Source organism: Hippocampus zosterae, chromosome 2 (assembly GCF_025434085.1).
Source record: "Hippocampus zosterae strain Florida chromosome 2, ASM2543408v3, whole genome shotgun sequence".
NCBI classification, from domain to species: domain Eukaryota; kingdom Metazoa; phylum Chordata; class Actinopteri; order Syngnathiformes; family Syngnathidae; genus Hippocampus; species Hippocampus zosterae.
The window spans coordinates 37,829,784-37,951,679 of NC_067452.1; the positions used below are offsets into that span (position 1 = coordinate 37,829,784).

At 44.4% G+C, this 121,896-nt stretch overlaps 10 protein-coding genes and 3 long non-coding RNA genes across 21 annotated transcripts in view; 5 read left to right on the forward strand and 8 right to left on the reverse strand.

Moving 5' to 3' along the window:
* acot7 (acyl-CoA thioesterase 7) overlaps nucleotides 1-15,565 on the reverse strand; it is a 41,101-nt gene extending 25,536 nt beyond the window's left edge. The window contains exons 1-4 of one of the 2 annotated variants that reach the window (XM_052059282.1): nucleotides 15,403-15,565; nucleotides 15,236-15,309; nucleotides 10,935-11,052; nucleotides 8,327-8,483 (exon numbers count right to left, since the gene is read on the reverse strand). In XM_052059282.1, the coding sequence (XP_051915242.1) occupies nucleotides 8,327-8,483; nucleotides 10,935-11,052; nucleotides 15,236-15,285 (325 nt within the window). In that variant the 5' untranslated portion in view covers nucleotides 15,286-15,309; nucleotides 15,403-15,565. Of the gene's footprint in view, nucleotides 1-8,326; nucleotides 8,484-10,934; nucleotides 11,053-12,242; nucleotides 12,410-15,235; nucleotides 15,310-15,402 lie in introns of those variants that run through there. The other variant, XM_052059281.1, reaches the window with a different exon arrangement.
* LOC127596626 (uncharacterized) lies at nucleotides 8,453-10,668 on the forward strand. The gene is made up of 3 exons (XR_007961517.1): nucleotides 8,453-8,599; nucleotides 9,745-9,802; nucleotides 10,019-10,668. It is a non-coding gene; the product is annotated as an uncharacterized LOC127596626 (long non-coding RNA).
* Nucleotides 15,566-16,092: 527 nt separating the features above from the next.
* LOC127596594 (transcription factor HES-2-like) lies at nucleotides 16,093-17,463 on the reverse strand. Its single transcript, XM_052059326.1, has 4 exons — nucleotides 17,338-17,463; nucleotides 17,150-17,245; nucleotides 16,954-17,041; nucleotides 16,093-16,867 (listed from the first exon to the last, which is right to left on the reverse strand). The coding sequence occupies exons 1-4, from the start codon at nucleotides 17,425-17,427 to the stop codon at nucleotides 16,563-16,565; spliced, it is 579 nt and encodes a 192-aa protein (XP_051915286.1). The 5' UTR covers nucleotides 17,428-17,463; the 3' UTR covers nucleotides 16,093-16,562.
* Nucleotides 17,464-22,844: 5,381 nt separating this feature from the next.
* On the reverse strand, nucleotides 22,845-24,063 carry hes2.1 (hes family bHLH transcription factor 2, tandem duplicate 1). The gene is made up of 3 exons (XM_052059346.1): nucleotides 23,937-24,063; nucleotides 23,628-23,811; nucleotides 22,845-23,541 (listed from the first exon to the last, which is right to left on the reverse strand). The coding sequence occupies exons 1-3, from the start codon at nucleotides 24,024-24,026 to the stop codon at nucleotides 23,219-23,221; spliced, it is 597 nt and encodes a 198-aa protein (XP_051915306.1). The 5' UTR covers nucleotides 24,027-24,063; the 3' UTR covers nucleotides 22,845-23,218.
* A 14,002-nt stretch (nucleotides 24,064-38,065) lies between these two features.
* Nucleotides 38,066-79,170, forward strand: espn (espin). 4 transcript variants are annotated; one of them, XM_052059183.1, is made up of 15 exons: nucleotides 38,066-38,785; nucleotides 39,635-39,828; nucleotides 49,457-49,643; nucleotides 49,801-49,983; nucleotides 51,880-52,011; nucleotides 52,273-52,537; nucleotides 53,010-53,287; nucleotides 57,377-57,535; nucleotides 62,091-62,337; nucleotides 63,672-63,725; nucleotides 67,493-67,638; nucleotides 67,839-68,207; nucleotides 76,746-76,824; nucleotides 77,209-77,230; nucleotides 78,260-79,170. In XM_052059183.1, exons 1-15 carry the CDS (start codon nucleotides 38,486-38,488, stop codon nucleotides 78,405-78,407), a joined length of 2,763 nt encoding a protein of 920 aa, XP_051915143.1. In that variant the 5' UTR covers nucleotides 38,066-38,485; the 3' UTR covers nucleotides 78,408-79,170. The 4 variants fall into 4 exon arrangements, with proteins under 4 accessions (XP_051915143.1, XP_051915145.1, XP_051915142.1 ...); XM_052059182.1 differs by having other exon boundaries at nucleotides 38,067-38,785; nucleotides 57,374-57,535; XM_052059185.1 differs by lacking the exon at nucleotides 63,672-63,725.
* LOC127596627 (uncharacterized) lies at nucleotides 62,797-75,283 on the reverse strand. Its single transcript, XR_007961518.1, has 2 exons — nucleotides 75,239-75,283; nucleotides 62,797-63,139 (listed from the first exon to the last, which is right to left on the reverse strand). It is a non-coding gene; the product is annotated as an uncharacterized LOC127596627 (long non-coding RNA).
* LOC127596537 (espin-like protein) lies at nucleotides 69,037-73,781 on the forward strand. Its single transcript, XM_052059223.1, has one exon. The coding sequence runs from the start codon at nucleotides 70,171-70,173 to the stop codon at nucleotides 71,953-71,955; it is 1,785 nt and encodes a 594-aa protein (XP_051915183.1). The 5' UTR covers nucleotides 69,037-70,170; the 3' UTR covers nucleotides 71,956-73,781.
* A 1,921-nt stretch (nucleotides 79,171-81,091) lies between the features above and the next one.
* On the reverse strand, nucleotides 81,092-82,874 carry LOC127596618 (uncharacterized). The gene is made up of 2 exons (XR_007961509.1): nucleotides 81,415-82,874; nucleotides 81,092-81,274 (listed from the first exon to the last, which is right to left on the reverse strand). It is a non-coding gene; the product is annotated as an uncharacterized LOC127596618 (long non-coding RNA).
* Nucleotides 82,875-83,113: 239 nt separating this feature from the next.
* Nucleotides 83,114-96,759, forward strand: arhgef16 (Rho guanine nucleotide exchange factor (GEF) 16). The gene is made up of 14 exons (XM_052059209.1): nucleotides 83,114-83,686; nucleotides 86,564-86,618; nucleotides 87,099-87,262; nucleotides 87,386-87,442; nucleotides 89,047-89,207; nucleotides 91,047-91,199; nucleotides 91,292-91,421; nucleotides 92,032-92,106; nucleotides 92,200-92,292; nucleotides 92,642-92,793; nucleotides 94,412-94,600; nucleotides 95,229-95,299; nucleotides 95,685-95,786; nucleotides 95,874-96,759. Exons 1-14 carry the CDS (start codon nucleotides 83,114-83,116, stop codon nucleotides 96,011-96,013), a joined length of 2,115 nt encoding a protein of 704 aa, XP_051915169.1. The 3' UTR covers nucleotides 96,014-96,759.
* A 912-nt stretch (nucleotides 96,760-97,671) lies between these two features.
* Nucleotides 97,672-104,355, reverse strand: ybx1 (Y box binding protein 1). 2 transcript variants are annotated; one of them, XM_052059300.1, is made up of 8 exons: nucleotides 104,082-104,355; nucleotides 101,544-101,607; nucleotides 101,282-101,315; nucleotides 100,300-100,389; nucleotides 99,940-100,224; nucleotides 99,592-99,677; nucleotides 98,121-98,412; nucleotides 97,672-98,033 (listed from the first exon to the last, which is right to left on the reverse strand). In XM_052059300.1, the coding sequence occupies exons 1-7, from the start codon at nucleotides 104,188-104,190 to the stop codon at nucleotides 98,166-98,168; spliced, it is 915 nt and encodes a 304-aa protein (XP_051915260.1). In that variant the 5' UTR covers nucleotides 104,191-104,355; the 3' UTR covers nucleotides 97,672-98,033; nucleotides 98,121-98,165. The 2 variants fall into 2 exon arrangements, with proteins under 2 accessions (XP_051915260.1, XP_051915261.1); XM_052059301.1 differs by having other exon boundaries at nucleotides 98,121-98,409; nucleotides 104,082-104,354.
* A 740-nt stretch (nucleotides 104,356-105,095) lies between these two features.
* On the reverse strand, nucleotides 105,096-110,661 carry ppih (peptidylprolyl isomerase H (cyclophilin H)). Its single transcript, XM_052059329.1, has 9 exons — nucleotides 110,490-110,661; nucleotides 108,983-109,047; nucleotides 108,643-108,666; nucleotides 108,497-108,541; nucleotides 108,383-108,425; nucleotides 107,634-107,726; nucleotides 106,214-106,301; nucleotides 106,057-106,097; nucleotides 105,096-105,934 (listed from the first exon to the last, which is right to left on the reverse strand). Exons 1-9 carry the CDS (start codon nucleotides 110,553-110,555, stop codon nucleotides 105,866-105,868), a joined length of 534 nt encoding a protein of 177 aa, XP_051915289.1. The 5' UTR covers nucleotides 110,556-110,661; the 3' UTR covers nucleotides 105,096-105,865.
* An 803-nt stretch (nucleotides 110,662-111,464) lies between these two features.
* Nucleotides 111,465-113,929, reverse strand: taf10 (TAF10 RNA polymerase II, TATA box binding protein (TBP)-associated factor). Its single transcript, XM_052059324.1, has 5 exons — nucleotides 113,524-113,929; nucleotides 113,038-113,219; nucleotides 112,218-112,282; nucleotides 111,991-112,105; nucleotides 111,465-111,789 (listed from the first exon to the last, which is right to left on the reverse strand). The coding sequence occupies exons 1-5, from the start codon at nucleotides 113,660-113,662 to the stop codon at nucleotides 111,700-111,702; spliced, it is 591 nt and encodes a 196-aa protein (XP_051915284.1). The 5' UTR covers nucleotides 113,663-113,929; the 3' UTR covers nucleotides 111,465-111,699.
* zgc:154075 (uncharacterized protein LOC556929 homolog) lies at nucleotides 113,086-121,434 on the forward strand. Of its 4 annotated transcripts, none has more exons than XM_052059257.1 (14): nucleotides 113,086-113,200; nucleotides 114,383-114,567; nucleotides 114,945-115,029; nucleotides 115,100-115,173; nucleotides 115,262-115,321; nucleotides 117,395-117,502; nucleotides 117,695-117,751; nucleotides 117,850-117,980; nucleotides 118,277-118,331; nucleotides 118,458-118,550; nucleotides 118,634-118,768; nucleotides 119,918-120,019; nucleotides 120,830-120,991; nucleotides 121,117-121,434. In XM_052059257.1, exons 2-14 carry the CDS (start codon nucleotides 114,475-114,477, stop codon nucleotides 121,237-121,239), a joined length of 1,278 nt encoding a protein of 425 aa, XP_051915217.1. In that variant the 5' UTR covers nucleotides 113,086-113,200; nucleotides 114,383-114,474; the 3' UTR covers nucleotides 121,240-121,434. The 4 variants fall into 4 exon arrangements, with proteins under 4 accessions (XP_051915217.1, XP_051915215.1, XP_051915218.1 ...); XM_052059255.1 differs by lacking the exon at nucleotides 113,086-113,200 and adding an exon at nucleotides 113,962-114,073; XM_052059258.1 differs by lacking the exon at nucleotides 113,086-113,200 and adding an exon at nucleotides 113,962-114,073 and having other exon boundaries at nucleotides 120,884-120,991.
* The last annotated feature ends 462 nt before the right edge of the window (nucleotides 121,435-121,896 follow it).

Consider the following 121,896-nt stretch of genomic DNA (forward strand, 5'->3'; position numbering starts at 1 on the left):
AAGACGGTTTGAAACTACATAAAGTATACGTCAGCATGCAATCCGACTCTAGAAAGGTCTTGAGGTAATCATCTGCATCCGGAATACGGTCAGCCATCTTGGAATAAGAGAACTTACTTTGTAATTGCAGTGGTGCCATTTTTGTGCAGCCTTTTGCTAAACTACCGTATTGGCCCGAATATAAGATGGTGTTTTTTTTGCATTGAAATAATACTGAAAAAGTGGGGGTCGTCTTATATTCGGGGTCTAGGCATTATACCCATTCCCGACGCTAGATGGCGCCAGATATCATTGAAGCGAATGCTGAATTTGGCTGCCCAGGACAAAGTGAACCCCTGCCACGAAGAATAAAAATAAAAATAGCGGTAGAACAAAGAAGAGAAATCAAAAATAGCGGTAAGAAGGAAAAGAGAAGAAAATAATAGAAGAGATAACAGAAAATGGAGAAACGTAGGGACAATCTGGAGAAAAGTGGGTCGAAGATTGGCCAGGTGAGGAGAAGTTATGATGTAATTTACATTTGAAAAACCAGAAGCCATTCATTTACGAATGTGAGTGCACTTTAGATTTGAATGAGGCAAAATAACATGTTTTCTCTCAAATATATTGTTATAATTATTTGTTTCAGATGTACTATAATTATTTTCTGTATAAAAATTAGTTTGGTGCTCAAAAAGTATTTTTTCAAACTGGAGTCTAGAGAAAGAGCGGGTCGTCTTATAAGCAGGACCGTCTTATATTCGGGCCAATACGGTATGTTGAAAAAGGCCAAATGGGTCTCTTGCCAAAAATTGAATTCAAAATGAACTCAAGCTTATATTAATTCCTATTTCGGCATAGTTACAAGATGTAACATTTAGCAGGGATGGAACATTTCAATTGCCTCGCAGCACCAAGAGGCAGGAGATCAGAAAGCAAACCTTGTAAAAAAACTAAATTCACTTCTCAGAGCAATCTGGCGGAGAGGTTGTCATGGTGATAACCGTTCTTTTCTGCCAACACGTTGTCACTTAATTTGCTAACTGTGAGAACTGGAGGCTATTTTGAGGCATTCGGGTACTCGGATGAGAGGAAAGCACGGGGCTGACTCATTTAACGGTGTCTTATTTGGGCAGAAAACATTTTTATTTATTTTTTAACATTTTGAAACCCTCCTACTAAAATACAACAAGATCACAAAAAAATACGTACATTGTGACAATACGTAACCACAATAGCACAGGGCTGAAAACAGATTTCCTTCGGCGGTAGCATTTGCATCTTACACCCGAGTTAGAATGGTGCCGACGGCCCGGGCACCGTTGCCATGCCAACCCCCTCTTCTCTCCTCCTCTATTCATTGGCTCCCGCCCTTGTCAACAATCAGGAAGTTGCCCACAGGAAAAAAAAAAAGAGTCATATTTACATATCCTTCACTCCACCAAGACTGTTCAAGTCCAGTCTATTATTAGCCACTGCAAGTCATTTTAAATGAACTGTGCTCAGGATGGAGAAGCGAGAGAGGGGTGAAGGAGGTGACCGTTGCGGACTATTCCCTTGATGACCTTTTTAGCCAGAATCTAACGAGGGAGTGGTTTTAAATTTCGAGTCACCCCCCCCCCCACCCCCTGCATTGAATGACAAAAATGTCAATGTTTGATCATGTTCTCTTTTCAACGGCAGCCGTCGCGTATTCACCGAAGCAGCATGATGGCCTCATTAAGGTTACAGTTCATGCACACTGATTATTAAAATTCTACATCTGGGAATTCATCCAGAAACACATTTTTGATTTTCATGTGTGTGTTTTTTTTTTTTTTTTAACAAAACCACTGCGCCCGAGGAGGAATGACCTATCATATCATACATCCGAATTACTGCCGTACTACGGTCACCGGCACACACTCATAAGCCTCAATCTGAGCTGTTAGTTTGAGCTGTAGGAGCATTTCTATTTTAGAATATCCACCTCTAGAAAATAATAAGAAAAAAAAAACACCTCTCCCTGGTTTGCTAACAATTGGGCAAGTCTAGCAAACAGAAGCATAGCGAAGCGACCTCAGGCACCTGAGAGGATTCAGAGGTGATATGTATTTAGCATCATTTATCACCTGTTGGTACATTCCAAAAAATATAACTTTGAACTGATACATTTAGTCTAATAGTAACACTATTACGGATAAGTCATGCTACCAATGAAGCGGCTGTGGCTAACATTAGCTTGTTTACAGTGCTATAGCTAGCTTAGTATTGCTCGCACCGCTCTTTTGTTGAAATTTGACGATGAGGTCCCTTCTGAAGTGAGCTTAAAAACTGCACACTCTTTTTGAACAAAATACCGTCCCCTTGTTTATGGCTGTAAACCAGGCTCCACCCCCTAAAAGGGTTTGTGGAAAAGGGGGTATGTTTTTAAATATGGCTGTCAATAACATAAAACCCTTACTCATATATTTAATATCATTATAATGTGCAATTGTTCCTTATTTAGGGACTAGTCAATGTCTTGTAAGCATTTTTTTGTGCGACACTCTGCATTCCAGTTACATTATTGTTTTGTTTTGGCCTTTTGGACGCACTGCAGCATAAATGCCTGTCCATTAATCCGGGTTTACGTGAGCATTAGCTCCTTCTTCTACTTGATGGAGGTAATGAGGGCATTGTAATAATTGCCTTTGTCCAGATAAGCGCCAACAGTGCTGCTTTTGCATCATTCACTCACCTTTAATCCTGTTTGAAGGCTTTATTCAACATTTCAGACAGGTCTCGATGTTGTTGTTGAACTTATATTTACTTATTTTTCTAGCCAACAGTCTTTAAATGATTCATCGCTGTTGTCACTGTGATGCTTCAGCTGTTTGAAGCCCGTCCATCTTCTTGCTGCTGTCTCCATCGCCAAAATCAAGCCTCCCCTTATTTATCAACTTGCGGTAGTTTTATCCCAACTGTCTGTAACTTCGTTACACTGATATTCTCCGCTTTGTCTCTCGCGCAGGAGTTTTTAAGCCCTCAAAGCATATTAAGAAAAAAAAATCTACCTCCTGTACAGCGTGTTCCAGGCAGAGGGATCAAAATGACTAATTGACTTTTAACCGAGGCACACTTTGGCCTGACTACACGATTTCAAGTTTGTGCCATCATTTCATCGAACTGAAAGGTATTCACGTTTGAATACCTGATATGTCATGACATGCATGATTACATCGAAGCGTATCATGCATTTAGCAAATGTTGCCTTTGCAGAGTCACAAAGTTAACATTCAGAGTGTGCAGTTGAATGACCCATCAGGATCACAGGGAGAACTGTCGTGCTTTTTTTTTAGCTTCACCCATAATGCATTGCACTCAGCTGTGTCTATGCATGCGTATGTATGTGTGCATGCTGCACGCAGTGGGGCGGGGGGCACGATGTCTGTATACAGTCTTTTTGCGAATGCATGCCCAAGTGTGCATGTGATGCAAGCATTATTACCTCCTGATGTGTATGCATACAGATTGTGTGTTGTCATTTATGAATAGAGACCGAAACCTGAACTAGGTGCGTTGCCGAGACCACGTTTGTTGGATGTGTGTGTAAACTCAGAATGTGAGACTTTGTGGTTTTACCGAGTAGGCACCATTACTGTACATGCACATATGCAAATATTGTGTGTGTGTGTGTGTATCTCCGCATTTGTGTAGACTGCGCATGAGCGTTGTGCATAGCGGGGACAATCATCACGGCTTGTGCCCACAGTAGGCAGGGTCCCCCTGGGGGGCCGTGACTGAGGCCTGCTTGATGAGATCTTCCCTGACTGACTGCGGAACCTGAATGCCCGCCTCCTCCGCCACACGGAATAGATATAAATGCTCGCCACCGCAAAGAGCCTACAGTAATCCATCTTAGAATGTATGAATATACAGAAATACATTAGCAAACTGATTTACGTAAAGACAAACTTGGCTGATGAGGCTAAGAGACAAGAAATGGAAACAAATATTTCCCGTCAAAGCTTTGTTCGAATACCGAGACACTAACGTGAAAGGTAATCCCTTTAAGACATCTTTTTTGAGGGAGCACAACTGTGTGCGTTCAGAGAGAGAGGAAGAGAGACGTGTTCAGGTACACCCACTTGGCCTCCATGTGCGAGTGGAGCTCAGTGTGTGGGACCTGATGCTAAGTCGACATGACAGAAGCAAATAATGTCTGCTCCCGTTATCCTCTCTTCCCCCTCGGCCCCGCAGGAAACTTTTAAAGGGCCAAACACTGATACAAGCACACATCCACAGACATGCACATATGTACAGTATGCCATACATATGCACACTGCGCCAGGATATATACTGAGCCGTGCTCACATGTTACGCCCGTGTTATATATTACACATCGAATCGCGCAATACAAAATTCTCTGAATGAATACCGTGCGCTAGTTTTGCCACAGTAAAACGATCCATCCGTGCTTTTTCTGAGCCGCTTTTTTTCCTCATGAGGGTCAAAGGACTCTGAAACTACAATATCAAACGCTGCATTCAAGACTGCTGGGAAATCTGAAAGCCATAGTTTGGAGCTAACGAAGTCAGAAGCATCCCTGTCGGAATGTGTGTGCTTGGTTTGTGAAAAAAAATCTTTCACTTAAAGAAAACAAGTTCATAAGTAGGAACTCAGCACATCCTGTATTTTTTAATCTTTGGTGAACTATTTGATTTTTAATTTGCAATATGTATCCTTCAATGTACCAAAGTTTTTGTGTACTATGGGTTCAACAATTTGCTCAATGGCAGAAATGGACTCTCCCGCACATCTGTTTTGCGTACCGAACATACGCTGTCCTCCACTTATCTCATGTCTCCAATAAATGTCTATCAACCGACTTCCAACCCAGCAACCAGCCAACCAACCAACCGGTACAAGCCTGTTGCTACGGCAACAGCTGTCTAGGGGATACTTCTTGTTTCTCACACCTCCTTCATCCTTCCCTCCTTTTCCAACCCTTAGTCAATCTTATTTCATTTGGTCTGAGGGCATTGCATTGTCGCCATCTGATATGGCGTCTGTCTTTTCTCGGCTTCTTACTCATCTAGGATAATGAAGACAAACAAGGTGCCGTGATGCGGCAGCACATTCTTCACCACAATTGAATCATTGATCAATCAAGATTCACCATTACGCAAAGTAATGGCACATTAGACAAAAACAGGGGTCGGCAACCCAAAATGTTGAAAGAGCCATATTGGACTAAATATATATATATATAGAAATACCAAGGGCTCAGAGAGGAGCTGGAGAATATATTCATTCATTCATTCATCTTCCGAGCCGCTTGACCCTCACTAGGGTCGCGGGGGGTGCTGGAGCTTATCCCAGCTGTCTTCGGGCAGTAGGCGGGGGACGCCCTGAATCGGTTGCCAGCCAATCGCAGGGCACACACAAACGAACAACCATTCACACTCACACTCACACCTCGGGACAATTGAGAGCGTTCAATCAGCCTGCCACGCATGTTTTTGGAATGTGGGAGGAAACCGGAGCACCCGGAGAAAGCCCACGCAGGCCCGGGGAGAACATGCAAACTCCACACAGGGAGGCCGGAGCTGGTTTTACTGTTTGGTGCTTTCTACCGCCTTTATTACCGATTTGTCTTACTGTTTATTGTGCATGTTAAATTGCTCCATGTACAGCACTTTGTATACAGCGATGGCTGTTTTAAAGTGCTCTATAAATACTATTGACTTGACTTGACTTACACACTCATGCCGTAATGAGCAACAGCCATAACAGCTGGTGAACGAGGCATGGGACGCAATTTTGCAGCGTGTTAACTATCGTAGCTTACGTGTACTGTTTTAAAATGCTTCTCTCGGTCCTCCAGATTCCCATTCTTTGCCAGTACCCTCGGTGAAATGTACATGAAACAGCATTTTTTGTTTCATAACAGCCACCTGCCTGGCATTTCGTCGCAGGCAATGACAAGGCAAATCTTCGTTGACAGAAATGTTGAAATCTAATATTTATTCTACCCGTTTTTACAGCATTGGAAAACGTTAAGAATGTTTGTGTCGTGTTTGTCCTCCTGCAGAAGCCATATTTAAAACAAGAAATATATTTCCCTCCACCATCTTTTTCAATTTTCAAACATTTTTGAAAAAGCTCCAGGGAGCCATTAGGGCGGCGCTGAAGAGCCGCATGCAGCTCCAGAGGCGCGGGTCGCACAAAAAGGAGGCCGAAGTCTGTGCGTCTATTTGTTTTCTGTGCGTCAACTACTGTATCCCTATGGCAGATGATACGTAGTGTGTGCTGCCCTCTACTGATCAAAAAGCGGAAGTGTGACACAACAGTCAATAGTCCAGTTCTGTAATTAGCCTGTTCCGCGTGCGGTTTGATTTTGTAATCACGGTGTTTCAGATTAATTAGAATCATCGTATTTATGAGCAAGCAGCAACTACAAGGAACCGTTTTGTTTATTTGTTAGTTGGATTTTATATTCAAACCAGAGCTTTTATTCCACTGCTAAATAAGATAAGATATCCTTTATTTAGCAGTGGAATAAAAGCTCTGGATGAATGTGTATTCAAAAAAAAAAAGAAAAAAATCATTTGCAATGCTTATTGTAATAAAAAAAATTCATTTGCAATCCTTAATGTAATTATCTGTGAGTTTTCGGTCCAAGACATAGTTTGCCATTTAGACGGATGAGTGGCCACATCGAGTGACCTGTGGCAGTGGTTCACTACTGGCAGTGGTAAGTGGCACGACTACCACAAGTGGTATGTGGAATCCCAACTACAAAGCACAGGTGTATTTAGCATTTAAATTCCATACATTTGCATTTAATCTTTTATATTGGTTTCTTTTCAAACACCGTTATACAGTTTGCATCTAACTTTCAATACATCTTAATGGAATCATGATTGAAACACTTTTTTTTTTTTTTAGTGGAGTGATCATGTCCACCTGTGCACATTGTTGCAGTGGCTGACAATAATATGAAATATATCTTTCCAGAATACAACCTGTGCCTTTTTATTGATGAAAACTTAGGCCTAGTACACTAATGCATTTGAATATTGGTCATAGTTGTGAGTTTAAGTTTAAAAACTACTCGCCGGTGGGACAAGAACTGCAACTTGTGACAAGCAACAAACTACTAATTTATAAAAAAATAAATAAAATTATAAAATTAAAAAAATCTAAAATAAAAAAAAATAAAAAATAAAAAATAAAAAATAAAACAACTAATTTGATTTGACCAAGAAAGACAAAAACTGTCTGATGGGATTGCTTTACCTGCTAGATAATTAAGGTTTACTGCAATTATAAACTTTTATGAGCTCAAATTTGATGACACATTGCAAGGAAGGAAGCCCTCTTATTTGGCGGGCCCCCCCTCATGTTTTCAAAGAAGAACCGGAGATTCGAGGAAAAGCGACAGCAGAAGTTGTCAACGATTTGGACACGTGAGTGTATATCGAGGTGCGTTTGAATGGTGCTTGTTATCAGTGAATGCCGGCACACGTGAATGGTTGTCATTCTTTGTATTCTCGCCGGGAGAAGAATGAGGCAATAGGTTTAGAACCAGCATGTCCAAAGTCCGGCCCGCGGGCCAAATCCGGCCCGCGGTCGAATTTCATCCGGCCCTCGGCCCCTGTCATAAAATCAGTGCCGTCTGGCCCGCAGGTTGGGCGCAATGGAACAGGTGTTGCATTGACTGAGGTCTCGTAGACTGGTGAGTGATGTTTCATAGAGTACTGCTTCCCTCTAGTGGCTAAATGAGTAATAGCATTCACTAAATGAGTAATAGCATTTAGACACTAGAGGGCATCACTCACGAGTTAACAAGACATCACTCCGTGTTTATATTGACTGATATGTCATATTTCAAATGATCCTTGCAGTTGTGGATATGTGTATTGCTTGTTCATTTCCCTGTTGTTCGAGTCAAAGGTTTTGTGACTATTGAAAAGTCATGGTGATACATTTTATGTTTCAAATCAATCAATTTGCACTCAGGAGACTTCTGTTTAAGAAAAAGTCAAGTGAATAAGCAGTTGCATGTGATATACCTGTTTCAAATGAACCAAAAGAAATTCTTAAGATTGTTGAAATTAAAATAAAAATGGAAATGTGAAACAGACTGGCTTACTAAAATTTGCTGAACAATATTGTTGTTCAATGTAAAGAATGTCAGCCAAGGTCGGCCCCCCGACATTTTACCACATAAAATCTGGCCCACTTGGCAAAAAGTTTGGACTCCCCTGGTTTAGACTGTGTGAGCAGCAGCGAGTCAATAAAAGCTCTGTGATTTGACCCCTGGGAGGACTTCATGCGGATGACGTCAAATCAAACTTTTGAGTTCTTGACAAGTTAGTACCTGTGAGGATGTTCTCGCCCATGACTTTGACCTGCACTTCCAGCGAGTGCGGCGAGGTGTACGTGATCTCAGCCGTGGCGTGGGCGACCTCCCCGATGAATAAGGGGGACAAGAACTCGGTCTTCTCCACACGAACCAAAACAGCCAGGCAGCGGTCCTGGAGAAGGCAGTTCGGGACGACATTATCATACTTGCGGTATCGCTATTGATTAGCACTCGAAAGGAAAGCGAGCATAGTGACGCTTCCATGCCTGCTTTGTTCAGACAAGCGAGGTACCATGATGTCTGAAGATGGAGCGTGTGATAATTTTTAACTTAGAGACGTCGCTGCATTGTCGTTCCTTTTTTTTGTTGTTCTTGTGTTTCTTTTGTCACTTTGTGTTTGTTGTTACGTCGTGTGGACTTGATGTGGACCTTTTTCAGCATTTTTTGGCCACGACATTCATCGAGGAGGAGACTCTGTGCTTGGTGGTTGCGCCTTCTCGGCAGCATGGGTATACCAGCACTGTTTTTGACTGGAGGAATGTCGGCGCCATTTGACTGTCGTTGCTGGACAGTCCCGGGGCGCTTGTGTCTTGCGCCTGTAATGGGCAGCATTTTTTCACAGCCCCGCTTTGTTCAGCGGAGAGATCGGTGCTGTTGAACGGTCTGCGGCTGGATGGATGGAGGTCTTGAGGAGCCGACGATGAGAAGAAAGGAGCGTTGGCGCGGAGTGCCGATGCGGATTTGGAGCTGGGAGTCGCGGCTTGGAGTTTGAAGCGGATTACGTGTGACAGGAGAAGTGAACTAATCTCTTTTCGTCAATGGATGCTACAGCTTTGTGTTTGCTTTCAAAACTTAGCTTGTAGCAGACGTGTGCACATTTTCAGCATGACGTCTCTGATCCACTGCAGAAAGGACACTTTGATCCTCTCCTCTTTCATCTAGAACTCCTTCAGACAACAAAGTGTATGCAGAAAATTGGTGAAGATTGAACGACTGTCTGTGTCCTATGTGTTGTCTTATGTTATTTCTGTTATTTTGACTTCAAAATGGCGCCGCGAGAGTGGCTGCCTTTCCAGCAGCTCCTATATTTTGTTGTTCTACTTCTTACTTTCATAACTTTGCTGCTGTGAATTGGGAATTTCTCCATTGTGAGACTAATAAAGGTTTTCTTCTTCTTCTTCTTCTTTCAAACGTACCTTTTCAGAATATAAACCAAGACCTTTTTCGATTCTGTTTGACAATGTTTATGAGCAAGGCTTTTTTCACGATAAGAATCTGACTTTGACTTCTTGCTGAACTCAATTATTCATGAAGTGTTTTCATGCACACTTTTTAAAATAAACGTATAGTACCGATTGGGAGTGTTCTTAATATACTTTTGGTTTCAATGGATTTTTCAAGCATTGTAAATATTCAAACATATGTGTGTTTAGGAAAGCAGCTGTGTACAATGCTGCAGATCGCACGTCATATCTAGAGAGAGGCAGAAATGTAAGACATCATCAGAATGTTGTTGAGGGCAAGACAAGGATCCAATGATGCGAGTCAAAGCAGAATTTGGTTCAGTGGGTAAAAGGTAAAACCTGATATGAGAGTCAACAGTCGCAGCTGATGGGCAGGCATCGTGTCAGTAACTCAACTTAACTGTTGCTTCTGTTCAGTGTTGTGATTCTTTTTTATTTCCTGTTTTTTTCATTGGCTTCATAGGATCCCGTTTTAGGCAGAGCTGGCATTCGGCATGTTTTGGGGACAAAATACTTGGATTTGCATATTCTCTGGCTGGTGTTCTCTAAATCTGTACGTGCTGTTTGAAGAAGTGGAGCTGAGTGAACACGTAGCCGCTACTAGCTAGCCACCTACTTGTGGACATTTGTCATTGACATTTTTTTATTTAATTTATTTCATTTCATTGGGACGGTGCACACTAATCAACACAAGAGTAAAAACTGGCCATCGTAGATACTGTGAGAGAGTATGGGACAAATTCGCAAGAGTACCGTATTTTCCGCACTATAAGGTGCTTCGGATTTTAAGGTGCACCTTCAATGAATTTGAAAACTTTTTTCATATATTAGGTGCACTGCATTATAAATCACATAGAAGCTACAATAGTGGCTCCGGTTGCGCCTTGCATCCACTAGATGGTGCTACACTAAAGGGAATACAATACAATACAATACAATACAGCTTTATTGATATATAGCCTTCACAACCGCTGCAGCTGTAACAAGAACTGGTCACAAACATGGACATGAAACATAAAAATGGCATTATAAAACAACAAATGAAAGACAAAAGTTATGCAGATAACTGATTCAACAAAAAGGGCACACAGACCTTGTGGGCTCACATCCACAAGGGGCTAAATATCCTTTGAGGTCTATAACGAGAGTTAAAGTCTCTTTATATTAGGCGCATTGGATTTTAGGGCGCATTGACGGCTTTTGAGAAAATTGAATGCTTTTAAGTGTGCCTTAGAGTCCGGAAAATGTTAAATATGGAGGGGAAAAAAATGCCCACAATCCCATGGTGCACTACGTTTGGTGCAAACGGGGGGGCCTCTATGACCACAGATGACATTTCAACGAAACAAAAATAAATGGATCGGCTTGTTAGATCTCACCTCATTCTGTGTGTTGCAGTGCCGCGTGCTAATAATGCATCCGGCTTCCTCGATCATCTTCAGGATGTTGCCACCGTGCACATTACCGACAATGTTGGCATCATCCGGCCGCATGATCCTGCAATAAAAGAAAGACGGAATTAGAACAGCGATGGGCAGTTTGGGCTGTCCAAAGTGCCATTTCGTCCGATCACAAGAGAAAATGGATCACTCACTTCTGGGTTTCATTCGCAAAAATGTTGTGTTTGCTTTGGGATGCTGAACAGTTTTACAAAACGTGGTATTCATTTGATTAGTACGTTCCATTGGAGGCAGGTTAGAGAGTGGGAAACAACGACCTTCCAAATAAAAAGTTGATGCCGGTAGAAAAAAAAGCAGCACTTAGCATTTAAAAAAAAAGCAATAAAAAGCAATATGAGCTGAATGCTGTTGAATGTTATTAAGGAATACATCTTCCGAGCCGCTTGATCCTCACTAGGGTCGCGGGGGGTGCTGGAGCCCATTCCAGCTGTCTTCGGGCAGTAGGCGGGGGACACCCTGAATCGGTTGCCAGCCAATCGCAGGGCACACAGAAACGAACAACCATTCGCACTCACACTCACACCTAGGGACAATTTAGAGTGTTCAATCAGCCTGCCACACATGTTTTTGGAATGTGGGAGGAAACCGGAGCACCCGGAGAAAACCCACGCAGGCCCGGGGAGAACATGCAAACTCCACACAGGGAGGCCGGAGCTGGAATCGAACCCGGTACCTCTGCACTGTGAAGCCGACGTGCTAACCACTGCACTACCGGGCCGCCCTAAGGAATACATAATATGTAAAATGACAATCTAAGCTAAGAGAAGATTTTCATTACTTGTGTGCCCTACGAGTGGTACAATCCTCTTTCTTCATGGCGACATGTATTTTCCGTTACATTTTTTATTATGTTCCGAGTCATTTTGCAGTTTATAGCTCACCTCAGATGACAAAAAAACATGCGCTGCCCGTCAAAAATGTCATTAAAAACAAGAAAATCCACATCGTCACACCATAAGCCGGCAAATTTACCGTCTGACCGACTAAGTCTTGATTTTATCAATGACCGAGGACGAAATGACTCATTGTTTAGTCACGGCAACAAAGTTGACGTGTAAGCGTTAAAGAATGGAGCTGCTGGTCACAATGCTGGAACTTCTGCAAGATGTCCTTGGATTTTGTAAAAAAAAAAAAAAAAAAAACATTCAAAATGCGCCACCTCGTATGATAGGAAGGTCACACGGCAAGCAAATACGCGATTACAAATGGAAGTATTGTGTGAACTACCTGCAGAGCTCATATTTGAAGTCTGCCGTCTCCACGTAGGGCACAAACTTTTTCGGGGGCCTGAAGCAGCGCATCTTGGAAACCTGACACTCTTGTCTCTCTCAGTCTCTCTTCTCTCCGTCAGCCACTCACTTGCCTTCTGGATGCGCGTTCTGCATCCAGGCCTGATATTTGAGGCCCTGAAGTCACCACGGGGCCCATCACGACTGGTCTGACTGGATCAGAACCACGCCCCCTGATGAGGCGATAAGACACCAAAGTGACAATAACAGCGACTATCGCCGTCTGTGTCGTGTGCAGTGGATGACGAGGGAATCTCAGGAATTTGGATTGCCAAAGAACTCGTCTATGCGAGGGCGGTTACATAAAAAACATTTAATCATTTATGTTTTTTTTGTTGTTGTTTTTTTTTCAGAACAGCAATCCTGCGTATTCACACTTTATTCTGTGGAGTGCCCTACAATACCAAAGGATGTCGCCATCTGTTTAAAAGGAAAACAGGACAACAACAGGTGTCAAGGTAAGCATTTTGAGGTGATACAATTTTATCTTCACTTGGGGAGAGAAATACGGAAAGATCTCTCATCAGCCCGTTTTAGGGCCAAAACCAAGCAACTCCACGGCTTACAAGGCAAGGTCCAGCTTCTTTTTTGTACCACATGCAGCAAAAAGTTCCTGGTCATGTTGGTGTGTTCCTCAATTGCTCAACAAGAAATGTGCTTCAAAATAAACATTGCTGCGGCTCAATCTCAGAAATAAAGTGAAAAGACTCTCCTCAAAGGAAAAAATAGCAAAGTTAAAGCAAGTAAATCTTGCTCAAGTGTTTTATGGCGTCATAAAATAACTATTGGGATTTGGCTCTAAATAAAGAAGTGCTGGCGGCCCGGTAGTGCAGTGGTTAGCACGTCGGCTTCACAGTGCAGAGGTACCGGGTTCGATTCCAGCTCCGGCCTCCCTGTGTGGAGTTTGCATGTTCTCCCCGGGCCTGCGTGGGTTTTCTCCGGGTGCTCCGGTTTCCTCCCACATTCCAAAAAACATGCGTGGCAGGCTGATTGAACACTCTAAATTGTCCCTAGGTGTGAGTGTGAGTGCGAATGGTTGTTCGTCTATGTGTGCCCTGCGATTGGCTGGCAACCGATTCAGGGTGTCCCCCGCCTACTGCCCGGAGACAGCTGGGATAGGCTCCAGCACCCCCCGCGACCCTAGTGAGGATCAAGCGGTTAGGAAGATGAATGAATGAATGAATAAAGAAAGTCTCGGGTTGATTTGATTTTTTTGGTTTCAGAGACAATATATTTCTAGCTTTTGAAAACCCATTTCACACTGGAAGCAGTGAAATTGTGAATAATTTAGTAAGTGCTCTGTCGCACCCTGTTATTGTGCATATTTGTCTGAAAGATTATCTTCTGGATAGGGTGATGACACATCGCAAATATACTTTGCAGGTCTTGTAAAACGCTGGCTTCCCTGTGTGTCATGTTTGTGTTTGTTTTGTTTAGGTCCAGCTGGAGTGAAGGGCGTTTCCCTCCAACCGGCACACCAGTTCCCGACCATCATCATGACTTGTATTTGAGGACTCCCACTTCTGCTACTCCTGATCAGATTGTTGACCTTGTCCCCTGTATCAAATCAAGTGTTGTTTTCTCGGTCTTTCAATCAAAGTCGCTCTCGTTTTCATAGTTTCTTGTTTGTATGTACAGTATTATTATTTGTTCTTGGTTTTGTGAAATTGAGCTCCTTGTCATTTCATTTTGTGTTTTCTCCGTGATTACCAGAACGTTTAGACCTTATTTTTCCTTGCACCTTATGATGAGCGATTTCTATTCGCACTTTGTGCTCCTCTATAAATATTTTTATCACATTTTGTCTGAGCCTGCATTTCTGGGATTCAAAACATTCGGTTCATTTCAGAACATGATATAGAGTGTAAAATGAATTTTTGACACAGCTCGGGAACAAACTGAATGGTGATCGGATCCCACATACGTAGACTCAAACAATAATCACCACAAAAATATTCATTTAGAATAAAAACACACCGACAACGTTTAAACAGAAATCACTGGTCAAAAGAACCAGGAAAACCCATACATTAGCAAAAAGAGCTTGCAAACGCAAGGAAAAAAGCTCGAGATGTAAACAAAATGACAAGTCAAATTTTACAAAAAACAAAAACATGAGCAAGGTCAAAGACAGAAAAAATAAATACAAAGAAAGAGGCTAAACTAGAACGTAAGAACCGACTTAAATAAATGTCTTAATCATGATCAAATAGGCAGCAGGTGTGCACGCTGGAGAAACCCTCCACTGCTACCTGCTGGAGATACACAAGAACAGCATCATAACAAATTTATACAACATTTAGAAACTGTTTGTGAAAGACTTATATTGTCTCCTTTAACCTGTGTTTGCCCGGCAACATTTGTGCAGTGCATACACAGATGTGGGAGTGTTAAAAATAAACAAATTAAAATACTTTTTTAAAAAAGGACGGGCATTACGCGCCCCCTGTTGGGGACCAAGAGTACAACGACGCAGGACATGCTTGCTGGGACATGAAGCCCATTCATCATGGTTCCAGCTTTGCACATGAACGTCTTGTCATATATGATAAAGAAATGAGCAGTACGCTACGTGGTGGCATCATATTGTACGTGTTTAACAACCAACGTGTATTTTTTGTGTTAAGCGACACGAGTCACAAGAACGAAAGAAAAATGCTTTAATCATCCCCGAACGTAACATGTGTGACGCGGTACGCCATTCCAGTTAACATCTTAAACGTCGTCACCAAAAAAACATAACGTGCAGGGAAATAGAAAGATGGTAAATCAGATAAAGCAGATTAAGCCGGCGAGTGACGTAAAGTCTCGCGACGGACGGATGCCGGCATTCGTGAGTTCCGTGTATGCCTTCATGTGTCGCACGTCTGATAACGAAAAAAAGTCAGGACACCTCGTAATAAACACAAATAACCAGATGAAAAATCCTACCTGCATAGTTGAAGGGATGAAGCGGCGTCAGAAGCCTTCATCGCAGACATGATGCCGGTGAGGATGTGCTCTTTCCGGATGGAGAAAACGACAAATGAAACCAGACGGGACGAGTCAAAAGAAAAACGTGACGGAAGTGATTTAAAAAAGCTTTTAAAGGTTTCTCACGGTTGTAACGAAACACGGTGTGATGAACAAGTGATTCCTTATAGCGTATCCGTAGTGTTTAGTTTGGAAATGTCACGCTAACAGCCATTTTGCTTCCCTCGGTGGGCTTCCGTCTGAACGAGGCGACTCTGAGCCCGTGAACGCATAACACTGTGGCAATAGCACCACCGGCCTTTAGAGGGCAGCAAACCCCAATGTAAAAAGACACCGAGGGCAAAACACATTGATTTTATTACATTACATTTTAAACAAACGACTAAACAGAGTTTTAGTCAAGCAATTGCCGTGTCAAAAGAATCTCTTTTCAAAGATATAATAATGCTATCAACACCGACAACGTGTTTTGTACTGCACGCTCTGTAAATAACCAAAGTGTGTATTATTTTTCTCTTACTTTATTTTTTATAAGATTCAATACAGTATATAATGTGTCCTGTGACAAAAATGAGTTTAACACCCCTGATGTAGGGTGTGAATGAATGGTCGTTTGCCTCGATGTGCCCTGTGAATGACTGGTGATAATTCAGGGTGTTCGGGTGGGGTAGGCTCAAGCAACCCCGCGCGACTCTGTTCAGGATATTAGATGTTGAAAGTGGGTGGGTGGATGGATGGATGGATGGATACATGGATGAAGCGTCATGTACTGGTAAAACTATTCTGTATGAAAAAAATGAGAACCACGCACAATATTACCACGACGTCGCAGTTTTATTGTTTTCATATATGTACATTAAATACATAATTCGCTGAAAATTGCGAAAATAAACATCCCAACAGAGATACTTGCAGTGACACAAAACATGTCCACCAAATCAATCTGCACAGATTCAGAACCATGAAGTCATACAGTGCAAATTCACTAAGAGTGACCCATAGGGTCTTACAGGGCTGGTCCAATAGCCCTTAAATCATTCAGTCCTCAAGGCAGACCAAATACCCAACGTAAAACATACATGCGGAGTTTTAACAAAATACGACAGTCTAGATTTGTCAACTTATACAGGACAACCGACGCGTACGCAAAAGGTAAAGTATACAATACTCGGCTAAGTCGATTTATCGTAAATCTTAATTGTGGACAAGTCATAAAAACATGTACTGTATATATTTATGTATGGACACATGCTCGGGACGCTTCTTAAGACTTGCGTTGAATAATCTACCAGGGTCTCCACATGGGGGCGCTGTTGTGCTGTGGAACTGAGCGAGCTCTGCCCGGGGGCAGCGCGCTCTCTGGTTTGGGGCCCAGGCTGGACTTGAGCCTAAGGAGTCTCTGCTGGATGTGTGCCGCGGAGCTCTGGCCGCAGCAGTTGAGGCATTGCCGGTTGACGTTGGCCACCATGGACCGCTGGATGAAGTCGGTCACCTGCCGGGCGGCGTCGGGCTCGAGGCCGCTTTTGGGAAGGAGCGCAGAGACGCGCTGGAGGCAAGCTTGGTAGCCCTCTTTGTAACTATCTGTGGAATCTGAAATTTAGAAGGAAAAAAAAGGATGAGTGAGGCATTTTAAGAAATCCAAATATCCCTCATATTTATATGATATTAATACTCACGTTTGTTTTGGACAGGGGGGATGTCACTGAGGAACCGCACAGTCATCTCCAGGATGTCTGCTTTCTCCAGCTTTGAGTTACGACTCTTCTACAGATGGTAGGGGGGGGGGGGGAGAAAAATATTAATACAAATGTTGCTGATAATATTTCACATCTAACAATATCTTCATTCAAATGAAATTCGAAAGCAACTTACATCTTTGCCGGTGAGTGGCACAATCAGCTCTTTCAAGTGATTCAGGCTGTCGTTGATGCGTGCGCGCCTTCTTTTTTCCACCAACGGTTTCATCGTCTGCAAAAGAACAAAGACGGTTGGCCATGATGTGAAATCTAAAACAACCACACGAGAGTTTTTAAAAGTGTGAAAGGAGGAACACAACTCACCTTTCTGAGCTCATGGGCTTCTTTTCTTTTGGCCACGGTGGGCCTCGGAGAAAATGATGGCAGAGGGTCACAAGTTACGTTTGGAGACATGTTCTTCGTCCTTTCGATTCTCGAGGTGTGTACTCGAGGAGAAGTGTTTCTAACTGCCACTGGGCTAGGGGTTTATATCCACATCGACGGCGTGGGTGCCCGTGCGTCACAGCGACGCCCCCAAGCCGACACCAAACGACGTGACTGGCCACGCATTGGACGACGACAACAGAAGAAAAAAAAAAAGCATCACGTTTATTAAAAATAGCCATCTGTCTTGGATCCAAGCGTGACAGCTTCAGTGCGTGTCTGCATTATGATAAGCAAAAAAAAAAAAAATCTGTATAATCCACATCCAGACGCCCAGCGTCAAATTTATTTGCTCGCACACAAATAAACCCAACACACGTTTGAATAGACGTATGGCAATTTTTTTTATTCCACGCATGTGTAAACAGTGCTTTGTGTAGTATATTGCTTTTTTGCTCGCCGTATATAGAAAAACAACATGAATTGTAGTCGTGCGTAATTGTCGTTGTTTTGCGTAATTGCGCAGAGGCTCAAAACGTTGTAAAAATGAAACGCGGCCAATTTAACGCTTGTGGTGACACAAATGTTTTGATTATACGTCATACGCTGTACTTTAAAACTATATATCACAACATCCTTGTTTGAGTTGAATTAAACGTCTTTTTACTTTTAATTCCCACATGGATGTTTGCTCATGGAAATACTTTTCACGGGAGCACATAAATGAATACATGAAAAACAAATGACGGCATATTACAGCTGTCCGGGATAAAAAAAAAATGGACGCTTGCGTGCGTCGGGGGGAAAAAAAAAGGGGGTCCAAGGACAGCAGCCAGTCTCCTGTTCGAATCGAATCCACGCCACATCAAGTTAAACCCAAGCCACGCTACTTCCAAAAAAAAAAAAACATCTGCTCGTAAATTTTGACAACAATAGTTTTGCATATGAGGTTGATGCAGTTCGAGCCGGAGGGGGGGCGAGGTCTCAATACCTGTGGGGTGTTTAGTGCGTCCCGCTGCCAACGCTACACACGGAGAGGCGCGGGTGCTGAAACCCAAAAGGGGGCGAGGCGAGGCAAGGAAGGGAGGGCGGGGGGGGGGGGGCATTGTGTGGTTTGGCAGTCACGAGATGCGCACAATAGAGCAGATAGAAACAGAATAGCAACATCAATCCTCAAAATGAACGATTGCGCGTTTGATGCGTTTCTGCTCCGTCCAGGATGAGGGGGGGGGGGGGGGGGTTATAGCACAATTCATGCATCTCGCTTTTTCATGTATATGTGTACTAAAACTTCAGTTTCAAATGATCGTCGTATCGAACAAGAAGTGGTGAATTGTATGACAAGCCATCAGATGCCGCTGCACTCGGGGGAACCACGCGTGCTGCACGCGCCGCGGTGACCAGATGGCTCCCGCCCCCCCCCCCTTTCTGAACACCCCCCCCCCCATTCTCCCTAGCTCTTTAGCCTGCGTCCACCCAGTCAACCCATCCTGCAGCGCCGACATCCCAGCCGCCATTCATTCCTTTCAAGGCCATCATACGAACGGACGCAGCCGCACACGCACGCGCGCACACGCACGCGCACACACACGCACACACGTCATTGAATAGTGTCGATCTTTAACACGCATGACACATGATCCCCAAGCACTTTTAGCGTGGCTACCCCATCTGCATGTTTCTAATGATGTGCAACTACAACGAGTCTTGAACCCCCCCCCCCCCCCCCCTCCAGCCTCCAACAAGTACACACGCAACATTGTGGACACCCCTATCAGTCGCCTCCTCGGCGTTGGCGTCATAGGCAATCACGTGATGCCTGTTTTTGCATAGTGTAAAAAAAAGAAAGACAGACAGACAAACACACAGACGGTAGGAAAGAAAGAAAAAGACAGACAGACAGACAGGCAGGCAAGCGAGCAAAAAAAAAAGAAAGCATGTGACAAAAGTTCCGAATTGCAGCTTTTGTTTCATTTTTATCGAGATGCGTTGAACAACTCAGGACTGAGCACATTTTGTTTGAAGACACCCACGTTTCAAGTGAGCAAAATGATGAGATGATATTAAATGAACTTAACGGGAATACTTGGTGGCATAAGCCGCACTTGCAGTAACTGCATCAAGCTTGCGAGCCTTTGATTTCACTAGACGGTTGTATTTGAAATGATTTTCCAAGCCTTCACTGGGCATCTCCTGTACTTTGGAGTCAGCCAGTCCTCCATTAAGCGCCTTCAGCTGGTCCAGAATGCCGCTGCTCGCCTCTTGACTGGTACTCGTAAGAGGGAGCATATGACTTCTACTCTGGCATCCGTTCACTAGCTCCCCATTCATTTTAGAGTTATTTTCAAGATCCTCCTCTTTGTTTTCAAATCTCTGAATAATCTCGCGCCACCTTACCTCTCTGAGCTCATCCGCCCCTGCACACCTGCCCCGGCGCCTCAGGTCTGCGGACCAGACATTATTAGAAGTACTAAGAACTAAACTGAGACTCAGAGGGGATCGAGCTTTTTCTGTTGCTGGTCCCTCTCTCCGGAATGACCTCCCATTGAACATTCGGCAAGCCTCGTCGCTGCCCATCTTTAAAGCCCTCCTCAAAACTCACTTGTATTCTTTGGCGTTCGACTCAGCATGACTTAGATTTGTTCTTGATTTTACTGTTTGGTGCTTTCTACCGCCTTTATTACCGATTCGTCTTACTCTTTATTGTGTATGTTAAATCGCTCCATGTACAGCACTTTGTATGCAGCGATGGCTGTTCGAAAGTGCTCTATAAATACTGTTGACTTGACTTGTTGGTTTTCTGGGTGTCTCCCTTCATTCTCCTCTTCAGGAGGTAATATCGCATCCTCATCCAGTGAGTGGCTTGGCGAGTCTAAGACCTTCCACTTTTGCCCTCCATGAAGTCCTCTGTTGTGTTGGTAGTGTGTTTTGCCTCATTGTCTTGTTGCACGATGAAGCTTCTCCCGATTAGATTGGACGCATTCTTCTGTAAATGATGGCTGACCCCCCCCCCCCCCCCCCCCAGAAAAAAAGGTTTATTTCATTCATTTAGCAGCCCGTGGTCAATGGTTAGCACGTAGGCTTCACAGTGCGGAGGTGCAGGGGTTTGATTTCAGCTCCGGCTACTGCAGCGCTGCTTTGTTGGATTTTTCGTAGTATGACCACAAAATCCATCGGTTGATTTTATTTTACATAACAGTTTACATACACTGCATTATTTTCGACAATGGCCTCTGTGCAAAGATGAGCCCTTTGAGAAGCACACTCGCTGCACGCGCCCCTCATAGTCCCGCTGGGATGGGGAGATTAATGGAAGGGACTGCCGGGGTGAGGCGAGCGGGGTGTGGGGGGGGTGGGGCTCCCACCTCTTCTCCCATTCTATGCCGTCGGTTAGAGTCCCCTTTTGTCTTTTCCAAGTAAATTGGGCGTCTGTAACCCATCTGCGCAGGCCGGATAACAGGGAGCCTTTTGTCTCTCAAGGTCCCGACACTTCAGAGGAATTAAGAGTAACAGGCGTGTCGCAGGTTTTGGGGATGAGGGACCCATGCAAGAGTAACACACCACCTGACTTTTTACACAGTGTTGGTTTAAAGCTGCATCTAGTTAAGAATGGGCGAGGTACGAATAGAGACAAGACTGTTGAATTACTGATGTAACCACCCATCCATCCATTTTCTGATCCGCTTCATCTTCACAAGGGTGTGCTGGAGCCTAGCCATGCCATCTTCAGGCAGTAGGCGAAGGACACCCTGAACCGGTTGCCAGTCAAACAAACAAACATCCACGCTCACACTCGCACCTCGGGACAATTTGGAATGCCCCCTCAACCTGTTATGCATGTTTTTGGAATCTGGGAGGAAACCGAAGTACCCGGAGAAAACCCACGCAGGCTCGGGGAGAACATGCAAACTCCACACAGGAAGGCCGGAGTGGGAGTCCAACCCTGGACCTCTCCACTGTGAGGTCAACGCGCTAACCACTCGATCACCGTGCCGCTCACAGATTAATAACAAATTATTTAAAATACAACAGACCATGACATGAAGTTGCAATTATTCTTATGCACTGAATGTAGTTTTATGGTGTAATATCACAATTCACCTCTATATGGCAGACATGGCTTAGCTGCGGTTACACCGGGACTTAGACTGCCCTTTACAATACAATACAATACACTATAATATACAATATAATATACAATACAAGTAGGATTATTTATGTATTTATTTTGCGGATTTGAAATGATTATGCAGGACAAACACAGTACCTCAATAGTATTAAAATTTTGTGTGGGTTGACTTTTGTGGGCAAAAAGAAAATCCGCAAAGTGACTTTATGGACTTTTAAAGACATCCAAGATGGCGCCCGAGTAGGCAGCCGTCGGCAAGTGCTCTCATGATCCTTGCTTTTTTTGTTGTTGTTGTTTTGTCACTTTGTGTTGTTGTTGCATCATGTGGACTGCATGTGGATTGTTTTTCAGCATTTTTTGGCCACGACATTCATCAAGGAGGAGACTCAGGGCTTGGTGGTTCTCGGCAGCATGGGTATACCGGCACCGTTTTTGATTGGGAGGAATGTCGGTGCCATTTGACTGTCATTGCTGGACTGCTCTGGGGCGCTTGTGGGGGTTTTTTTTGCGCCTGTACTGGGCAGCATTTTACACAGCCCCGCTTTGTTCAGCGGAGAGATCGGTGCTGTTGGACGGTCTGCAAGGCTTGGGAGCCGACGATGAGAAGAAAGAAGCGTCAGCACAGAGTGCCGATACGGATGTGGAACTGGGAGTCGCTGCTCGGAATTGAAGCGGATTTACATAGGACAAGAGATGTGAGCCAATCTCTTTTCATCAATGGACGCTACAGCTTCATGTTTGCTTTCAAAACTTTCAAAGCTTGTAGCAGACGTGTGCACATTTTCAGCATGTAGTCTCCGATCCACTGTTGAAAGGACACTTTGATCCTTTCTTCTTTCATCCATAACTGCTTCAAACAACAATGTGTATGCAGGAAAAGTGATTAAGAACGCACGGCTGTGTGTTGTGTTATTTTGACTTCAAGATGGCGCCGCGAGAGCGGCTGCCTTTCCAGCAGCCCCTTTTTATTTTATTTTTTTTACACTCAGATATGAATGTCACAAAACTGTTGCATGGAAGTTTTTGACAAGTGTAACAGACTGGAGCCGTATCGGGGGGCTGTGCCCAGTCAGCCACGCAATGACCTCAGCGTTCTTCCCACCGAATTGGCGGCAAGCAGCGAGGCGCCTCAGCAACAATAGAGCAGCTGCTCTCAGCATCAATGGGCTGCGGGTGACCTGCGGCTTTGTGCATTTGCCGCCTTTCCTCCTCAACTTCACATCTCACTCATGATCTGTTTTTTTTTTAATGACACCAGAAAACACAAATTCGACCAAACATTTTTTCTGTGTTGTTATTTCGCATATTTATTGACGCATTCCAGACATCACATTTTCGCGCCATGCTTCCAACACGTTCATTTAACACATAGTGTTTACAGACTATTCTTTTGCACAGACCAAAATACTTTTAAGTCCATCGTGCAAACCTCCGACCGAGTAACCCTTGGGGTTTTACAAAAAGTGTTGTCGACAACCCGTGCCTTTGAAACCCCAAAGAGGATTGCAATAATAAAAACGGAGCAAACGATACAGTTTCTTTGGGTTCTGTGCTCTATTTTACCCGAAAATTAACCAACCGCTGGATGACATTACGCAGCACAGCGGCGCCCACCGCTCATCTTAATCATTACGCGTGTTTTAAGTGGATCGTCTCCAAATAAATAAAGCATTAAACAAGCGTCCGTTGAATCTACCAGGGCCTCCACATGTCAGCGCTGACGGCAGGAGGGACTTGTTGCGCCGGGACCACCGGCGGAGATTGAGGCTGGCTCTCGGCCCTCGTGGAGTTCAAGCCGGACTTGAGGCTCAGCAGCCTCTGTTGGATGTGGGGGAGAGCCCTGGAGGTCTGCGCGCAGCAGTTGAGGCAGGACGGGTTGACCGTGGCGGACATGGAGCGCCGCACAAAGTCACTGACCCGCTCGCATGCGTCCTGGTTGAGGCTGCTATGAGGGAGCAGAGCCGAGACCCGCTGGAGGCACTCTTTGTAACCTTCTCGGTAACTTTCTGCGGGGTCTGAATCGGAAGGAAAGAACACCATTAAGATACCACATCACTTTGTCATTATTATTATGTTGTTATTAGGTAATAACCAATCTCACCTTTTGCGGGAGATGCTGGAAGGTCCCTGAGGAAGCGGACGGTCATTTCCAGAACGTCCGCTTTCTCCAGCTTGGAGTAGCGCGCGTTGTCTTTGCCAACCAGGGGCAGAATGAGACTCTTCAAATGGTTCAGACTGTCATTAATACGAGCGCGTCTTCTCTTCTCCAACAGCGGCTTGAGAGTCTGGGGTGGGGGGGGGGGAATAATGAAGGATGTACGTGTTATTCAATCGCACTGTTTGCACAAGTCATAATGAAAAAAAAATGTCTTGCAGGAAACATGCATGCAAGTATTTTCCTTGTTCTTACCTTTCTGAGCTCGTGGGCTTGTTTCCTCTGGGCCACGGTGGAACTAGCGGGGAGAGGCTGGCTGGCCTCGGAAGGGATGCTTGGACTCATATTTGGGGGGTGGCTTGTGCTTGTGAGAGGTGTTCGAATAAGGGAGCTGCGAGTGTGCTGCTGAGCTCTGCCGCCTCCTATTTATGTGGCCGTGGCGCGTCACGGGGGCGGGACATAAACCGCTGCGCGGTTTGATCTGGAGCACAGGGGGGCTGCGGGTCCAAGCCACTCGGGGAAATAAATTAATGACATGCACTCCTCTCTCTGGACCATCTGTCCTTGTCGGGTCCTCCGTGCGATCAAGCGGCGGTATGCAGATTGGCGGTGACCGAGTCGCTGAACGTGTATTATTACTTTTTGTTCAATTTCTTCTCCTTCAAGACGTGTTGCAGACGACTGAACACGAAAAGCCAATTTCGTTGCGCGAGATTACACCATTATTTTCACTTGGCCTTGGTGAAAATTGACGTTCCCACACACGCAACCTCTCGTATTTCTGCGACAAACAAATTCATATATCAATAAATCCATACGGGTCACATGAAAATATTCCGTCGTGTTACAGTAGATAATCTACTCCAATTTAGTATATATTGCCACAACCAAACGTAACGCACGCACATACACACGGGATTAGATAATATTTGTTTGCAAGACTAAAGTGTTCCTAAAAATGCATGCATCAACCCTTGCCACGCCATCTAACATCTGTTTGGGGTACCCCCACAGAAGCTTGTTACAATGCTAACAACATGGTGTTTATCTGCATGGATGCTGCTACTGGTTGTGCTGGAGGGGGGTGGGGGGTGGGGGGGGGGGGTCGAAGGGACTCGTTATCACACAAGTGACGCCGAGTTGCAGCGCCCCCCCCCCCCCCCCCACACACACACACACACACAAATCCATCATTGCGGTTGGGGGCTGGGATATATGCCCACGCGATTTGCATGAACCCAAAACGTGTACGACGAGTCAACGGAGCAGCCGTGACCAGTAACGAAGTAGGCTAAAAGTAAAGACTAAAACACTTTAGGTGCGATTCAAAAACGCTTTATGAGCCATGGTTGTGTTCATGTTATCGAAAAGTATGACTAATTGGCACCTAAAATGTACATGCCTACCTCCGCCCACTTTAACCAGTGAAAATAAAGTGAAGTTATATTTAGGATTTTATGGGCATCAAGCTACGCACCAATCTTTGACATTTCATGGACGTGGACGTTGAAGGGTTCGTTGTTTTTAATGGATGACTCTACTTTACGTAAAAGGAGAGGTGGATTCCGTTTGAACACAGCTTTATTCAAAGGAGGAAAAAGGACGTCCGCACCGCAGCAAGATGGAGGACTGAAATCACTTCCGGCTTTCCCTTACTTCAACAGCCAATCAGAACCTATCAACGTAAAACCATGTTCAAGCAATTGTAAATGGAGGGGTTTGTTGTCGTTAGTGGATAGCTCTACTTTACAAACGGCAAAAGGAGAGATGGAATCGCTCCAATGCAGTTTTATTGAGAAGAAAAAAAAAACGATGCACCGCAGCACGTTCGAGAGCACAACCTCTTTTTCCGCTACTAAAACACACCCCGTTTCCTTCAGCCAATCAGACGCTCTCAACATAAACCTGTCAAAGAAATTATCAAAGAGACTATAATTTAGGTCATTTTAACATCAAAGACAATACTGTAATGTTCCAACATAATGATTATAATTAACACTTCAACAAAAGCTTACACAATTATTAAACAACAGAATGTAATTGAGGTCATCTTAACATGAACTAATATGATGCACAAAAACATAAAATGATCATTAATAATATCACATACGCTTACATTCTACCGTCTTCCTCTCAATCTTAATGAAGAAAATGCTTCGTGCATATTAAAATCCAAAACACCGTGGCGATTGTTAAAGTGGGCATAAGTAGACACATGCATGTGAATTTTGAGAACGATTAGTCGTCATTTCTTTAGATTAATACACGTGTTTACTTTGAGCGTGTCCTGCATGTTGAGCATTTAATTTCATTTTTGTTAGTCAGTTCACAAAATGAGTTCAAAAAATTGGGAACGTACTGTTTTTAGAAGAGACACCACAAACTTCTTATTTTTTAGATTCATAAATATAAATGACACTATGCTTATATCTTATTCTGGGAGCGTGCAGTACTTTTGCCACCCGTCACGATTAAATCTAATCATTTAAAAATAGCGGAACAGAGTGAATTGTATACGTTTGAATTATCACCGAGTGTATGAGCTCGAACGACCACCGCAGCAAACACTGCAGTGAGCCGCCAGTGGAACTCACGCGTTCGGCACGCGCCAAAAGCACGCGACAGATGGGAAGCCACAGTTTGAATCAGCCGCCACCACCGAGGCCCCCACCTCCCCTTTTGCCTCCCGATTGTATTTCGGAAAACCCCTGCACCCCCACCCCCAGACGCATCATTCCGGATCGGCACTTGTCCCGAGGGCCCCTTCCGAAAAAAAGAACACTGCAAATACAGCGTTCGACTTGCTTACGAACGTTTGACTAAATGTATTGAATGACACGAACATGATTTTACGCGTTTTTTCTTCATTTTATTTATTTTTTGGGCAGCTCAATAAAAATGCCAATTTAGTTTCAGAGACAAAATGGCGACTTAATGTTACACATGAGTTCCATTGCGCATTGTTGATTTTCTTCTTTGTTTTTATTAGTCCAATGACGTATATCTGATCTGCATTATTACCGTTTTAAGTTTCATGTTGCACCTTCGAACCGGGGGAAAAAAAATCTTGTGGGTGTAGCTTTAACTGATGATGGCAATAAAATCGATTCAGAAAACAACAACAACACAGCACATGGCCTAAATTTCAAGACGATGCAGCATCTCATGAATTGCTTCTTGTACACTTTGGGGGGCCGGGGGGGGGGGTGGAACTTTCCAGGAGAGTACAGAGCATTTGTTATAAATTTGTGCATAAACGCATTGTATGCACTACTACTTAAATATCCCCAAATACTCAATGTATAAGTGTTGATGATAAACCAAGTCCACTAAGAAGTTAATACAAACTGAAAGACAAACTTTTTTTTTTTTTACTTTTCTCGAATCACTCGGTTATTCTACAGTATATGCAGACTGAAAACACATTCATCTCGAGTGGTGCAAAGCTTGACTGCAAGCTGTCCTGGCAATGGAACTGCATCGTTTTGCACGCGTTTTGTCCTCCCACGGGGCCCCAGCAAACTGCCACGTCCAGTCTGCATGGGAACGGGTCCCTTTCAATGAAGCAACATTTTTTAAAAAAATGAGGGAGGGAAGGGCTTCGGTTTGAAGCTTTTTTTTTTTTTTGGTCCTAGTTTTAGCGTGGGTATCCATCTGTGCAAGCCGAGACCACAGTGATCTTTTGTTGAACGACATGCTGAGAAGTTGAATTATGACGTGTCTTCAGGCGACTCATAGAGGAGAGGGGGGGGGGGGGGGTCGGTGACGGCATTTTAATCTTGATCCAGACAAGTTATTGCAGTTTATTCCACAAAAACTGAGGGGGATTTTTTTTTTCAAATCGTTTAACCCCCCCCCAAAAAATAAGCCTTTATACATATTCAACCCTTTCAGGGACAGTGGTTACTACACTGGACAGGTTATTAGGTTAAGGGGCGCCAGAAAGGGTTAAATTGATATTGCGTTCTAAAGTATGAATATTCATTCATTCATTCATTTTCCGAGCCGCTTGATCCTCACTAGGGTCGCGGGGGGTGCTGGAGCCTATCCCAGCTGTCTCCGGGCAGTAGGCGGGGGACACCCTGAATCGGTTGCCAGCCAATCGCAGGGCACACAGAGACGAACAACCATCCACGCTCACACTCACACCTAGGGACAATTTAGAGTGTTCAATCAGCCTGCCACGCATATTTTTGGAATGTGGGAGGAAACCGGAGCACCCGGAGAAAACCCACGCAGGCCCGGGGAGAACATGCAAACTCCACACAGGGAGGCCGGAGCTGGAATCGAAACCGGTACCTCTGCAATGTGAAGCCGACGTGCTAACCACTGTACTACTGGGCCGCAAGTATGAATATATCAATTAAAAATAATACATGTGCAATAAAAGGGACACTTCAATGGGGTTATCACTTACATAGCGCTTTTCTACCTCTGCTACTCAAAGCGCTTTACATCGTTTCCTCGTTTACCTACTGATGATGCAGTATCAGGAGCGATTGGGGGGTATCTTGCTCGAGGACACCTCGAGAAGTGTCACAATGGCAGGGGATTGAACCCTCAACCCCTGGGTTGAGAGACAACCACTTTGCGGCTTCAGCAGAGTGAAGCCGATGCGCGTACGTGTGACCCGTTGACTTTGAGAACCCGCATGCACTTTGGTGTGATGAGCGGCATGAGCCTGACATTTGGAACCTCTTGACATGATGAATTGAGGTGTGAAATAAAGCAAAAAAAAAAAACTGGACGGAGTTCGAGGCATATCCCCCATCATGCATAGTTGCACGGGGGGTTCCAAAGCTCGAAATATGCCAAAGTGAGGGGGGAGAAATATGGCATTCTGATATACTGTACACTGACCACAGTCGATTTGCCAACTCCAAACTCACATTGATCAGACATATTTGTAAATTTAGCAAAGACTTTGTCAGAGCTGGGCAATTGTTTTTTTTTCTTCTGAAATCTCGAGTGAGAATTTCAACAAGAAGTGCACTTTATTTTACAGTGGTTGATAAACTCACAAATCATCCAAAAATCAAATGCGGCCAAACTCCTCTGAACAGATACATGCAAAGAATATGCCTGATACTTTTGTGAAAAAGTACAAACCATCAAGTCAAATGTCAGCTAGAAATAATTATTAGTATGTCAGAATTTGGTACAATTGAGGGTAAAAAAAAAAGGAGCAGAAAGGGTCCAACAGCTGAAGCCGTTAACTCGCCGTCTGAATCAGCTGACTTTTTCAAAACTATTAAGTCATCTTGAAAACGTAGAATTCAGCACATAATCAAGTGTTCACTCCAGTCAGGCAAATTTCCTAATCCCCTAAAAGAAGATGCCGTCTAGCACCTTCTAAAAAGAAGAGAACATTGGACACTTTGTTTGCCCACTTCACAGCCGTGATCTGCGATCGCCCTGCCAAACTTCACGTGATCAACAAGTGAAGGTCTGCATGCATTGAAAACGTATTTTGCGTCATTCTGTCTTCCGCATGGACTCCAGCGAGTCCATTTCTGCTTCCATGTCGAGGACTGCGTGTGCGCGCCTCTCCTGAATTTAAACACAATGAATGGATCCACTTTCATTGGCCAGAAAACAAGCCAGCTTTGTTCACTCCCACAACAGCGCAAATGCGCCTTTCCACGTACGCCTATTTACGAAAAGACCAAAAGAACGAAAACTCGACCCATGTGCACAGTTAGACTGCATTTTGCGCCAGACTTGCGTTGGGCATAAAAATGTGGCCTCTGGAATCACAGTCTCAAAAACCTATGACCAAGTCGGAACCGCCGGTGTGCTGATTGATTTAGATCTGACTTTCAGCGGTCATTTCAAACAGCCTTTTACGAGCCGACCCCCCCCCCCCCCACCCATCCACACCCCTCAAGATATCTATAGTGAAAGGTTGCATGCTCCAAACAATGCAGGAGAAGCTTATTCATGCTTTTATCTCCAGTAGACTTCCTGATTTTTATTGTCTTCTGACTGGACTCCTTCAAAAGAACATCAAAGAGTTGCAGCTCATTTAGAACGCTGCAGCGGGGGTTCTGACCACAAGAAAGGGATCAGAACGGCTTTTAAATATAGGTGGAAAAACTACACCCCCCTCCCCACCCCCCGCCATACCTAGGATTAAGGTCCTTAATTATTGCATTTATTTAATTAGCAATTGTATAATTCATTTTTTTCCCAAATCTTGTTCTTGCGCTGTACCGAGTGCAACGCGAGGAGTGGGATTTGGAGCCAAAACCAGACGTGGCGTGAAAAAAAAAAAAACGGAGCAGAAGAAACGGAAGAAAGCCGACGTTTGGACTCGGGAGAAAGCTTGACGTACAATCCCCACGTGTCACCGAGTAACTTGAGTATCGATACTGTGAGACATCGAGCCTATATGATGACAGAATAAAGAATCAAAGATCAACCATCTCAGAAAATGTGAACCGGTGGTGAATGAGTGGCGGCAACGTTCCATCCATTATCCAAACTGCTTAAACTCACGAGGGTCTGCCGAGGCATACAATGATCCGATTCTCGCAAAAAATAAATAAAATCAACGGTCTTTTCTATAAAAAAAATTGCAAAGCATCCTCTAGTTCTTGAAGTACCCAGTCGCAATTTATTCAGAAAATTCAAACTTAAGTAAAAAAGTAAATACACATCTTGCGTGCAGTAGCCTATATATATTTTTTAAATCATGGAAAAGGAGAAACAAACTCTTGCAAACGCTGTTATTTCTTGCTCTACCATGCACACCGCACGAGAACCTATCAAATTGTACCAAGGAGCATCCCAAGCCTAAAACAACGCCACGAGCACCAAACATCTGCTGCACCACTTTTGCGTCATGCATACACGAGGTGGACCACGTAAGGTTTACAAATCCTGGCAGCTTGACAAAACGCTGCCAAACAATGGCCTTCGACTTCAAACGAACACGAAACGACGTTTATATAGAAGCGATTTAAGTCACAAGTCTGTCAAATCTTTTGCAATAGCTAAGTATTAGATTTTTTTTTTTAAATCATGGTTCGGTTCTTTCTTTTGCCGTCTTTTCTGGGGGCATTGTATGTATGTGCGTGCGTGCAAATGCACACATTAATTCGTTGTTTATTGCGATTTTGCAAAGGATCCAAAGGCACAGAATGAAATTGTGATATTAAATTGAACCAGGATTTATTTTTTTTAAAAACTCATCCATTTAAAATACGCAACGCACGTTATAGAATTTAACATGTAGTCATTTGAAGTGTTTACGCTGGATATTAATGGCTCTAATTCCTCATTAGAAGATTTTTTTAACCTTTATTGAACAAGTCAGAATACAATAAAGGTAAAAAAACTCCATAAAAAAATAAATCCTGCGCAAATGTAATTCAAACAGAGAGAGAGAGAGAGAAAATAAATAAGCAAATAATGTCTGGACAGAATTAACAGTGGCTAAAAAACATCGCGTGACCTTGAAAGGCGGGTGGAGATATCCTGCAGACGCAAAGTGAAGCTTGACGGGTGTGGCGTGGGTTGCGTGGTGGCCACACAAACATATTCACTGTAGCCTATAGGTGGGGCATTAGTAGGAGCGAGGGAGGGTCCAGACAGGATTTTGAATCTCTCAAAAGATGGCTCGCAAAGCCAAAAGCCAAGCTACGTGACGCAACTAAACATCTGGTGGTGGCGCTGCTGTACAAATCGACGCAAGTAAGACAGGAGGCCTTTCGCCCTCAATTTTTTAAAGACAGAAATGCGGTTGCATTTCGTTCACATTTCAGTGCAAAGATAGTAATTTGACGTGTTTTTGGGGGGGCGAGGGGGGGTATTCTGTTCCCCTCCATTGTGCAGCGCTATGAAGAGCACGGGGACAGCACGAGCCGCGTGCACACAAAAGGCAGCAGATGGTTTCTACCAATGCACCAAGTTTTACGGGGGCCATTAAGAGTGGTCCCGGTGGGACACGAACGGGTGTTTGCAGGTCGTCGTAATATCGCATGCAAAAATATTCAAACTTCGAGCAAATCCAAAATCTAATGGAAGTGGAGTTCGTGTAGCCTGGCAACACGTGTGATGCTCATTTAAGATGACAGTGTGAATGGATATCTTGAAGGTACACTTGAGATTTGTTTTAATGACATTTGTGGTCAGTGATTTCGAGCAACATGAGAGCAAAAAGATGTACTACAACACCCCGATTGTCAAATGACTATTTGAAAAATTGCACATTTCGTCTTGGTTAAAAGCAGATATTTTGATTCGGATCGTGTTCGTTCCTCTAATGTGGAAATAATTATTTTCAGTCAAACAGATGCGATAAAATAGTCGTTCAGACCGAAAGTCAATCACAGTTTCGAAGTATTTAATATGTTTCGACCTCGATCCAGGGTAAATTCGCGTTTTAAAACGTTGAACTAGAGGGCAGATTCTGTTTTTGGACTGGAGTTGCAGACAGACTGTATTTGAGGCGAGACGAGAAGGGGCGTGGCCTCGGTGGAGGTGTACGCCCACAGCGCTGGAAAGCGTCCGGCGTGGATGAGACGCACGAGAATCTTGTGGAAAAGGGCGCTCAGTGTGAGCGCGGCCTTCAAAGTGTGACGACTGCAGAAGACGCTGTGGTAAGTTGCTTTTTTATTTTCTTCCTGCATAGAGCGGCCAATGAAAATCTCTGCAGTAAATGTTCCAAAATCATGATGCGATGCGCAAACCGGGTCCTGTGGAAATATTGCACGTGTGGGGCTGAACGTATAGCAAGTAAATTTATCTTGTGCTCATTATGTATTTCAATCTCTTAATGATATTCAATTTTGACTCATTTCAGATGGCATGAACGCATCACGTGGTCTTTTAGAACGGAGACACGTGCTTGTTTGTATTTGGTGACACACACACTTTTAACCCATGATTAAAAATGCACCATCAACGATATGGGAAAAGGAATGCGTGGATTGAAATAAGACAAGTGGGCTGACATTGTCATCAAAGGGTTTGTATCTCAGCTGCATGCATGCGCAGAATTTTTTTTTTTTTGCCAAAGCCGCGTGCGCGGCTGGTCGGGTGGGCGTGTGCAGAATGAGCGCGCCTGAGTGTGAGAAAGTTTGACTGTGGCAATTCTCACTGCAGATCACGGTTGACCGGCTCGCTGGTGGTGGTGGGGGTGACACGTCACGCCAACGTGGTGAGTTCAAGGGACCCTTCAAGGTTGCGACTGAACTGCCTGACAAGATATTCGTGTGGTTTGGTTTTGTGATAAAGCAAATTTCCTCTCTTGAGTGCGAGCGTGTCATTGATGATGACAAAATAGACAAAAACTTCTTTATTATACCAGTCGGTATTGGCTAGAACGTTTTCTTGAAATCAAGCTAAAGGATAAAAAATGTACAAAAATGTCAAGAGTGTAGAACAAATGTGTCGTTTTAGAATCGACTTCACAGGGTGATGTGAAAAATGCGATACCATTTCAATCATTTCTACACATAAAGCCCCTAAATGATGATGAAATCATGAGAAACCCATTTTAGAAAAGTAGGTAACTTTTAAATTAGTCATATCGAAACATAAATAAACGACTTTTAGACGAAAGGGTTGCAAGGAGTGAATAAAGCCATTTTTCTATGCGTGTCATTGTGTTACTTTATTTTTTTAAAATAAAGATTGTGTGGTGTGGTCTCTTTTTTTATTGTTTGCACGGTTGATGCAAGTTCACTTTTGGCCTTATACTTTCCGAACAGATGTGAAAACTTCGTAGCCACTCTATTGTTTGGTACGGATAGGACTAGAATAATCCAGCACTTTGCATAACTTGTTCCATTAATTAAACGGCAGACAGGATGGCTTTTGTGCGTCTGGGCTCATCGTGCACGCGCCCAGGTGGACGCACGCAAGGGCAACAATGGAGTAGAGCGTAGCACGCGCCAAGCAGCTGCGCTCTACAGATGGACAAAATGATTAGAGAGAACGTAGGACTGTCACGAAATATTCATTCATCACTCATGGCCGCCATATAGACGAAATTTCGAATTTACAGACGGTCAACTTTTGTTGGTGAGAGTTACACTGAACTCCGAGTGGAACCCAAACGCTCCGATTCATAAGCTCAACCGAATTTCGGGCTTCTGTTGCAAGTGGCTCCTTGCCACGAGCACCGCAGAAGCAGACACCTCGAGCACGGGAATGGCCTGATTTGAACGTTCCCGCGTATGGAGACTGTAGCAGATGTGCGTACACAAAAGAATCGCAGGGAGTGGCGGGGGGGGGGGGGGGGGGGGGAGAAGAAGCATACGCCCTTGGAATAATTAAGTGCAATTTGAATAACTGTCGCGAGCCCGACGCGTGCAAGACATCCCCGAGCGTTCCCAGGGCGAGGAGCAAAACCGTTGGCTTTCCCGTCGCAGGATTTGGACGCTGCGTGTAAGAAGTATGGCGGCAGGGGAACATGTCTACGCGATGAAACGCGTCATTTTGGCTTTGTGGCCGGACCGTAGTAGCCCAATACATTGTAATACATGGAGTCGCTGATGTAGTCTATTCGCTTTTTAATAAACAAAAAGAAGCAATTAAAGCACATTCACAGGAGCTGCTGCTGGCCAAAACACACTCAGACCGTCTCCTCAACCTGTCTCGTCCCCTCTCGATGACGTCACCAACAAGAAACAATATTATTCTAAAATAAAATCAGACAATACAGTATTAAAAAGCATTTCGTCTTTGACAGGCGTTATGGTTTGGTTTTGATATTTATGGACAAATGATCAAAAACAAAAATTCACTTAAAGGTATTAAAACATTCCAATCGAAAACATGTATAGGTGTAGAGCCTGCATTTTGGGAAGAATCAAGAAGGCACTATTATGATATGTGAAGTCTCGAAATGTGACGTGCGAGTTAACTCGCTCAGTATTCCGCGTTCGGAAAAATAAAAATCGATGAGGAAGTGCATTGTATCCTGTTCGATAGAAGTCTTATAAAAATCTATATTAAATACTCACAAATATGATGGTTAACCCACGCAGACATATTTTTAAGCACTAACATTTAAAGAGACAAATTACGATAACGATAGAGAGGCAGTTACGATATCTGGTGTAAATATACTTGCCCATGTATCCATTTTTATACGACCAATTTAAGAAATGTCAATGTGTACGAATAGCATTCCCGGTGTCTAAACAGACAACGCTTCGCATCATTTATAATGCGTGCTTGTGAATCCCACCAGGGAGCGCTTATTGTCCATTTTCTTGTACAATTAGTCAAGGCACTCGTGGGAAGAACAGCCCCGCCCCACCACCCTCTCCCGCGGGCGTACAAATCCCACTGGTGCAAGATGAAAATGACAGTTGAGCCTGTGTGACAGATGGTGTGGAGAGGCACGCGTCGGGCACGAGTCTCATATATTAACCCCCCCCCCCCCAAAAAAAAGCATCCTCACCCTATCCTGTACAATAATGTGACTGCATTCGGAAGCACAGGTGGAATAAAAAGGCATTTATTGTGCTACCAAAATACGTATATTAAAGTTCATTAGTGCACTTAAGTTCATAGTCTTTACATTAGATAATTCATAAGTAGTCCAGCAGCACAAATTCTTAATCAAACAGTATTTGCCCGTATTTTATATTAGATGATATGTGACATACACGTTTCGTGAAACATTCACTGCCGATTGTTTTAGAATTGTAACAACTAAAAACAAATTTTAAAAAACAAAGCCAATCAATGCCCACAAGTGACGTTAAGTCTGCTTGGAAAAAAAATCCTGTCCAATTATCCTTCAGTGACTATATTAAGCTTTCCTGCCACCGTTTGGTGACGCAAAGAATTACAAGGGCTTGATGAACATGAAACAGGTGGCCACGCTGCCGTCGTCTTCAAAATGTTTTGTTTGCACTCAGGCGAGGCCAAACCGAGCATGTGAGGACCACATTTCATTTGCTAACAAGGAAACATCCGGCGTTCTTTTTTTTTTTCTTAAAGTGGCTTGACGGTGGCTCCTTTCAGGGGTTTACGAAGCTTGCCTGACTGAAGTGAGCGGTTGATTATTTGCTGTAAATCAGTTAAAACTGATTTCACAAAGATCCGAAGAAGTCTTATGGTATTAAGTTAAGACAGTTGATGAATTTTGTTTTTTGATCAACCATACCCAATTCTGTCATGGTAATTGAATTACTCATTATTCCATTTTGGAATTTTGCTAGCTTGTGACGATGTTTGACCTGATGAATTGTACTTTTTCACGAAGTAGCAAGTACATTCTAGTGCAGGGGTCCCCAACCTTTTTTGCCCCACGGACCGGTTTATGTCGTACAATATTTTCACGGATCGGCATTTAAGGTGTGGCGCGTAAATACTGTACTACAAAATAATATGCCAAGAGCTGAATTAACACTGGGGGGATTTCGAGATAAACACGAGGAGCGTCCAATTTGGCCGCAACACTCTGATCACTACGGTCTTAATATACGGAAGAGGATTAGGGCCAATGAAGAAAGAAACAATAAGGTTGGCAAGATTCTCACTTTAATCTCAGAATTCTGACTTTAAACTCAGAATTCTCACTTTAAACTCAGAATTGTCATTTTAAACTCAGAATTTTGCCAACCTTATTTTTTCTTTCTTCATTGGCCCTAATCCGCTTCCGTATTACGGAAGAGGATTTTAATACCTTCAAAATACGACACAACACAAATTCAAAGTGCATGAAAATCTCAACTCACCACAATGCTGAATTAGTGCGAGCGCCCAGCTTGATTTTCTGCAAGCGGGCGGTCCCATCTCGGAGTATTAGGAGACAATCACACCTGAAGTGTGTGCTTCATGTGGAGTCTACTTCGTCATTTTGTTTTAGTCGCCGTTGCTGCACAAAACCCCCGCCTCACACAGGTAGCACGTCGGAAATGGCAACAGTGCTATTGTGGCGATCTCAGAGTGTTCAGCCATAACTTGAATCCAGAACACCGGCAGAGTTGTTGTCTCGAACGTACTTTAGAGGCGGCTGTCATTTGCGATCTACAGCAGTTTATTTTACTCATTTAGCAAGCGCAGGTGTTTTGTTTTTCGGTAATCAGTCACGTGACGGAGAAGCGTGGTTTGACGTGTGTCAAGTGACACAGTCGGATGTAACGGAGAATCCGGTAATTTTTCAAAATAAAATATATTTCGTATTCCAAAATAAATACGACGGACTTAATGTAAGTTCTTATTGTGCGGCCCGGTACCAAATGCCCCGTGGAGCGGTACCGGTCCGCGGCCCGGTGGTTGGGGACCCGTGATCTAGTGAGGGGAGTTCGAGCGCTTTTTGATTTGGGGGATTTGTGAGTTTGTCGACCAGAGCGAATATAGTGTGCACAGAGGTGTCAAATAAAGGTCCAGCCAAGCTTTAGCCACAGGTACATGAAACACCACCAAACAGAATGTCACCATAAAGTATGAATATTGAAATAATGCTGATCTTGTCTGAACCCATCCCCATTTCTCCAGTGGAGAATTTGGTCCTGTTTAGTTGAACCCAAAGCTCATATGGAAGGTGGACAAGATGTGCAGTTTTTTTTTTGTAGCTTCTGCCATCTGATATATGGCAAATTGAACCAAGATATATCAATACTGAAATTAATAAATCATTTTCAGATCAATTAAGTGAAACTGTACTATCCCGCGGCATCCCTGATGTTCTCTCATAACACTGCTGTACCACGCTGCCTTGATTTGAATCACTCAATTCTACTTGTAAAATAGAGGAGAAAATATTTGAATGGTTTCTTTTTGACACATAGACCAAATATACATGCCCAAGGGAGGGGAACAAACATTTTGTACCTCTTCTAGGTAGGGGACATACCATTTTAGGCTGTGGGAAAAGAATGCACAAGACATACGGCATCTACAAACAAGAAAATATATGAGAATTGACTGAATCGACAAGACAATCGGTCAGGGGTGTCAAACTCTCAACATTATTTATTACACATGACAATTTGACATTTCGGCACATATTTGTTGAGAAGGAAGAAATTTCATCCGTGCTTGACGTTACACATACAGCACATTTGACAATAATGTTGCATCCAATCCAATCCAATCCAATCCAATATTTTAGCAAGTTGACACTCAAGATTAGTGGGCCACATAAAATGATCTGGCGGGCCGGATCTGGCCCCCAGGGCCTTGAGTTTGACACCTGTGCAATCTCCAGGGCATACAGTATATAAGTGAGCATGTTGGCACAGCCATGTAATGTTACATTAATTGTGGAAAAGAAACGATATTTGGTCAAACAAATTGCCCCCCTCCCCCCACACACACTCTCCTACACACTTTTCAGTGCGACAGTTTTCGTACTGGCCCTTTAACTGGTGAGCCGAGCCGATTTCCCCCCCAACCACCTATAACAAGCTCAGCGATCCTCCCCCTGATGGATTATTTAACAGGCGCTCAGTCCCATGTCGCCATCTGCCAGAAGAGGAAAAATACTCTCCGAAGCACACGAGACGACTTGTTGAAAAACAAACTGGCCGAAGGAGTCAATGACATTCAAATAAGCGAGCGTGCGCAACAGGTGCGCCAGCCAGCCAGCATCCCCGCAGGAAGACGCGCGCAAAGGTCAGTTTCCAAGTTGAAACTTACTTAAGAGTAATGGACTGACTTTTGGATGGATGCAGAGAGAAATTGGGAGCTCGATGTGATGAACGGTTTCCGAACGCCGAGGTTATCCTCGCGGTGAGGCAGTCGGGACTCAAACGGAAAAAGGAAGGAAGAAAGGAAGGACTCCGGAGGGGGCGGCGGCGGCGGCTGCGGCGGTCGTCGTGCATTTTGCGGCAGCCATGGTAGTCGAAGGGGAGCGGACGCTGCTGGCCGCAAGGCAGGGTGACGTGCAAAGCCTCAAAGCGCAATTCGCGACGAAATCGCTGACGAGAGACGTGAAGGACGCACTGGGGGCCTCCGCCGTCCACCACGCAGCCCGGGCGGGCAAACTGGCTTGCGTGCGCTTCCTGGTGGAGGAGGCCGGGCTGCCGGGCCACTGTCTGGCCAACAACGGGGCGAGTCCGGCGCACGATGCCGCAGCCACGGGCAACCTGGCGTGCTTACAGTGGCTGCTGACCCAAGGTGGATGTCGCCCGGAGGTAAGTGGGTGCCTACTGGAAGTATTAAGATAAGATAAGATAAGATAAGATAAGATAAGATAAGATAAGATAAGATAAGATAAGATAAGATAAGATAAGATATCCTTTATTCGTCCCACACTGGGGAAATTTACAGTGCTCCTCTGTAATCGTTGCGACTATAGTTGTGGAAAATTTTCAATGGAGATTTCAACACGCGTGCAGTCTGGCCACAATTATTTTCGACTTTGAAATTTGGAAGAATGCAAGCAATCCCGTGCAACCCCTATCCGTGTATTCGGCCCAAGCGATCACTATGGGGGTCAACAAGTGGGCACCGTCACCCCTCATGCTCCGATGATCCATTTTTTTTGTTGATGTTTTGTAATTGAACCCACAAAACGTCCGTTTTAAAAATGACTTTTCTCATGGTTTGATTTCAAAGCAATCGAAACTCTCCGTAGCTTCTGCATGTTTCCACGCAGATTTATTTGGAGTGGCAATTTGAAATGAACGGCGACCCGGCATACCACTGTAATTTAATATTTAACCCTGTTGATTAATAATTAAATCATGCTCGATAAATCCGATGGCTTCAACCCAAGTGTGTAGTTTGTAATTTAGTCCTTTTTAGTTTGTATTCAAAGTTTTCTCTACGTTGCTTAGTACAGGAAAGCCATTGTGGCAAAGCATCTGGGCAACGATGACTCATCTCGGTGGAGTTTCAAGCATGAATATTTCTGACCTTTCAGGTCATGAGTTGATTTCTGATTTTTGTTATTTAAGAGGCCTGACTGCAGTGATCGCACTTTTGGATAGGGTGGTATGTTGAGGGCACAGGCCAGCGCTGCCACTGTGTTTCGGTTGCAGGACAAAGACAGTTCCGGCGCCACCGTTCTCCACCTTGCCTCCCGCTTCAGTCACCATGAGATCACAGACTGGCTGCTCAAGAGCGGGGAGGTGGACCCCGGAGCTGCCACTGACACAGGCGCCCTACCTGTTCACTACGCCGCTGCCAAGGGAGACCTGGCCTCGCTACGACTGTTACTGGGGCACAGCCCAAAGTAAGAACAATAAGTCGGGTTTATCTCCGCAGGGGGTCGATGAGTCCACTTGTTTGTCTTTTCAAAAGAAGGGCTCTTGATTGGACGTTATTGGACCGTTTCTTCAGAACTCGTGCTTCTTCTTTTTTTAATCTGAAAGGGAGTTTAGGCGACACACTTTAGTTTGAGTACAAACCACTTTTTGCATTTACGCTCCAAAATGAGTCGAGCCGCTTCTCCTCCATATCGAGAGGAGCCAGATGAGGTGGCTTGGGCATCTTATTCGGATGCCTCCTGAGCGCCTCCCCGGTGAGGTGTTCCGGTCATGCCCCACCGGGAGGAGACCCCAGGGAAGACCCAGGACACGCTGGAGAGACTATGTCACCCAGCTTGCCTGGGAACGACTCGGGATCCGCCGGGGAGAGCTGGACGAAGTAGCTAGGGAGAGGGAAAATAGAAAATAGGACTTCATAGCTTTGCATCGCTATACACGCAGTGTTCTTTTAAAATGATTTGAACAGATCAACCGTATACGTGAGTACAGTGGCACTTCGAAGTTGAAACCAAATCCATTCCACTCGATCGCAGTGATTCCCCACCAAGGGGCCGTTGCGCCTTCATGTACCGTGAGAGGTGATCAAGGGTGTTTGTGGGAAAATTTCACATAATTGGTTCGGGAAATTATTAATTAGAAAGATGTCTTTGTTCGGTGGCCTCTCGGTGCGGAGGTAGCGGGTTCAATTCCAGCTCCGGCCTCCTTGTGTGGCGTTGACATGTTTTCCCATGGCCTGTGTGGGTTTTCTCCGGGTGCTCCGGTTTCCTCCCACATTCCAAAAACCATGCATGGCAGGTTCATTGGATGCTCTAAATTGTCCCTAGGTGTGAGTTTGAGCGCGGATGGTTGTTCGTTCGTCTCTGTGTTCCCTGCAATTGGCTGACAACCGGTTCAGGGTGTCCCCCGCCTACTGCCTGGAGACAGCTGGGATAGGCTCCAGCGCCCCCTGCAACTCTTGTGTGGATAAAGTGGATCGGATGTCATTTATGTAAAACTGAATATTTATGTTTATTTATTCATTCATTCATCTTCCGAGCCGCTTGATCCTCATTAGGGTCGCGGAGGGTGCTGGAGCCTATCGCAGCCGTCTTCGGGCAATAGGCGGGGGACACCGTGAATCGGTTGGCAGCCAATCACAGGGCACAAAGAGACGAACAACCATCCACGCTCACACTCACACCCAGAGATAATTTAGAGTGTTCAATCAGCCTGCCACGCATGTCTTTGGAATGTGGGAGGAAACCGGAGCACCCGGGGAAAACCCACGCAGGCCCGGGGAGAACATGCAAACTCCACACAGGGAGGCCGGAGCTGGAATTGAACCCGGTACCTCAGCACTGTGAAGCCGACGTGCTAACCACTGGACTTCCGGGCCGCCCTTCATGTATATTTGTTCTTTAAATATGCAGTTAAGATCAATGACTTGTGGTAGAGTATCAAAGGGTCTAAGAATAGTGCTTATGTACAACTATGTGAAAAAAGATGGGGGAGGGGGGAATTTCTTGGTGTTGGGGTGACAGGGCGTGGCCATGGCCACCTCTGGCCACCATGCAGCTCCGCCCCTGTGTGCAGGGAGATTTTTCAAATTTAAAAATGGTTGCCTTGGTTCAAGATACTGCTTTTTAAGTTCCAATGAAGCATAATATTTGCAATGGGGTAAATCTAATTGGCACCATTCAGTTGCGCTTTTGTCGGTTAGAAGCAAATTTCAAAATTGAACCTGAAAATAAATGTGCAAGGTGTACACAGTACTGGAAAAAAAAAACCCCAAACATCCTCTCAAAACCTACTCAGTGCAAACGGTCAATGTTACATTGCATGGCTGCTCACGTAAAAAGCGAACACACCTGCGTTTTGTTCTCAGAGTCGACTCTGCTCTAAGTAAACAAGTCAGGGCTGTTGCAAAAACAGCAGAGTGAATAAGCTTTGAGGCTCACGCTGGCCAATGTGCTTTATAGTCTGGCACGGACCAGACTGAACTTTGCTTTTCAGATTGGAGTTTTGCAATCTAAATACTTAAATCCATTTTAGGGGGCGGGGCATCATCTTGGAGCTTTGCATCTGTTAAAAACACTGCAACTTTTATGTGCTACTTATGCAAGTTATCCAAGAAGTCTTTTACATGGTTGAGAGAGTCTGGCCATACACACTCTCCGTTGTACTTCATCTCCAACAGTGTTGGGGGGTGAATTTGGGAGTTTGACATCGACTAGTGCTGTTCAACTGCATGGATCGATACGTTGTCCATATCGTGTTCAGTACGTGCATTGGATCTAACATATCAGACCGCACTGTGTCTAATTAATATCAGAAGGTGGATGTGTTCTTGTTGTTGTTGTTGTTGTGCGGGTGCCACTTGACAATTACTGTTCTTAATCAGCGCCGAGTCAGACCCGATCATGGTTTGCAGAGATAACACCGGACTGAATGATTGCCATGGACACCGCTAACACATTAAGGAGGCGGAGTTACAAACACCAAAACAGCACAAATCACAAGGCAACCTCATCCCAATCAGCAGCCGGGTCATTCGCCGTTCGACAAAGTTCGAGTCGCGACACAGACCTGCTCCTTTCAGTCAGCTTACTTAAAAAAAATCTGAGGCTGGGAGCTTTGTTTAGCGAGAGAGTTGAAATTTGGGGTTTTTAGAGGGTCGGGCTGAGGGGCAAAGTATTGTTGAATTAAAAATGATTTGTGAATTTCAAGTCTTTGGTCTTGGCCTCAATTAAGGCATTCCAAATGTCAGCAAGGTAATGTCACGTTTCATGACACACTTTGTGCCAAAATGCTGATTAGAGACTGCATAATGTACTACTCTGGATCTTGCAGGTAAGACGCTATTTCAAATATCCCAAAATAGGAATGTGATGACTCAACAGACTTTCTCAAACTGTATGTGCTATGCATTCTATAATTTACATCAGTGGTCCCCAACCCCCGGGTCGCGGACCAGTATCGGTCTGCGAGTCATTTCGCACCGGGCCACACGGAAAGAATAAATAACTTAAATTACTTCAGTTTTATTCATTTTGGAATCCGAAACGTTTTATTTTGAAAAATACCAAATTCTCTTTTACATCCGTCTACAGTATGTCACTCTTGATGCAGGTCAAAGTACTGTTCTGGTCCAGTGATAGGTTACCGCTAAAATGAAACCCAGGAGCTAGCAAAATGAGTAAAAAAAAACAAAACAAACGTCTTTGGGAAGGGGAAAAGGCCCAGCCAGGAGACAGAAGAGGAGCGTGCGACTTTTAAGGAAAAGAAGGCTAGATTTAATAGACAGTATCAGGAGTCCTACTTAAAATACAGATTTATTTTAACGGGACATTCCCATGCACCAAGCCCACTGTGCATAATATGTGGTGATACGGTGAGTCGTATTTTCCATGCACTCTTATTTTGAAGGCACGTTTAAACGTTAACATAGCGACCAGAGAGCATTGCAGCCAAATAGGACGTTCCTCGTGTCATGATTCGTGTTTATTATGTTTATAAAATACCACCGTTTTCATGCAGCTCATATTATATTATTGTATCTATCCTGCCTGAAAATATTGTCTGATATTAAACCGGCCCGTGGGGCAAAAAAAGTCGGGGACCGCCGTTGTACATGCTAAAAATGGAGCCGTTCTAATGTTTTCTAATGGCTCCGCTAGGTTTGTTGCATAGCTGCTGAAACTTTCATGAGCCCCGTGCAGGAAAACAGCTCCCTGAGAGCCGGGGCCCCATTCACTCTCCTCCCCCTTCCTCCCCCTCCTCGCTGTTTGTCACCATCTCCACAGCGACGCACAGTAGCGCCAACGTGCGATAAGCTAATGAAGAAAGCAAATACGTTTGAATAGCCAAAGCTCAAACTGACCGCTGGCATTGTTTGCGGCGGCGAGATAAGCATTCTGGTTTCAGGATTTATTACGAGGCAGCAAATTTATATCCGAGCGTTTTAAGAGGTTGTTGGATGGCTCAGGCTTGTTCCAGTTGAGCAATCGCAAGGATAACGTGAGCGTTACATCATCAGTCTAGTACCTGGCATTGTAACGACAGAAAAACAAAGATTATGGCGGATATCGTACATTACCGTTTTTTGGCTCATTATTTGGCGGTAGAATGAAACACTTGGTTTAGCTGGAAAGTCATGTGGTCATTAGCTTGCTTTTTCGTTTGAGCATGAATTTTAAAAATGAATTTTACAAAATTTTGGCAGCCCGTCATTTGTCATGTCTGTCACTGTCAGTCCATCATTTCTTCAAGCCGAACCAAACTGTAATTGTCAGTCCGTCATGTTATTTTAATCGCACGTCCGTCTGTCAGTTTCATTGGTCAGCGAGTCTGTCAGTCAGTCCGTCCACCCTCCCCCACAAAAAAAAAGGCATCCTGATCAGATGTCTGAGCAACCTCATCTTGCAGCTCTCTAAGCGGAGGAGTATTGGCTCGACTCTTAGCCCCCTCACAGACGACCATATTCTCACCCCATCACTAAAGGGCTGCACAGTCATATTCCATCTCTATAAAAGTATTCATTTTCAATATAGATACAGTCAAACCTCGGTTTTCGAACGTTTCAGTTCTCAACCAAATCGGTTTTTGACCAAAATTTTTGATTTTTTTTATGCCTCGGATGACGACCGAATTTTGGTTCTCGAACAAACTGAGCACACTTGAATGCGTCACTTGACTCGTCTCTTCCTTACACGAGGAAGTGACGCTTCGAAAATCAAGGTATGACTCTATATTTTTTTTTATAAACCAGAAAGTAGCCTGCCGACTAATGAATGAACAAGCCAACACCAAGACACCGCTCTAGATCTCTATACGCTCTCTTTATGCCATTTTGTTATTTTTTAAAATATACATTTGATTTGGTGCCGTTCCACTTGCCGACTCAAGCGGCACATGCTTTGTACTTGTAGACTGCATTTTACAAGTACAAGATTTACAACTCATTGTCAAAGTCCAGGTGGATAAATTACATTGTCAGTGAACAGGGGAAAAAGGTCACAACACTTGCTTTTTTCTGTCAATTATTTGACAGGAACGAGAAGAATAAAATTCCAGATAGACAATATAATTCCTTCATATGTTCGTTTGGACGTCTGCTCTTACACGATTAAAGCAAAGAGCTCCAGATTGAGATTCATGCTGATTTTTTTTCTAATACTGGCAATGTAATTTTTGGAGCAGATACAGTCCATACTGCAATCCAAGTCAAGTCAAGTCAAGTCAACAGTATTTCTAGAGCACTTTCAAACAGCCATCGCTGCATACAAAGTATGCTGTACATGGAGCGATTTAACATATACAATAAACAGTAAGACGAATCAGTAATAAGTAATAAGGCGGTAGAAAGCACCAAGCAGTAAAACCAATAGCAAATCTAAGTCATGCTGAGTCAAACGCCAAAGAATACAAGTGAGTTTTGAGGAGGGATTTAAAGATGGGCAGCGAGGAGGCTTGCCGAATGTTCAGTGGGAGGTCATTCCAGAGAGATGGACCAGCAACAGAAAAGGCTCGATCCCCTCTGAGCCTCAGTTTAGTTCTTGGTACGTCTAGCAAAGACTGGTCCACAGACCTGAGGAGGGTCATTTACAAAATGTTGCCGATCTGTCTGTCATCATCAGTTTGTGTGTGTGTTTTTTTTAAGCCAACCCAAACCATAATCGTCAGTCGGTCAGTTGTATTTTTTTTTATTTTTTTTTTAACTGCGCTTCAGTAAATTTCAACGGCCCGCCAGTCTGTCTATCGTCTATCAGTCTCTCCCTGCCCCCCCCCCTAAAATAACAAATGTCGTTGTCTAACAGATGAAAAATCCAATGTGATTAAAAGGGTAAATAGAGTGCATTTTTTACATCAGCGTATTTATGGAAGTAACACTGCTTGTTTTCAACCCCGTGAACAAACGCATGAGACAGGCAAGGCATCGATCTGTCAGTCATTAGTATTAGTGACGGACTGAAAAAAAAAGTTTCCCGTCATTCATCAATTGTCAGCAAAACGGGGATCTGTCAGTGACGGACTGATGGACCTTCCATCGGTACTGACGGAATACGTACCTCTCCTTATATCTACAGTACGTACAATACTGAAATGATTTTACCCTTTCAGTGACAGCGATTACTACGGTGGACAGTTTATCATGTTATCAGGCTCCGGAGTGCACGAAATGGTTAAAGTCAATCAGTCAGAGCCTACGGGTAGAACAAGTGCGACAGTATATTCACTTGGTGGCTTCTTCACCTTTCAATCCTTGCGACTTAAGGCCAGCAGACTCACAGGCTGCGAGTCTACTGATAGCGGTTGCCACAAAAGCGATAAAGTAACATCATCTGTCCTGGATTGAGGCATGATTAAGAAAATCTTCAAAGGTAGAGCTGTAGACTCTGAAATGGTGTCATTTCTCCTCATAGGAGATATAATCATTCAAATCAAAGTTCTTTTTGTTCCAAATGTTTTGCTTATACCATTAAATGTGTTATTTCCCCACAACATCCTGCATTATTTAGGGAGGTCAAGCCAGTCACAGTCTGTAACGATCCGATATCACTTGAGTTTGTTAGTGAGTGACTTGACCAAGATAAATAAATGACTCCATACCACGTCGCTGGAAATGTATGCACTTGAGAATGTGATTCCGCTTTGAGGTGTTGTCACACAACCTCCTCGCGCGTACCGTTGAGACAGTACATGCTGTCGGCCTATCCGTATTTCGCTTAAACGTCAGACCTTTTTTGGCTTGACTGACATCCTATCAAGTAGAAGCTTGACTGGGTCAGGTTTGTCTCGACAGGAGAAGCACCGCCTTTCACTTTTTTTTTTCCACCTTGTCTGTGGCGAGTCCATCACATACCCGAGCCACCTTCACCAGTGCTAACCCTCCATTAAGCACAAAGCCAGTCTGGCAAAGCTATTGGAGTGGTAATCCTCTTAGGGGACGCATTGCTCATTTGTCCGTGTCCAGATAAAGCACAACTTTAGCGGATTTAGTGGGGAAGTTCCTGGTCACTCCCTGACCTCCCTGTGTAGGACAAGGATAGATATAAGGGATGGGATTTTTTTCTCGGTATGCTTGGCTAAGAGCCTTGCGAGAAAAAACAAATCTTGAAGTACAGTATCATTGGTAGCTACTTAAAAAGAAAAAAAAAACGAGCTATAGCCAAAGACAAAAGGTCGAGGATCTTCGTTTCAACTGACCCCTCTGTCCATGTTCCATGTTCGGCTGTACTAAATTCTTTTGAAACTGTGTCCTTGGCGCTTTTGGAGGATGTAGTTCGCCAGACGAAGCCATCTGGCTCCCCTTGCGACTCTCTTCCCCCGCACTTCTTTCAGGATGTTCTCCCGAGTGTTGGCGCATCGGTCTTGGATATCATCAACAGCAGCCTCTCTTCTGGTGTAGTTCCCCAACAGTTTAAACATGCTGTGGTCCAACCCTTGATCAAGAAACCTGGTCTTGATCCAGATGTGAAGATTGAAGGTCTTCCAGTCAGGTTTCAAGACGATACATAGCACGGAGTCATCCCTGTTACGCGTTTCTAATGACATCCTCCTGGCAAATGACTCTGGAGACCACGTGTGTCTGGTTTTATTGGACTTAACTGCAGCATTTGATACAGTGGATCACAGTATTCTGCTGACTCGTTTGCAGCACTTGGTGGGCATTGGCGGCAGTGCTCTTGAGTGGTTTAGGTCCTATCTAGCTGACAGAACCTTTTGTGTCATCCTTGGCTGCTCTGAGTCACTCACTGCTCCCCTGTCATGTGGTGTTCCACAGGGCTCAATTCTGGGGCCTCTGCTGTTCTCGCTGTATCTGCTCCCATTGGGTTCCATCTTAAGGAAACATGGTTTTCCCTTCTACTGCTATGCAGATGACTGCCAGATCTATGTCCCACTGAGCAAGGCCACTCCTATCCTGTCTGGAAGAAATCAAAAGCTGGATGGCACAAAATTTCTTGAAATTCAACGAAAAGAAGACAGAGGTGATATTATTTGGTCCCAGTGGCCCTTGTACATTCCATCCTGTAGGCTTGGGGCCCCCTGTCTCCTTATCTTAAGTCAACAGTCTCAAACTTGGGCCTTAAACTGGACAGTGATTTCAAACTCGATCGGCAAATTGGTGCCGTTGTTAAATCCAGCTTCTTTCACCTTAGACAGCTGGCCAAAATAAAACCTCTCCTCTCACATGAACACTTTGAGACAGTAATTCATGCCTTTGTCGCCATCCCGGCTCGATTACTGCAATGCCCTTTACTTTGGAGTCAGCCAGTCCTCCATTAAGCGCCTTCAGCTGGTCCAGAATGCCGCTGCTCGCCTCTTGACTGGTACTCGTAAGAGGGAGCACATAACTCCCACTCTGGCATCCCTTCACTGGCTCCCCATTCATTTTAGAGCTATTTTCAAGATCCTCCTCTTTGTTTTCAAATCTCTGAATAATCTCGCGCCACCTTACCTCTCTGAGCTCATCCGCCCCTACACACCTGCCAGGCGCCTCAGGTCTGTTGACCAGACATTATTAGAAGTACCAAGGACTAAACTGAGGCTCAGAGGGGATCGAGCCTTTTCTGTTGCTGGTCCCTCTCTCTGGAATGACCTCCCACTGAACATTCGGCAAGCCTCCTCGCTGCCCATCTTCAAAGCCCTCCTCAAAACTCACTTGTATTCTTTGGCATTCGACTCAGCATGACTTTGATTTGTTCTTGGTTTTCTTCCGCCTTTATTACCGATTTGTCTTACTGTTTATTGTGCATGTTAAATTGCTCCATGTACAGCACTTTGTATGCAGCGATGGCTGTTTGAAAGTGCTCTATAAATACTGTTGACTTGACTTGAGCATCTTTGTTGATTTTTTTTTTGTTTTGTTTGTTTGGTTTTGTTAAGCCCTCACGTAGGTTTCCCAGTGTTTGTATTTTGAGGCTCTGTCTAAATGCTTTGCATTGTGATTTGAATCGCAAACTCTTCACCGATTGTACGCTTGGTCGCCCTTAAGACGATTGCTGACATAAGATATAACAAACAGTTGGAGGTGGAAATGACATCCAGACCCCCGGGCATTGTCCGCACGTTTGTGGCTGGCTGTTATATCACATCAAACAAAATCGTTGCTCATTTTGTGTTTGCAATGATCTCATGCAAACACCTTATTAAATGACATGATCTATTGCTACGATGATACCCATCGACGCGATAGAAATCATCCCATACTTTGCTAGCATTGTCGTTTTAATTGCCACTTTCAATCTCTTTGACATCGTAAAAATAGTACGACAGTGACAATAATGTCTCGCGTGTAGCGCTACCGATTGTCCGTTTGTGAAACGTAGTAGTACAAATGTCTTCGTGCCAATACTCACATCTCCAAATCAAAGACAGTCTTTTCCCCCGCAGATCCAGTTCCCTTCGTAGATCGACCGAACTGCCGATTAAAGTGCAACGTCATACAGGTTAAATGGCTTACTTAAACCGTTAAGGCCCGTATTGACATTTCCTTTGTTCTTATTCAATGGATGAAAGGAGGACAGACCGCCCCATCATTTACATCCGCTCGCTTTGACAATCTGACCCGCACGAATCTTAATTTAACCTCCTCCTTCTCTCCTCCCACGATAGTTTTATCAACTCCCAAACGAAGAATGGTGCCACACCCCTCTACCTGGCTTGCCAGGAGGGCCATTTGGAGGTCATCCAGTACCTGGTCAAGGACTGCGGAGCTGATCCACTCATCAGAGCCAATGATGGGATGACACCCCTGCACGCTGCTTCCCAAATGGGCCACAACACCGTCATTGTCTGGCTGGTATGCACGAACAAATCGAGATCAAAGTGTATTCGTCCATCCTTAGATCCGCGACGAGAAAATCTAGTCAGCAGTTTTAAGCTTCCCGATGAAGCAAATTTGAATCCGAAATTGTTGCTGGGGGCAGTTTAAAATAAGACCGCGAGTGTTTCCACAGATGAGTTTCACAGAGATCAGCCTGATGGACAAAGATGGCGACGGGGCCACAGCCATGCACTTTGCGGCCAGCCGCGGTCACGCAAAAGTTCTCAGCTGGCTGCTGCTGCACGGTGGTGAGATCGTCACGGACAACTGGGGGGGGACCCCCCTGCATGACGCCGCGGAGAACGGTGAACTTGAGGTGAGTGCGAGTGTTATTTTTCCTCATGCTATTTAAAGTGTTGTCTGATTACGCTGAGCTAAAAACAAAGACATTCACACTGTCACTTCGGTTTTCACGCAAGACTGCCATTTTTTTAAAATTAAAAATCTGGAGCCTACTTTGGCTGCCTGTCTCCGGTCTGGTCATGTGCATAATGGAATTTAACATTATTAGTCTTTTTTTTATCACAGTGGAACTTTTAAGGTTGAACAAAATCTGTTCGAGGATGCTGGTCGATGTCTGATTTGTTCGTAATTTTCAAAACGATTTTCATGTAACGCCCTGGACATTTGTACAATCTTATGGTTTCCTCTAGACCAGGGGTGTCAAACTAAATTTTGTCGTGGGCCACATTGTAGTTACCGTTTCCCTTGGAGGGCCGTTATGACTGTAAATCCCTATTAATAAGTCAAGAATAATGGTTTATTCAACTATTGTTTAAGTAACTCCAATGAGGGGTTTTCTCACAAGAAAATGCTTACAATATCTGTCTTTTTTTATTACATATGAGAATTTGACATTTTGGAACATATTTTAGCAAACATCAGGGAAGTTGTCATTTTGATTTGCTTTCGTGGGCCACATAAAATGATGTGGTGGGCCGGATCTGTCCCCCGGGCCTTGAGTTTGACACCTGTGCTCTAGATGAAGGGTGCCCAATTTTTTTTGACCTAAGATCTACTTTTTTATCAACAAACCTCAGGGTGCATTAACACACACAAAAAAATACATGCACAGAGGTACACAAATGTTTGTCTAGACCCCTCGCAATCGACTTGGGAGTAATCTGCGAGCTATCGGTTGATCACGATCGACGTATTGGGTACCCTTGCACTCGAACTGTGGTTCTTAACCCGGGTTCGATCGAACCCCAGGGGTTCGGTGAATCGGTGAATCACTGGCTGCAGATGATTACATGACATTGCTTGTCCAATTAGTGCTGCAGGAAATTTAGTTCGCTCGGTAGTCACCGTAACTGTCAAGACAATTTAAAAGAACTAAACTTAGGCCATGTAATTTTATTTATTTATTTCAGTTTTTAATAAATGGGTTTTTTTAATGTCTTGAATTTATTTTAAAAAAATATTTATTTTTTTTATTTTTCACTAATGAAGTGTTTGGGGAACGTGCATATGAACCTCTAACAAGTTTCAGAACCACTGCTCTTGACATTAGATGAGATTAAAGGAAAGCGTTGGATGATAACGCCATGACACTCCTTGTTATTGTTGTTGAAAGAAAGATAGAGTAGCGAAAAAGGAACTGTCACATCCCCCCCCCCCCCAAAAAAGGACAGCAACAAATAAAGATGACAACAGCCTTTTGACACAGAGTGTAACCTCTCGTGTGATCAATTAGTAAATGTTATTTGAGAGGTCTTGATCTGACCACGGGGCGGCCCGGTAGTCCAGTGGTTAGCACGTCGGCTTCACAGTGCAGAGGTACCGGGTTCGATTCCAGCTCCGGCCTCCCTGTGTGGAGTTTGCATGTTCTCCCCGGGCCTGCGTGGGTTTTCTCCGGGTGCTCCGGTTTCCTCCCACATTCCAAAAACATGCGTGGCAGGCTGATTGAACACTCTAAATTGTCCCTAGGTGTGAGTGTGAGTGCGAATGATTGTTCGTCTCTGTGTGCCCTGCGATTGGCTGGCAACCGATTCAGGGTGTCCCCCGCCTACTGCCCGGAGACAGCTGGGATAGGCTCCAGGACCCCCCGCGACCCTAGTGAGGATCAAACGGTTAGGAAGATGAATGAATGAATGATCTGACCACTGCATGATCATGAATATTTAGTGTTCACACATCTTCAGAGGCTTAGAATCGCTTACTAAAATCTCTAACTACGGACAACTAATCTATGACTCATGTCCACCCTCAGTGCTGTCAGATTCTGGTGGTCAATGGGGTGGATCTGGGCATCAGGGACCAGGATGGCTTCACGGGGGCTGACCTGGCCGAATACAACGGACACTTCCAGTGTGCCAAGTATTTACGCACTGTTGAGAACATGGTGAGCGATGACATGAACCTGGCACTTCTCTTTCCGGGACTTCGGGTGAAAACAGTGGTGGTCGACTATTCTGAATATTTTAGATATGATATGCCCCTTCCAACAAACCTGATTTTAAACGATCAGCTCATTGGCAAGCTCTGCAGGAGCCTGATCACGACCCTGATCATTTGATGCTTGAGACCAGCCCTCGAGGACCAGAGTCTAAGAGTCGAATATTTGTCTACTGTACAGAAAAATAATGTTGGCATCGTTCAACAGAGTGTGGAGCACCGGGTTTTGTCTCGGGACCCCTCGCTCGACCTGGAGTACAAGGAACCTGAAAACAAGCAGCAGGATTCGGGCCTCTCGTCCCCCAACACCACCATGCCCCCGACCAGCCAAGCGACCCACTTTGACATTAGTTCACCGGCCAGCTCCTTGTCTAACTATGGCTCGGACATCTCCAGCCAGTCCAGCACCGGGGAGAAGAGGAGCAGCTTAACATTGTCTCGAGGGACGCAGCTGAACACAGTCGCACACACAGGTCAACTTTTATACTAATACAAATTATAATCTTCTTACGTTTCATCTCCACCTGCTTTCAAAGGTTGCCTAGGGTGAATTCTCACTTCATTCTAAACTATGCACCATTCTGAATTGAATAATAAGACATACAATATTGATACTCAGAAAATTTGATCTGAAGAGTGGAGTTTTGTTTCTGTAATTGCAATTCGATAGAGGCAAAAGTCTTCAATCAGATTGCCTTGCTGTAGTTTAATTGAAAGGTGTAATCATGGTGCTGCTCTCTAGTGGCCAAACAGTAGACTGAAGCTTCAACTGAGTCTTGAAAAGTAAATTCGGGAGTGTACAAGTTTTCACAGAGTGGAGTTTTCCTGCTCTTTTCTCATCTTATCATGCTCTGGTTCACTGCATGAAATCTTGAGTTAGCCTCCTTTAAAATAAGGCGTAAATGCACATGGGAATGAAATAAGGGGTCTGTTCTTCTGCTTCAGGTGCATCGGAGACAGCCATATCTGACATGCAAGCATACATGGACATGCTAAACCCAGACATCGACCCAGACAAGCCCAAGAAGAGTCCCGACCCTGTTTCAACGCTCCCACCACCACCCACGTATCCACCACCACCTCCCCCACATTCTCCTCCCCTCCCGCCGCCGCCGCCCCCGTGCTATCCGGCACCGAAGCCCCCTCAGGAGGCCTCATCGGCGGAGTTTTTGAAAGTGAAAAGCAACTTGCGCCATGTGGAGGGCAACAACAGGAAGAAAGAGGTAAAGGCCGTCATGCAAATTGGGAAAAAAACACACGCGCCCACACACACACACACACACACACACACGCACACACACACAGTGAAGTGAAGGTGGATGTAAAATTAACGGCGAGACTTTCTTCAAGATGTTGGAGTGTCTCTCTCTCTCTCTCTCTCTCTCTCTCTCTCTCTCTCTCTGTGTGTATGTATGTATGTGTGTGTGTGTGTGTGTATATATATATATATACACAGTATGTGTGTGTATGTATGTGTGTGTATATATATATATATATATATAAATCAATATATGTGTGTGTATGTGTGTGTGTGTGTGTGTGTGTATATATTTATGTGTGTGTGTGTAGAAAAATACCTGTATATGTACAATCACACACATAAAAAGAGCGATCTAGCTAGCTAGTATATTTATAGCTAGCTCGCTAGCTAGCTAAAGATATACTAGCTGGACATCAGCTAGCATCAGCTTAGGCCATGTAAGCTCGCTAGCTTACATGGCCTAAGCTTGCTAGGCCATGTAGGCCATTTAGCTCGCTAGCTAGCTAGCTAAAGACATACATCTTTGAGTTCAGCTCATGAAAAAACAAGCGTTGCATCGATATCGATATATTTTGGGCGTAGTGTAGTTTAAGGATGATGGTAGATTACATCCAAAGTAGCTAAGTAAGTACAAAAGTCATCATCTAAGAATTTCTTTGGAGCTCCCAAAGAAGACGACCGGCCCGAGTGATTGGGATACATTTGTCACCAACTGCCATCGCTGATTGTGCTTCGTCAGTTGGACCGTTACTCTTATGTAACAGTGGTCACAAAGACATTATTGTGTTGGCATGGCTCACAAGGCTAATGAAGACACTCATTACTGAGGCAAGCCTCGGAGTTGGCACGCCGCGCTTACTGTGATGGGTATGAACTCAATTACTGTAATCAATCTGGCCGCAGATCACTCAGCGATGTGCTCAAAGAGCTAGCAGCGCTAAAATCAACACCACTAAAAGTTTATCAAAATTTGCTTTAGTCAAGTGATTTATCGTTTCGCGCTGATTATATTCAACAAAGACAACTTCATTGTCAGTGAGAACCTCTTTCACTCAATGAGGTATTTATCTACATGCTACCTGGTATCAGACTGTCAACACTGGCGAATCATATGACCAAGATTGCTTCAGCTGTTTTTTTTTCACAAAACCTCTCATACAAGGCAGACAGAATAAGTACTGTCAATCATTCCTTGCGCATTAGGTGGTTTTGCAATGATGTCAGAGGTAGTGAAAGTGTCCTGACGCATCCGACTGTCTCCAGGATGAGCTGTATGTGTGTGTGTGTGCTTGTGTCATGTGGGAGGGAGGATTTTAATTAGTCTCGCTCCTTCTCATCGTTTTACCCAGAAGACCAGCCGGGCCGAGTCCTCATTAACAATTTAACCTAAGCCTCTCCTTGGGGCGGCGTGTGCGTGCACGCACACACACGTGCATATGATGTGTGTGTGCACAATGAACATAGTTTAAAAAAACAAAAAAAACAATGTACTCTGGGTGCTATAGCAACAGGGAACGCTTAGCTCATCCAGGCGATCGGATGAACTTGCAAATGAAAAGAGCTTCAGTCGCCTCATTTGCGTCGACTCAAGTCCAATGTGTCGTGTGAATGAGGCGAACAAAAAAAAAACATGTTTTGCCTATCACAAATGTTGTCCGGAGTCGATGGACTTTGACACATACGATTTGTAAGATTTCTCTTCTTTGCACTGTACTGAACAAAGTACTGAGGTCTACATTATTATCAGTGCTGCGGTGAATGAGGCACCTGCGTCTTTGTACTTTACATAACTGGGCAAGTGGTTGTGGTGTGCAGGCCACGGGTGACATCATCACTTACCGCAAGGCGGGCCCATGAGGTTATTGATGAGGCCTTTGCGTAAATTGAAACGGGCAGGTAGAGTGACAGGTGTAGCGCTGAGTGGGGGCGGGGGGGAGAGTCGACACTCTGGATCTGGTGACAGCGAACTCTCTGGCTGGGCTTTGTGGAAGAGGCTCAGTCCAGACGAAAGGAAACATCCAGGAGACACTAACCGTCAAGGTAAGGTGTTGAAAGACCAAGGGGGCTTCGTAGTCCTCATGGCAAGGGCGGGGCGTTGCATTGTAAGCTTTACGTTTGATTATCTTTGTCAGTGTTTTTAAGTGGCAGGATTCAGACTATAGCAGATAAATGGACGCTGAATGTGTTGCATTGTTTTTTCAGTAAATGCTGCTGATCGGTTTTACTGTATCAACCGGTTGCTGTGAAGGAATAGTTGCTGGTTCTTGTCGAACAAAACTACCGACTTATTCACCGCCTGTAACAATATTTGAGGTAACAACCTCAAGTAAATGTGCTTTCGAAAACAGTGACCGGGGTAAGCTTGTGCAATGCGTCCGGTCAAGTACATTGTACGGTACTACATGCAAAGGAAGGCCGTCGGCGTGTTTTTATGTCTGAACGATATGTAATGGGGGGTGGGGGGGGTGGCTTCGGGTAGCGGCGGGGTGGTGCGGTTGTTCAAACGGGTTGCCATTGTTGGGACCATCGCCCCGGAGGGTGATAATCAAACCATCCATCTGCGGACACTCCTCACATGACCATCTCACCTCCCCGACGACTAACCAGTTAGCAAAAGTTGCTAGGCTCATCACGGCTCTGAATGATTGCTTAAAAAAAAAAAAATATATATATATATATATATATATATATATATATATATATATATATATATTTTTTTTTTTTTTAAAGAGTGAGGTCAGTTGTCATGTTAGTTTAACATTGGACAACCGCTGAATGTCTGTGATTTTTTTTTTTTAAACTTAGGACATCAAACACCAATTTAAATGTGGTCAAGAATGTTTACAATTTATCAATATTTTGAGTGCGCAATGAAATGTAGATCACAAAAGCACTCCGGAATTTGGAATCTGGTCATGGACCACAACTTTCAAGGACAATACAGTATGCATGTAAAGTGGCACAAAAATTCAGTGTTTCAGGCATGAGGTCATGTGAGACATCAGTGCAGGATTAACTCGACACGTTTCCTTTATTTCTCGGCTTATTGCAGAGCAAAACTCATCACCATTCATGTTGTCGTATCTTCAAGTCTTTTATTGTCTTTACGTTTAACTATTGTGATGAACTTCTTTTTACGCTTTAACGACTGTCAAGAACATTCAATAAAATGCTTATAGAATGAAAAATGGGTTTATGTTGGCAGAACTTCTTTTTACGCTTTAACGACTGTCAAGAACATTCAATAAGATGCTTACAGAATAAAAAAAGGGGTTATGTTGGCAACACTGATCCCGGATTAAATAATTTCTGGCATCAATATTTCCTTCGGGGGGGGGGGGGGGGGGGAACAGTGCTAAAGTCAGTGGTTCCACAATGTCTGCTTGATTTTTACCCGGAAACTAAAGTGGTTATTTTTCAGGGGGCAGGAAAGTAAAACCCCACCAAATTCTGAAATGCATGTTTTCCATTGGCATCACCAAAATAGAATTCTGCAAATGAGGGCCAGCAATTAGTGTCACGTGCTAACATGAGACCATGTTACATACTGATTGAGTTCATTATTATAATCCACTGCTTATTCATCTTAAATCTTTTACTGAGACTTCCGTTTTTGAGCTTTACAATTCCAGGAGATACTTTTGGGAAAGTGAAAGTCCTCTGTGGCCCTGTGGTATGCGCCAAAGTGCACTCTCTTACTCCAAGCTGTAGATCAACTCTCATGCTGCTGACGTGGTGTGATTCTTACCTGAAATACAAAGGCCAACGGTGCACCGCAGCTGAATGCAAGCCTTGTTCCGTTATTAAAATAAAGCTGCTTTGTCCACTGAAGGGTGCTAATCTGGAAAGAAAAGCCATTAAGCACCGTGTTGTCCGAAACCTTCCAGCAGAACTAATATCGGGGGAAATATTGTACGCAAAAAAATGTTTTCCACCTTTCCTTTAAAGTCTAATAGTGCCACGTGAAACTCAATGGCAAGTGCATGCTAAGCGCTAAATTGAAGTTGCTTCAATACGTTTTTAAAAAAAAATTTTTGTCTCTGTTTAGCAGCTGACGGTGGGAGATAACTACGACAAATTACGACGCGTCGACTCCAACAGAAAGTCGAGGAGCTTCAGTAAGCAGCCAAGCACTGGGGACTACTACAAGACCCTGGGGAGTGACAGCGCCGAGCTCCGTGGGAGCAAAGTCATGGCACCAAAGGAGGAGGTAACCGTCAGCACAGTGAAGCACGCGGCTGCACGTCGGACGGTGAATGCAATTACCGCGTGCGCTCGTCTAGTCAAACGTTATACTATATAACTATTTTTCTTTTTATTTTTATTAAAGAGGATGCAAATGAAAATGGCAAGGTGTTGCAACTCATCATCAAGTCGTATTGTTCAGTATCTGCCTCACCTTTTTCTCCAGAGATTTTCTGTCGACGAGCTCGTGAAGAGTAATGAGGAAAACAAAACAAACAAAAAAGAAGTCATGGCATGTCACCTGGGATTGACTATGACATGTTGTGAAAACTTATTTAGCATTTTAGTCAATTTCTTTCTTTGGCCTTTCACCTTAAGGATTCACAGGCGATTTCTGTGGGAATTGCATTTGCTATGTGATAAAAATTAAGGTTTGCAAAAAAAAAAAAATATTGATTCAATTTGATATCGCCATAGGCTTGATGAATAACACGAAGGTTTAGCTCGATGGCGACTTGTCGGCATTAGGTTACCGCGGCGATATTTGCCTGCGCATTACGCCACTCAGCCTGTTATGTAACCTTCCGTCCTTTGGAGCTTTTTGTTTGCCACACGATGCAAACTGCACCCTCATTTCCATCACCCCTTGAGCCTCCACCTGGCCGTCTAAACTCTTGTCAAACAAGCCACAATGGAACAGACGCAGACAACCGGCTTAGTTCAAAGTCATGGTGGCTTACAAAAGGATAAAAGCAGTATTTATTTGGACCTCATGTGGTAGCTTGCAATTTGTATAAATGTTCTCAGTTTCTTGCTTGTGGCGATATTTGAGAGCATACAAAAAGTGAATAAAAAAAAGGACCATGAGCGTATAAAAAGAGTCACTGTAGTTTCCAACATTTTTAAATGTGGTTTACAACAAATATGCACTCACAATGCTGCTTACTTGCCGTTGGAAGTAGCGAAGCCACCAGGAGCCATCTTACATTGCCATTCGCTCAGCCCGCCTAAATTGAGTACCGGTACATTGATTTTCTCCGTGGCGTTTTCACATTATTTTCTGTCTCGACTGTGAAAATGCTACTACGTATGTCATACGGTTGTGCCAATAGGTTTGTGAGAAGCACTCCATGCACATCGTAGCGTAAAACACGGAATAAAAGGAGTGTTAGAAGTTCTCTGTCACAGTGGCAACGTAAGATGGCTGCCCTCTGGCTCCCGGCGCCTATTGATGATCCATTCATATATGTGTTCATCTGACTGGTCGTTACTTGCGCCCTGAGCAACTGTGATGTCATTTTCAATCGACAGCGCGTGGGAAAATGCTCGACCGCTGAGATCCATAAAATGGGTGTATTTTGTTGTTTAATTCATAGTCCACAAACGCAATTCATCAGAACACAGTGTTTAGTCTACTGGGGCCGCATCGAACATATTATTGTTAAGAAAAATTTAGACTTGACGTTCCTCTGTCAAATACTGCAAATCGAAGTGTTTAATAAGTTAACAACCGTAATTGAAGTCGATAAACAAACTGTTTTTCATATTCATTCTTGGTTCATTTGCCTGGGTTTTATTTTAGGTGTCACCAATAAGACCAAAATATTTCTGTACAAAGTATAATAAATAGGATATTGTTTCTTATAATAGTGTAATACAGATGATGGTAAGTTATTTCTTATATTTGCTCAAAAATATCTAAATATATATAATATGGGAAGAGAACCTTGAGGGAAAATAATTGCATATGAAATTCCAATTGCAGTGTTCGGGGTTTGCCATTCGATTACTTTTCATAGTCATTCCGCCCCAGTCGAGAGTCAGATTTGTTGTTTGAAACCCATCCAATTTGAGATGGTTGATTTCCATTTTCATTTCAAAGCTTCTATTGATTTATTTGCACGGCGAGCTAGTTCTGAGTCGACACTGGTTGCAAAATCGTGAAATAGGAGGAGGTTCCACGTATGATCATTATTAAAACTATCATAAAACGGACGTTTAAATAGCCAAAGAAACACCTGAAACTTAACACGGCAAAGAAAACGACATCCATCCTTGAGCTGATTTCTTACCGCATACCTCCACAGACACGAGAACAGGGCCTGTCAAACATAATCATCGGTCTCTGGGGCTGTATTACTATAATCTCACGGGAATCAGGAGTGGGGGGGTGCTCGGCTGATATGGAGGATAATCCCCATTGAGCCAATTACAGCCTCCAGAGGGGGGCCCCTCCCGGTCTCAGAGGCTTCCTAGCAGATGGGACGGCTAATCAGCGGCACGTGCCGCGCGGGCCTCGTCTGGACACTAACCTCCTCCAAACTCCCTGGGGAGGCTTGAAGAGTAAAGTGGGAGGAGGGGGGGGGGGGGGGTCCGATGATGGGCACGCGTCCCAAGAATAAAAGGGGGCGGGATCGATTCTTTGTCACGGTCCATTAACTCTTCCAGCAGGGTTATTGCACGCTTTCGGAGCATGTCAGACGCGTGTAATGTGAAGGGGTGCGGTTGGGGGGGGTTGAAGCACTATCACTTACAGCAGCAGATGGCCGCATGCCCAACAATTTAGCTTTGGTGTTTCCCCTGGAGAGTGGGTCATATTAGCTCTGTTGTTGTGTCTGTAAGACTTGATTAAATACAGCGGAGGGAGGAGACCTCTGACATGTGTCACAATCGACAGTCTGTGCGGGAAATGCGATGGATGTTCCGCCCCTCGAGCAGGTGTTTGTACGGGCATGCCTTTGCACGCCGGCAAAAAAAAGATTCTTGACATGAATTGTCATCAGTGGATGATCGTTTCAAAATGTATATTCATTCATTCATTCATCTTCCGAGCCACTTTATCCTCACTAGGGTCGCGGGGGGTGCTGGAGCCTATCCCAGCTGTCTTCGGGCAGTAGGCGGGGGACACCCTGAATCGGTTGCCAGCCAATCGCAGGGCACACAGAAACGAACAACCATTCGCACTCACACTCACAACGAGGGACAATGTAGAGTGTTCAATCAGCCTGCCACGCATGTTTTTGGAATGTGGGAGGAAACCGGAGCACCCGGAGAAAACCCACGCAGGCCTGGGGAGAACATGCAAACTCCACACAGGGAGGCCGGAGCTGGAATCGAACCCGGTACCTCTGCACTGTGAAGCCGACGTGCTAACCACTGGACTACCAGGCCGCCAAAATGTATATTAAAACATTTATTTTTGGTGCCATCAATTACTGGCGTTTTTTTTTCATATTTTTGTAAAAAAAATAATAATAAATTGAAGGTAGCACAATGGCATTTCACAAAAAAATGTGACTAAGGGGCGATTTGCACCATTTTTTCCCCCCTCAATCGGGATACCGGGGCGCACTCTTGTAGCGCAAAGACCAAAGACGATGCGGAGAATTTTCCAATTTGTCAAGTCAAGTCAAGTCAACAGTATTTATAGAGCACTTTCAAACAGCCATCGCTGCATACAAAGTGCTGTACATGGAGCGATTTAACATATACAATAAACGGTAAGACGAATCAGTAATAAGTAATAAGTAATAAGGCGGTAGAAAGCACCAAGCAGTAAAACCAATAGCAAATCTAAGTCATGCTGAGTCAAACGCCAAAGTATTAATTATGAACATACTGTATTTGCACATCTATACGTCTATTTATGCTGGCAATGTAAATTAAGACGAGCTCCATCATTATATCGGTACGCTTTTCACTTCTTTTCATGTGGCGAGGTGCCATGAGATTGTTGTCATGGAAAACTGGCGTTTTTCATTCACGAAACATGATTTCCTTTTCATCCATCCATGTAAAGGCACCAAGTCGTCAAAACAATCTCCTGTATAAACAACGGAAGTCAATGTTTTACAGACATTATAAAACATTATCCAGTTTGGACACCTTCCTGTAAAATCAGAGTCTGGATAACAATTGAAATTGAACTTGCTTTGAAATTCTGCCTGCAGAGATTTAAGTGACCTTGTTTAAAAAAAAAAAAAAAATCCACGCCAAAAGTCCTCTGGTCAGTTGTACAAGCATTTAAAAAAATGAAAAAAAAGAGCTATTGGTGGTTCCGTTGTGTTTCCTATCCCTAACTTCCGAAGAGTCCTCAAAATGAGACAATAGCAGGATTCATTCATTCATCTTCCGTACCGCTTGATCCTCACTTGGGTCGCGGGGGTGCTGGAGCCCATCCCAGCCGTCTCCGGGCAGTACGCGGGGGACACCCTGAACCGGTTGCCAGCCAACTGCAGGGCACACAGAAACGAACAACCATTCGCACTCACACTCACACCTAGGGACAATTTAGAGTGTTCAATCAGCCTGCTACGCATGTTTTTTGGAATGTGGGAGGAAACCGGAGCACCCGGAGAAAAGCCACGCAGGCCCGGGGAGAACATGCAAACTCCACACAGGGAGGCCGGAGCTGGAATCGAACCCGGTACCTCACAATAGCAGGATTACATTCAATTTAAAATTTATTTTATCTGCCGTCGTACGGGTTGCCATCATTTTGGCTCACGGTGTCCTCTTGCATGCGCAGATTCAGCACATCTATGATATCACAAATCAAGAGAATACAATTCTCTACCCAGGGCTCGGTTTTATTGGAGGAACCAGCCGACGGTTCCGCCCCAACATCTGAAAACGGCACCACAGAGGAAACCGTCCCGGCAGCAACTCCTCCAACACCACCGCCGCCGCCGCCGCCTCCACCTCCTCCTCCTCCTCCAAGCAACCCGACGCCAACACCCCCCGCACCGCCACCGTTGCCACAAAACACACCAACAACCCAGAATGACTCGGCCAACAAACAGCGACGCGCATCATCCTCATCAGCAAGTGAGTTTCGCTTGACCCCCATAAATCCCGACTGCAATCGAAAAGGGAAGTGTGTGTGTGTGGGGGGGGGGGGGGGGGGGCGGGGGGCATATATTCACAACTAACTTTTTTAGGAAGATGTTCTCAAAAATAGGACTTTCCCTTTCCTTTTTTTCAAATCGATCACTTCTTGTGCGTCAAGTTCACGTCCATGTTCAGTCTGAATTTCCCCAGTGTGGGACGAATAAAGAATATCTTATCTTATCTTAAAAGGATATTTTAGGCAGGCCGAAATCTATCAGGGTGTGCTTTGAGTCGAACACTCCAAACATGAATAATTGAGCTCAAAGTCATCATACAGGGGCTGCCATTACCCCGCGAACTGCTTTTAATGTTGTGCCATTTCCTAAAGTGCCTCAGTGTGCCCTGTGCTGCTGACTGACCGTCTCCTCCAACAAGTGCCACTTAAATGCCCCCCCCCCCAAAAAAAGAACAATTTATTCATTCATTCATTCATTCATCTTCCTAACCGCTTGATCCTCACTAGGGTCGCGGGGGGTGCTGGAGCCTATCCCAGCCGTCTTCGGGCAGTAGGCGGGGGACACCCTGAATCGGTTGCCAGCCAATCGCAGGGCACACAGAAACGAACAACCATTCGCACTCACACTCACACCTAGGGACAATTTAGAGTGTTCAATCAGCCTGTCACGCATGTTTTTGGAATGTGGGAGGAAACCGGAGCACCCGGAGAAAACCCACGCAGGCCCGGGGAGAACATGCAAACTCCACACAGGGAGGCCGGAGCTGGAATCGAACCCGGTACCTCTGCACTGTTTAAATTAACTCAAAACAGCTGTGCTAAATTAAAGTGGAAAACAGTGTCGAACATTTATACTTTGTAACTTATTAAAGTCAATCAATACATTATGTAATACTGTTAAGACAAAGGGTGTTATTTGGATTTTTTTTTTAATCAAGTGGCAGTGTGCCATTTTTATTTAAACGTCAATAGCAGCTATTACTAAAAAATAAAAATAAAAATAACAAAGGTACAAATTCAAGAAACTGAATGAACAAGCTCAACTACTTAGTCTCGACCTTTGGCCCACTGTTAGTACGCCAAACGTTATAGTTTTGTATTACATCATACATCGGTTTATATGAATCACTGTAGACTTGGTTATAATCGGTAGGATCAAACTACTCGACTGCTTTTGATCATTTTCTTGACATTTCGATGTCATTGGTCTTTGTGTTCTTACTCTTGCTTTGTTCCTTCCATATGTGTCTGCTTACATTTGTTTATTTTCATCTCTTTGCCTACCTTGGTCTTTCCTCACTGCTGCGCTTTCAAGGTGGCGGTCCCTCTGCCCCGCAGGCAGAGGGAGGGGCACTAAGACAGATGAAGAGTAAGTAGAGACCAAAAAACAACAGTGTACATTGAACCCCCCCCCCCATTCATTGATTTTTGTAGAACAGCCTTAAATTTGACACATTTTCCACATTAATTAAATAAACAAAAGCTATTGCGTTCAGTAGACTGTGTGTGTGCGTGTGCGTGTGCGTGTGCGTGTGCGTGTGTGTGTGTGTGTGTGTGTGTGTGTGTATATGTATATGTATGTATGCATGTATGTTTTCATATGTATAGATATGTATGTATTTGTATGAATATATGTGTGTGTATATATGTCTATAAATGTATACTGTGTATATATATGTCTATAAATGTGTGTGTGTGTGTGTATATACATATATATATATATATATATATATATAATATATATATATGTATATATATATTTATTTATTTATATGGGCGGTCCGGTAGTCCAGTGGTTAGCACGTCGGCTTCACAGTGCAGAGGTACCAGGTTCGATTCCAGCTCCGGCCTCCCTGTGTGGAGTTTGCATGTTCTCCCCGGGACTGCGTGGGTTTTCTCCGGGTGCTCCGGTTTCCTCCCACATTCCAAAAACATGCGTGGCAGGCTGATTGGACGCTCTAAATTGTCCCTAGGTGTGAGTGTGAGTGTGAATGGTTGTTCGTCTCTGTGTGCCCTGCGATTGGCTGGCAACTGATTCAGGGTGTCCCCCGCCTACTGCCCGAAGACGGCTGGGATAGGCTCCAGCACCCCCCGCGACCCAAGTGAGGATCAAGCGGCTCGGAAGATGAATGACTGAATGAATGAATGTATATATATATATATTGTATATATAGCCAAAAGTGGCATTCAATCGACACCAGAGTATATGTGAACATTTGCCCACTTCAACCTATTTCTCATTTTCTCATTCCATATTTGTGGTTTTGATAAGTCCCCAACATGTCCGGCACTGCAGCGGGCCGGGGCTAGTGGCTACTATAGCCCCCGTTCAGCTCCCCCAGTTATTCATTCGTTCATTCATCTAAAATATTTCACAAGTATCCATTCTATTCCAAAACTATTTCTGTTCCCGCGTTTGTGCTACCGCTGTAACTCGTGTGTGGGAGTGGGGGTGGGAGGGAGGGGCAAGGTGAGTCTATTCAGTGATTTGCACATTTGGTTTGAGTTCATGCATGTTGGAAAAAAAAAAAGAAGAAAGAAAGAATTCAAGCCACGGCCATTAAAAATGCAAATTATTTAAGTGCTAATGTTCACCCTAATCAAATTGATCTCTTTAAGAGTGGTTAAGGAAAACTTGGTCAAGTTAAACATGAAGACACAACTTGGTTCATGTGGTCACATTGAGGAGATTAAAACAACTTTGGTTAGGTTATGTTTGCGTTGACATGTCGGAGGGAAAAAATGCTCAAGTCACATCGCACGTTCCGCCGAAGTCACGTTGATTTGTTGTGCAATTAAGATGAAAGGAGACAAACTTAAGGGGCGGAGCTTGAGGTGCTCGATTAGATATTATGGAGATCTTCAGTTCCAAATTTTGAAAAAATGGCAAATACCAACATGCAAACGTAATTCAAAAGAAACCCGTTCTGAAGACTGAAGACTCTCGGTGACGAAACGAAGCGAGTGGGAAGCGTGGCGCAAATGGCGCAAAAAGAAGGAATTGTTGTATCGACTTTGGCTGCGGTGATTTTGACTCACAAGCCTACGAGTGCGTGCGTGCGAGTGTGTGTGATAATTCCTCGCCAGCTTGCCAATGGCTCGCTGTCACTTTCAGTTACCGGTGATTCCTTTAGATTTTCCGCCGACTGTGATGATGGGGGTTTTAACAAGAAGCTGCTTTCTCCTCCTCCCCGAGGGAGAGTGTAGCAGAGCGTTGGGGGGCGGGCGGGCGGGGGGCAGTTTGCAAAGCGGTTGGGCTTGTGTGGCCAGTTGGAACATTGCGCCGGCGACCTCAACGGGGAACAGTTTTCCAGGAGGGCTCTTTTATACTTTCATCCCGCGGTTAGAGATGACAGACGACATTCAACTTATTTGAGGTTATTCTCTGAAATAAGGTGAGGTGTCCATCGGCGGCGGTTTATTTTGGTCGGAAAAGAAGTCTGGTGTTTCTCTGGTGAACATTTTAAATGGAAATCTAAAGCTTCGATCACAGTCGAGTTGTCCCCGTCTTTTTTTTAACATGTGATCCTATTGAGGTGACAAGAAGCTGCCGGGGGGTGGGGGGTTGGGAGGTATTTGAGTTTGGTGACACGTTTGCTCATGTTTATTCATTTTCCCAATTTTATATGCATAACATGTCCTGTGCCGATAAAATGGACCACATGTGATATTTCCTGGCATTTGTTGTAAAGTGACTAATTTTAGTTTCCTCCCCCCCAAAAAAATAAGGAAAATGGGTTCTTTGTTACTGGAATTACAGGTCACAGCTGAAGTCTCTCTAAAGTTTTGCATTGTTTCATTGTAAGCAGATTAGGGACCGTGGCTTGCTGAATACGTACAGTACATTTCAAAATAGTCCGTTCTTCAACTGAAAGTTCGGCAGCTCCGCCTTAGTATCAGGTGATGCGTCACGTCATGAAAATAATTTCTCTTCTCCTGCCCAAATGCCACAAACGTGTCTGCTATGGTCACACTCAGGTCCCGTAATGCATTTTTGTGCAACTTTGGAGCCATTTGACGAGGCAAGAAACAGTTCGGTTTTGCTGAGGCACTACGGAAAGGTGCGGGATATGGCGAATCGTCTCAAGATATCAAAGAGAGTCCACAGACCAGTAAACCACCTGCGTGTACGTGGGGCCATGCCAACTTTGTGACACTTAGCAGATTGAATGAAATATTGAACTTGTCAAGCAATACTTCCCTTGTTCTGAAGAGTATCTCTGTCAAGCAAGTTTTGTGTGTGTGTGGGGGGGGGGGGGGTATGGGGGGTAGTCTTTCCCTGCATGTAAATGGATAAAAAGTTGAGGATCAAGCGGCTCGGAAGATGAATGAATGAATGAATGAATGATACAAATCAATAGATGCAGTTAATGTAGAGTCAAAGCCATTGAGGATAACTCATGGGGTTCCCCAAGGGTCTGTGCTTGGTCCTGCTTATATTATATGTCATTGATAACTGCTGAGGCTGTAATTTTTTTTTAAAAGTTCTGTTTGATGATAATATAACTTTATATTGTTCTGGAGAAAATCTCCAGCAGCTTTTGACTACTACTGGAAAAAGAATTTGATCTGTTTAAGGACTAGTTTGACACAAATAAATTATCTTTGAATTTGAATGAATGAATGGTGTTGTAATGAAAGCAAAACTGTGATGGAAAAATCACATCAAAAATGAGCGTCGGACGAAAAAAATCCTCTATACTCCTTTGGACACATACTGTAGAATAGTGTTGACCTATGCCGTCCATTGATGCCCTTTTTCTTTCGTTTTCCCCGTGCCTGCGTGGGTTTTCTCCAGGCACTCTGGTTTCCTCCCACATTCCAAAAACATGTGTAGCAAGTGAATGGAACACTCGGAACTGTCCCTTGTTGTGAACGTTCGCACGGATGGTTCTTCTATGTGGGCCCTACGATTGGCTGGCAACCAGTTCAGGGTATACTACGGCTGACTGCCCTAAGACTGCTGGGATAGACTCCATCACCCCCCCCCCCACCCCTCGCAACCCTTGTGAGGATAAAGCGGATCAGAAAATAGATGGATGGATCTTGTAATGTGTTCATATATTCAATCCATCAATCGACTCCATGTTGATTTTTCACCACTTTCACTGTCCTGCATCATTGTTGTGTTTTCAGGCACAAAATCGTTCAACATGATGTCCCCTACTGGTGACAACTCAGAATTGCTTGCAGAAATCAAAGCCGGGAAGAGCCTAAAACCGACGCCTCACAGTAAAGGCTACACCACGGTCTTTTCCAACAGCGGGCCAGCAGGCAACAACGTGAGTCCACGGCGTCTGCAGCCATTTCACAATAAAGGGAATCATCGGCATCAGTTAGCACAATGCATCGTTGGACATTGTTTGAGAAAAGAAAAACTGTATTTGAACGGCTAAGTGTATCATTGGAAGATTACAGTTACTCAATCAAGCGTCCCATCCAACCCCAGTGAAGTCTACTTGTGATTTTTTTATTCTTCTAGGGAAACACTGTATCTCCACCAGAGACCCGCCCTTGCAGTCCGCCACCCAAGACGTCGTCCCCGCTTGCGTCCACTACGTCGGTCGCCTCCCCTCCCACAACGCCGAGTCGCACCCCGAGTCCGCCTGGCTCGGGAAGCTTCAGGACCATGTCGGCATCGGCGAGCTTCGAGCAGCTGCATTCCAATTCCGTCATCAACGGGAGCAATGTCGCCCCCGCAGCGGGACCGAGAAAGTCAAGCCTGGCCGACGTGGAGGCGCTCGTACCCACGCACGACGAGCAGGGGAAAGCCATCCCCGAATGGAAGCGGCAGGTGATGGTGCGAAAGCTTCAGGTCAAAGTGCAAGAGGAGGAAGAGCACAAACGCAAGGTAGGCACGGCGGTTGGCCTTCTCGTCATATTTTAGCTCTCCCATTTGTGACGTAAAGAATTTAAAAGCGCAACATTTCACTGGCTCGTTATGCGTTACAATCATGGTAACGGAAGTCCACAAATGGGATGTAGCAAGGTTTAGAAGTGGGTTTTTGTGACCATGATTTTTGTGTTTGTGCATGACGTCTCACTCTGATCAAGGAACTTTCCTTTCCTTTACTCTACAGATAAATAAATCCAATCAGCGTGTAGTTTCTAAAACTAATAGAAAATGGGCCAGACAGAAAAGTAAAATCGTTTTAGTTACAAAATTGGATTGATCACTCATTTTTTTATGATCAAAAAGATTTTAAAATAATGAAGCTGTTCATTACAACTGTAATGATACAAACTTAAGATTTGATTTGTATCTCGATTTCTGAAACTCGATTTCAGAGTTTGATAGAGGATTAAAAAAAATAAATATAATGTTTAAAATATATACAATATGTATATATATATATATATATATATATATATATATATATATATATATATATATATATATATATATATATATATATGTGTGTGTGTGTGTCCTGCAAACAAGTTGACATTAGTAACCTTTATGGCAATAGTGTGTTAACATAATATAAAAAAAATATGTCTGTTAAAAAAGAAATAGAGGTGCCAAACTAGAAATGTTGCCAATTGCGCATTTTTTTCCCCTGATACACACACACACAAAATGGTGGGTGGGGCGGGGGGGGTTCAAGGATCACTTTACTAATATACTATCGTCAGGCTTACACTGTCAGTTTGTTTTTTTTCCCTTCAATTGAACAAAATTGAACAGAACTAGCATTAGCGGTAGCAACGGTTTTGCTCGCCGTGGTCAAGTCATTGACACTGGGGTGGGGGGGTGGGGGGTGGGGGGTGATCATCACATGACAAACAAATAGAGAAGGCCTGCTGAAGAAATGTATCCTCAATTGAAGCATGTTTTTTTTCTGCTTCAATACTGTATCATTACAGGTTAACTGTTCAACAATGCTAAAAACAGTTATGGTTCTGAATTGACATTTCCCCAAAAGATTCAAATTCAGGGTTTTTTGGGGGGTGGTTTGTGCATGAACTGGCTTGCACTCTCTTAGTTTGATTGCTCCGAGTGTTTCTTATTTCTTCAGGATAATGCTGCATGTTTTGCATACGTTAGTCGCTAGTTTTGAGTCTTTGGAGTGACGTGAAGATTCGGCTCTACGGCCTGATCACAGCAACAAAACACTTCTGGACGAATAGATTTCAAAGAGTGATGATGGAGTGTTTTGTGCTTTCAAGTCGATCCGGCACATGCGGATTCAGTGGTGTGATGTCAAGCCCGTTCACACTGCAGTTGAAGCAATCGCATTTCGCCAAACACTTAACGGACTCAAAGTGCATTTGAAACATCCAACCCCCTGTGGAGAAATACGTGACCCAACTTTTGATGCATGTCGTTGTTTGCGGAAAAGTGACGTGGCCGGCAATGCTTTGACCACACCTTATTGAGAGGTTGTCATCTCCGTTGCACTACCAACCACCAAGGCAGGGGATTTATTTTTATTTGTTTTCAATATCACGGGCGGGTGTCACTGTTGCATTAATTCCGGGCTTCAGCGGTGATCATTCTGACGCGTCCGTCAAGTATCCTCAAATCAGCTAAATTCTAAACAGGTGACATATGCAAATGTACATAACAAATGCAAAGGCTGACTTAAAGACGAGGCAGTGCCATTGCACCACTAAATCCATGTCGAGCCAGCGTGTCCTCAAGGATGTGCAATGAACTCTCTGCTGAAGAGTCCATCTCCCTCCTCTCCATTTTCTTGTCTCTCGGTCTCCTCTGACCTCTGATTTAGTTTGCGGCGAGTGGGCACTACCGTCCTCAGGAATGGCACTACTCCCGCCTCCACAATGCTCTTTTGGGACCCTTTGGGGAACTGATGACCGAGGGCGATCTCAACCGCATTGAGAAGCAAATTGAGAACCTGCAGGTGATGCACAAGGTCTCAGAAGTTGAGAAGGAGCTGGAAGAACTCGAGCGGGAACTGCATCAGCTTCTACCCGTTTCGGCAGCGCTCACTCAAGGACATTTTTCAGTCCATCCAAAGCAGGTGCACGGCCAAGCTGAAGATCTCCCAGCCTGGTGTAGCAAAATTTCGACCTTGCTCAAGAGCATGGCCATCCTCCTCGCCACGCTGGGGGGCAAAGAGATTGACATTCTGGAACTTGTAAGCCCCGCAGGTTCTCAAAAAGGGACAAAGAACGCAGCTGCAACTCATCCAGATCCGGTATCTGCGGTATTGATCGGGCGCTCTCAGTCTTTCTCGACGAAAGAAGAGGTCGAGAAGGAGATGAGGCAGTTTGGTGTATCGGTGAGGAACCTCAAGGCGAATTATGAAATTCCGTCGCAGTCTGCAAGTAGCAGAGAAACGAGGGTGTACAAACGCCAGAGCTCACTCCCAGTTGCGAGTAAATCTCAGGAAAATCTGGAAACGCTTTGTCAGGATGACGCAGGTTCTCCCGTTGACTGGCCTCAGTCCCGCACTAACCGCTCTCTGCCTTCAAAGGAGGAATCGGTCTTGAAACTTGTTGAGGGGCCAGTAATCGGGGCATCTTATGCAACCACCGAGATACCGATTGAAGAGTTTAACCAGATCCTTTCTGCGGACCCCTTTTTAAACCACCGCCACCAAACAAGAAGTTTGGAGGTGCAGACAGATCTCAGCTACGTTCAGGAATGCATCGAAACAAGAAAAGAGAGGATCGTCTTCCTGTTTCTTGAACACTGGCGCAAGTACACCATCTCGGAATCGGTCAGAAGAGGGACCCATCTGGACTTGAGCTGGGAAAACGGCGAGGATGACAAGCTCCTCCTTTTCATGAAGTCCAAGCAGGTGGTGGGGAAACTGATCGGCCACTGGAGGACCATCATGAGCCAGGTGCCCAGTCGCCAAATCCGCAGGCTGAGTCGAACCCAGATGATCTACTGGCCGGAACACTTCTTGCCACACATCGACGGCTCGCCCGTGAGCTACGAAAGCCTGACGCTTGATCTTTTCATGCTTGGATACTTCCAGCTGCTGGAAATGAACTTGTCGCGCGACGAGCGTAAATTCCGCCACCTCCTGTGCTACGAGATGTTCGATCGTCTCGGTCGGCATCGCTGGGAGATCATAAAGCAGTTTCACAAGGAGGTCCTGGGGCAAGTCGAAAGAGGAAAGAGAGACTGGGCGGATGGTTTTGAGGACGTCAAGCTCAAGTACTTTGGCGATGCGGATGACGAGGGAGGCGTGATGTCGGCCTCTCTGCATTCCGCGTCTCCTGAGGTGGCCCGCAGTCCCATGGAGGAGTCCCATCCGCCGCCGCCTTGTCATCCTCCGCCCCCTCCGCCTCCAAACGCAAGTCCCAGTCCGACGTGTGCTCCTCCATTAGATCCGCGCTTTGCCGCGGCCCCGGATGGTGCACTGGACACCGGTGGATGTGCGTCAATTAAAAACCTCAAGAGACTTCAGGAGACGACTGGAAGCCATGAAGTCGCTGCAGTCGAGGGTGCGGCTGTTAAGACCACCGCAGAACCGCTTCATAAAACTCCAAGTCGAGAAAAACTCGATTCCATTCAAGTGATCTATGAACTCAAGGAGTTCAGTAATGAGGAGATCATTCGGTACATTGATCGAAGCTTCGCCTTCTGGAAGGAAAAGGAGGCGGAGCTTTTTGCCATCTGACACGTCTTTTGACTAACACATCCGCATTCCAGCAGACGGAAAATGCGTGATCAGTCGAATGATCGTGCACTTTTTAGTCAGTTGAGAAAAGAAAGCAATTGGTTGTTTGCTTTAGGCCGCGTCACATGAGGTACTTGGAGTAAGAGAGGCACAGGGCGACCTCTCAGCTGTACTGGACGAAAAGAAATTCCATGGTGTCAAAAGTCACAAAGGTTTAAGCACGCATTGGGAATGTCTTCCATAAAGAAGGGATAAAACAGAAGAAATGGTACCTGTGCGAAAAGTTTTGATTTGCCGTACACGTGCTTGCTTTAGATCAGCGGTCCTCAAACTTTTTTGCCCCCTGAACTGTTTTAATGTCAGACAATATTTTCAGGGACCGGCCTTTAAATACAACAAAATATCATATGACCTGCATAAAAGCTGTTGGTATTTTATAAACGTAGTAATAAACATGAATCGTGACACGAGGACACGTCCTATCTGCTTGCTATGTTAACATTTAAATGTGCCTTCAAAATAAGATGCATGGCAAATACAAAGTGCATGAAAAATACGACTCACCATCGCCGCATATTACGCAGGGTGGGCTTGGTGCGTGGGAATATCCCGTTAAGATAAATCCGTATTTTAAATCGGACTCCTGATACTGTCTATTAAATGTCACCTTCTTTTTCTTGGAAGTCGTCGGCTCCTCTTCTGTCTGCCCAAAGAAACTTTCCAAAGACGTTTTTTTTTTTTAACTCATTTTGCTAGCCCCCGGGTTTCATTTCACGTGACTGAGAAGAACGCCTTCACCTGCGTCAAGCGTGACATACTGTAGACCACAGGTGTCAAAGTCAAGGCCCGGGGGACAAATCCGGCCCCCCATGTCATTTTATGTGGCCCGCGGGAGCAAATCATGTGTCAACTTTCATGATTCTTGCTGAAATCTGTACCGAAATGTCAAATTGTCATGGGTAATAAATAATGTTGAGATTTTGCACCGGCCCACCGAAGGAAGCCATAACTCTAAAGTGGCCCGCGACAAGAAATGACTTTGACACACCTGCTGTAGACGTATGTAAAAGATAATCCAGCAAATTTTCAAAATAAAACATCTTTCAGATTCTGAAATGTCTAAAACGAAAGTCATGTAAGTTATTTATTCTTTCTGTGCGGCCCGGTTACCAAATGATCGACCGACTGGTACCGGTCTGCGGCCCGGGGACTGGGGACCCTGCTTTAGATCATAGCCGTCGAACTTTGGTCCTCCAGGGCCACTATTCTGCATGCAAACGATCAACTCATCAGCAAGCTGTGGGAAGCCTGATCATGATCCCGATTGTTTGAATCGGGTTCGTTGAAGGAGGGAGGCATCAGAAACGGGCGAGACAGGGGCCCTCGAGAACTGGAGTTTGACACCCGTGCTGGACCTTCGGTGGTCTCTGTAAGGTTGAACATAGCGGAATTTGCTTTGTACAACCAAATTCAAGACAGCAAATAGCTTCGCGAGTCTGCAACGCAAGAAAGAAAGGTTTCATCTTAACTCATTCAGTACCAGCCAATTCTAAATCAAGTCTGAAAAGACGTTTAAAAACGTCTTTGGGAGTGAATGTGTTTTAAAAGCGGTTTGGTTGACATAACAACATTTCCAGCTATTGTGAGTCCTCCCGACGGTTCTCCAGTCACGTAAGGCGAAAAGACAATGTCAATCTTTTTTTTTAATTTTTTAACAGATTTTATTTGACATGTTTGACCGGGGAATCATAATTTAGGTCTTGAACATGCAGCGACCCTGTTTCCTGTACGAAATATCTGACTTGGCATTAGAAAGTCTTTTTGAGAGTCCAAGATCCACCCTGAGATCCATTTTACATTTTAAGACTCATTTTGCATCATTTGTGTGGTTCGAGAGATTTGAACATGTGTTCGTATTTTACTGTTATCAATAAAGTTTTTGCCTTTTTTTCTGATTATGTTATTTCATGAGCTCTTGTGATGAAGCACAACAGTATAAATTCTCCACAAGCTTTCTAAAATATCGGTTGAGTATTTTTTAAATTCTTTTTACCAAAAAAAAAAGACTGAACTAAATCATGAATATATTTAAAAACAGAAAGGGAGAATCAAATAATCCGTTCCAGTTAGGCTTTTAAGATTAGATGTCAGCAGAGGTGTTGGTTTGTTTTATAAAGAGACGATTTAGACAAAAGACAAACCAAAAAAAAGATCTGTTAAAAAAAAAGTTTGAGGCCATTATTTTAGGAAGGGAGCAGGATTGTCAATGGAAGTCGGTCCAATAGAAGTCAAGTCAAGAGTATTTCTCGAGCACTTTCAAACAGCCATCGCTGCATACAAAGTGCTGTACATGGAGCGATTTAACATGCACAATAAACAGTAAGACAAATCGGTAATAAAGGCGGTAGAAAGCACCAACCAGTAAAATCAAGAACAAATCTAAGTCGTGCTGAGAAAGAGATGAGATGTTATTGCTCTGTTGGCATTGAACCGTAAAGTCCCAAACTTTTGTCGTTACGTCTTCCGGCATTGAGATTACCTTCAAATAACCCTCTTAGCAACTCCCGCTGCCGTGCTATTTTTGGCTTGGAAGCCGTAAGGAGGTTACAGTGACCCTTGATCAACGGCAACTTCACAAATGGGAAGACAACCAATATTATGTTCACGAAGGTTGAGAACAGCTTGCGAGTTACATTTGACCAAATTTACAAACAGACATGAACCACATTAGCGAATATCTTCCGAAAGAATTCATTACATGCATTCGAGAATCACTGGAGGGTCCCGAGATGCATCGCAGTGAGTCCATGTTTGATAATTGAACACAATAGAGTTCACATCTAAAAAAGAAGCAAATGTGACTCTTGCACTTTGTATGAGGGGGACTTTTGGTCAAGCGTTTTGTTTGCTCTTGTGCTCACATCGCTTGTCCGAATGATTTTAAGGAAGTGAAACATTCATTCATTCATTCATTCATTCATCTTCTGAGCCGCTTGATCCTCACTAGGGTCGCGGGGGGTGCTGGAGCCTATCCCAGCTGTCTTCGCGCAGTAGGCGGGGGACACCCTGAATCGGTTGCCAGCCAATCGCAGGGCACACAGAAACGAACAACCATTCGCACTCACACTCACACCGAGGGACAATTTAGAGTGTTCAATCAGCCTGCCATGCATATTTTTGGAATGTGGGAGGAAACCGGAGCACCCGGAGAAAACCCACGCAGGCCCGGGGAGAACATGCAAACTCCACACAGGGAGGCCGGAGCTGGAATCGAACCCGGTACCTCTGCACTGTGAAGCCCACGTGCTAACCACTGGACTACCGGGCCGCCGAAGTGAAACATAACATCACAATTAAATCCCGTAACGCTTCAACTTCAACTGACTCACAGTAGAACACCAAGTAGTCAAATTCCATTGACGACAAATATTCAACGTTCGATCACATGAGCGATCGGGTATTTGTTATTTTTTTTTCTTAAATTCCCAGGGGAATCATGAAACATTCACGACGTGGATAATCTTACCCGTATTCCTTTGCCAAGACAAGTGAAACGCTTAAACGGGAGAAATGCACGGGAGGTAATGTTATCTTGTCAGGTCAAAACAGAGAATCCAAGATGGCTACCGTGGCTCCTCACGTTACAATTAACACCCAAAAAAAAGGACAATAGGCTCCAGTTACTCACAGAAAACGTCACGTGTTGACTTAAGAGAAACAGGAGAGGAATACCGAATAACGTCCTCTGTTTGCTGCATGTGTAACATTTGCGCGTCAGTGTACACACGCCGCTTTGAGGAGTCTTCCGTAGAGGTTTTTTTTTCAGATGAGAGAGTGCACAGTAGTTGAACACAAAGTTAATCATCGATATCACCCTGTTGATTCTTCTCTCTGCGAAGGTTTACCATCACGTCAGCTTCTTCACTTTTCACAGCGGGAGAACGAGGAAGCGTATGTATCCAACCATTGGGGGGCATCCGAGAACTAATTGGCTTTGAATTATGCGTGACGGGTTTCCGACTTCAAAATGAAACACAAATATATTATTATTTATATCCATCCATCCATCATCTACCGCTTATCCGGGGCCGGGTCGCGGGGGCAACAGCTTTAGCAGGGAAGCCCAGACTTCCCTCTCCCTAGCCACTTCTTCCAGCTCTCCCCGCGGGATCCCGAGTCGTTCCCAGGCTAGCTGGGTGACATAGTCTCTCCAGCGTGTCCTGGGTCTTCCTCTGGGTCTCCTCCCGGTGGGACATGCCCGGAACACCTCACCAGGGAGGCGCTCAGGAGGCATCCGAATCAGATGCCCAAGCCACCTCATCTGGCTCCTCTCGATGTGGAGGAGAAGCGGCTCGACTCAGAGCCCCTCCCGGATGACTGAGCTTCTCACCTTATCTCTAAGGGAGAGCCCGGACACCCTGCGGAGAAAACTCATTTCGGCCGCTTGTATTTATTTATATTATTTATATGGGAGTTTAAAATAAGAAACAAAAAATGCACTGCGGCATCACTTTTGACATTTTAAAAGGACACGTTCAATTAAAGGCACTTTCATTCGAGCAGGGGTGGGTGAGGGGGTCACCAACGCGGTGCCCGCGGCCACAGGGGGAGCCCTCAAGGACTACATGAGTAACCCGCGGGTGATGAGACACCGTGACTCTCCAGGAATATTGTAGAATGGTCCTCCCGAAAAAGATACCAGAGGGGGCGGAGCCAGACAAAGCACGCATGCAGGCGGACGGCACCAGGACGTACTCACACGATATTTGTCGTTCTGCTGATCTTGGCAGGCTGACGAGGAAGCGGCACGCCTGGCATCCATGCCCGCCTGGAGGAGAGACATGATGAGGAAGAAAATGGACGAAGAGAGGTGAGTAGCGAAGCTCTGTTGCCGACCGGAATCGTACTCCGGCAGCCGATGCTTGAAAATGGACAGCTCTATGTGATTCTGGGTGGATATTTAAATAAAGTTGGATTGATATTCGCAAAAACAATGTTTTAAATTTTTGAAAAAATACTGTTGTCACTTGAAGAGATTATGCACATTTGCATAATAATTTGGAACACAGTGTCAACCATACTTCAAGACTTCTATCAGTATTGCTGTACATGAAACGGATTCCATCAATTTGAAATTTTTATTGTGTATGTCACCCGATTATGAAGTGGAAATGTATGCCGGTTGTACTATTTGTAACCCTGTAAATTCTTTTTTGATATTTACACCCTTTCCTCTTGTGTTTATGCCCTCCTGGTGTGACAGGGAGCAGAAGAGGTAAGGAAAAAAAAAATACGATTTCTATACAAACACACATGATCATGTGAATCATCTTGAAATGTATGATGAATCGTACTTGACGAATGAACCGAATTAAAAAATGTTTGCGCCACTGTAACGTTACAGGATATGCAAAATGTTACCATTGAAATCAGGCTTTCATGTACCACTTAGAGCAGGGGTGTCCAAACTTTTTGCCAAGGGGGCCAGATTTTATGTGGTAAAATGTCGGGGGGCCGACCTTGGCTGACATTCTTTGCATTGAACAACAATATTGTTCAACAAATTTTAGTAAGCCAGTCTGTTTCACATTTCCATTTTTATTTTAATTTCAACAATCTTAAGAATTTCTTTTGGTTCATTTGAAACAGGAATTTGAAATATGACATATCAGTCAATATAAACACGGAGTGATGTCTTGTTAACTCGTGAGTGATGCCCTCTAGTGTCTAAATGCTATTACTCATTTAGTGAATGCTATTACTCATTTAGCCACTAGAGGGAAGCAGTACTCTATGAAACATCACTCACCAGTCTACGAGACCTCAGTCAATGCAACACGTGTTCCATTGCGCCCAACCTGCGGGCCAGACGGCACTGATTTTATGACGGGGGCCCAGGGCCGGATGAAATTCGACCGCGGGCCGGATTTGGCCCGCGGGCCGGACTTTGGACATGATGACTTAGAGGAAGCCCGCTAGTGAACACATCCCAGACTTTGAAAATGACAGCAGATTAATACGGATTCAGTCGCGTATGCGTTTGTCGCGGTTGTCTTGCGTGTATGTAAACAGCACATAGAATAGTTCATAAAGTATTTCCGTCTCCTCTGTTGTTTTAATAAATAAAATCATAATAATACATATATTATAATATATATATATTATAATATAATAATATATAATATATAATATAATATATAATATAATATATAATATAATATTATAATAATACAAATATTAGAAAGAAATTATGTGTATTTTTTTTTAAAACAAATTCAATCTTTGTCCTCCTGAAACCATTTAGGAAAGCAGAGGAGGAGGCCAAACAGGCCAAAGAGGTAGAGGAGAAAACCGAGTTGGAGCGACTAAGGATCCTGGGTTACGACGAGACCAAGCTGGCCCCTTGGCAACGCCAGATCATCCTGAAGAAAGGGGACATAGCCAAACAGTGACCCGGCCTTCCCTCTTTCACGTCCGCTCATGGGGTCCTTCCCATCATCAACCCACCCGCAACTCCCAAGGCCTTCGCTGATTGCTTTTTCTCACCCTGATGTTTGTTTATGGGAGAGAGCTCCCATCTTTGTCGCGCAATGTCCAGCCACAGAACCGATGCAGGCGAGTCTCCTCAGTCCTGTCGAAAGTCTCATGGAGACAAACTTTCAGCATTAGTATAGCTCTGGCATGCACAGATTGCCCTCACCTGAGACCTTTTCTTTGAACTGTGTGTGTGTGTGTGCGCGTGTGTGTGAGTGTGTGTGTGTGTGTGTTCGCTCCCCTGCAAATTCAATGCGTTTTGCTTTCTCATACAATCGATGAGTGACAAATAAAGGGGCTATTTGCTAGCATTGTTGCCACGGGAAAGGGGTCGCGAGCCGTCTGTTTTGTACAGTCCCCGCACTCGCCATTATGTAACACTACTGACATACTAATCAACGAAACTGCGTCATGAAAACAATTTTGTATCGCGCTCATAGAAGCGCATTCTTTACTTTGCAGCCAGAATTGTCATTCTTCCAAGAAACAAATCTTCTTTTCAAAACAATCCTCTTTGACCTAAACTTACATTTTACTGGGCGTGAACAGTTGAGGAAAATCGAATTTATGTTTATATTATCAGCACTTGTTCATTTTCTATGTCAGCAGTGCAAAAATTAAAGGCTACATTAATCGTAATTCATTTTTTTTCCATTTGTGTTAACTCTATGGTGAAAAAGTTTTTTGGAAAAAGTCCAGTTTATTATTTTTACGGCAAACCGTTTGTCAACATGCGCTGGGTATTATATTAATCAATCCCTCGATGATTATTATCATCATTTTGTGAATGCATCTAAAATATAAATAAAATGTCCTTTCTGTGGCTAGAAAATGTCATGACAGTGAATGTGAAAGTCTGTTGAATATATTATTGTAGAATGAAGAACATCATGAAGCTATCATTAATATGCAGGCGTATAATATATACTCTACATGTGTACAGTAAGAGGATTTTAAAAATGTTGGGTAGCGCATTTGAAAAATGATATCATACAAATGTTTACAACAGCTAATCATTTAATGAAGCCTGCAGTGCACATCTCGCGGCATCATCATTTGGAAATCATTACTGACTTTCATCAGCTGCCATATGATGTTGAAATTTAAAATGATTTAATCACCATTTGATTTTTTTTTATATACATATAAACCCTGTACATAGTCACCCCCTATGATCATGATACGGTCGGTGTTTGCATACTGATGGATCGCAGCCTTGATCGGGTAGAATGTTGGCGAATACATGCAAGCATGATTATGTTTTCAGATTGTTAAAAATAAAAGGAAATACAAAAACGGGTCAGGCTTTGCTTTTGTTTACTCAAAGGACAGGAAATGGGTGAACTGTTGAGCTGTTTTAAATGGAATTTACAAGGCAAAAAAGTGTTGCTGAAACCTCCTAAGGAAAAGCAATATGTTGTAATTATATATTCATTTACATTTCTCAAGTTAACATCACGTGTGACTCAAATGCTGTTCAGTGGTGTATATTTAGTGTGGTTGATGTTGTTTTCCCCAGGTAAACCTTCAACGTTAAAAATTCTAACGCAAACCACACGCTTTAGATCAGGGGTGTCCAAACTTTTTGCCAAGGGGGCCAGATTTTATGTGGTAAAATGTCGGGGGGCCGACCTTGGCTGACATTCTTTACATAGAACAACAATATTGTTCAACAAATTTTAGTAAGCCAGTCTGTTTCACATTTCCATTTTTATTTTAATTTCAACAATCTTAAGAATTTCTTTTGGTTCATTTGAAACAGGTATATCACATGCAACTGCTTATTCACTTGACTTTTTCTTAAACAGAAGTCTCCTGAGTGCAAATTGATTGATTTAAAACATAAAATGTATCACCATGACTTTTCAATAGTCACAAAACCTTTGACTCGAACAACAGGGAAATGAACAAGCAATACACATATCCACAACTGCAAGGATCATTTGAAATGTGACATATCAGTCAATATAAACACGGAGTGATGTCTTGTTAACTCATGAGTGATGCCCTCTAGTGTCTAAATGCTATTACTCATTTAGTGAATGCTATTACTCATTTAGCCACTAGAGGGAAGCAGTACTCTGAAACATCACTCGCCAGTCTAGAGACCTCAGTCAATGCAACACGTGTTCCATTGCGCCCAACCTGCGGGCCAGACGGCACTGATTTTATGACAGGGGCCGAGGGCCGGATGAAATTCGACCGCGGGCCGGATTTGGCCCGCGGGTCGGACTTTGGACATCCCTGCTTTAGATAGATAGATAGATAGATAGATAGATAGATAGATAGATAGATAGATAGATAGATAGATAGATAGATAGATAGATAGTTTGTGGTCACCTTCGTGTAGAATGCAATGATGGTTTGAGTGCTTTTTTATTGTGTAGCAGTAACAACTAATGGCCACTAGAGTGCGCTCACAACCTGTTGGAAGTTGCAAACCCAACGAATAAATCTGAGGAACAGTAAAAGTAAAAACAAAACAGCGTAAAATGACCCGAGTTATACTTGCAAAACGATTAAATGATCTCCACATATACATTTATAGACTACTTTATGTATAAATATAAATACATCCAAATGAAGTGTAACGTTTATTTGAAAAAGGGTGAAAACGGTTTGAAAAAAGTGGTCGATGTGCACTTTCTGAGACGAGCTGGGGCTCACCTGTGTCGGTGACGTCACCACGGAGACACCAAAGCAGGAAGTGGCCCTTTGAGCACAAATATGTGACACGATTGCATCGACCTAGCAGCAGACGCACTTGAAGGCTTACGCTTTCTCTCTCTTTTTTTGTTTTTTTGTTGTTGCCGATAGTTGGGAAGTTCACCACGCTCAGGTAAGACAGCTGTGACGTGTTGGAGCCTCGCTTGCTTGCTCTTTGCGTGTCACCTTGCCATAAAAACAACCATGGGAATGTGAGACCGACATTTTTTTTTTTGCCGATAGTTGGGAATTTTCGAAGTTCACCACGCTCAGGTACGGCAGCTTTGACGTGTTGGAACCTCGCTTGCTTGCTCTGTTGCGTGTCACCTTGCCATAAAAACAACCATGGGAATGTGAGACCGACATTTTTTTTTCTCCCGCCCTGAAGCGTCTCTTAAAGATTGGAACCGCAACTGTGTGGAGACAGTGGACAAGCTCGTAGTTGAAATCACCGTGTCGGAGGATTAAACATGTAAACCCATGAACGTTTTGTTTATGGCATGAGCGGGTTCAAATGCTCGAATAGTTTTGCATAGATATTTACTGAGCAAGCGTTAAATGTTAGCGCGACGCTTTAAGCGGGCCTTTGAAGTTCTAGCATTGCAAAAAATAACTACAGTTAATGTGAAATGAAAAAATCAATTGTATGTAAAGGATGGCCAAAAATGTACTGTACTCACTCTTTGATAGGCCTTGTAGTCCATTTTTTCTCCATTTGTCTTTTCTTATATGTCATCAAAATATTTGCAATGCAACATTACTCCCTGTAATTCAATTGATTAGACTTGTGACTATGTCAATAAACACGTCGTTTAAAACGAAATACATGAATAACGAGCAATTTAAAAGTGAGTTCCTCTTTGGCAGGAGAGACACTCTCATCATGACTATAATTTTCCTTTTCATATTCGTTTATCCTCACGAGGGTCGCGGGCATGTTGGAGCTTATCCTACCTATCTTTCGGGCAGTAGGCGGGGTACACCCTGAACCGGTTACCAGCCAATCACAGGGCACACATATCGACAAACAAGCATTCACGCTCACAATCACACCATGGGATAATTTTGAGTGTTTTGTTAAACCTGCCATGCATATTTTTTGGAATGCGGGGGAAAACCGGAGGACCCGAAGAAAAGCCACACAGTCACGGGAAGAACATGCAAACTCCACACAGGAAGGCCTTAGCCCGAATCAAACCCACGACCTCTTTACGATGAGGCGAACATACTAATCAGTTGACCACCGAGCCGCCCACTCCAGATAATAATCCGTTGATAATTTTCGCAATTAGTCATTTCTATCTCTATATTCCAAAACAGTACATTGTTTCAAATTGACAGCGCAGAAAATGTACATCAATTAAGATTCAGTTTCTGGTTGCTACGTAATGTGAGAAGAGAGACAAAAATTTTGATCACCGTCTTCGAAAGTAAAAGCAGATGTTTGCTACTGTTTGTGTTTTGTTTCAACACAAATCCGCTTCCGTGGAGGACTACAGAAGTCGGAGAATATTTACTGTTGCGAGTCTGACAATTGAATGATTTGGACAACCTTTTAAAGTATCAAAGGTAGTGCGTGTTGTTTTTAGTGGATTTACTGGAGCATCTCTGCTTGCGTGTGGCAGTGCCTTGATGTTAGTTCAAGAACTGACTCAGTATTACTTGATGTGTTCTCAGTGGGAGGCTCTGAAAGGCCCACGATGGGTCACTCGTGGCGTTTGAGGGCCTTGCACTCTTAGGATTCTGATGTGATTCCTCCCTGCTCATTTCCAATGAAACCGGTAATGCTAACGTCTGTTTGTGGGGATCCGTAAACATGCTCTCATTTTTTTTCTACTCTTCCACAGAGCCCTCAAATGTTGTAGCTGCTGAGGGGGGGGTCAGTGGACTGGGTCAAGGTGACAGGAGGGAGGACGCCATGTCTCGCACCCAGTCGGAGGGCCGTGTGGGTGATCGGTCCCCTCTAATTCTGGAGAGCCGCTTTTCCACAGAGCTGAATATATCTGAACCCAGCGACGAATGCTACCAGTCACAAAGCTCCCCGACCGTCCAGGCGGAGGCACCCACGGTCCAGGAGGATACGGTTGACAGACTGGTGGTGCCGCAGCAACTGATTTTGAGCACCCAAAGTGCAGCGGCGCTGAAGCTCGGCACCCAGCAGATCATCCCCAAGAATCTAGCTGTGGCCTGCCGGCCCAAAAATCGCCACCACACCACAGTGGTGACCTTCCCTGTGGGACTGGAGAATTCCAGTCATGGATCCCGCATCCGACACTCGGCTCAGGGGGCTGATGTGAGCTGGGAGGACTATGACAGCGATGGCGACGGTTTCGCCTTGAGGAGGAACCGCAGGAACAAGTCCTACAGAGCAGCGGTGACCAGTTTGGACATTGAGGCCATGGCGAGGGGAAAAGGGGCTGTCAATGCACTAAAACCCGTGAAAGAAGGCAGAGGATCTAGTCCAGGTTCAGGTCGCAGCCCCGTAAGGAAGGTAGAGGTTGCAGTCGCCGGGGGGGGGGGGGTGTCAAACCAATTTTCGTCACTGGCCACATTTTAGTGACCATTTCCCTTGGAGAGCCATTCTGACTAAAATCATATGAAGAAGTCAAGAATAACAGTTGATTCAACTATTGTTTATGTTAGTGTAATGAAGTATTTGGCAACAAGAAAATGCTTCCAATGTCGCTCTTATTTATGACGTATGAGAGTTTGAAATTTTGGTATATATTTTGGCAAGTATCATGGAAGTTGTCATGTTTGATTTGCTTTCGCGGGCCATATAAAATGATGTGGCGGACCAGATCTGGCCCGCCAGCCTTGGCTTTAATGGCAAAGGCTGTAGCCCGCTTTCTTTTGGCTAAATGTAAGCTGACAAGTCATATTGTAGCAGAAACTTCTAATCGCCACCACTAACGTTAAGTTCAGTAGTAACGATAGTCAATAGGAACCACAAAAGCGGTCTTAACAAAACTGTGTGGCTAGTTTGCTCAAAGGCGGCCAAGCAAGAATGCGTTTGCTTTCGGTGAGGATCTGGATGATGCAAACACTGTCATTGATTAATTCGAATAACTACGATTAACTGCACACAACAGCCACTCTCCAACCCCGGTTACAGAATCTATGACTTTCATGTCCGTGACGATTACGGGTAGCTTACTCGTCTAAAAAGTGAGCGCACGCGAGCCCCCACGAAGACGGATATTTTTCATTACAGGTCGGCAAACACTCGCCGTAGTGGCTCCCCCACTACGGCGACCACTTCGCCGAACGTTGGCGTACGTGACGTTTCGCAGACGGCAACTCTAAATACGACGCAGCTCGGCTTACCTTTTGGATGTGTCGTAATGTCTCAGACGGTTGTAAGCTGCAGCCTAGCTTACGAGTCATGAGCGGAGAAACTCGTTGTGGGTATTCGTATTGGTTGTCTGGCATCGGAAAGTCAACAAAAGGTTGACTTGTTTGTTGAATCGTTTATCCATCCATCCATCATCTACCGCTTATCCGGGGCCGGGTCGCGGGAGCAACAGCTTTAGCAGGGAAGCCCAGACTTCCCTCTCCCTAGCTACTTCGTCCAGCTCTCCCCGGGGGATCCCGAGTCGTTCCCAGGCAAGCTGGGTGACATAGTCTCTCCAGCGTGTCCTGGGTCTTCCTCGGGGTCTCCTCCCGGTGGGGCATGACCGGAACACCTCACCGGGGAGGCGCTCAGGAGGCATCCGAATCAGATGCCCAAGCCACCTCATCTGGCTCCTCTCGATGTGGAGGAGAAGCGGCTCGACTCTGAGCCCCTCCCGGATGACCGAGCTTCTCACCTTATCTCTAAGGGAGAGCCCGGACACCCTGCGGAGAAAACTCATTTCGGCGGCTTGTAACCGGGATCTTGTTTTTTCGGTCACGACCCATAGCTCGTGACCATAGATGATTGAATCGTTTAATTGGACACTATTATCATCTGTCGCCCTTGTTATGACACAATTCCACCAAGCAGTATGAAGATCCCCTATTGTGGCTCGTATCGACGACGACGTAAATGCCAGGGGGGGGGGGGGGGACGCCCACCAAACAATTTATTCCACCAACACAATCTGATTCAGAATATTAATAAGTTAATAAAGAAATGTTTTGACTGGTGATGACAAACGACGACAACAGTTTTTGCACAACGGCTACTGGGGCCCGCAACAATACGGAACCGACGAGTGTTTCTTGTATTACCAATCAGTTATTCTCGTACCTGAATGGAAACGCTTGAACTTTACGGTACTGTTTGTCGGAAACTGGAATTTTGCCTCGGTCATGCTCTGTGTTAGTCATGGAGATGATGCGCAATCTTCCGCATGAGGGCCTCTTTAGAGGAAGTCCTCATTTAAGCGTCTACTTACAGGGGTGCCCATTATGTCGATCGCGGACCGGTATCAAGTCGATCGCGAGGGGTGTAGAGGAGGAAAAAAAAAAACAATCAACCATTGGTGTGCCTGTTAGAAAAATATTTTTTGTGTTAATGTGCAGTACACTGCACGCGAATCAACCTATCAGTCACATTTTCACAAAAAGTTTTGAAAAAATAAAATAAAGCAGGTAAATCGTGATCTACGTCACCGGAAGCTTGCGATCTCTTTTATTATCGTTTTTCTCATTCAGAGTTTGTTTGGTGTAAAATTCACCGAGGGCACGGGCAAAGAATGAGAATCTAGAGGGCCACAAAACAGTACGTGGGAGCTACGATAGTAAACAGGCTGCAAAAGTGCGTCGCATACCTCCCGTGTCAGGCTTTTGCTCATCATGGCGTTGCGTTTGTATGTAATATGTCGATCTTGGGAGGTTGGTTGATCGAAAAGTCGATCTCCGGTCCAAAACGTTTGGGCACCCCTCATAAATTGTACTGAAATGAACTAAATAGGGCGGCCCGGTATCCAGTGGTTAGCACGTCGGCTTCACAGTGCAGAGGTACCGGGTTCGATTCCAGCTCCGGCCTCCCTGTGTGGAGTTTGCATGTTCTCCCCGGGCCTGCGTGGGTTTTCTCCGGGTGCTCCGGTTTCCTCCCACATTCCAAAAACATGCATGGCAGGCTGATTGAACACTCTGAATTGTCCCTAGGCGTGAGTGTGAGCGTGGATGGTTGTTTGTCTCTGTGTGCCCTGTGATTGGCTGGCAACCGATTGAGGGTGTCCCCCGCCTACTGCCCGAAGACAGCTGGAATAAGCTCCAGCACCCCCCGCGACCCTAGTGAGGATGAAGCGGCTCGGAAGATGAATGAATGAACTAAATAATGGAACGAAATATGAAGCGAGCTATCAGGGTGAAGTGAACGGCGGTGAAAAAAATGATCCACGTTCCTCAGTGACAAATTCTTCTGTTGTTGTCCTTCCAGCGAACCCTGGGGAGAAAGAGGAACCGGAACAACCAGCGCGGATCATTCAAAGACGGTATGAACGAGTCCCTCTCCACGTCCCAAAAAGTGGCCGAAACACTCCAAACGATCTGATGTTTGACGATACGGTAGATTGTGGACCCAAAAGTCTCGTCAGGTTCCAGCTCTCTCTTCCAAAAAAAAGGGGATGGCTTGAACTCGCTCTGCGCACTGAATGTGACATTGTTGCGGCCCGATTATTGAATTGTAAAAAATCCTGCAGCCTCAGCCATTCAGCCCCGCTCGTCACCGCGTGCGGACGAGAAGAAAACGGCTGTCCCCGCTCATTTATCCACGATTCTAAAGTCACAAACATCGTGTTTTCACACGCAGAAGGGTGATCTGCGGTCATTCATCTTCTCTCCATATTTGGTCCACTCAATAATACGGCCACGTTGTCAACACGCAAACTTTTCCAGACTGAAGAACCCCACCCCCCCACCCCCTCCCACCCCCTCCCACCCTGAAATGATTAATTTGTGGGTTTGCGCCCCAGCGACGCCGCGCCTCTACCAGGAGATCCGAGAGCGGGGTTTGCACTCCACCAACCAGGATGAGCTGCTGGACGATTTTGTGGTGGTGGAAGCGCCGGTCGAGGATCAGAGCATCGTGGTCAAGAGCTACAGGCCGGCGCAGCTCACCTGGAGCCAGTTGCCACAGGTAAGCGCACCCGTGCTTGGACGCGATGATAATTGGAAAAGTGGGGGGGGGGGGGGGGGCTGGTATTGCAAACATGATTTGGACAATCGCGTTGAAATAAAATTGTTCTCTTGCTTCGTGAAGGTGAAGGACACCGGCATATTGGGCATGATCTCACCTCAAGAGAGAAAAAGGCAAGAGGTAAGTATTTATTCATCATTTATTGATATGTAATACGCACACACACACACACACACACACACACACACACACACACACACACACACGGGCGCCTCGGTGGTCGAGTGGTTAGCGCGTCGACCTCGCAGTGCAGAGCTCATGGGTTTGATTCCGGCACCACCGTGCCTGTGTTGAGTTTGCATGTTCTCCCCGGGCCTGCGTGGGTTTTCTCTGGGTGCTCCGGTTTCCTCCCACATTCCAAAAAACATGCACGGCAGGCTGATTGAACACTCTAAATCACTGGTGTCAAACTCGAGGCCCGGGGGCCGGAGATGGCCCGCCACATCGATTTAGAGGCCGTGAAAGAATCAAAGATGGCGACTTCCGTGATGCTTGCTAAAATGTGTACCACATTTTCACGTGTAATAAATCAGTGACACATTGTAAGCATTTTCTTGCGACCAAACCCCGTCACTACAGTAGCTTAAACAATAGTTGAACAAACGATTATTATTGACTTTTTTTTTTTATGTGGCTTCAGTCATAACAGCCCTCCAAGAGAAACGGTAACTAAAATGTGGCCCACGACAAAAAGGAGTTTGACACCCCTGCTCTAAATTGTCCCTAGGTGTATTCATTCATTCATTCATTCATTTTCCGAGCCGCTTGATCCTCACTAGGGTCGCGGGGGGTGCTGGAGCCTATCCCAGCTGTCTCCGGGCAGTAGGCGGGGGACACCCTGAATCGGTTGCCAGCCAATCGCAGGGCACACAGAAACGAACAACCATTCGCACTCACACTCACACCTAGGGACAATTTAGAGTGTTCAATCAGCCTGCCACGCATGTTTTTGGAATGTGGGAGGAAACCGGAGCACCCGGAGAAAACCCACGCAGGCCCGGGGAGAACATGCAAACTCCACACAGGGAGGCCGGAGCCGGAATCGAACCCGGTACCTCTGCACTGTGAAGCCGACGTGCTAACCACTGGACTACCGGGCCGCCCTGTCCCTAGGTGTAACCCGCATAATTCACATTTGGGTGAATTTCATATTTTTTTTCAAAAATGTTATAATATTGGTCAGTCCAAACGTGTGGGTGTTATTTATTCATTGATTTATTTCAGATTATTGACGAGAGCGTTACCTCCAAAACGTCCATCGACATTTCAAATAAGGCCGACATCCGATTTAAACCCCTGACGATGTACAAATGTGAAAATGTTGACAATGTGTGTAAAGTAGTCTAGCGGAGAATTCATGGTCCCTTTTTTTTGTTTTGTTTTTGCTTTTGTTTTGTGTCAAGAGCAAAGGTCCACCCTGTTTGCACTCTACTGCCTAAGTAAAGGCACACCCAGCCAGGCTGTCTGCCACGTGGGCAATTCCCACTTTTATACCTTGTGGGCGTCGATTTGTATGGCTTCAAATTCAACTCAGTTCCCACGGCACTGCCCTTTTCTTCAGAAATTTCAGATTTGCTTTTGGCTCATGTTCAGCAGCACAAAGAAATCAGTGTTACAATCTCACCCGTATGATTTGCTCCCAGTTTTGACTACTTTCATTGAAACTGCTGTTGTTGATACTGATTGTTTGTTTTTTTTTTTGTTTGTTTTTATGCGTTTGACAGGCAATCTTTGAAATAATCACCTCGGAGCATTCATACTTACACAGCCTGGGCATCCTGGTGCGACATTTTAAGGAGAGTGAACCTCTGAGGAAAACCATGACGGCCACAGAGCACCATCACCTCTTCTCCAACATCTCGGTTATTCATCAAGTCAGCAAACGGTTGGGCACAATACATACTCATGCTGTTACACTTTTCTGTGGGCGTTGATTTCTTCCGTACATTGACTGCTATATGCAGTTGCAGTTTTTAAAAAGGAATAAAAAATGTCAGGCCTCCCCCCCCCTCCCCTAAAAGCACGCGGGTTAAGTTTCTTGTCGGCCCCATCAACATGTTAAAACACGCTTGGCAAACAGGTTTTGCAGCCTCACTGCTGTGCGTGGTATTTCGGGGCTTTTGAAATGATAACGTGTCAACAAATGCTTCAATTCAATGGACTTTGAATCTTTTGAGCCAGTAGGAGAGGAAGTGTGATGCAAGAGCGGATACAAGAACTAATAATGATTCACATTTGTATCAATATGTGTTGTGTCCCTTCTTCTTGGCCTGCATGGTGTCATTTGACCTTTTTTTGTGTGTGTGTGTGTGTGTGTGTGTGTGTAAATATGCTCTCTGCAAGGGTGTGGCCGAAAGTCGTGTTTATTGCGTTCATCAGGAATACACTTAAGATGAATTCAATTTCCTATTTTAAAAAAAATAGATGTTGACTGTGATATGTTTCTTTGAAAGAAATGGCCAAGATGCCACAAGATTGTGGCCAAGCACGACATTGAAGGTTCTCAACTCCTCTGCATGCAGTTCCTGAATATTAAAAGGCGCCAAACCAACACTTTATTTGTCAGTGCTTATTCACAAAAAATACAAATAATGTAGGTGAGTTTAAAAAAAACAAAACGATATATCAGGGGTGTCCAAACTTTTTGCCAAGGGGGCCAGATTTTATGTGGTAAAATGTCGGGGGGCCGACCTTGGCTGACATTCTTTACATTGAACAACAATATTGTTCAACAAATTTTAGTAAGCCAGTCTGTTTCACATTTCCATTTTTATTTTAATTTCAACAATCTTAAGAATTTCTTTTGGTTCATTTGAAACAGGAATTTGAAATATGACATATCAGTCAATATAAACACGGAGTGATGTCTTGTTAACTCGTGAGTGATGCCCTCTAGTGTCTAAATGCTATTACTCATTTAGTGAATGCTATTACTCATTTAGCCACTAGAGGGAAGCAGTACTCTATGAAACATCACTCGCCAGTCTACGAGACCTCAGTCAATGCAACACGTGTTCCATTGCGCCCAACCTGCGGGCCAGACGGCACTGATTTTATGACGGGGGCCGAGGGCCGGATGAAATTTGACCGCGGGCCGGATTTGGCCCCCGGGCCGGACTTTGGACATGCCTGCGATATATAATGAAAAAATAATTTTGGGCAGGTCCCTTAATGTTTATAACGATATAACGATAGGAATTACATGTAAGATGCACTACCTCCCTGGTAACACAATACAAAATGCCATAAGTGGGCTAAAATTAGCATCGATGTGGCAGCATTATCATTATTAAAACAATGGATATTTGAAAAAAAAAATGGTGCGGCAACACCTGTGATTGACTGGCAAGCACGTCGGGGTGTGCTCCCCCAATGACGGCTAGGAAAGCCACAGCGGCGATCCTCATTTAGATAAGCGGTTCAGAGAACGTACGGATGGATGGATGGTGCGGCAACACATGTAGACAGACGATGTGGCATTAGATCCAAGAAAATATTCTTTGTCCTCTGCAAAAAATATATATATATATATTTTGAGCTGTTGTGACAGTTTAGTGTATATTTGTGCGGCTGTACGATACTGCCCCCAGTGGACAAGGTACACACATCACAAGAAGCCGCACAACTCATCTTCCCAAAAAAATGATACAAAATGTTTTGTTGGCATTTTATGGGTCAGGATTACAATCATTCTAAGCCCCCTCGCTTTCTCTCCCCCCCACAGCTTTTTTGAGGATCTTGAGCGGCGTCACAATTACAACCCGGTGATCCGGGATATTAGCGATATTGTTCAGAACCACGCCGCCCACCACTTTGAGCCGTACATTGTCTACTGCTCCAACGAAACCTTCCAGCAGAGGACACTGCAGAAGCTCCTGTGAGTTTGGGCCACCAAAGTCTGACTTCTCTCAGCAACTTCCTCACGTAAATAAATAACCGAAAAGCGTCTTTCTTGGCCATCTTCCTCAGAAGCACCAATGGTGCGTTCAAGGACACCCTGAAGCAAATTGAAGCCAGCGGCGACTGCGGAGGCCTCCCGATGATCTCGTTTCTCATCCTTCCCATGCAACGGGTGACCAGGCTGCCATTGCTACTGGATGTCAGTATGAGCTTTACGTTGACAAAACTTTGCCAATTACAAAAGATCGTCATTGTAAACTTTTCAATCAAATCATTTTGGAGTCATGAGGCGAGCAATGTATTCAATACCTAGCAATGCTGTGATGTTATTGCTCACCATTGCTTTTATTTCCTTAAGCTACATATAATATACATATATAAGAATGTATTTAGCGGCCCGGTAGTCCAGTGGTTAGCACGTCGGCTTCACAGTGCAGAGGTACCGGGTTCGATTCCAGCTCCGGCCTCCCTGTGTGGAGTTTGCATGTTCTCCCCGGGCCTGCGTGGGTTTTCTCCGGGTGCTCCGGTTTCCTCCCACATTCCAAAAAACATGCGTGGCAGGCTGATTGGACGCTCTAAATTGTCCCTAGGTGTGAGTGGGGGCGCGGATGGTTGTTCGTCTCTGTGTGCCCTGCGATTGGCTGGCAACCGATTCAGGGTGTCCCCCGCCTACTGCCCGAAGACAGCTGGGATAGGCTCCAGCACCCCCCGCGATCCTAGTGAGGATCAAGCGGCTTGGAAGATGAATGAATGAAAAGAATGTATTTAGTTATTTATTGTGTGTGTGTTTGATGGGTTCCCTCACAAAGACAATCTGCCAGAAGACCCCCGACAAGACCGCCGAGTACTTTGCGGCCATCTGGGCGCTGCACGCCATCAGCAAGGTAGAAAGGTTCGCCGTGCGCGCCGACTCGGCATTTTTTTTTTGGGCAGCCTGGCAATCTGATTGTTTTCCTCCTGGTTGCACCATTCGACAGCTGGTCGGCAGCTGCAATGACGGCGCGCGGCGGATGGAGAGGACGGAACAGATGTTCACCATTCAGAAACAGATGGAGTTCGGCAAAATCAAGGTTGGTCCGGTTGTTTTGGGACTTTCAATTCCTCTCTGTCTAGGTCACATATGTCAGACTCATTCAGGCCGTATGCTTTGACTTGTCAGTGAATGTGAAAACTGCAGATCAAAATTAAACCGCTCAACTAGGCATGGACTAATGTTTAAAAAAAAAAGTTTAGATGAGGCAGGTAACTTCAAAGCGGCGGCTCGTTTACTGAACTCTGGAGGCAGCCAATCATATTGACATGACATGACATTGGCAGGGAAATTCAATCGTGGCTGCAAAAATGCGCACGGAATGTTTTTTTTTTTTAATTTGTGGGCACGAAGTAGCGTGTGAGTGTAAGCAAAACGTGTCGCCGCAGCCATTTCCGCTGGTGTCGTCGTCACGCTGGCTGAAGAAACGCGGCGAGCTGGCCGTCTGTGCTGAAGAGCTCAGCATCTGGAGAGCGTTCAGCAACAGGAGCAACTACCTGTTTCTCTTCAATGATGTCCTCATTGTCACCAAGAAGAAAAGGTCGGTCACTATTTTAACGCCGTTGCAACTCGGAACAATACGAGCAAAAACAACGTCACTTGGACGCGTTGCAAGTGGGCTTCTTATGGAACCAATTTATCTATCCGTCCATTCATTTATTTGATCCACTTTATCCTCACAAGGATCGCGGGGGGGTGCTGTAGCCTATCCCAGCTGTCTTCGGGCGGTAGGCGGGGGCCACCCTGAACCGTTTGCCAGCCAATCGGAGGGCACACGGAGACAAACGACCATCTGCGCTTTAGAGTGTTCAATCAGCCTGCCAGGCATGTTTTTTGAATGTGGGAAGAAACTGGAGTACCCGGAGAAAAACGTATATGACCTACTGTGTGGAAATATGAGGAAATGCCTGCAAAACAAACACACTCCCTATTCTCAAACTACAAAAAAAAGCAATTCGAATTATTAATAGATCAAAATATACGGAACGCACAAATCCACTATTTATCAAATTAAATACGATGAAATTTTAGCAACGGTGTTAATCTGTAGAATAATCTCGAAACGGACCTAAAAATGAGTAAATCGCTTGCTGAGTTCAAAAACAAATTCAAAAAAATAGTACAAGCAACCTACATCAATCAGAGTTAAAATGATCAATTCTAAACATTAAATATAATGATAAATCAGAACTAAGTTGATAAATAGAGAAAGGTATTGAAATAGCCATTATGAATACAAGAGAAAATTGACACAAGAGTGCCAGGGTGAGGATGTATAAAATCCCGATACAAACCGAAAGTTGTGAAAATATCACGGTTAAGGGTAAAGTATGAGCTTTAATGGAGACTTCTTCTTACTTTTTCTTTTCTGATTGATATAAAAATGATTTAGTAGATATAAACACATAACGGGGTAGGACTAGATGAGTTTTTTACTTCATCCTACTCCCTTGAACATAATAACTGTGTTGAATGAAGACTGATTTCTTTCTTTTTACTTTTTTATCGACCTTATTTTCTGTCAAATTATTACTGTATATGATTTATGTTCAATAAACAAACAAAACAAAACAAAAACCCACGCAGGCACGCAGCCGGGATCAAACCCACAACCTCTGCACTGTGAGGTCAACGCGCTAACCACTCGCCACCAGCCCCCTCCCCCAATTTATGTATTTATTTGGCTAGCTAGCTAGCTAGTTAGTGGCTATTCGTGATCTCAATCGGAATGCTGACTCTTCTTACTAATAATAAGGGTCTTGTGTATATTTTGTAAAGCGGAGAAGGAAAGAAAAAAAAAGGTCGATATAGTGAATGACCAACGCAGGATAATCTGGATTGTTTCAGTAATTTCCTGGAGAATGTGAGACTGTTGCCAGTCAGGGAACTGAGGAGGCTGAGGAACATACTTGACATTCTTCAACTTTGCATTCAGCCGGTCAGCCTGAGAGAAATGTCAGCTTTGTGTTTTGACGTGGGGAGAAACCAAACAATGTCTGCTCAGATACGCGAGCCCCCCTTTTTTTTTCTAAATGGTTGTGGCCCAGTACATGCTCTGCGTGGCTAATGCCACGGGAAGACGGCGAAGGAGTGTTTAACGAAGCCTACTAAGAACTAAGCTGAACTGTATTTGCAAGCGTGTGTGTTTGTTCCTTCAGCGAGGAGAGCTTTGTGGTGATAGACTACGCCACCCTGGATCATGTGGAGGTGGAGGTCAGCGAGGAATTTGATGGTCAGGCGTCGCCGCCCGCCAAGAACAGCTCCAGCCAATATCTGTCCTTCAAGCTGCTCATGAGCAAGAACAGCGAGGGCCGGCCGGAGCGCACCACCCTAGTGGCCGAGTCCAGGTACCCTCCTCCGGTCTTGTCAAAAACAAAATGGTTGAGTTCTTACGACAAAGAAACTTTGACCTTTTATTTATTTATTTGTAAACGGACTCAACTCAATCGACACATATCTGGTTTTAAATGATCGAACTACATTTCATGGCGACGTAAAATACGTAGTTTTACAATGATGATGTTCAGTTTTGCTTGACGCTGGCAAAATTTGTAGTATCCGTTCATTGGTATTTATTGTGGTTGTGGTTGCATCATGCTAATAGCTAATGGGTGATGGTTAGGACTCTCTGGTGTTGCCGATGAACTCACCAAATTTTTAAATGAATAACTCTTGGTGACGCATGTGGCCCCAATGAGTGACTGTTTCATGAAGGTTGATTGGAGAGTTTTGGCTCTGGCTCCCCCTGCTGGGGACAATGATGTCGCGCGTCAAGTACTAATACAGCACCGTAACACTGCCCATTCTACTCTTTAAATACGGGTCGTAAAAGGCTTCTTTTTTTTTTTTTTTTTTGAACTCCGCATTGGAGTTTTCTTCTTTTCAATGCGGGTTCATTTTCCACCGCCACGTTTGCGTTTTCTTCTTTTCATCGTCCCTTTTTTGTTTGTTTTTGTCTGCATGACTTTACCAAAGGGTGGACCGTGCCCGTTGGATCGTCGCGCTCACCGAACACAAGCAGACAGAGCTTTTCTCCCGCAAAGAAGGTAAAGCGTGACAAAATTCACGGGGACTTATTTCTGCACCGTCATTGTAGGTTTTATGTGCTCTGAGTTGGGTGTCCGCTGATGGATGAAATATCTTCATTTGTACCTCGAATCAAATGTGTGCTTGTGTAACGTTCAGGTGGCAAGTTTTAAGCCCGGTATCGTAAATCTAACTGCCTTGCTTGGGGGGGAGGCTAAATGCCGAAACACAAACGGTTGAGCATGAAAGTTAAAATACAACTGAACTGCACTTGAGTATTCACGCCATTCTTTTCACGTGCCGCTAGGGGGCGCCACCGCCACATGAATCCTTTCACCCCTTATCAGCTGGAATAGGTCAGGCCTAACATAAAAGTAGTCAATGCATGCTGGGAATGTGTTTTAGGTCTGCCCCAGTACGAGGCCGCCAAAGCCTACATACCCAAGGAGCCTGATGAGGTGGGCCTGCAGCAGGCTGAGCTTGTCATTGTCCAGAGGAAGGAGGAGGGTGAGGTTCCATTTTTCTTTTTCGGTGCAAGGGGGTCACGACCCTGCGAGGCATCCCCTTCTCCTAAAAACTGCGTGCTCCCGCCAGGCTGGTGCTATGGGGAGCGGATGCGAGATGGCGAGAGAGGCTGGTTTCCCGCCAGCTGCGCCACGGAAATCACCAACCCCACGGCCATAGAGGACAACATGCAGCGAATGAAGCGCCTCCGCCAAGAGTCCAACGTTTGAGGAGACTCAGTGCAGAGAATAGTGAGGTTAAGACCCCCCCCCCCCCCCCCCCGAGGCCGCATTAACCTCATCCAATTGTGCCTTGCTAAGGCTGAAGAATTTACGTTTAAGGGGAAAAGTGGTACAGCCTAAGCCGATTATTATATTCATGAAGATATGCAGTGCATTTATTGCGCTTTACTCTTGTATCCTTTTTTTTAAACCATTTTTTTTCCTGCTCAAACTTCATGAATCAACCTGTGATTAGATAAAAATAAAATGATTCAAATAAAAAGAAAACCCCTCACATTCTCAGTCACATTTCAACAAATCATCCGAGTTATTACACCGCGTTTTTCCATTTTGTAATAAGGATGTACCAAGGTGCCTTGAGATATGACGGTTGAATGACCATGAACATGCTCTCAACTCGCAACAGTCCTATAATGTTAGCCAATTTAAATCAATGGAACTATCATCCAGGCCCCCCCCCAAAAAAATAGTATTTTGTATGCAGCTTTTTACAGGTCAAGTAGCGTAATAGCATCATGAAACAGAATGTCAAGTATTCAGTTTTTGTCATGACTCTGTGCTTCAATTCATTGTGCTCCTCCTCTTGGTGTGCACACCGTGGCCACTGGGGGCAGTATTATAGCAATACAATCAAAGTGGTCACCACTATTCAGAATCAATGCCTGTATTGTGCTAGCTATTGTTTTTACATGTTGCAACACCGTTTGTGATTAAATATATATTCCTTGAAGGATATTACTATGACTGTCGTTGATGCTTATCGTTAGCACGGTGATGGCATTTTCCATTCAGTCAATGGAGGGTTTCTTAAGTTCTTTGCTTGCTTCAAATACACAATGTGTAATTAATTCTCTTAGGTTGTTTGGCTTGACACCAAACCTCAATTCAGTGGCATTTAATAGGCTTTTTTGGTTGTTCATCCTGACAAACTGCGGTGTATCAAGTCAGTTGTTGAGTTCCCCGTCACCATGTAGTTCACAAGTTTGCATGGGGGGGGAGAAAGAGAAACTAATCAACAAGACTTTCCAGATGTACTGCACGGAGGGTTAACCAGGACCCACAACTTATCCATCCATCCATTTTCCGAACCGCTTGATCCTCACTCGGGTCGGAGGGGGTGCTGGAGCCTATCCCAGCCGTCTTATGTTTCCGTAAAAACAGTCCTTTCTGGGTCATTACTGATTTCCTAATAAAGATATTTTTACATCCAGTCAGAACCATTATTTATCTTTTCTCCTACCGATTCAGCCGATCTATTTGTTTTGCTGCCTCCCAGCCCCTAAAATGTATTAAAATGTACCCATTTCATCTAATTGGTGGAGTGAAATAAAAATGTAAGTACTGTACATTACTCTAGTTACAAATTTTAAAATGAGTTTAATAAAAATGACCCCCCCCCCCAATTGTTAAATATATAATTTAAAATACATTTTATAACCATATAATTCATCATCGTCTATGAATTACATACTAAATGTAGCCCTTCGGGACAAACATTAGCCTACTCTGCTCAAGTTGAATACTGGTTAATGCATTGTTCTCGCAACTAAAAATGGCAAACATCAGCCTTTGGTGATCAGCCTCGTGTCATTTTGTGAAATCTAACTCACGGTTGCCTAGATCCACTAAATAAGACAATCACTCCATTGTCCCTGGTTTTTGGACTTTTATTTGAGCTTGCATTTCATTAAAATGTTTGAATAGATAAAAAGTTATTTAAAAATGTCAAACTGACCAGATATCAAATTTCACTCATTCTTTTTTTTTTTTTTTTGAAAAACCATTTGGTGTAAAAACTTAGGAGAGATTTAGAAAAACGTGCCGTTTCACCAAAAATGTGTTGTAGCTGTCACGTAAAAAGAAGGGAGGAAAAAAAAAAAGTCTGCATAGAAACTGCAGGCAATTGGTGGTAATCTGTTCAAATGCATGGTGCAAGCTTGTGACGGTCATCAAGTCAAATCTTTATTGCTCTGATCTTGTTGGATGTTTCTTGTTGACAAAAAAAAAACTGCAGAGAAGGGGAGGGGAAAAGTTGCAATTTCGGTCACTCCTCATCAGCATCATGCCAACCACTTGCAAGTTTCGAGACGCTCACCCGGACGATGGTAAAAGATGGTCGTGCCGGTGGGCAGGTTGTCCCCTACTCAGCCCCGCCCTGCTGGGCCTCGGGAGCGGGCGTTTTCTCTCCGGAGGCATCGCCTCCCGCCTTGGCCTCCTTGTTGTCCTGGCCGGGTTTGCCGCCAGTTGGTGGGCGCGGCCGGCGGCGGTAATTGACGTTGCGGCGGTAGCGCCGCTGGCGGGGCTGCTGGTTGGGACCCCCTTCGCCGCCCTGATTCTCCTTGTCCTCCTCGCCGTCCCGTACGGGTCTGGGACGGGGCGGACCTCTGCTGGACACGGAGTTGGAGGGGAGAAAAGGTTGGTGGGCCAGAGTGCAAAAGGCCTTATCATTACACTTTAAACCACCTTTTCTTCACCCGGGGGTCGGCAACACGCGGCTCCGGAGTTGCTCGTTAAAAAAATGCTTGAAAATGGAAAAGGATTTTGATAGTAAGCTAATATAGCTCAAATAGTTATAGATACATGTTGCAGCTCAGAAAAAGGAGAGCTGTGGTGTCGTTTTTTTTAAACGTACACCTTATTTATGCTTTTAACAGTCTTGACAAACACACGTCTGCGTCCGCCTTCTCTCTTCTCGTTCGACTCGAGAGGCGTTCAAAGACAGCCTCCGAAATCAGAAATTCATGATCACTTCACTGACACCAAGAAAAGCGAAAATAATGCACCAAAACAAAAAACAAAAAAAAATTGAGCGAAGAAATTACAAAATAAATTCTATGGGGGTGTTTGTGAACACACAACAACGGAATGAATAAGAAACAATTCTGAAACAGTCCAGGCTACTTCATATATACAGCATGTGTACTTCATTGAAAGTTTTATAGAAAGCTTTTTTTGTTTTTTAGCGGCTCCAGACATATTTGTTTTGGGGTTTTTTTTTGGTCCTATATGGCTCTTTCAACATTTTGGGTTGCCGACCCCCGTCTAAACCCTTGTGGGAAAGCGCCCTCAGTCAAGGTGCTCCAAGAAGAGCATAGCAGCATTTAATGAATTTCAATTTCCTGAGCGATGTCATGACGCAATGACAAGTATTGCTGACGCAAGCCTGAAGCTGCCGAGCTTGTCGATGTAGTTCACTGGTGGCCTGTTGCGGACATGAAACCCGCGCTCAAACTATCAAGTAGACCTGCTCGAGGAACAGTTGCGGGCAACAATCTGCTTGATAACTCCGGAAGACGCGCAAAGTGCCCTGCAATGACTTTCCGACCAAGAGAAATTGGAACATTTCCCGTAGCGCACTTACGGATCTCTCATGGCACTTTTGGAGTCTGGAATCACTTGCTCTACTAGTTTGGAAATAAATGCCACGGGCCACTATGTGAGGAAACACAGTCGCTGTTTGTAAGATGCGGCATCATGAGGGCAGAAACGCCGCTCCGAGAAAGTGTTCTCTGGTTTTTTTTTTTTTAAACGGGCCAGCATGGGATGAGCAACGCTCAAATGTGTACCTTGGCCGGAAGCCTCTGAAGTAGTTCTGCCTGGCGGGTTTGTTTCCCTGGTCTGGACCCCCTTGGTTCTCATCGCCCTCGTTTGCCTGAAAACAAACACGAGGAAGGAGTTATCGAGTGCAGAATGACAATTAAGAAGGTGTTGGGTGTGAGCGTAACGTCCGGCACGAGGGTTTAAAGCTGTGAGATGGAGTGCTGTCCCGTTGACGTCCAGACCCGCTCCACACCAAGATTTATTTTTATTCACAAACACAAATTGGATGCGTACAAGTCATTTGGGGGGGGGGGGGGGGGGGCGTGAAAAAGTGGAGTGCCCGCTCCAGGTTCGAAGCCGAAGGGTCTACGTACAAAGTATGGCGGGTAGCGCCGTCTGCCGGGGTAGGCGGGCCTGCGCGGCTGTTGCTGCGAGTCTCCCTCGGGGGCGCTCTCTCCGCCTTCCCGGCTGCCTTTGCCTTCGCGGCCTCCGGCGCCCGGCTCGCCCTCTCCGTCACTCTGGTAGTTGTCCGGATAGTCGCCGCCGCGGGGGGGACCCCTCCTTCGGGGATAGCGTCTGAAGCGGCTCCTGTCGGCGGCGTACTTGCTTCCCTGGACCGCGATGCCCCCTGGGCCGGTGACATTCGCCGCCTCTGCCCCCTGGTGGCCGCGGAATGACGGCGTGAGAAAACGGGGTGCGCGCGTTTCGGCCGGCGACAATCGCGACGCGCTTACTTTCTCTCCCTCCACTACGTCAAACTCCACAGTTTCTCCATCGCCAACACTGCGAAGGTATTTTCTCGGGTTGTTCTTCTTGATGGCTGTCTGAAATGACAAATGAAGAGTAAAAATAAGAGCCGCATATGCCGCGATGCCTTGACTAATGAGTCGGGGTGAAATGTTTGACATAGAACACCATTGCAATTTCATCAGTGATTATTTTTTTTCAAGGTTCCCGTGCAGTCACGTTGCCTCTCTCTCTTTTGCTCGTTTAGCATGGAAACAAAATTAAAGAACACATTTTCTGTATCGGGGCGGCCCGGTAGTCCAGTGGTTAGCACGTCGGCTTCACAGTGCAGAGGTACCGGGTTCGATTCCAGCTCCGGCCTCCCTGTGTGGAGTTTGCATGTTCTCCCCGGGCCTGCGTGGGTTTTCTCCGGGTGCTCCGGTTTCCTCCCACATTCCAAAAAAACATGCGTGGCAGGCTGATTGAACACTCTAAATTGTCCCTAGGTGTGAGTGTGAGCGCGGATGGTCGTTCGTCTCTGTGTGCCTTGCAATTGGCTAGCAACCGGTTCAGGGTGTCCCCAGCCTACCGCCCGAAGACGGCTGGGATAGGCTCCAGCACCCCCCGCGACCCTAGTGAGGATCAAGCGGTTCGGAAGATGAATGAATGAATTTCATATGACTACATTCTCATTTTCACATTGCACTGAATACATTTATTTTGTGCTTGTGGCACGGCCTCAAAATTTTATGCGAAAAAAACGTCGATGCGCTCAACTGTAGCAGGGTGCGCCCCTTTTACCGATTACTTTGTAATCGGGTTGAGTGAGCGAACACGCAATTTAGCATTTGCTAATCGGAATCTTCATCAATCACATCCACCAGCTGCGCAGTGCAAACACACGACTAAGCCCTACACTGGTGTAGTGGTGTAATTGAAAAAAAAGACAAGTTGGTCGTCACAACATAAAACGAGTCCCCCTCAACTTACCTGGTGTACAAAAACGTCCTCTTTCGTGTCGTTCCTGTGCAAAGAAGATTACGTCTAGTTAGTGAAACATTGCAGACTGCAGCTAAAGTCACAAGTGTTAAGCTGCGCACGAACAGCACGGTGAGCGGCAGACAAATTGTCCCATCAGCGCCGTGGGCAAATCGGAGCTATAATAGGATTGCGCTTGCCCCTTCAAATACACTTCCAGGGCCTCTTAAGAGGAACAGGTGTGGAGTAGGGCACGACGGGGGGGTCCACTTACCGATTGATGAAACCATATCCGTTCCTGACGTTGAACCATTTCACTGTACCCAGGACTTTTGTGGCTAACGAGAGAGACGACATTGTACCATTATACACTTGAAAGAGCAGAAACAGTACTGTACAGTAATTATTTTGCAATTTTTCTGTTATGATCATAACTTTTTCTTTTTGGACGGCACTCATTGACACGTGGTCCAAATTGAGACATTTCTCGAATTAAAACAGCCACAAATTGGACTTGTCAATGGCATCTTCGCCGGCCTTAACTATTAAATTGCCAGAAAGGCTTGTGGCATTCTCTTGTCTGAGCCTAAAAATTATGTCAACTTTGGCATCTGTCACTCAATTTGTACATAGAAAATAGGCCATTTGGAACCCGAATTTTTGCACACAATTCACACCCACTCAAGACCTTTACTGAGGCGTGGGGGGCAGCAACAGCATCAAATAACTTCAATAACATTGCCTGGAAGTTATATTTAACTGCCAACTGCGACACTCGTTTTAGACCTAAGCCAGCTGCACTCGACATGCACCGCTAAAAGCCAATTGGGGCGGACCAACATGGTTTTCCTCGCAGCCTTGTACGTCATGTTCTATCTGTACGTAGCCAGATTAATTACAATTATTACTTATGACCATTACATTGTGATTGCAGGTACAACTTGCATAGTACCATGAGGTTGTACATTAGTGATGTTCACAAAAGTGGGCCGGGCCCACGACGGGTGAGTCATGACCGGTTGGGGGGGTTAATGGCACGCAAGAAGACACAGTTACCGCCAGTAGTTTGTATTATGTGCAAATTATATTTAAAACAAAAGAAAAACACCGAAATTGAAAGGTATCATTTAAAAACTCATTTGTAAGTAGTCACTGCCTTTTTATACCGTGAAATACAACAGTCCCAACGTTCGAAGGTTCAAAACGGCAGAAGAACACATGGTTATGTGGCACATGGAATCATACAGAAAAAGCACAGTTAGGATTTAGTGGTTTCATATTCGTATCCAACAAATATTTGTTTCCAAATGTAAAAATTGTAATTAATTTACTGTTATAGTTTTATTGAGGAATGAGCATGGTTTAGATACAGAGGTGAACTCTTTAATAAACTGAGAACGTGAAATATTTAATTTACACCCCAGTCTGGACTTGCCTTAACATTTTGACATACATGTGAAAATCAAACCATAAAAAGCAAAATATGAGTGAAATGTGACCTTATTTGAAGCAATTGTATTTAAATTTACAACTCAGGATTCATTTTTGTACAATTAGTCATGCTCACTCTCAGTTTCTAAGTAAGGTTCTCTGAAACGTACTTCTGACATGTGAAGTAGGTCACGACTTGGCTTCGGTGGGAAAATGCGGGTCCCACTTTGACAACAGTTGAGAATCACCGCAAACCGAAGTCGTAATGTCTCATTTAAAATGTACGCGTGTTTCCTTATCCTTGTCCAACTTTAAATTAGTGAGGATCCTATGAGTATATAATCTACTGGCCCGCGATGAACCAGAGCGCTTTGCACGTGGTGATGTCGCGCGGTGACATGTTAGCAGAGCTGGTTCGTTAGCATGGCTAACTAGCCTAATGCTTCGCCGCCATGTGGTTGAAACGGGGCCAACTAGCTCGAACCACTGCGGCTTACATGATTGGAAATACCACAATGAAACCGAAAGTAAACCATTCGCCTGCTACGCGTCGCCGACGAAGAAAACGACAACGAGTGTAAGACGGCTTCGGCCGACATTTTGGATGTCCCCTTCAACCGTGAAAATAGCCTAGCTGGCGTTAGCTTAGCCAGCCCACCACCCCCAGTCGACGTTAAGCAGCTGACGAAGGCCGCAAGTGACAGTGGAATTCGACTTTAATTCTAGACTGTGCCGCGTTTAAGGGTTTCTTGAACATCCGCCAATCATATCGTGCTCCGTTTTTTGGTGAGCGGCGAAACCGTTTAATGGCGGAAAGTAACCGGCACGGGAAACCCGACTTATTACTGCGAACAAAGGGACGGCCGAATCAGTTAGCATTAGCTCGTCTGCGGAGGCGACGGCCGTTGCTGGTTTCGGTGACGCGAATTATAGGGGGGAGTATTTAAGTTAAGTGTGTAGTCTAATAATCTAAACGACGGTAAGAAAGGAGCGGTCGAACTTGTAACGGCCGGTCGGTAACGTGGCACCGGTGGACGGACGTTAGAAGGCCAACTGAACTAGAAAGTACTCAGTTGCCGCATGTTCGATAAATGAAGCCCCCGTAAAACGTAACAGCAGCCTGCGTTTAAACTCAACAAAAAATGTGACGGTGCCCGTTTAAAATCACGCGTTGTTTTCACTTCTATTATCGTTTCAAACTTCAACTCACATACTACTGCAGTGAGTGACACTTCGATCGCCCGGGCAGATTCACAATTTCTGTCATGTACACAATTTCGAAAAGTTATATGGTGCTGGTCAACATTCACCCGCGATTTGGTGGCCAGCTTCACAAATGAGCTAAATGGGTAATTAAGGTCATTTACAGCCGTAATCTTACCGATGACCTTTTTATCCCCCGCGGAAGCTGCGACTACCGGGCTGGATGGACTCTCCACGTCGGCAGCAGGCTGCTGCGGCTGTTGTTGTATCTCGGCCTCGCTGCTCATGGTCACTACTGGTTGGTAATGCTTCTGCCGGTGGCGGCTCTCTGTTGTCTCTCCCGGTGCAAGATGGTAACCTGGGCCGGCGGTGGTGGGGGGGCTACTGCCTTCAGGCTCTCTGCTTTCTTCTTCCCGCTCCCGTTGCCGATCGAACTGGGCAGACTGTTAAACTGCTGGGAAAAGTTCCTGACGTAAGCACCGCCCAGTCAGCGATTTGATTGGTTGGGATCTGGAACGGAAACGAGCGCGCGCTCCGATTGGCTATGACATTGATCATAGAAGGCGAGGGAGGGGTTTGATGAGTGTATGGTTACTATGATTGGCTGGGGAAGAAAGTACCTGTCAACCCACTTGCGTTCCATAGTAACGTCAAAGACAGACGTACCAATTGACACTTTTGGAATACGTTCCGTGAGCATCCAGCACCCCCCCCTCCCATTGTGATTTTAATGCTCCACTGACACTGTTGATTATGAGCATTGGCTGATGTGCGAAGAGATCCTTGTTCACTTTCTCTCACACACAAAGATGAGCTTTTGCATTGACCTCAGAAAGCCTCCCCATGAAGCCACCTCTCCACCCTCCCCTCTACACACGCACAAAACGGGGGCGGGGGGTGGGGGGGATCCTTCCTCCAGCCTCCAGAAGAACAGTCTCCATCTAAAAGGATTCTTTTGTGCCAGTGGAACGAGGTCCAAGGCAGAACAGCGAGAGCGTGGATGGGGGAGGGGCCAAGTTGGGATTTGTATGGATGGCTGGAATAAGAAGGGGGAGACAAGTTCATCAGAGGATTCCTCGCTCATTCGATTTGGTTCTAAGTGTTTGAAACACTTGATCGATGCTCATAAGCTCACTCCAACCACAAACAGTCACCAAATCCCATTTCTTTCTACATTTTCCTAGACTTGAGATTCTCTATTTGGGTTGGTGGAGAAGGGTGAGGGTGGGGTTGGTTGGCAACGGGGTTAATAAAACACTGGGAACACAATGTTCTCGCAGCATAAACATTGCATTATACCCCAGGCTTGCCACCCCAAAGGAATGAAACCTTGAAGTATAATAAATGTACCTGACTTTGAATATCGAAAACAAAATATAGAAGTGCAATATTCCAAATATATTTTACAACTATCCATTAAAATCACTGAAACCATTATTACTCTTATCACAACGGGAATAAAAATGTGTTCAGTGAGAAAAACAAACAGGCTACTGTAGCTATTAAAGACACCAAAGGGGGCAGTATATTGCCAATGACGTCAGTGTCGTCAATCATACGTCATCTACAAATAGGAAGAAAGGGCGATTTGAAACAGCTGTCCAATACATTTGATTTTAATGTACTCAATTTATCGATGAATATGTTATAAACACTAGCTGTAGTGATGGGACAAGTCGCAAGAACAATCAGATTTTCAACCTCCTATGACAGTGAATGGTGACATCATTCACGTACTGTAAGTACAGTACTGTAAATTGGTAATTTTATTCACAAAGACACGCAAATGTCAAAATGTTTTATTTTCAGTAAAAACAATTTATTTCAAGTTCACGATACAAAGTTGGGATGAATCTTTTTTGGGTTTTTACATGTACAATGGAATTAGACACTAATGACATTATGCAGGGTCAACAAATGGGGCATAAGTGTAACTTGTAAGGTGCGGAGAGCCATTTTCCCTCACATCTCTCCACATTGTGCAATGAGGATTGGCAGCTTGGGCTTGTTGTTTGGTCCTGTGGGAACATTCTGTTGGGGGTAAATAGTTTTTATTTTATTTTCAGAACATTAAGAAGAAGAAAAAATGTGTCATGCTATTAATTCTATTAAGATGACTTGAGTGACGTCGATTGATATTCAGTGTAAAGTACCTCAATCTTTCTCATGATCAGCAATCCATCCACAACTTTACCTGAAACAACAACAAATAAGAACATTCAAGACATTTGCATTAATACAATATCCAACATAGCACTTTAAATAAACACACATTTTTAAAAATCCACATGATTGTGGGTCCATGCTTACCAAAAACAACATGTTTTCCGTCTAACCAGTCACATTTAGTGCAGGTTATGAAAAACTGGCAACCATTTGTTCCTGGACCACTGTTTGCCTAAGGGGAAAGAAATAAGACAGCAGAATCTTAATATCCTCAGAACAAAGTGAATTTTATATTTACTACTTTTTGTGTAAGAGAAAATAATAATAATCTGAAAACTAACGAAAGCAAACTTTGAAAAGGCTCCTGCCACAGACTGTCGATGAAATGGAACCTCCATTGGAACAGTTATATGAGAAGAATATTTTGAACCAGGTCTGAACCCGAAACCAGCCTCAGAGCTACCAATCATATTAATAGGCACCTGCTTAGGTCCCCGCCACCACTAGGGGCCATCATTATGCAACTTCATATCGGTTTTGCAAACAAATGTTTTATCACCTTGTTTGAATTCAGTTACATTATTCAACTCATTCACTGCCTTGGACATATACTGTATATTTGTGCACTGCATTGCAAGCGTTATCTGTCACGGAATTATTTGTCCTGCAGGACAGAAGAAGATCTCACCCAGCCTGTCAGTGAAATTCAGGTTTTCAAAACCACTGTAATGACCAACAGATCCCTGCAGATGGCAGCGTTGTATCGCTTTGGATTTTGTAATCGGCACTGCTTTTGAGTCCAAGATCAATCCTCGGGGATGACTCTCGTGCTTGTGATGATTATGAGCGACAAAAATCCCAACACATTGGAAGTCAGACACGATTAGTCACAGAGTACCGGTATGTTTGTGCATGGTTTAAACTGATGTGTTGCGGTAGGTAATTGCAAGTCTGTGTCTTGAATCTCTTGATAAATGACAGTCAGAATCGACTGTTTTTGATGAAAGCAGCCCATGTTTGACGGCTAAATACTAAAGAAGGAGACAATGAGACAACATTTTTTTTTCTAGTGAAAGAAGAGTCTACTCTTTTGTTAGGTTTGGTGCTTCAGAGATCAGTCAAAATGGGTAACTCTGCCTTTAAAACAGCTGGCAGTGAATCCATTCATTCATTCATTTTCCTAACCGCTTGATCCTCACTAGGGTTGCGGGGGGTGCTGGAGCCTATCCCAGCTGTCTCCGGGCAGTAGGCGGGGGACACCCTGTATCGGTTGCCAGCCAATCGCAGGGCACACAGAGACGAACAACCATTCGCACTCACACCTAGGGACAATTTAGAGTGTTCAATCAGCCTGCCACGCATGTTTTTGGAATGTGGGAGGAAACCGGAGCACCCGGAGAAAACCCACGCAGGCCCGGGGAGAACATGCAAACTCCACACAGGGAGGCCGGAGCTGGAATCGAACCCGGTACCTCTGCACTGTGAAGCCGACGTGCTAACCACTGGACTACCGGGCCACCCTTATTACAATTAGTTACACCTTATTGTTGACAAAGCCACATACCATGGACAGAAGACCAGGCATGGAATGCTTCACTCGAAAGTTTTCATCTGCAAATGGACCTCTGTAGATACTGCAGATGCCAGTGCCGTCACCCTGTACGAAAAACACTGCATCACATCAAACTCACCAAAACTGTGCATTTGCAATTTTCGAGGAGCCCAGCAAGAGACCGATTGTTTGCAACTTGGCAATTTACTAGATTAAACATATTATCCGATGCGGATTTGGAGCTGGGAGTCGCGGCTTGGAGTTTGAAGCGGATTACGTGGGACAGGAGAACTAATCTCTTTTCGTCAATGGACGCTACAGCTTCGTGTTTGCTTTCAAAACCTTGCTTGTAGCAGACGTGTGCACATTTTTCAGCATGATGTCTCTGATCCACTGGTGAAAGGACACTTTGATCCTCTCCTCTTTCATCTAGAACTGCTTCAGACAACAAAGTGTATGCAGAAAAGTGGTGAAGATTGCACGACTGTCTCTGTCCTATGTGTTGTCTTGTGTTATTTTTGTTATTTTTGACTTCAAAATGGCGCCGCGAGAGTGGCTGCCTTTCCAGCAGCTCCTATTTTTTTGTTGTTCTACTTCTTCCTTTCATAACTTTGCTGCTGTGAATCTGGAATTTCTCCATTGCGAGACTAATAAAGGTTTTCTTAATCTTTTCTTAATATTATAACATTGTGTATGGCACAAATATACTGAAAGTCAAACGTGTAAGGCACTGCTGCCAGTTGCTATGGGCATGTACTCACATTCACAAAGTCCCCTCCTTGGATCATAAAATCTTTGATCACTCTGCAAATGGGCAACGAAACAGGTAAGACACAATGAACTCTGTACATTCTCTCTGTCCGTGCAGTCCATACCTGTGGAACGCACAGCTCTTGAAACCAATAGGTACACCATCCTTCCTGTGAGATGGGAATTTTTAGTTTCATACCTCATAAAAGGCAGGCCTGTTTTATTCACACGATGTGAAACATCAGTAACATTTACAGGAAGTCTCCCTTACCGGAATTCTCCAGTGCAGAACTGCCTGCAAGAAACGATGATCATTTACTGTAAGTCGTACGATATCGACACAGACACTGGTATCGGTGCATCGCTAATTATGTTGAATGGTCGCTTTTATCCATCCATTTTTTTTTCTGTTTATCTCGGGGAGCAGCCCTGGTTTGGTGAAAGGGAGTTTTTAAACACACATATTTCCCCTCATTGTCGTTCACAGAGCCAAGCAACATTTGGCACTGCAAGGCTCTTATAAGTATTTAGTCAATCATAAGGCTGGGAAAAAAAGCTTCTTGCCAGAAAAGGTACAATAAAACGATGCTCAAATTAAGATCATAACATACCGGAAATTCTCAGCCGTCCTTGGGACGACATCAGCAAAAAGTTCAATTTTCATCCGCCCCACATCCTGCAACGTAGGAGGAAAAAAGTGGTGTAAACAGCTGATGAGACATTCGCAACCGGGCGACCCCTCGGGCGGCAATGCATCAAAAACAGACATCAATGTGTAAAGAATATCACCACACGGGTTCAGGAACACTTCAGAAAACCAATCTCAGTAAATACAGTTTGTCGCGACATCCGTAAAGTGCAACTTAAAACATTATGAAGCACAAAATACAACAGAACATGAACACGATTTATTCGAAGGCGTTTTTCACAACCTTTTCACAGGCATCATATGCCCCCAATGCATATGGGAAATGTGTTCCACGGTTTAGAAATTTGTTGCGCAGTTGAAGGTTGTACAAACAAGCAGAAGAAGTTGGATCTGTGACTACAAGAGCAATGATTTGAAATGACTGCCTGGACGAGGATGGGAATGTTGTTTTGATAAATGCTAGCAGTGTCTTCCCGGTGGATGAAGATCACAGAAAAAAATAGTGTCTTGAGACTTCGTTTGACAAGACCACCACCTCAACAGTGTACCTGTACTCATTTTCATTTTGTGGAGAAAAGGGCACAGGACCACAACACGCACATAGAACTTTGTGCAAATGCACTTTATGCTTGCATTGAGACAACCCACCGGATAAGACTCCGCAAGTGCCAAACAAGTGGCATTCCCACATTGGTAAAGTCGCTAACTCTCAAAGAAAGTGGACTCAAGACACACTTTCCATGTAAACAACAACCCCAGTTTTGCTCGACTGGAGGTTGCGCACATTTTTCAAGGCTCATGGGGCGTAGAAATAAGGTGGCTACTTTTCTTTTTTTGGTCTGTGCTTAAGTTTAGAGGCAAAAACTTTGCTGAGAGGATTTAAGCCATCTTGATTTCCACACCATGAAGAATGTACTTGATTTGAAAAATTTGGCCTCAGGGTAGTAACAAACAGAAAATATGAAATTTATAATTTTCACCTTTGTTTGAGAAGTGCATACATCATGCACATTATTATTCCGTTTTATGATGAATTCAAATGTCCAATAAACTCGGCACAAATTAATAGCCTAGTATTTGTTTCACGCAAAGTATTATTACCCTACGTGTAATCGTAAATTGAGTGGAAAAACAAATCACAGTTAAAATTGAACAGTATCAGTGTTGATGAAATTTCAAGAAAAACGTTATTGGTATCCTAACAAATCGTAAAAGTCTGGTATACAGTACTTAACGAGAAGGAAATGATCCGCCTCCCGCCGCCATTCATTTACAGTATTTATTTGACAAAGAATGACGAATAAACATGAGCGATCTAACTTTTGACAATTGTTTTGTTTTCAAGTGACACAACCAAAGATTATAGTGAGCGATCACGCTTCAATCTTTCTGTTAGCATTGGGGTGCCTCATGTGTGTTTCTTCATCTTGGTTACGGACAAGAATTAAGAAAGTCTTTCTCCAACTCACCTGTCCTCCTATTGTAATGTCGAAGAAAACAATAGGATTGTTGGGGTTTGTCGCTTGAACGGACATTATTCCACTCACTTCGCGTTTAAATAAGGGGGGGAAACGGTGAACAGTACTTCAGATGCGAATTTGAACAACCGGAAACTTCTACGGAACGGTAAAGTCATTTGTCCCTAACTACGGCAAGTAGTTAGGGACAAACCCAGTGAAAACGCGTGTTGTAAATTACTCGCCAATCATGGATAGGTAGGTAACTGGCGGCATGCGGGAAAATTCCGCATGGCCCTTAGGCTAATTAAAATTATTAATTATTTTCTTTTATGTGTTTAATTATTTACTTTAAATACCCCACCCGCATATAAAGAAAAAAAAACAAACACAAAAAAAACAGAGATTAACTTCACTGGTGTATACTGTATGTTTTCCATGAATAACTTTTTCACAATGATGTCAGTTTTTGGTGCAATGGCGGCTGAGGGATTGAAGATCACCGGCATTCATTCAATGTTGATTTTGGCCATGCCACTTGCAATGCAATGGTCTCTCCAGAGTCTCTGTAACCTTTGATATTATGGACCATAGATGATGAAATCCCTAAATTACCCATTATTTATGCTTTGCGATTGACTGGCGAAGATTCAAGAAAGAAGAGTCAGGAAATACTGCGCCTCACGGTCAGGCAGCTGGGAAAGACTCAAGGGACCCTAATGAGGATAAGCACTACATAAATTGGATGGAAGGATGTAAAATCTAAATTGTGATTTGCACTATGTAAAATACACGGATGGATGTAAATTGTTAATCACTGAGCTGAATCACTAATATCACCATTATGGTGAACTAGCCACTCATTTTTGATACTGTTTTAATACACATGCGCCCATGTGTATGCATGCGCCCATCTTGACAGTAGAATTCGACTCTGCTTCTGGATACAATTTTAATGATGCAAAAACTCAGAGACACAAACCCAGATTCATATTTTGGGTTTTATTTGTACAATAAAACATTAACAAACAAGGAAAAGTCAGAGGTGGAACCACAAAAATAAAGAGTGACTTCAAAATTGAATTGAACACAACTTTGTCAAATGTGCTGTATGAGTAGCACAGATGTGTTAAAGCACCGTGACTGAAAATGAGCAATTTGACAAAAAAGTGACATTGTTAGCCAGAAATTAAAACTAGCTCAAGCAAAAGGAGCCTGTATTCTATGTAAAGTAGTAGGGCTTCTTGACATTAACGCCGTATTCTGAAAGAGCGGGGGCCAGGTCCTCCATTGTCAGAGTGTACTTCTTATCCTAGAAATAAGCAGGACAAAACACAACAATTTATCGTGAAGTGAACTATTTTTTATTTTATTTTTATTCTATTTTTCTATTCTATTTTTAATGGGCATGGGAGGACATTAACTCATTCACTCCCAATGACGTGTTTAAACGTCTTTTCAGATTTGGTCCAGAATTGGCTGGTACTGAATGAGTTAAGAAATGGAAGGAGACCTTTGCCTTGCTCCTTGAGCTCCCCGACGCAGTCCCCTTCATTTTACAATACTGAAGAGCATCATTGGCGATGTCTGAAATGAACTTCTGCGAGGCAAGCGAGATCAAACGGATTCTAAAAAAAAACACACACAAAAAAGAAGAAGTAATATAAATGTAAAATTTCACTATGCTTTCAACTGTCCCACAGTGAATTTTTAACCATTCCCAGAACCAAAAACACATACATTCTTGGATCAGATGCTTCGAAGCCTGCCCGGTTGAGGTAGTAGCCTGTCACTGCATCAGGAATCTGGCAAAACAAAAACAAAGGTCAGTGCTGAATCCACACTTGAATGGCCCAAACCTCTGCCATGGCTGAAGAAATCCCAATTTGGATCAGCAGAAAACTACATGCAGTTGTAATGTCCACCTCATGACAGTTGTCATTAAGATGAATGCTTTATTGACCACAAAGAAAGAACATTAAAAAAAAAAATCAGCTACATTCCTGGAGGCATAACAAGACATGGATTTATTGTCAAAGGCATACAGAAATTCACAACGCAGTATATCAAGAAGATTAGATGACTTAAAACTAACTAAACTGCTGCTCCAAAATTTTCAGAAGCCTTTCACGTTCAGAAGATTTGCGGATTTGGTTTTCCCCAGATACTCTGACTTCCTCCCACACAACAAAACCTTGCACGTTAGGTTCATTTAAGACTCTTGTCCATAGTTATGAATGGCCATTTGTAATTGACCCTGCAATTGACTGCCGACAAGTCCGGCACCTCTCACCCGGTCACCTGTAAGAGCCGCTAGCTCACCCACATGGACAAATGCTATAAAAACTAGATTAATATCTCAACAGGGGATTTTGTTTTGAAACCTGAACAAATCGGAGGGCAATCATCTTTACTCGATGGATTGTGTTTGATTTTTGAGAATGAAGAATTGGAAATGAGCTTGAATAAAGACAGAAATCAAATCAGCACTTAAATTACATGGAGTATTTTACTTTTATAGGCTTGCGTTGCTATTGTATGTGCAGTACGAACTAAGTACCGGTAGAGAGAAAGCAAGACTTGCCGTGGGAGTATACTCTTCCAGTTGCATGACGAAGTCAGCCAGTGGGGTTGTAGAGACGGTAGACTTTACATCTCCATTGGTGATGCCTCCCGGAACATAAACTCCATTGGGCACAGACGAGTCTGATGATGACGTCACGGTAGGGGCAGGGGCCGACGCTGTTTAATTAACAGAGATGCAAAAGAATAATTCTAATCCACTGCATTCTGAAAGTGCAAATAATTGTTTTTTTTTCTTCTGTAAAAGCAAGCCCTGGCCACCATCTGATAGCCATTCGATTTGCCAATGTGCAGCAACATAATGGAAGACTCCTGCATTTATAAAATGAGAGAAAATACATACCATTGAATAAAACGTGTAATTTAGTCTCTGAAAAACATGTTATTTGTATATTTACGGGCTGCAAACCAAAGACAAGTCCGTGTTCCCAAATTTCCGTAGCATTTGATCAATATGAACTACCATTGCTGGTAACCACGGGGTTGCTGCCGACGTTGCTGGTCGCATTCTCATTCACGGTACAGTTGCTTGAAGTTAAAGACGTCGTGACGTTAGACGAAGCTCCGGTGGTGACAGACTGATTCGCGCTGTCAACATTCATGGCGATGCTGTTCACCTTTTCGCAGTTGTGGGAAACAACTTGTCGGCTAGCTAACGCTAAAACTCGGCTAGTATTTTTGACGAGCAATTAAAATAAAAAAACGCTCCAAATGCCCACAAGTCTAGCCCCGTATCATTAAAAGAGACACGTGTGGCTTAATAAATTCATCCGCACGCTGCTTTGGGAATGTATAAAAACAAACCAAATGCGGAGTCACGAGCTAAGTAGCATCACAGCGGATGTTTGTAGCTAACCAGACTTGAGCGCTCACGCTGTTGAACAAACGGCGTCATGTGACCTCCTCGTAAAGTGACGAAGTGAGCCGAAAATACCCGAGTGCGCCATTTCGACGCCTGGGGTTTTATGAGCAGTTGGTGTCGTCCCGAGCGCTTTTCAATCGGTATATACACGGTAATGTTTTTTTTAAAACTTTATTCACAGTTACTTGATGTGATTCCCCAAAGTATTTCGTTATGTAATAGTATTCTACCGCGAGATAGCAAGGGTATTTATAAATATATATTTAAAGTTGTATATTTACCGTTCATTTGTCTTGACCAAGCGTGTAGTTTAAGCATAAAGCACGAGGTTAATTAATCTGACAGTGTCAAAAATTGAATGATTTATAAATATTGTAAAATGTGACAACATCCCAAGCAAACCTCACAATTCTCAGGATACACAAATTGCAACAGATCGACTTTTTCTGTGGTTATTCAGGAACACAGCGCAAATCCCTAAAGTAACTTCGAGACTCGAGGAAGAAACCGACTTGACAGGCACATGAGTACGGAAGCTTTGGCGACGTCAACATGAGTCCACTTGTCCGGGTCATCGTGGTGGGTGCAGGTTGTCGAGGGGAGATCTACTCCCGCTATTCCATCGTCCACCCTGATCGTGTGAAGGTTCGCCAAGTGACAAACTATTTTTTTCTTTTTTTTTTTTTAATCCAGAGCTGCGACTGCGGTAACGAATGTCAAAGTGTCCAGTGTCATACAAATGTCTGAAATAACAAATGTGAATTGATATTTTATTACTATTATTGATGATATTTATCCCTTATGAAGAAATGAAGATCGTGTTTACGATTTCCTACCAGAAAAATGCTTCATCAGCTATCATCTGCCAACGGGCAAGAAAAAGAAATCTATTGTGTCGGCTTTTGTGAAACTGTTTATTGCCTCCAATTTCATGACATCAGAGAGATCAATAAGATAACAAGCCGTGCCAGAGCCTGCAGTAAAAGTTGAAAGCTATGAGCGGTATCACGACATTTTTACAGGTTGTCGGAGTAGCTGATCCCAGGAAGTTTGCCCGCACAAAGTTCCAACAACTGTACAACATTGCAGAGGAGAACCTGTATGAAGGTGAGCATGAAACCCCTTGAAATTTTGACAGCGATGTGCCTCGTTCCATTTTCAATGCTGCCTTTCCTAGACTGGCGCATTTTAGCCGAAAGAGAGAAGTGTGCCGACGCCGTTTTAATTTGCACTCCAGACATCCTTCATAAGGTCAATATTTAATACTAATAGCATCTGTATTGCTTTGTCTTCCCACACTTGTTGGCCTGTATCTTTTTTGTACGTTTGTGTGTCCCAGGAGCCCGCAGTGGCGTTTGCCAAGAAGGGCTACCATGTTCTTTTGGAGAAACCAATGGCCGTGAGTGACAGCATGGCTAGTAAAAAAAATAACATGTCACGCGTATGACAAATTGCCTCGAACTGTCCGTTTTTGTAGCGCGTCACAAAGCTCAATTTAAGTCTGATTTGTTTCAATTTGAATTACTCTTCCAATAACAATGTATTGAAGCTCATAGATAAGAACCCCCCCCCCCAAAAAAAAAAAAACTCGGTCATGTAGCAGAGTAATTCCTTGTGGAATATGGCAACATGCCCGTCTGAGCTTTGACCGTCACCGTAGACCACCGGTATCAAACTCAAGGGCCATGGCCAGATCTGATCTGCCATATCACTTGACGTCTCCCGTGAAAGCAAATCAAGCACGTAAACTTCCATGATGCTTGCGTAGTTAAATGTGTCTGACATTCGACTTTCACATTTGTTTGAACCTTGTCATGGGCTTACGAGAGGATTGACATGAAGAAAGTTGACGGAGAAAAATAGTATCGGCCATGCATGCCCTTTAGATCTTGTTCGTGAAACGCAGAGGTGGGTGCATCCGAAAAATTTGCCATCCTGTCTTTCGTCACTCGCCAGAAGTCCGTCATTGTCCCCAAATTCTTCACTGTGACCCTTAACAGGAAATGTGCAGAAATGGAAAATCACACGGTTACACATTAAATAAATGGCTCAACTCAATGTTTACAGAGAAGACGATAAACTTCAGTTGAAACAGTGCTGTACATAAATAAAAATCGAACATAAGATAATTGAACTCGACAGTTTGAAACAATCTGAGCTCGCACTTGAGACTTCGACACGTCCAAGTTCCACCGCTCAGGTAAGGCGGGATGTGACCTTTTCGATATTTGAAAACAAATAATAAGAGTCTCTCAAGGAATGAGCCCTAAAATGCCCAGGCAATCAGTGGGGTGACGTCAGAATAGTAGTTATGTGCACTCTCTCTAACACAGTGGTGGGCAAACTACGGCACGCGGGCCGAATCCGGCCCCTTGGTCTTTTTAATCTGGCCCGCCGAAGTTTGGTCCACAATTAAGGTTCAATGTGAATGATTGCATTCATTTCAATTGGACTTGTAATGACAGGTATTTCACCGCCAGGTGGCGCATTGATTTGAAGTTGCAGAACATGGGGGGGGGGGGGGCGGGGCAATCTTTTCGACCACCTAGTACCTCTGTATCGCTCTACTTCTACTGGCTTGATCATAACCCATCTGCAGCGATGCACAGGCTAATATAGGTCATCAACAACACTTTTGTCATTTTAAAAAAGTATACGAAGACCGTACTTTCATGCTTTTGTTCTGTTGATGTTTGATATGGACTGTCAACAAATGCAGTTTTTTTTAATGTACCATAGCTCGTGCTGACCTGGCCCTTCTGTCAAATTTTAAAAGTCAATGCGGCCCCGAGCCAAAAAGTTTGCCCACCCCTGTGCTAAAGTGTTACAGCTAAAAGCTAAATAACAGCATTTTGGACCAATGAAGGTGTTTGAGGGAGGACTGGCTGACTCCAAAGTTGAGTACATTGAAGGAATCCAGCCAGGATGTAAGGAAGGAAGTCACGGATTTACAGTTGTGGAAGGAAAGTCTTCATAGTTTGCCATGGACCCAAGGTTAAAAAATGGACTTAGCGACTCCACCAATTTGACAAATCCAGTTTAAAATCACTGTTCGGTTTAAAGCCGAAGTTTGAGACCTTTGGGGTCCAATGGTTGGGTATTGACACGGGCCAGTGGGAGCAAACACCATCACATTAGTTTGCTTTTCATGAAAGTCTTTAAATGTTCAAGGAAGCAGTTCCAAGGAAAAGATAAGATAAGAAAACCTTTATTTGTCCCATACTGGGGAAAGCTGCCTTCCCTCGTGGCACGTAAACATCCAACTCTCATCACCATCATAGAACTCAGAAATAACACGTTCACATAGCGTGTACACATTACCAGTTGAATTACTGCTGTATATGAAATATAAATTGTACATTAGGAAGTCCGGCGGACTCGCTGCCCCCTATTGCGCAATCGCGACTACGTTCATCCTGCTGCATCTTGCTGAAATGAAAACACATTCCTCTTCACCTCTCTGTGACTTCAGACGACGGCTAAAGACTGCATAGAGATTGTGGCGGCGTGCTCGAAGACCGGCGTGATGCTGTGCGTGGGTCACGTTCTACGATACGATCCCTACATCTGTAAGATAAAGGTGATCTGAATTTTGCAACTTCCACCTCTTAACTCATTCACTCCCAAAGACGGTTTTAAACGTCTTTTCAGACTTTGTCCAGAATTGGCTGGTAATGAATGAGTTAAAAGCTTTCCCAAGTAGATCCTAATATCCCCAAAATACCTTTATGTCTTTCAAAAAAAATGCCAATGAAGTTTTTTGTTTTACCAGGAGTTGATTGACAGCGGTGTCATTGGTGATGTGATCCACATCCAGCACTTGGAGCCAGTAAGCAGGAATAAAGTTACATTTAGCCAAAATCTGTGATGATATATTTTTGTACACACATTCACATGCGCAAACACAAGATCCACCCCTTTCTTCAGGTTGGCTTTTTTCATTTTGCTCACTCCTACGTTCGGGGAAACTGGAGGAATGAGGCGGAAAGCTCGTTCTCTCTTCTGGCCAAATCGTGTCACGACATTGACCTGATTCATCACTGGGCCGGAACACGCAGGTAAAACTTTGCGACCAAAGTCCGTTTGCCAGCATCTGTAGCCCGCAACAGAAAGTCTCCGATTTCAGTCGAGTGCCACAAGGCTCCGTACTTGGCACCCCCCATGTTCAGAATTCTCGGTCAGATTATCTGTACTTATCTTTTATTCCTATACTGACGACACCCAGTTCTATGTCAGCATTTCAACTAATTCCCACCAAGCAGTTCAGTATCGCTCATCATGTTATGGTTTGGACACCAAGACATTTGTTTGCCACCCAAAAAGGAAGGCGTGACATCGCAGCTTTTTCTTGCAGGTGTTTGAAAGTGACGTCGTTTGGTTTTGTCAGCCACTTCAGTCCAGAGAACAAGGTATTCTTGTACTTTTTTTTTTTAAATGTGCAGCACTTGTTGTTTTGAGGAGCTTCAACTCAAGAAATGTTTGGATGCTATTTGATAATTATTCCTGGACTGTACGCGTGAGACATGTCGCATTAGCCGGCAGGGGCTGGTGATCGCTGCCTGGACTGTTCCGTCGAGGACACCTGTCCTTACTCCGCAAGGAAAATCTACCTGGACAGGGTGAAACAGGTGATCGTTGTAGCAAATGTTGTGGATTTTGCATGCTTGATGGTGCTTTATTTGTTGTTGCTTCCCCCCCCCCCCCCCCTTAGAACCCCTTTGCCTGGCCGCTGTCCGTCTTATGCCCTGACACCTTGCCAGACATCGAGACTGTATCTGAGGCTCTGAGGACTGGCCCATACGGCCGATGCGTCTATGAGTGTGACAACGACGTCTGCAGTAACCAGGTTCAAAAACCTTGAATTTGAAATGCTGATATTCAAAACTTGAAAATACCTTGAGAGGTGAGTCGTCGTTGACAATTCAAAGACATTTTCTACTTTTACTAGAGGGCAAAAACTGGATATGAGCCCTTTATGGTGCCAGTGGACTCAACTCAATTCACTTCATTTTTGCTGAAAAACTCATTACAGTTCCGAAAATGAAAAATCCAATTTGATCATAAATGGAAAATGGGTCATGAAGTGCACCCATATATTGCTTTATCGACACGAGGCAAGTCCCCCCCCCCCCCCCCCCCCCCCCCCCCCCAGGGTTCAATCGCATCCTGTGTTCAAATCCCCACCGGCCCACAGCCTCTGGCGTAAAATTCATTCATTCATTCATTCATTCTTCTTCCTAACCGCTTGATCCTCACTTGGGTCGCGGGGGGTGCTGGAGCCTATCCCAGTTGTCTCCGGGCAGTAGGCGGGGGACACCCTGAATCGGTTGCCAGCCAATCGCAGGGCACACAGAGACGAACAACCATCCACGCTCACACTCACACCTAGGGACAATTTAGAGTGTTCAATCAGCCTGCCATGCATATTTTTGGAATGTGGGAGGAAACCGGAGCACCCGGAGAAAACCCACGCAGGCCCGGGGAGAACATGCAAACTCCACACAGGGAGGCCGGAGCTGGAATCGAACCCGGTACCTCTGCACTGTGAAGCCGAAGTGCTAACCACTGGACTACCGGGCCGCCCCTGGCGTAAAATAATTTTTACAAAAGGCGAATGAAAAAACAGAAAACGCTCCTTTCTCTGATCATCCATTTTGTGTACGTTGAACACAAGTCGGAAAACAAACTAGGGGCGTAATTTGTTTCCCTCAGGCTTGTTTTCCCTTGACATGAAGATCTCCTTCTGCTGCTGCTACTTCTTTTTCCGCATCGCTGCAGCAGCCGACAAAGAGAAAAACGTTCACCTGTAGAGTTGTACTGTATTTTCGGTTCATCTGCAAATGTCACCCAAAAGCCAAATACCATAAAATTTTTGCGAGTCTGTTCTGCTATCATGCCGTGAGAGGAACGTTCAAGTACGGGACAGCCATTGAAAATCAAAAGGCTTCTTCTTGCCCTGATGATTATCGTCATTTTGTTGTTGTTTCTCTTGCAGATTGTTAACATGGAGTTTGAAGGTGGCCTGACCGCAGCCTTTTCTATGGTGGCTTTCACCGAAGATATCTGCAAACGAAAAACAACTATCTATGGCAGCAAGGTACAAAGAAGAAACTCAATCGTGACCGACATCCAATCTGATGCGTATCACTTAAAATTAGGGATGGGACTCACATCTTCGTGGTTCTCCGTGCGACTCCTTGCTCCGGAGGATGCCTCTAAAAGATTTTGCACGTCCGTCAAAGGGTCGTTTGGCCACATCCTGCAAAAACTGCGTCTAGACCGTCGCCGCTTTCAAAACCGGAAAAGATCAGGTCGCGGTTGATCAGTGTGGGGGATTTTGCGGCCCGGTAGTCCAGTGGTTAGCACGTGGGCTTCACAGTGCAGAGGTACCGGGTTCGATTCCAGCTCCGGCCTCCCTGTGTGGAGTTTGCATGTTCTCCCCGGGCCTGCGTGGGTTTTCTCCGGGTGCTCCGGTTTCCTCCCACATTCCAAAAACATACGTGGCGGGCTGATTGAACACTCTAAATTGTCCCTGGGTGTGAGTGTGAGCGTGGACGGTTGTTCGTCTCTGTGTGCCCTGCGATTGGCTGGCAACCGATTCAGGGTGTCCCCCGCCTACTGCCCGGAGACAGCTGGGATAGGCTCCAGCACCCCCCGCGACCCTAGTGAGGATCAAGCGGTTAGGAAGATGAATGAATGAATGACTTTGCCGTTGTGGTCCTGACGGCGAGTCATTTGATCGAGTTTATAATTCGATACACTGAATACATTGCTAGCGCAAACAGCTTTGGGAGGTTTGCTGACGCTTTAGCAACGTTAGCATAGCAAATTCACGTTAGCATAAGAGTCCCATCCCAAATTAAAATGCATTCGCTATGAAAATGACAATCCAACCCCAACTTTTCAGGGCGAGTTGTCATTTAAAAACGACGAGATCCGCGTGTTCGACTTTCTAACCCAGAAAGCCACCGATTATGTGGTGAGCGTGGATTGCCCCAAGAACTTTGGCCTGTCCGGACACAGTCGAGCTGATTACTGCTTGATCGACTCGTTCATTTCTGCTGTGGCTGTGAGTCTTCTTTGATTCCCCCGAGTGTAATTTGCAGACTTTTTTTTTTCTTTTGTCACGGCATAACTGACTCTCAAGCTCAAAAAACGCACGCAAAAACTGAGGTTTTGTCTTTGTGCCAACAGAACAATGACCCGACACTCATCGCCTCTGGTCCCGAGGAGACGCTGCGGAGCCACTTGCTGGTGTTTGAGGCGGAGCGATCGCGACGAGAAAGCAGGGTGGTTCATTTGGACTACTCCGGGTGATTTTGGGGGAATAGAATTGATTTACTTCAGGAATACCCAAGAATCACGTTTGCAGTGGGGCACGCGTGTCATACTTTGGGAGCGGAGTATTTAATGTTATTCAGTTATGAATGCTGAATGTATTCAAATGTCACCTGGCTGTGACATGCAGCCTCATAGTAACACGATCAAAGCAATAATCGGATTGTACATGGACATACACACCAATCGCTTTTTTGTTTCCACGCGTGCCTGTTTTTCATCATGTTCTTAAGAACTGTAAGCCTGTAAACCGAAAGAAGCCGCGTGCACCCTCTCGGGTCAAATTCTCAAACAGCTTCAGAGGAAAGTTTCTCATTTTGTGGTTTTGTGAAATCCATTTGAGGTCCACTGCTGCCGGACACTGGATAGCTTGAAAGAAAAAATCTTGAAATCACTCATTTGATGCTACTGTTACCCCCCCCTCCCCCCCCCAGTATCCAAGTTGCTCCATTCATGGTGTTTTCTCTTTTCGTTTAGACCAGTGTTCTTAACCTTTTCGGGGTACAAACCCTACCAGTTAATATTCACATTAACTAGTAAATAAATATATATTTTATTTAATATAATATATATATTAAATATATATTTAATATATATAATATATATATACATACATATATATATTTAATATATATA

Bases quoted from the DNA above. Each gene is read 5' to 3' on its own strand.
- LOC127596594 (XM_052059326.1), bottom strand. From the start codon at position 17,427: ATGTCTCCAAACGTAACTTGTGACCCTCTGCCATCATTTTCTCCGAGG. The intron at 17,246-17,337 runs GTGAGTTGTGTT...GTTCTTTTGCAG, and splicing joins AAGCCCATGAGCTCAGAAAG to ACGATGAAACCGTTGGTGGA. The intron at 16,868-16,953 runs GTGAGTATTAAT...TCTAAATTTCAG, and splicing joins CCCCCCTGTCCAAAACAAAC to ATTCCACAGATAGTTACAAA.
- hes2.1 (XM_052059346.1), bottom strand. From the start codon at position 24,026: ATGAGTCCAAGCATCCCTTCCGAGGCCAGCCAGCCTCTCCCCGCTAGT. The intron at 23,812-23,936 runs GTAAGAACAAGG...CCCCCACCCCAG, and splicing joins AAGCCCACGAGCTCAGAAAG to ACTCTCAAGCCGCTGTTGGA. The intron at 23,542-23,627 runs GTGAGATTGGTT...CTTCCGATTCAG, and splicing joins TCCAGCATCTCCCGCAAAAG to ACCCCGCAGAAAGTTACCGA.
- espn (XM_052059182.1), top strand. From the start codon at position 38,486: ATGGTAGTCGAAGGGGAGCGGACGCTGCTGGCCGCAAGGCAGGGTGAC. The intron at 39,829-49,456 runs GTAAGAACAATA...CTCCCACGATAG, and splicing joins TTACTGGGGCACAGCCCAAA to TTTTATCAACTCCCAAACGA. The intron at 77,231-78,259 runs GTAAGGAAAAAA...GAAACCATTTAG, and splicing joins TGTGACAGGGAGCAGAAGAG to GAAAGCAGAGGAGGAGGCCA.
- LOC127596537 (XM_052059223.1), top strand. From the start codon at position 70,171: ATGACCGAGGGCGATCTCAACCGCATTGAGAAGCAAATTGAGAACCTG.
- arhgef16 (XM_052059209.1), top strand. From the start codon at position 83,114: ATGTCTCGCACCCAGTCGGAGGGCCGTGTGGGTGATCGGTCCCCTCTA. The intron at 89,208-91,046 runs GTTGGGCACAAT...TCCCCCCCACAG, and splicing joins ATTCATCAAGTCAGCAAACG to CTTTTTTGAGGATCTTGAGC. The intron at 95,300-95,684 runs GTAAAGCGTGAC...AATGTGTTTTAG, and splicing joins GCTTTTCTCCCGCAAAGAAG to GTCTGCCCCAGTACGAGGCC.
- ybx1 (XM_052059300.1), bottom strand. From the start codon at position 104,190: ATGAGCAGCGAGGCCGAGATACAACAACAGCCGCAGCAGCCTGCTGCC. The intron at 101,316-101,543 runs GTAAGTGGACCC...TTCTTTGCACAG, and splicing joins GGATATGGTTTCATCAATCG to GAACGACACGAAAGAGGACG. The intron at 99,678-99,939 runs GTACGTAGACCC...GTTTGTTTTCAG, and splicing joins GGCGCTACCCGCCATACTTT to GCAAACGAGGGCGATGAGAA.
- ppih (XM_052059329.1), bottom strand. From the start codon at position 110,555: ATGTCCGTTCAAGCGACAAACCCCAACAATCCTATTGTTTTCTTCGAC. The intron at 108,667-108,982 runs GTATGTTATGAT...CGTTTCTTGCAG, and splicing joins AGGACGGCTGAGAATTTCCG to GCAGTTCTGCACTGGAGAAT. The intron at 106,302-107,633 runs GTATGTGGCTTT...CTTTCCCCTTAG, and splicing joins TGCCTGGTCTTCTGTCCATG to GCAAACAGTGGTCCAGGAAC.
- taf10 (XM_052059324.1), bottom strand. From the start codon at position 113,662: ATGAATGTTGACAGCGCGAATCAGTCTGTCACCACCGGAGCTTCGTCT. The intron at 112,283-113,037 runs GTACTTAGTTCG...TTGTTTTGCCAG, and splicing joins GTCTTGCTTTCTCTCTACCG to ATTCCTGATGCAGTGACAGG. The intron at 112,106-112,217 runs GTATGTGTTTTT...GTTTTTTTTTAG, and splicing joins GAAGCATCTGATCCAAGAAT to AATCCGTTTGATCTCGCTTG.
- zgc:154075 (XM_052059257.1), top strand. From the start codon at position 114,475: ATGAGTCCACTTGTCCGGGTCATCGTGGTGGGTGCAGGTTGTCGAGGG. The intron at 114,568-114,944 runs GTTCGCCAAGTG...ACATTTTTACAG, and splicing joins TCCACCCTGATCGTGTGAAG to GTTGTCGGAGTAGCTGATCC. The intron at 118,769-119,917 runs GTTCAAAAACCT...TTTCTCTTGCAG, and splicing joins ACGACGTCTGCAGTAACCAG to ATTGTTAACATGGAGTTTGA.